Raw genomic sequence first — 144,179 nt, 5'->3', positions numbered from 1 at the left:
GTTGTATATGTCCTAATAGACATCAGTTTAGCAAAACTGAAATATATATAGCTTGATGTGTGTGTGTGTGTGTGTGTGTGTGTGTATGTGCGTGTGCATGTGTGTGAGTGTGTGTGTGCATGTATGCATGTATGAATGCATGTGTGTGTGTTTGTGTGTGTGTGTATGCAGGTGTGTATGCAGGTGTGTATGGCATAGTCTGTACAAGCCACCTATTCATAGAATCACTGGGATAAGTTAATATGAATGCAATTGTTAAAAATTGTTCTTAAACAAATTTTGGCAGAAAATATGGATTCTTAACTGACAACTATCAATATTTGAATGTTTCATTATAAAATTTTTTACAAGAAAAAGTAACTCATTTTTCTCATTTCTACTTTCATTGGCATCTATATATTGATGTCCCTGCTCTGAGGCTCTGAAAAATATTTTCCTAAAATTTTAATTTTTCACTTCTTCTGTTGTAATTTTTTTGAGAATTTCGTACACAATTAGTATATTTATATTATTTTCAAACTTCCTTTTTCTTCCTCCAAACACTTCCTTTGACTACCTTACTCCCTTTCACATCCATGAAGTCTTCCTTCTCTTTGAGTGTGTGTGTGTGTGTGTGTGTGTGTGTGTGTGTGTGTGTGTGTGTGCGTGTGTGTATGTAGTGATGAAACCTTCTGAGTTTGGTTTAGCTTTGGATAACCTATCAGGAGGTTTGTCTCAGAGAAATACTGATTCTTCATTCTTTAGCAGCCATTGACTGTAGCCCTTCATCTGCAGCTTGTTTATCCTTCTGTTTATGGTCTCTCTTTACTATTTATATTCAGTTACACCAGGTTGCGTACTAACATATGAATGTTTGGAGCAAGAGTTTGCAAATAAGAGAGAACATATGGTATTTGTCTTTCTGAATCAGGATCATCTCACTCAGTATTATATTTTTCTAGCTTCATCTATTTGCTGCCATGTTTTATGGGATTTATTTGAGAGCTAAGTAGAATTACATTGTGTATACACGCAGACTTTCTATGATCAAGTCATCTGTTAGAGAACTTTTTGGTAGTTTCCATATTCTAGTGACTGTGAGCAGAGCAAGAGCGAGCATGGCTTAGCTGGTAAGTGCCTGCTGTGTAGGCTCTAGAAGTCTTTGGATATATGCTGAGGAGCAGGAAGGTTGGGTCATGTGGTGGGTATATTGTTAGGTATATTCGGATTTCCACACTGATGTCCAGAGTGGCTAAGGCAGTTTGCAATTCCACCAACAGCCTTGGTTTGCTCATCCTCACCAGCCTTTGTGACTACCCATACTGTTTATCTTATGCATCCTGACTGTGTAAAATTTAATGTCAAATTAGTTTAATTTTCATTTTGCTAACTGCTAAGGATTTTAAACTCTTTAAGAGATAATTCTAATCCATTTGGATTTCCTTTTGACATCAGAACTTCTGTTGCTCTCATTTTTTCAATTCTTTGAGTTTTGTACCATGTGTCAATGATCTGATTCAACCCTATTCCCATTCTCTCTCAGGTCATCACCCCCTTCGCTACTCATCAGCAGCCTTCCCAAATATAAATGACAGACTTAATGAGAAAGAAATCCAGGGAAAATGTCATTCACAACACCCTCATTTTTTTTCTGGAGAAAATCTAACCAAGGAAGTGAAACTCTATATGATGAAAACCTAAGATGCGCAAGAAGCTGATTGAAGACACTAAAAAATAGAAAGGCCTTCATGGCTAGTGATTAGTAGTAATAGCCTTACTATTAATCATACTATCAAAAGCCGTCTACAGATTCAACACAGTCCCTGTCAATATTTGAACCAAATTATTCACAGAAAATAATTAAAATCTTAAAAATTTCACAAAGAAACACAAACCCCCAAATTAATGCAAAACAGTGCATCAGTACAAGGCATCACAGTTTTTCCTTTAAGTCATTTCATAGTTACAGTAATAAAACAGTATGGTGTTGTTATAAGACATATTGAGCGATGGTGTATCATTGAAGACTCACACATAAGCCTCCTGATTCTTAAAAAAGAAGTCAAAGGTTACCTTTTTGGCAAAAAAACAAAAACAAAAACACAGTATCTTCAACAAATGGTGATAAACTAAAATCTGTTGGTGTCATATTAAGGAAAGAAACTCAAAAGCTTCCCCTTGGCATAGTTTGACCAAGAAAAAGCCCAGACCTGGATTCTCCATTTTTCTCTGTGTATCCATACCTGTATAATCTATGGCTTCTGGCTTATCCATAATCTATTTGTTTTATGATTATGACTTTGTGTCCCTTTGTCTTTCTTTTGCCTAACCATATCATCTGTCACTGTGTGTCTGCCCTGCCCCCCAAAAGGCCTTTGTTTTATATTTATTGGAAAGCATAGAAAGCATCACACTCGAAAGAAGTGAGGGATATTTTACAAAAATGTTTGAGTTTTTCAAGAGACCAAACATTATTGACTAATTCCAACTCACCCTGATAAGAAATTCTATAAAACAATATCCATGGTTGTTTTCAACATTTACGTGGATATTTAATTTATAAATTAAATAGGTTGTTTTTAACCTACTTGCTGTTTTCAGAATTTATTATCCTGACATACATGTATTGTTCTTTGGGTGAAGGGTATGGAATAATACATAATTTAAGATTGAACCAATGCATTAGCTTATGTTGTAAGATTTGATTGCATGGGAAATCCAAGGTAAATACTATTGATTGTTACATTTTTCGCTTAAAGGTAAGTTAAACTAACAGACTGAGTACACAGTAGGTCAGCAGTCTTAATCTTAGATGAGCTCAAGGAACATTATTATCTTTGAATGTAAGGTTCCAGTGTCTTAGAATGCAAGAGATATTTTAATGTCAATGTATAGCCAAAAAATTGGACTAGTAAAACTGGATATCCACACGAAGAAGATTGAAATAAGATACATCTCTCTCACCATGTATGACATTCAATTTCAAATGCATCAAGGATGGAAACCTAAGACTATAAAGCCTGCATCTAATAGAAGAGAAGAAAGGGAACATGCTTGAGCTCATTAGGTTCCAAGGTGCTTCAGTTCCTTAGCACAGATTCCAACCTGTACAGGGCTCAGTTCAGGTTTCTGGGATGAGGACCAATGAGAGCTGCCAGTGAGGGAATGGGGTCATGGGAAGAGGAATGCCAAGGGAGGGCCTGTGACCTCAGTGGTGTTTTCCTAAGCATCCATTTGGAGATGAGACATGCTACCTTTTGGTAGGTTCAGCTTCATCTCCTCTCAGGTACTGACTTAGCATAATGGGAAGTAAACAACTTAGGAAGCATTTCTCAGGAGAGAGGGCAGGGAGTAGGATGCCAACGGCAAGGCTGGCCACTGTAGGCTTTGGCTGTTGCTCAGTGTTCTGCTTCAGCAGGCCCTAAAGCGTCCCTGCCTCTTTATCTCCCTGCTACTGTTCCTACCCATACCTTCAAGTTCTTCCTCTAGCATTCCTTCCTACCACAAGGATGTGAAATCCAACATGATCATCCTTGAAGTATGTTTTGAATTCTCTTGTTTGACATAGTTTTAAGACTTGCATGAGAATAGAGGAAGATGCCTCGGGGAAGGGGAGAAGAGCTATGTTCTGACAGTACAAGGATGTGTTGTTAGTTTCATTTGCAAACTCTGAAGTGGATTCACAAATACAACTTACAGTTGGGCTGCTGAGACAAACATGTGGTCTCCATACCACCAGTGGTCATGGACCTGACAGGATGAATCTCTGGTATGCTGGAGAATCCCATTTCATTTTGTTCTGTCTGCTGTCAGGTAATCTCAACAGATAACCACTATGAATGCTTTGCTATGTCCCAGTGAAGCAACCTCTGTCAGTCTTCTCTGAGATAAATCAGAGAAGAGGAAGAAAGCAGCTCTAAGCAATTTCAGTCACTACAAAGGAAAGCATCGTTGAGGTGGCCCTTGCCTGTGCTGTACTGACAAGTATTTTTATGGAATGGAAATACAGAAGAATAATGAGCCACATGAGAAAGCACCTGTGTGTTTAAGGACACAAAAAGTTCCATGACTCTTTGATCCCTTTGTGAACTTTCTGTGCTGTATTTTCTTTGAAAGGACTCCATAATGATAATTAAGGTTTTATGGCAATCAGAGAGCATGCATGTTACCGACCTAGGCACTCTGCACATATGTAACAGTTGTGTAGCCTGGTCTTCATGTGGGACTCAACAGTGAAATCAGGCACTGTCTCTGACTCTGATGCTTGCCTTTTAAATCCTTTCCCCTACCAAGCTCCCTTGTCTAACCCCAATAGGATAAAGTGCTCCTAGTCTTACTGAAACTTGATATGCCAAGGCTCGTTGATATCCATGGAAGGACTCCCTTCTTCTAAAGAGAAATGGAGGAGGAATATTTGTGGTGGGGGAGTTGGGAGAAGGACTTCGAGGAGTGAATTGAGTGGAAACTTCAGTTGGATATAAAGTGAATAAGTAAATTAATTAAAAATTCTAAGACCTACAGTGAGGGAATGAATAATTAAGGTTCTAATCATAAGGTCTTCACTGGTGACTTTCTGGCAGGATGAAGTCCGTGCTCTCCATGCTGTTTCTCCTTGGCAGGTTTCTGCCTGCTTCAATTCACTCTTCCAGCCTTCTCCAGCAGGGACTGTGAACATTGCTTCCTGTAAGTACCCACTGCTCCTACCGAGCTCTCCCGCTTTACTGCCTTTTCCTAGTTCTCCTTGATTTCTCCAGGTTGTTCCATCTGCATCCGAGTGCCCTCTGTGCTGTGGTTGAAAGAGCAGAGCAATCAGGAGAAGCCCTCACTGTACCAAGCCAATGTCCTCAGAACGCTGTCTTAGTGCCCTCTCTACTGCTGACAGTTTGCAGCCAGTTCTCATCCCGCTCACTCGGAGGAAGACTCCTTACCAAGGTCCCCAGTTAGCAGCAGAAGCCACACATATGCCTCAGTTTCCTGGCAGCTTGTGTCAAACGTTGTACCTTTCCAGAATGCTTTGGGTTTAGTCTCCACAGACACTGCTTCTATGTACTACCAAACTCCTATAAGTAGGGTTTTAGGAAGATGAGATCACACTCCATTATGATTCCTGAACCTCTCCAAGGCCCCTCTTATGGTTCTTGGAAAGAGGAATGGAGATTTGACCTTCCTCTGGAGTCAACTCTGGGAGAGACCAGAGACATGCTCTAACAGAGGTGGAAGCTGTATAGGTCAAGGGACTTTGGCTTCTGATATTGAACTAATTGTGTAAAATGAAGATGAATATTTTAATTTATAGAATTTGAACATCAGCGACTTATGGCTAAAATCATAACTAAGTTTTATTGGTTTATATATATGTATGTATGTTTATGTTTATCTATATAAATGTACACAAAAACATACACACATTATGTGTGTGTGGCTGAGAGACAGGAGAAAGGGGAGGAAGAGGGAGAGGAAGAGAGAGAGAGAGAGAGAGAGAGAGAGAGAGACAGAGAGACAGAGAGACAGAGAGAGAGACTACTGGTTTTCATATCATTGAGCTCTTTGTTAACAGGTTCAATCAAATAATAAGTGAACAGATTCACAAAGCATTAGTCTTATAACTAGTGTAGATATGAATAAATTATATGGCTCACTGTGTATAGATTATACACAAACACGGTAACACTTAATGCAGTGGTCTGGCGTCTGCAGTCTTGGGATCAAGATCTTCTGGATACTGAGATGTTACTGTATCTATAAATGGTTCGTCCACTTCTCACTCTTTGCCTACGATTGTGAAATATTATAATCCAGTTAAGTAATTGTTGAAGGCAGACATGTGTACATGTGTTGTCATGCTTTCTACTGGTACTCCATAATAAGATAACCCTAAACAGAGCCAAGAGTGTGCTCACACACACTTTCACCTTGCTCTTTCCAGGCTAACCATGACTATTTTTCCTCATGAACATATATTGAATTTATGTATGTAAGGGCATGGGATCCCAATGCACATCACCTTTCCATGAGCAAAGCTTATTTAATATACTAGGAGAACAATAATATCACAAATCATTTGTAGCTTTGAACTGAATTATGGCTGATTTCATTCCAATAATTTGTGCATTTTTTTCTCTCTTTTAAATGGCTGATTTAATTATTCAAACTAAACTTAAAGTAAATTTTGAATTTAAATATGATGAAGTTATAACATGGTAAATTAATGTTTTTTAAACCAATATATTTATCATACCTGGAAGGCTGACTTAAAAATTTGTTTAAATAGCCTCCTGCTCATATTTAAATTTCTTCTATGTCACTCAAGTCAGGAGGCTCTCTCTCTCTTATCATGTGATAATGGAAGATGAGTCCCTTCCCAAGATTTATGCTGTTAACAGTCTGGAAGTCTCTCTAGATTGAATGGGCTTCTTTTAATTCACTGTATTGGACACAAAAATGTCTCTATGATACCACCCTGTGTCTTATGTTATATCTATATTCAGACTTATAGTACAGTTCTCAATATCATAAGCTGTTGAAACTTAGAAATTCTTTGTCATTGCAGAACTGGTCTTTTAAGCTTTCATCTCCATAGACATAGACAGAACGCCTAATAAGAAATTTAGAGCCTAAAGGGGTTATTTTGTTTTTCGGTGTATTTATCTTCTGGAGAAATGAATGTTTTTCCTTTAATGAGATGGCAACCTTGGGATAGCCAATTTACAGGGGTTCAAAAATACTTTGCAAAGTATTGTTTCAATGTATTTAAAAAACATTGTTTATATATTGTGGATTTGTTCTAATGGTACTCATATTAATTTAGTCCTCCAAATTGCACAGGAGTCTGAAAATCTGCACTTAAGATGCTGAGGGACTCTGCTCCAGTTGATTTTGATTGATAAATAAAGTTGCCAGTGGCCAATAGCTGGGCAGGGATATAGAAGTGAAACAAAACTTCCAGGGACACCTATAACACCAAATACCATGAGATTTCCCTGCTCAGCCAACTTCTCTCTTTAAAGTTCAGTCCTGCGGTGTGAGCTGTGAAACAGTTATATTTAGTTGGACTCATGAGATCTGCACTTTTACTGATTACCTTCTCATGCCAAATTGACACTGAAGGTGAGTAAGATATTGGTGCTGCCAACGCCTTCAGGGTTGATAAACCAAGAACTCCAGGATGCAGTGTCAGGGGTAGGGAGTGCTAGGGCAGAGGATGCCTAAGTCCAGATGTGATGCCCTAATTGAGGTAACAGGGTAAGAGGTGTACACTAGAGTACCTGTCTTAAAACCAGAGGGAAAGTGTGCTCAGCCCTGGTGATAACACCAAACATTCATGAGAATACTCTTGCTTCTCCAGTCATGTGAATGCAATAGGAATTCTGTGATCAATACAGACAAGCCATGAGGAAAGACATATGCATTATGTTATACCTTAGCTTTTCATTGAGACCAAGGCAAACTACCATCTAAGTAAAGTATTTTCAAGCCCCATGTATTTCTTAACTCCAGTGTTGTTGGCCAGAAGTCTAACATGCCCCACAATATACTGCCTACAGAGAGCCTAGTAGGACTACATTCCTTCCTTAGGAACCTGGGGAAGAATTCATTTCCTCATAATCCAATTCTTGCATAGTGCCTCTGAAGTCATTATTTCTTTGCTGGCCACCTGGTCATAGGCAGATTCTTACTAGGTCTCTCTGGTCCTTCCATATGACCCCACATCTCAGAACCATCAACAGAGCATCAAATTATTCATGTCCTTCGAATTTCATTAACCTTTTAGTCTTCCTCATTTGCTTCCTAACTGGTCAAGTTTTCCTCTTCCTGTGCTTTTGTGGATAGATTGTGGTCACCCTAATAATCCAGGATTCGAATCAGAATTACACAGGTAAAGCCTGCTGTACTAAAGAGAATAGACACATATAATTCTGTGGCCTATGAGTCTGTCTATCCAAGCTGGAAGCCTAGTCATGAACTACACAATGAGTGTGAGTAGGGGTGATTGCTTGTGTGTGAGATAACTCCTTATTCAAATGCAGCTGATATTGAACAATGCATTTCTATTTTTGAAATTCAAAACACATACATGACGAGGGTTGAAATCCAGGAGATCATAAAACTACTTTCCCAGCATTCCCAAAATTCACGATTTCTTTCACTTTTTTCTATGCATATTTCCTAGTAGCTGCCTAATAACAGGTGGCATGTACACTAATGTATTGAGAGCTAAGGTAAGAGGTAAACAAAGCCCATTCAAGACATTTCTTATCCAGTCGTGGCTGTGCAAATATTTCAAAGACTTTGGCAATCATTGGAGGTATTTTAGTGGGTAACACAGCAGACTGTTGACTTAAGGGATCCTCTGATGTGGAGGAAAGATTGGGAGGAAATAAATCAGGTAGTGGTTGGAAGATTGGTGTTGGAATCTAAAAAAAGGAGTTAACCTCAAGGGAACTAGAATCATCAGAGGTGGAAAGAGGTAAGCAAAACAAACACAGAGGACCACAATCTAGGAAATGCCATCAAGATGATAGATAGATAGATAGATAGATAGATAGATAGATAGATAGATAGATAATAGGTACACAGATTAACAGTAAGTACTCTTATCTCGTATCCATAGCTCCAGAGCTTAGTTTTTTATGCATTTTAAAGAAAATCATTTTCTACTTAACACAAATAAAAACATTACATAGCATTAAGAAGATAAATATCTGCCAAGATAGGTATGTTTAACATGATTTAAAATATACATATACATGGAAGTTGACCAATGCTCTACTCAATGATAGTCTGGTCAAGGAAGAAATAAAGAAAGAAATTAAAGACTTCTTAGAATTCAATGAAAATGAAGATACAACATTCCCAAATGTATCAGACACAATGAAAGTGGTGCTAAGAGGAAAACTGATAGCTCTGAGTGCTGCAAAAAGAAACAGGAGAGAGCAGCTTGACAGCACACCTTTAAGCTCTAGAACAAAAAGAAATAAATAAGCCCAAGAGATGGCAGGAAATAATCAAATGGAATGAACTAGAAAATATTATCCTGAGTGAAGTCACTCAATCACAGAAAAACACACTTGGTATGCACTCATTGATAAGTGGATATTAGCCCAAATGCTTGAATTACCCAAGATGCAAACCACAAATCACAGGAAGCTCAAGAAGAAGGAAGACCAAAGTGCAGATGCTCCCACTCCTACCAAAAAGGGGAAATAATATCCATAGGAGGGGATATGGAAGCAAAGTTTAGAGCAGTGACTCAAGGAACAGCCATTCAGAGCCTGCCCCATATGTGGCCCATATATATATACAGCCACCAAAACTAGAAAAGATTGATGAAGCTAAAAAAATGCATGTTGAAAGTGACCGGATATAGATCTCTTCTGAGAGACACATCCAGAGCATGTCCAATACAGAGGTCAATGCTAGCAGCAACCACTAAACTGAGAACAGGACCTCCTTGCAGGGAATTAGAGGAAGGATTGAAAGAGACAAAGGAGCTTGCGACCCCATAAGAATAACAATGCCAAGCAACCAGAGCTTCCAGGGACTAAACCACTACCCAAAGACTATACATGGACTGACCCAGGGCCCCAACTGCATGTGTAGCAAAGAATAGCCTTGTTGGGGCACCAGTGGAAGGGGAAGCCCTTGGTCCTGCCAAGGTTGGACCCCTAGTGCAGGGGAATGTGTGGGGAGGGGCAGTAAGAGGGATGGATGGAGGTAAATACCATGTATTGGGGAGAGGGAGGAGATGGGGACTTTTGGACAGGAAACCGGCAAAGGGAATAACATTTGAAATGTAAGTAAAGAAATAAAAAATTATACATTATACATGCATTTATGAAACTATCTTTAAGGCACATTATAATATATGTTAAAAACATGATTATGTTTCTTATATCAATTAAAAATGAATAATTTTAAGTATATCCATATAAAAATTGAGTGGATGAAACTGATGTTAAAAGCCATTTTTTAATTAGAAATTCCAAGGAAAGTGTCAAAGGTGACCAATCTCTGGGTCAGATAGTGTGTTCTTTCAAAGCATCCCTACAAAAGGATCTCTGTCAAGGTAGAGGTGGGCTCTGTAGGGTAGAATTTATTTTGAGAAATGGTTAGCATGGTGGTCAAGACTCTTTTCAAGCTCTCCACTGTTTATATTATATGAGGCTTCTTTGTTTGTTCTTCCCTGGACTTTAAGTTCCTCAGTCAAAGAACCATAAATTATTCATATCCTGGCACAACAGACAGGTTCAGTAAGCATTTACCAAATCAGTGAATGAGTAATATGTTTCACCTAAGCAGGATAATTCCGGGTTAAAATAATTCGGGATCATAAACTTTCTCAATATTTCAATGGAAGTAGCGTTTTTGTTTTGTGTTATTTTTTTTCCAAATCCAGATATCATTTGGTGTAAATTGCTAGAATGCATGACCTTACAATTTTTCCTCCAAAGTCCATTCAGACGGAAGTGATGAAATGGAAGGTCCTTCTTAGAGAGTAGGCATAACCACAATTGCCCGCAATTGCTCTTTTTCTGCTATTTCCTTCCTTTCATCTCCCAGTGGCTCAATGTCTCATTCCAGCAGGTGCACAAGAGAAGCCTTTCTAAGGCATTGAAAAAGAATAGTGTACAACTGACAAAATGTTTAAGAATTGCCCTGTGAACCATATAAGGCTTGAAGAGATTTTAATTGATCCCCATTAACTATAGTAATCAAATAAGTCTCATTTCCTATGGTAACCTTGGAAGGGCAGGAATTGATCAAAGGTGAGCAGTGCAAGCTATTTTGAGAGGAGAGGACTTATCTGGGACTAATTTGCCATGTTGTTTTATTTCAAAAATTGTACCTTGAAATTATAACTGTGATTGGACATGACATATGCCTAATTTCCAGCTTTTCTGGGGATGTCTAGAGATCCTCAAAAAGTCAAATAGCACAGGATGTAAAAGAACCATCCAAAAAGCTTGTCACAAAGAAATAACGAATTTATTTTTGAGACTGTGTGCTCACTCCCAGCATGGTGTCACGTGTCTGACCTGTGACTCAAAATGGAACTAAAGTGCAGCTAGAGCCCTTCTCTTACATCTCTGTACACGCGTGGACAGTTGTGGTGTGATAAACACGGCTCCAGGTCAAATTCCCAAGGCCCCAGAGGCAGGCAGCCATGTGAAAACTTGCCCTGCCAGGCCACACCCACAAGCTTTCCTGTGTGAATGACTTGCAGGGTGAAAACACTAAATGGTTGTAGATGATCCAGGACACTTGTGGAGGGACAAGAGATAGGTATGGATTATTATTATTTTTAAAAGAAGCCTGGGGATTTCTGGAATTTCAATCTGTTCCAATGTTCCCCAGTCTTCGTGAGCCTTGCCATGTGACTTCCTTTATTTTGTCTACTCTTCCGTCTGTTGGTTTTCTTGGCCTGGATTTTCACTGTTTATATTATAGAAACAGAATCTCATCAAAACTCCAGCTTACAGACATAGTTATAGATTTTGACATGGCTGGAGAAGCACTGAAGCCAAAGTTTAAGACGTGGGGAAGCCTAAAATATAACAAGCTTGTCAGCCTGCAGCAAACCAGAGAACAATCGCAGGCAGCGAATATGGAGATGAGTGTTGCTAGTTCCTCATATGACTTGGTTATCAAAATGTATATAGTCAAGTGAGTGTGGAGTTTGAGGCAGGCGGGTCATGAGTTCAAAGCCAGCTGGGCCTACTTTGATGGTCCTGACTTCTAAGAAAATGCACAGAGTTAAAAAGAGCAACCACTGTCAGAAATATTTCCTGACATATGAAAACCGAATCATGTAGATCGTCTACATTCAGGGTAATTCTGAAGGTCCCCAATTTATACTTTCCCTAGATTTCATAATCAGTTCAAGACATGTTAAGATAATGGTCACAAAGCATTACTTCATTCATAGTGAATATTTCTAGTCCCATCCATTTACAAAGAATTTGATACTTTTATTTTTCTTAGGAGCCAAATAACATTTCTTCATGTAAATGTACCTCATTTTCGTTGCCAACTTCATCACTCGATGATGATCTACACTGTTTCCTTTTCACTGCTGTTTTTAAAAGAGCAACAATGAAATCGATGAACATGGAGATTCAGATATGTATAGTGAGATGCAAAGTCTTTTGAGTGTATGCAAATGAGTGGCATATCTGTATAATGTAATAGATCTACTTCCAGTTTTTATGGAGCCTCCTTACTGACTTACGTAGTGGCTGTGCCAGTGTGCACGTCCACCAACAGTCAAGAAATGCTACCTTTTCCTTGACATTCACACTAGTGTTTGTCATTTGGTTTGTGTGGCTTTTGTTGTTCTTGCTTTCCTTAAACATTCTTATTGGGGTAAGACAAATCTCAAAGTAGCTTTAAGTTTTCTTTCCCTTGTGGGCAAAGATGTTAACTATTTAAAAAATGAATGGAACTAATTACAGAACTTTCCATTTAGTTCCAGGCACCCTGTTTCTGGATCAGGGCTGCATGTGGACGTATTGAACTTTTATTCATCACTAAGGAAATTTTAATTGAACAGCTTCTACATGTTGGAGAGAGTCTGAGTGTTGACTAGGAACAGACCTGGGATTGTTTTAGAGACTGAACATTCAATGACTATATTTTTAATTAATATTTTTATAGGTACTTGCTTTGAGCTTAGGCTCATATTGGAAGCAAAACCATGATTTTTTCATTTGAGAACTAAGATAATGTGATGTAATCCAAATGTCAAATTGTTACACTAAGGTTAGTGTTGTTATATTTCTTCAGCTGTGGTTAGGAATAAACCTTGGATCCAATGCACTCTGGGAGTTCTCAAGAATTTCTAGCCAAGGAGATGACAGAATTACATGTAGTCATTACCAATATATATTTATGTAGATGATGATTTATTTCATGATAATATCTATAAAGATCAGTGTATTTCTGTCAGTGTTTTCTGCTGGTAAGATGTTTACTGTCCCTAAATTTGGTTTTAAAGATGAGATTAATGGTAATATAGGCATATGTTATCGTGGTGGCAAAATTAAATACTTGAAGTGAGACAGTACACTGAGAATTAAGTAATTGTACACTTCTTAAGACATAGTAAGGACAGTCAACCAAGCATTGCCACTGTCACTGAAAGCCTTGGCTTCTATGGGCATGCTGGCATCACAAACTATTTCTTGATATCTTCGTTATAGTAATTATTAATACAAGTATTTAAAAAAAACTACTGTAACTGACTTTTCATCTTAGAAGAAGCCTATTCTTGATATTTGCATATTAAAGATAGTGTCAGGAAAGGGATGAAAGGATACCACTTGTCATACTGAATCAAAGATGATTTGATTTTTGTCTTTCTTCTATCTGACAAAAAGAATTGTGCCACAGGCTTCAAAGATTAAGAATGAAGCAGGAACCTTTATTTAGACCAGGAACCTTACATTGTAAAGAATGAAATGTATCAAAGTGATTCGGGAAGCTTCCTTCAGGTTTGGGGAGCCCCCAGTAATGAGCTAGACTCACTATTAACAAGAAATCTGTTTAAAACTAGTAGAATGAGAAGAATCCAGAAAGGATACTACATATTAGTGTTAGATGTTGACACAGGGAGCCTGGATCTTGTATTAGCTTATAGGGCCTATGCAATGGTTTAACATGGTTTACCTCCTCCAAAACAGTTGTTGACATCTGATTGCCATTGTGATGTGTTGAGGGATGTCTTGGTTACAGTTGTACTGCTGTGAAGAACTCATACAGTAAAGCAATAGCCTGGGGTTTGATTTTACTTTTAGAGTTAGCCCATGATTAACACTGTGTAGAACAGACAGGAATTAATGGTGCAGATGTAGTAGCTGAGAGCTTTATATCATGATACACAGGTAGCATGCTGGGGGGAGGCAGACTAGAATTGTGTACCTCAAAGCCTATCCTCAGTGACATGCCTCTTACAACAAGGCTACACCACCAATCCTCCCATGGAGTTCCAGTAACTGGAGATCAACCAGTTAAATACATGAGCCTATGGGAGTCATTCTTATTCAAACCACAATATTCCACTCAATGGCCCCATAGACATGTAATCACACCATAATGGAAAATGCATTCAGTCCAACTACAAAAGTCCCCGTACTCATTCACAGTTTCAATACTGATTCAGAGCCCAAAGACTTTTCTGAGACTGGAGGCAGTCTCTTAAATGTAACTCCCTATAAAATAAAAAAAAATTAAATTACATAGTCCTTATAAAAAAAATGGCAAGGAAAGTACAGTATCATTCCAAAAGGAAGTGGGTAGAGTGAGAAATACTGGACCAAAGCAAGACTAAAAATGAGCAGGAAATCTTCATAGCTTATATTTCCATGTCTGATGTCATAGCATTATTTCCCATGACTTTCAGTTTTATTCACTAAAACATCTTTCCCTTCTGATGGTTCCATATCCTGTTGGCAGATTTTCTTGGCAGGTTACCAATGGCTCTAGAATATTCAATACCCTAGGGTCTCCAACCCAGTCCAGGCAAAAAAAAAAAAAAAAAAAAAGCCTCTCTAGGGTTCCATGCAGTGTCTTCCCTGCCAAATATCCGGTTTCACCAGATCCCCTTAACTGCTGGAGATGTTAAGGAAACCTCCTTTCTAGTACCTTTTAAGACTCTAAATCCTGAAACACATGGCTGAGGTTGCCAAATTGTTCTATTTGCTGGGGAAGCAGGACATCTCCCTGTCTTACATTAGCATAAGCTTTCTGTGGCTGATGGTTTGCTTCACTGTTTAAAATTTTCTTTAATTCCTTTCTACAAGTTGGAAACTAGGCTGGCTGAAGTCTTGCCCTAAGGTCCCCACTCCCTTTACTCCACTTAGCATCAGCCTTTCCTGTAACAATTTTATCTTCTTGAGCACAGAACTTGGCTCCAACGTTACATTTATGGGACTTCTTTTTTCCTAAATTGTACATTTTATATTTCTCTTTGTCCTACTGGTTAATATTTTTTGTAGGTTTATAAAACAGTGACTGCCAGTAACTATCCAACATAGTCAATGCTAGGCTGTCTTAAAATCTCCATTTCTAAAGACGTTAATCCCAAACTCCTCAGGTCAGTTTCATGAAGAATTATAGGAGAAGAACAAACATCAGTCACATTCTATATCAAACTATCACAAGAATGGTCTTTATGCTACCTACTAATTTTCTTTTCCTCTGAAACCTCTTGAGTTGGGCCCCTATTGTCCAAATACTTCTCAGCACTACAGTCTTCAATGTCCCTACAAGGATGACCAATTAAACCCCAATTAAATAATTCAACCAGTTTTCTAGTGCAAAGTCCCCTGGTCTTTTACAACCCTGCAAACAACAAAATGGTTATGTCACAGAAATATCCTTGTCTGTGGTAACAATGTCTGTCATACATTCAATGAATAGACACCATCTTACTCTTGTCAGAATGGCTAAGATTAAAAATACAAGTGACTGCTCATGTTGGCTAAGACGTGGAGTAAGGAAGATATTCCTCTATTGCCGGTGGTAGTGCAAACTTGTACAGCCACTTTGTAAATCAATATGGAGGTTCCTCCAAAAACTGGGACTAGGTCTATTTCAAGACTTAACTATACCTACCACTCTTGGGCATATACCCATATGATGTTCTATCCTACCACAAGGACCCTTGCTCAACTGTGTTCATAGTTGCTTTATTCATAATAAAGACAGAAACGGAAACAACCAACATATCTCTCAACCAACTAGAATAACTAAACAACATCCTGACAAAGGTGACCAGAAAAACAAACATGATATGTACTCACTTGTAAGTGGACATTAGCTGTAATGTATAGCATAATCATGATACAATCCAGATGGGAGTTGCTCCAATGAGCCATTTTTAAACAGGTCCACTTCCCCATTTCCTTTCTTTCCCTCTACCTCTGGTGGGTGGCGGTCTAAAAGGGAAGTTCAAGCATTTAAGAGCCATCATTTAAATAGGCATTAAAATCTTCAAGTTACACACCTTTCTGCTTGTACTTCAGAGCCCGAGATATGGATTTATCGCTGTTTACAACTATTAGACATGGGAAACAGAGGACTGTGTGAGACCCTTAGTTTGTTTTCGTCTTTTAAATAACATCCCAAAGCAGCTGGTCTAGTTCAGCTGGTCCAGGGACTCTCTAGTACCAAGCAACTCCCTTGTACCACAAACTCAAAAAATAGATCCACTCCATACCAGATACCAATATGTGTTGCTTACATGAGCAAAATCATGTCAAGGACCAAAGCCTCAATCCCATTGGAAAATGGCAAAGTGTTCCTGGATTAGGTGCAAAGAAATGATGAATGAAACGTTTCCTCCTGGCCCAACTACAAATGCTAATGATAAATGTGGAAAATGGCCTCCATAGCTTTCTCCCTGACCGCAGTAGTTAAAGCCGGAAGACTGTTCCCTTACCAAGACTACCTTACAAAGACTAGCTAAACATGCTTTCTTGATTCTTCTGTATCACATAAACCTTGCCTCCATGTTCAGCCTGTGCAACAATCCCACCTCCCTATTCACTTGTATATAATAAATACATCAAGCTTCCATGGTGCTACAGCTTCTCCATCACGGGGACCAACCTACTTGTTTCCAGCTTTTCTGTGTGTATCTTTTCTTTAGTTGCTCACTGTCCCTACCAAGCCAAGTCCCCAGAATTGTACAAGATTGTGTTCCCTTGTCAGACCAATGTGAGTTTCCTGTATTTAGGTACCCACTATTTGGGTTAATGTTTGAGCACCACTTTTAGGGAGTCAGAGAAATAGGCATTTCATCGATGATAGTGTGACTCGAAGAACAAGTATAAATTGAATATTCCTAATCCCAAATTCTGAAACCTGAGATGTTCTCAAAAGGAAGGGCTTTTAGCATTGACACACCACAAGTACAAAATTTCTACACCACAAAGCTCTGTTTTCTGTACAGAGTTAACATAGATGCATATATTTCAAATCTGAAAATTTCTGAAATTCAAAACACATCTTGTCCCACACAGTTCTCAAGGGGTACTCAACCTCATTCTGCCCTTCCCACATTCTATTTCTTCTTCTCCCAGTCAAATAGATAAACGGGGGTTAAGAAGTATTTTTCTCTATCACATCTGTCAAATTACTTTATATCAACATAGATAATTTCATATGGAAATAAACTTTTTTATCAAGCTGGGCCACATGATATATATGATTATGATGATGCGTTTGCTGATTAAGCAGTCATCCACAGTGTAGAACTGTCTTCCAGCTACCTGATTGCTGCTTTCCCCATGAATGAGTCACACACTCTTTGCTCATTTATCTTTGTTCATTCATAGCTGTGGAATTACTTTTCTGGGAACGATGGTGGTTCCAATAGATGGTTCCCAGTTCCCAATGCCCAGCCCCAGATATAGACCTCATTCTCAGAGATGGGCTGTAGACTGGCATGGAGTTACATCAAAGTCAGGAACTACTGGGTTAGGTGAAGTTGTCTCTGTCCTGGAAGCAACTAATCCTCCCCTTCTGAGTCCCCACCTGTTTTTCATGAGAAGAAATCCCACAGCAGGAGATTCACCAGGCTCTGACCAAGGCTTCCCCAAGTCTTTCCTATGTATTTCCAAATATGCTGGATACTTTTTTCTTGATTCTTCTCACCTAGCTTTGATATTCTTTCAATTCGGCAACTGGGGACAAGTCACAATCATTAGAAAGAGGTAATAAAGGCTTACCAATGTCGTCTTCAGTGTTCCTGTGATAATAGAAAAAATGTTACCCCTTTAATCAGAAAAACAAAACAAAACAAAATTGTGAGTTTCCACAAATTTTTTACTATGAATTATTGAGGCAAAATGTTTTGTTTAGGTAGGAGAATGATATATTTTACAAATAATGTTAGAGATGTTTGGGTGAATGAAATTTCTCTTCTTAACCCTTCTGACAGTGCTTGAAACCCAAAGGGCTGTTTAAATTCAGACACAGTAAGGACACCATAGTCAGTTGTGAAATGTTGTTTTTATATGTCTTATTCTTGATACATACCTATGCATGTACACACATGTAGATACCTGTACACATGTATCCATGTATAAGTCAGAGGTCAATGTCAAGTGTATTCATCAATAACATTTAGCCCTTTTTTTGATAATGAACTCATAGTTCACCAGTTTAGCTAGACTGGTTGGCCAGCAAGTCCCAAGAATTGGCCAGTCTTAAGGATTACATAACTATACAGGACTGTTTCACATGGATTCTGGCCATTGAAGTGAGGACCTCAAACTTCTATTAAACACTCCATTGACTAAGCTATCTCCCAGGCCCTGTATGTGTTCTAACTATATGAAATGCCTTTTCTTCTTTCCATCCCCCACTTCCCCTCCCCTTGAGTAAGTTCCTTTGTCCCCAATCCAAGACGATCTGGAGGATTGGTTTCCATCACACAATGACAGGATTTTGTTTATTGCAAGTGAGAAATGGGCAAAGAGAGACAAAAAAACAGATGAATGGGTGAGAGTATGAATAAACTATCCATGCAGTCAAGTAACAGGTGGTGGCTGGAGCACCAGGACTAAACAAACTGATCTGTGAGGTCTAGAAGGCGATAGTGTTTTTCCCAAGCAAAGGTTCTAGTGATGGAGTACAAATGATCTCACCACTGACTTTCTACAATAAAAACAAAACAAAACAAAACCCAGCTTGATTGCTAAGCCATTCTTTCCTCTTTCATTTATAATACATCCAACAAGTCTTCACTGGATAATTTTCATTTATTATAAACACTGGGGGCCTAAGAGTGTCCAGAAGAGGACACCTACAACTCTCCTTCAGTCTGTTCTCACAAGCTTCTCTGTTGCCTTGTTGAAGAGAGAGATTTATAGAGAGGTTGGGAACTAGGAGATTATAATGTAGGTGTGATACCCATACCCCATACCTAGCCTGTTTCCCAAGCAGTAACCAGAGTTTGGATCTGGTAGTTCTACCCTGACTTAAGTTTTTGGAATAAGTTTTTCATTGTGAAATAAAAAAAAACAACTACTTTCTCACACCTTTACATAGTTGTTAATGAAAGCACAGACACTTGGTCTTCAGAACACAGAATTCTGAAGCAGATAAAGGAAGCACAGTATATGTGTGTGTGTGTGTATGTGTGTGTGTGTGTGTGTGTGTGTGTGTGCATTCAAATATGTGTATCTGTATGTGTACAATTGTGTGTGTGTTCATCTGTATGTGCATTTGTGTGTGTATGTGTACATTCATTATGTGTGCATTTGTATGTGTGTGTGCATTCATGTGGGTATGTATATACATTCGTGTATGTTGCATGTGTGTGATATAAGACAGAACCATGGGCTTCATTCACATTAGGAGAGCTTTCAAATGCTGAGTAGGACCACTTACCCTATAGTGAAGACTTCTTAGGGAAGGCGGCTGTGGTTGGACATAATACACCCTGGAGTCAATGCCTGTAGAAAAGTCCAATCTGGACATTGATGTGAGTTAGTTAACATCTCTGTGTGCTATTAGGATAACTAAATGAGAGAATGACATTTAGAATATTGTGACTTATTTACATATAAAGTACAGACATGTTTACAATGTCTTGTAAGTCAACCAGTAATTAGATGTGAGTCTTTGACATGAAAATGACATCAAATACCACAATGAGTAAGACTCTCTCACCTGAACTGCAAGAGGGTTAACATGAACACAATAAAAGTTTTGACTCTGGATTCTGCATCAGGAGCAACCAGTGCTCTATTGTGAGAGATTTATGACTAACCGCTGACAGGATTGAGTGGAGATGGTGAACTTGGTGGGTATGTAATGCTCTGGACACAGGTTTTCTCTGAGACAAGGCTGGCCTCAAGGCAGTCTCTGCCTTGCATGTCAGTGAGGAAGACTAGAAACAATACATTACTTATTTCTTTCAAAATATCTGTCATTTCATTCTGGGTTCAGTCCAGGCCATATGACCCACTCTGGACATGGGGTGCTCTCCAGATTCCACTAAAACCTTTGGCAGGAAATCTGACAATTTTTTCTTTATCCACACAAATGACAGTCTCAGGTCCCAAGAGCTGAGGTATTCCAGCCTCTGCATTCCCATAGCACTGGGTTCTTGTTCTTTACTTCTGGCAGGCCAGTTCAGAGGGGTTTGCAGCCATGGGAAGATCAGCACCCTGTGCATCTTGGGTTCAGCTGGCCTGTGGAAGCACCTTTGCACCCTTGCAAAGAATTTAGAAATGAGAGAAGTTGTGTCACTCCCTGGTTCTTTGTAGTTCTCATGTTGGTAATGAAGGGGTAGGTTCAGCTGCATCTTTGCTACTATGCTTGTCCTTGTGGCCCAGGGCTGCTCATAAGAAGGGATAAGTAGCCACATCTATATCTGCGGTTGCATGACTAGACGATAACTTGGTAGAAACCCAGGTACTTCACAGGCTTGGCTTATATTTGCAGAGCCAATAGACAAGAGTCACTCCTGGCCCCTGTAGAACAGAAGGCTATGGGCCTCCCAGCACACCCCCAATTCCCACAGCCAAGCAGCTCCTTCAGAATATCTCCATATCAACTGTCTCCCCTGCCTTGCCCATGTCAGCTACTGTACCAGTGTATCTATTAACTCTAACCATGCCTTTCGCTGTCTTTGGTGAATTGATTCACAGCCCACATGTTACTGGCCTGTCAACACTGTTCTTGGAGTGCCAGCATGAGTGCCAACGGCCTCTACACCACAGAGTCGAGTGCTTCCTCCCCCCCCCACAAGGTGGCAGTTTGTGAGGAATATGATGATTAAATTATATGTTCATAAACTGCTATATGCTCTAAAGCCTTGATTCTTCAATTCAAGCAGAAGTCACAAGTTCTTTAATGCTGCCCTCACCAGCTCTACCACCCCTCTCAGAATGAGTTACAAAAGGTGATAGGTCTCTACTTTGCATGTTGAAGAAGGTTGTAAAGGCAGGTTTCTTCCCTTTTTTTGGGGGGGTCCTCCTTTTTTCCTATTTTTCACGCATTAAATTTCTCAGAAGCATATCATGAAGCCAAATTTAGTACCAAGCTCTCTAATTCATTCTGGCACTCCAGGAATGGTGTTGACAGGTCAGTAACATGTGGGCTGTGAATCAATTCACCAAAGACAAAGAAAGGCATGAGTAGAGTTAATAAATACACTGGTGCAGCAGCTGATGTGGGCAAGGCAGGGGAGTCAGTTGGTACAGGCACACTTTCTAAACGAGCTGCTTGGCTGTGGGATTTGGGGGTGTAATGGGAGGGCTGGTCTATAGTAAGTCAGACGGGTTTCCATATCACATTTCCCCAGAACAATTGCAATTGGAACCTACCATGGTTAGCAACAGCAGTCTGGTATTTGATCAGAAATGGCTTGGTGCTACCCCTGTCATGAGCTGGCACCTACCTACATTTTGCAGTCAGGTATTGTAATGGAGAAGTCTCTCTACTAAGGTAGTAATGGTCATGTTTAGAGGCAGTGGCTGTGCTGTTCTTGCCCAGCCTACTCTGTGGCAAAGTAGTCTTGTTCTGAGGCTAGAATGACTCAGCACAGCCACCATGCTAGAACAACATCTGTACATGCTAAGAGTGCAAAAGTAACTGGATCTTCCTGCCAGTCAGGCAAGAGTATAACCATGCTAAGAAATTTTTTTTCAAAAAGATTGTTTTATGGAATCTAAAGTGTCTTTCACAGGCTAGAATTTTGAATGCCCAGGCTCATGTTCCTAACATTATTTGAAGGCCATAAGGCCTGTACAAGGTGGAGTTGCCCTGCTTGCTGAGTCAGTTGCTAGGGGTGACATTTGAAGATTCTGTGCTTCTGTGTGTGACGATCCTATGCCATGCCACAGCCTCTATGCCTCCTTCCCGCATGCTGAACAGAAATCTCTGAAATCATGAAATATAACAAACCCTTCTTTTCTTCGGCTGTTGTTCTTTAATATTTTGTCCTTCTGAAAAGCAAAGGAATAAATACAGACTATATTTTGCCATGGAATACCCGTCCATTAGATACAGGTCATCAGGAGTGACTGGTCTCTAATCTCCTAACACATATCACACTTTATTTGACCTAGTTTGTCCTGGTCCACTCAAGGACAAAGAAATCAAGAATGAGAATTTCTCACAGGACATTCTTTTATTATTTTTTAAAGTTTATTTTCAATTCATGTGCATTGATGTTTTGCCTATATGTATGTCTGTATGAGTCTGTTGAGTGCTCTAGAACTAGAATTACAGGCAGTTGTAAGCTGCCATGTGGGTGCTAGAAATTGATCCCGAGTCCTCTAGAAGAGCATCCTGTGCTCCCAACCACTAAGCCATCTCTTTAGCCCCATCATAGGATACTCTTAACAGTATTTCCAGAAACTGCACTGACCATATCTGTTCAATCTCCTTCAGTCAAGTTTCAATAGTCCATGCATATTACCATGCCTGGGTCATATGAACTGACTGGACACCTAGGAAGAAAAAATAATGTGGAGTTGGTGTGTGCTAGGAACCAACACAACATTGTGTTGAACATCTTTCATAATCATTTCCCGGTGGACTAATGAATAGCAAGGAAGGAGCCATATTATTAATATGGTTATGGTAATCTTATTATCGTCTATGGTTACCGTAATCTAATAACCAAGTTGCTCAACGTAGTTGGTTCCAGTTAGTACAAAAAGCTCACTCTAAACTTTCCTTACAGTTAAAGAGTAAGACACCAAACGAGATGCACATTTATATATAGTGAAGGTGACTGAGAGAACAGTTATTTCCAATAAAGTGGTGGGCCTGGAGGATGAACTTCCTCTTCCCTGGTCACATGAATTTTAACATGTATGATGATCAAGACTTAGAACTTTTTTGCAGCAAGTTTTATGATCACGAAGAAATGGCTTGAAGGCTGTTACGGGGTGGTTTGTATTGGTTTGCTCGGGGTTGTTCCTGATGACCTCTGCTGTCCCACTGTACTGAATAATATACCTTCAATGTCAGAGGAGTCTTGAATTAGACAATAAATGGTGGGATCAAGAAAACATCAGGCACTAATGACATAAGAAAAAAAATGACATAACCATGACAGAGCAGAAGACACAGCCCTGCATAGGTGGCCTTTTGATTTCTATATGTAGAGCTTATTATAGTCAAGGCAGTGCTCTGGGTGCTTCTAACTGGAAGTTCTCCATTCTCCAATCCTTGTGATAACTCAGAGCCTTGGATGAACAGTACAGCTTGAACATTGATTTCAATGCAAGCCTTCAGAAATTTGAATGTTGATTTCAACATAAGCCTTCAGAAGTTTAAACCTTGATTTCAACACAAGACTTCAGCATTTCTGAAGGTTTTGTACATATTTTAAGTCCTTAATCCTGAATTGGCTATAATTACTAAAATCATGTACAGAAAGATTATTTTGTGGCATTTGCAATGGGACCAGAAGCAGATGTGTCAGAACTCTCGCCAAAAAGCTTGCTAGAAGTTTAGTCCAAACTGGCAAACACAGGGACATTGGAAAATATCAAGAAGTAGTAGAAAAGACCTCTCCTTAATCAATCTGATTTGTACAACTTGAGCCCCAACTTCTGGAGTTTCAGGGTTTCCATGCAGTAGCTTCGCACTCCCCAAGGGTTTATAATGTGAACTTCCTTTTGATTTTTTTTTAATTAGAATAGTTCCAGTTATGGTGGCATATGCCTTTAATCCTAGAACTGGGAAATAAAGTTAGAAAATTGCTGTGCATTCCAGGCCAGTTTGATCTACATGGAGAGTACCAGGCCAGAGCTAAATAGTGAGGCCCTATCTCAAAACAACAAACGAACCAACCAACCAACCAACCAACCAACCAACCAACCAACCAAATAAAAACAAAACAAACAGACGAGACAGATAGATAAAAACTAGGGTAAGTGTGGAGAGATGGCTCAAAGAAAGATCTTATTGCACTTGCAGAAGGCCCATCAGCCTGAATGAGGGCAAATGCATGCAAGCAGGCCAAATACTTCCATATATAAAGTGAAAAAAGGAACATATTTTTCTTTAGTAATGGAAAATTAGAGTATTAATATCTAATGTCCAGCACAGAGTTGCTTCCCAGTTCAATGCTTTGTGTCCCTGAATGAAAGATACACATGCATTATTTATATATTTTTTCTTGGATATTTTTTATTTACATTTCAAGTGTTATCTCCTTTCTCCTACCCAACTATCCACCCCTTCTGGTCTCACCGCCCTGACATTCTCCTACACTGAGGGAGTCCAGCCTTGGCAGGACTAAGGGCTTTACCTTCTTTGGTGCCTAACAAGGCCATCCTCTGCTACATATGCACCTGGAGTCATGAGTCCAGCCATGTGTACACTTTTGATGGTGGTTTAGTCCCTGGGAGCTCTGGTTGGTTGATATTGTTGTTCTTATGGGGTTGCAAAACCCTTCAGCTCCTTCAATCCTTTTCCCCATTCCTCCAAAGGGAACCCATTTCTCAGTTCAATGGATGGTTGCAAGCATTTGCCTCTGTATTTGTCATGCTCTGGCACAGCCTCTCAGGAAACAGTTATATCAAGCTCAGGTCAGCATGAGCTTCTTGGCATCAGCAATAACTGTGATGTTTGGTGGCTGTATGTATATATGCTAGATCCCCAGGTGGGGCAGCCACTAAATGGCCATTCCTTCAGTCTCTGCTCCAAACTGGGTCTCTATACTCCTATGAATATTTTGTTCCCCCTTCTAAGAAGGAGTGAAGCATCCACACTTTGTTCATCCTTATGGAGTTTCATGTGGTTGGTGTATAGTGTCTTGGGTAATCCAAACTTTGGGCTAATATCCACTTCTCAGTGACTACATACCATGTGTTTTCTTGTTGTTGTTTGTTTTTTGTTTGTTTGTTTGTGATTGGGCTAACTCACTTAAGAAGATATTTTCTAGTTCATCCATTTGCCTATGAATTTCATGATGTCATTGTTTTTGATAGCTGAGTAGTTTTCCATTGTGCAGATGTACCACAATTTCTGTATCCATTCCTCTGTTGAGGGGCATCTGGCTTCTTTCCAGCTTCTGGCTATTATAAATAAGGCTGCTATAAACATAGTAGAATATGTGTCTTTGTTGTATGTTGGAGTTTCTTTTGGGTATATGCCCAGGAGAAATATAGCTGGGTCCTCAGGTAGTGCAATGTCCAATCTTCAGACTGATTTCCAGAGTGGCTGTACCAGTTTGCAGTCCCACCAACAAGGGAGGAGTGTTGCTCTTTCTCCATATTATTGCCAGCATCTGTTGTCACCTGAGATTTTTTTTCATTTTTTTTATTAACTTGAGTATTTCTTATATACATTTCGAGTGTTATTCCCTTTCCCGGTTTCCGGGCAAACATCCCCCTCTCCCCTCCCCTTCCTTATGGGTGTTCCCCTCCCAACCCTCCCCCCATTGCCGCCCTCCCCCCAACAGTCTAGTTCACTGGGGGTTCAGTCTTAGCAGGACCCAGGGCTTCCCCTTCCACTGGTGCTCTTACTAGGATATTCATTGCTACCTATGAGGTCAGAGTCCAGGGTCAGTCCATGTAGTCTTTAGGTAGTGGTTTAGTCCCTGGAAGCTCTGGTTGCTTGGCATTGTTGTACATATGGGGTCTCGAGCCCCTTCAAGCTCTTCCAGTTCTTTCTCTGATTCCTTCAATGGGGGTCCTATTCTCAGTTCAGTGGTTTGCTGCTGGCATTCGCCTCTGTGTTTGCTGTATTCTGGCTGTGTCTCTCAGGAGCGATCTACATCCGACTCCTGACGGCCTGCACTTCTTTGCTTCATCCATCTTGTCTAATTGGATGGCTGTATATGTATGGGCCACATGTGGGGCAGGCTCTGAATGGGTGTTCCTTCAGTCTCTGTTTTAATCTTTGCCTCTCTATTCCCTGCCAAGGGTATTCTTGTTTCCCCTTTTAAAGAAGGAGTGAAGCATTCACATTTTGATCATCCGTCTTGAGTTTCATTTGTTCTAGGCATCTAGGGTAATTCAAGCATTTGGGCTAATAGCCACTTATCAATGAGTGCATACCATGTATGTCTTTCTGTGATTGGGTTAGCTCACTCAGGGTGATATTTTCCAGGTCCAACCATTTGCCTACGAATTTCATAAAGTCGTTGTTTTTGATAGCTGAGTAATATTCCATTGTGTAGATGTACCATATTTTCTGTGTCCATTCCTCTGTTGAAGGGCATCTGGGTTCTTTCAAGCTTCTGGCTATTATAAATAAGGCTGCGATGAACATAGTGGAGCACGTGTCTCTTTTATATGTTGGGGCATCTTTTGGGTGTATGCCCAAGAGAGGTATACCTGGATCCTCAGGCTGTTCAATGTCCAATTTTCTGAGGAACCTCCAGACTGATTTCCAGAATGGTTGTACCAGTCTGCAACCCCACCAACAATGGAGGAGTGTTCCCCTTTCTCCACATCCTCACCAGCATCTGCTATCACCTGAGTTTTTGATCTTAGCCATTCTCACTGGTGTGAGGTGAAATCTCAGGGTTATTTTGATTTGCATTTCCCTTATGACTAAAGATGTTGAACATTTCTTTAGGTGTTTCTCAGCCATTCGGCATTCCTCAGCTGTGAATTCTTTGTTTAGCTCTGAACCCCATTTTTTAATAGGGTTATTTGTCTCCCTGCGGTCTAACTTCTTGAGTTCTTTGTATATTTTGGATATAAGGCCTCTACCTGTTGTAGGATTGGTAAAGATCTTTTCCCAATCTGTTGGTTGCCGTTTTGTCCTAACCACAGTGTCCTTTGCCTTACAGAAGCTTTGCAGTTTTATGAGATCCCATTTGTCGATTCTGGGTCTTAGAGCATAAGCCATTGGTGTTTTGTTCAGGAAATTTTTTCCAGTGCCCATGTGTTCCAGATGCTTCCCTAGTTTTTCTTCTATTAGTTTGAGTGTGTCTGGTTTGATGTGGAGGTCCTTGATCCACTTGGACTTAAGCTATGTACAGGGTGATAAGCATGGATCGATCTGCATTCTTCTACATGTTGCCCTCCAGTTGAACCAGCACCATTTGCTGAAAATGCTATCTTTTTTCCATTGGATGGTTTTGGCTCCTTTGTCAAAAATCAAGTGACCATAGGTGTGTGGGTTCATTTCTGGGTCTTCAGTTCTATTCCACTGGTCTATCTGTCTGTCTCTGTACCAATACCATGCAGTTTTTATCACTATTGCTCTGTAATACTGCTTGAGTTCAGGGATAGTGATTCCCCCTGAAGTCCTTTTATTGTTGAGGATAGTTTTAGCTATCCTGGGTTTTTTGTTATTCCAGATGAATTTGTAAATTGTTCTGTCTAACTCTTTGAAGAATTGGATTGGTATTTTGATGGGGATTGCATTGAATCTGTAGATCGCTTTTGGTAAAATGGCCATTTTTACTAAATTAATCCTGCCAATCCATGAGCATGGGAGATCTTTCCATCTTCTGAGGTCTTCTTCAATTTCTTTCTTCAGTGTCTTGAAGTTCTTATTGTACAGATCTTTTACTTGCTTGGTTAAAGTCACACCGACGTACTTTATATTATTTGGGTCTATTATGAAGGGTGTCGTTTCCCTAATTTCTTTCTCGGCTTGTTTCTCTTTTGTGTAGAGGAAGGCTACTGATTTATTTGAGTTAATTTTATACCCAGCCACTTTGCTGAAGTTGTTTATCAGCTTTAGTAGTTCTCTGGTGGAACTTTTGGGATCACTTAAATATACTATCATATCATCTGCAAATAGTGATATTTTGACTTCTTCTTTTCCGATCTGTATCCCCTTGACCTCCTTTTGCTGTCTGATTGCTCTGGCTAGAACTTCAAGAACTATATTAAATAAGTAGGGAGAGAGTGGGCAGCCTTGTCTAGTCCCTGATTTTAGTGGGATTGCTTCAAGTTTTTCTCCATTCAGTTTAATGTTAGCAACTGGTTTGCTGTATATGAATTTTACTATGTTTAGGTATGGGCCTTGAATTCCTATTCTTTCCAGGACTTTTATCATGAAGGGTCACCTGAGATTTTTATCTCAGCCATTCTGACTGATGTGAGGTGGAATTGCAGGGTTGTTTTGATTTGCATTTCCCTGATGACTAGGGATGCTCAACATTTCTTTAGGTGTCTCTCAGCCATTCAGCATTCCTCAGCTGTGAGTTCTTTGTTTAGCTCTGAACCCCATTTTTAATAGGGTTATTTGTCTCCCTGTGGTCTAACTTCTTGAGTTCTTTGTGTATTTTTGAAATAAACCCTCTATCAGTTGTAGGATTGGTAAAGATCTTTTTCCAAACTATTTGTTGCCAGTTTGTCCTAGTAACAGTGTCCTCTGCCTTACAGAAACCTTGCAGTTTTATGAGGTCCCATTTCTCGATTCTTGATATTAGAGCATAAGCCATTAGTGTTTTGTTCAGGAAATTTTCCCCAGTGCCTATGTGATCAAGACTCTTCCCCACTTTTTTTTCTATTAGTTTGAGTGCATCTGATTTCATGTGGAGTTCTTTGATCCACTTGTACTTGAACTTTGTACAGGGCGATAAGAATTGATCAGATTCCATTCTTCCACATGCTGACCTCTGGTTGAACCAGCATCATTTGTTGAAAATGCTATCTTTTTTTTTTTGACTAAATAGGTTTATCTACTTTGACAAAAATAAAATGATAATAGGTGTGTGGGTTCATTTCTGAGTCTGCAATTCTATTCCATTGATCCAACTGTCTCTGTCTGTACTAATACCATACAGTTTTTATCACTATTTCTCTGTAATACTGCTTGAGGTCAGGGATGGTGATTCCCCCAGAAATCCTTTTATTGTTGAGGATAATTTTCACTATCCTGTATTTTTTGTTATTCTAAATGAATTTGCAAAGTGCTCTTTCTAACTCTATGAAGAATTGAGTTGGAATTTTGATGGGGATTGAATTGAGTCTGTAGATTGCTTTTGGCAAGATGGCCATTTTTACAATATTAATTGTGCCAATCCATGAATATGGGGGATATTTCCATCTTCTGAGATCTTCAGTTGCTTTCCTCAGAGACTTGAAGTTCTTGTCATACAGATATTTCAATTGCTTAGTTAAAGTCACACCAAGGTATTTTATATAATTTGGGAGTATTGTGAAGGGTGTCATTTCCTTAAATTCTTTCTCAGTCTGTTTATCCTTTGAGTAGGGGAAGGCTACTGATTTGTTTGAGTTAATTTAATACCCAGCCATTTTGATAAAGTTGTTTATCAGACTTAGTGGGGGTCACTTAAGTATACTATTATATCATCTGCAAATAGTGATATTTTGATTTCTTCCTTTCCAATTTGTATCTCTTTGACCTCCTTTTGTTGTCTGATTTCTTTGGCTAGGACTTGAGTCCTATATTAAAAGAGAGAGTGGGCAGCCTTGTCTAGTTCCTGATTTTAGTGGGATTGCTTCAAGTTTAGTTTGGTGTTGGCTACTGATTTGCTGTATATGGCTTTTACTATGTTTAAGTATGGGCCTTGAATTCCTGATCTTTCCAAGACTTTTAGCATGAAGGAGTGTTATATTTTGTAAAATTCTTTCTCAGCATCTAATGAGATAATCTTGTGGTTTTTTTTTTCTTTGAGTGTGTTTATATAGTAGATTACATTGATAGATTACCATGTATTGAACCATCCCGGCATCCCTGAGATGAAGCCTACTTAATCATGATGGATGATCATTTTGATGTATTCTTGGATTTTGTTTGCCAGAATTTTATTGTGTATTTTGCGCTGATATTCATGAGGGAAATATTTCTGAAGTTCCCTTTCTTTGCAGTGTCTTTGTGCGGTTTAGGTGTAAGTGTAGTTGTGGCTTCAAAGAAGGAATTGGGTAGTGTTCCTTCTGTTTCTATTTTGTGGAATAGTTTAGAGAATATTGATATGAGGTCTTTTATAAAGGTCTGCTAGAATTCTGCACCAAACCTGTCTGGTCCTGGGCTTTTTTTGGGGGGTGTGGTGGGAGACTTTCAATAAGGACTTCTACTTAAGGAGTTATGGGACTGTTTAGATGGCTGATCTGATTCTGAACAAACTTTTGTTCCTGGTATCTGTCTAGGAAATTGTCCATTTCATCCATGTTTTCCATTTTTTTCAAATACAGGCTTTTGTTGTAGGATCTGATGATCTTTGAATTTTCTCAGATTCTGTTGTTATGTCTTCCTTTTCATTTCTTACTTTGTTAATTGGGATACTCTCTCTGTGCCCTCTGGTTAGTCTGGCTAAGGATTTATCTATCTTGTTGATTTTCTCAAAGAACCATCTCCTGGTTTTTGCTTTTTGGTTTTTTTTCCAATTCTTTGTATTGTTTTTCTTGTTTCTACTTGGTTGATTTCAGCCTTGAGTTTGACTATTTCCAGCAGTCTTCTCCACTATGGTATATTTCCTTTTTGTTCTAGAGCTTTTAGCCATCAGGCTGTTAGTGTATGCTCTTTCCAGTTTCTTTTTGGAGGCACTCAGCTATGTGTTTTCCTCTCAGCACTGTGTTCATTGTTTCCCCATAAATTTGGTTATGTTCTGCCTTCATTTTCATTAAAGTCTAAAAAATCTTTAAGTTCTTTATTTCTTACTGGACCAAGTTATTATTACACAGAGTGTTGTTCAACTTCCATAAGAGTGATGGCTTTCTATTGTTTTTCTTGTTATTGAAGATCAGCCTTAGTCCATGTTGTTCAGATAGGATGCATGGGATTATTTCAATATTCTTTTATCTGTTGAGGCCTGTTTTGTGACTGACTATATGGTCAGTTTTTGATACAGTACCATGAGGTGCTGAGAAGAAGGTATATTCTTCTGATTTAATCCATTTGGTTCATAACTTCTGTTAGTTTCTCTGTGTCACTGTTTAGTTTTTGTTTCCATTATCTGTCCATCTCTGACAGTGGGATGTGGAAGTTTCCTACAATTATTATGTGAGGTGCCATGTTTGCTTTGAACTTTAATAAGGTTTCTTTCATGAATGTAGGTGCCCCTGCATTTGGAGTATAGGTATTCAGAATTGAGAGCTCATCTTAGTGGATTTTTTCCTTTGATGAATATAAAGTGTCCTTTCTTATCTCTTTTAATAACTTTTGCTTGAAAGTCGATTTTATTTGATATTTGAATGGCTACTGCACCTTGTTTCTTGGGACCATTTGTTTGAAAAATTGTTTTCCAACCTTTTATTCTCAGTTAGTTTCTGTCTTTGTTGCTGAGGTGTGTTTCTGGTATGCAGCAAAATGCTTTCATCTCTTTACGTATCCAGTCTGTTAGTCTATGTCTTTTTTGGGGAATTGGGGAATTGGGTCCATTGATGTTAGGAGTTATTAAGGAATATTGATTGTTGTTTCCTGTTATTTTTGTTGTTAGAGGTGGAATTATGTTTGTGTGCCTCTCTTCTATTAGGCTTGTTGCAAGAAGTTTACTTGGGCTGGATTTGTGGATAGATATTTTATAAATTTTGTTTTGTCATTGATTATCTTGGTTTCTCCATCTATGTTACCTGAGATTTTTTTCTGGAAATAGTAGCCTAGGCTGGCATTTGTGTTTTCTTAGGCTCTGACATCTGCCCAGGATCTTCTGGCTTTCTTAGTCTCTGGTGAGAAGTCTGGTATAATTTTTATAGTTCTGCATTTTTCCCTTACTGCTTTTAATAATCTTTCTTTTTTTGTGAATTTGTTGTTTTGACTATAACGTGACAGGAAGAATTTCTTTTCTGGTCCATTTATTTGGAGTTCTAAAGGGTTTTTTATGTTTATGGGCATCTCTTTCTTTAAGTTAGGGAAGTTTTCTTCTACAATTTTGTTGAAGATATTTATTGGTCCTTTAAGTTTGGAGTCTTTGCTCTCTTCTATACCTATTCATTATCCTTAGTTTTGATCTTTTCTTTGGTTTCTGGATTTGCTGGATATTTTGAGCTAGGAGCTTTTTTCCTTTTACATTATCTTTGACGGTTGTGTCAATGTTTTCTATGGTGTCTTATTCCTCTGATATTCTCTCTTCTATCTCTTGTATTCTGTTGGTGATGCTTGTGTCTATGACTCCTGACCTCTTTCCTAGTTTTTCTATCTCCAGGTTTGTCTGGCTTTGTGATTTCTTCATTGTTCCTATTTCTATTTTAAAATCCTGGATGGATTTGTTCATTTCTTTCACCTGTTTGGTTCTGTTTTCCTGTAATTCTTTAAGGGATTTTTGCATTTCCTCTTTAAGGGCTTCTACTTATTTAATTGTGTTGTCCTGTATTTCTTTAAGGGAATTATTTATGTCCTTCTTAGAGTTCTCTATCATAAGATGCCATTTTAAATCCAAATCTTGCTTTTGCAATGTGTTTGGATATCCAGTATTTGCTTTGGTGGGAGCATTGGGTTCTGATGATTCCAAGTAGTCTTGGTTTCTGTTCTTTAGGCTCCTGTGCTTGGCTCTCATCATCTGGTTGTCTTTTCTCTTAGCTTGTCTTGCTGTCTCTGATGGTAGGTTGAGCCTGGAAGCCTGTGTGTCAACACTCCTGGAGACTGGCTTTGTCCCAACTGGATCTGGATACAGAGAGCTATGTCACAGGGTCAGCTCTAGGTACAGGCAGAAACTGGAAGAATCCTGTCCCTGATTGCTTTTAGGTTCCTGTGTCCAGGTGGTCTCCCCTGTGCTTTCAGAATTGTCTGCACTTCCGAGAGTCCAGCTCTCTCTCTGAGGGGATTTGATACAGCGAGCTATAGGACCCAGTCAGCTCCTGGCACAGGCAGAAACCAGAATTATCTTGTCTCAGTCTGCTCCTGGGTTCCTGTGTTCTGAGGGCTTTAGGCATGTCTCTTGGAGCAGAAGTGGTGGTCTTACCTGCCTTCTTTATATTTTAATATATCTTAAGCAGTAAAATAGCTGGGTGATTACCTAGCCTCTATATTGCTGGAATCTACCTCCTACTGATAATTCTGAGTGACTACTTACTCATTTCTATGTTCCATCTTGGTTGCTACAGATACATTTGTGCAGCTCTCTAGGTCATGCTTTTTGGCCCAGAGCCCAGGGTGCTCTATTTGTTTCTCTACCACATGGCAGCCTCTGTCTCTCCCCATTCTCCACACTTTCCTAAAGCATAGTGGATCTCCTCCTCCTCCTGTACCCAATGACAAGCTGGGAAATTTGAAAATCCTGCCTCTGTCTGTCTTTCCCAAATATTGGCTGCGGGCATCTTTTTTTTTTTTTATTAACTTGAGTATTTCTTATATACATTTCGAGTGTTATTCCCTTTCCCGGTATCCGGGCAAACATCCCCCTCCCCCCTCCCCTTCCTTATGGGTGTTCCCCTCCCAACCCTCCCCCCATTGCCGCCCTCCTCCCACCAGTCTAGTTCACTGGGGGTTCAGTCTTAGCAGGACCCAGGGCTTCCCCTTCCACTGGTGCTCTTACTAGGATATTCATTGCTACCTATGAGGTCAGAGTCCAGTGTCAGTCCATGTATAGTCTTTAGTTAGTGGCTTAGTCCCTGGAAGCTCTGGTTGCATCTACACAATGGAATATTACTCAGCTATCAAAAACAACGGCTTTATGAAATTCGTAGGCAAATGGTTGGAACTGGAAAGCATCATCCTGAGTGGGCTGCGGGCATCTTTATTTACTAATCAGAACCAGCTGAGAACAGATTCCTAGAAGCTCTTATCTAAATAGTTTCTTGGTGCACAGAAATTAACTTTAGAATTCAAACCGCTACAGAAAACATGATGCTACCAAATCCAGTATCTGTTTTTAAATTTTCAAATATTTTTTCTATTTATTTATTTATTTATTTATTTATTTTTATACTCCAGATTTTAGTCCCCTCCCATTCCATGCCCTGAGGGTTCCACATTCCATACCTCCTCCTTGATCCTGTACCCTGCACTACCCCCCTTCCAGTCTCCACAAGAATGTCCCCACCCCACCCACCCCACCAGACCTCTAAACTACCTGGGGTTTCCATTCTCTTGAAAATTAGGTGGGTCTTCTCTGACTGAACCCAGACCCAAGTCCTCTGCTCTATATGTGTTGAAGGTCTCATCTCAGCTAATGTATGCTGCCTGGTTGGTGATTCAGTCTCTAAGAGATCTCAGGCATCCAGGTTAATTGAGATTGCTGGTCCTTTTATAGGATTGCCCTCCTTTTTAGCTTCCCCTAGCTTTTCCCTAATAAAACCAGAGGGGACAGCACCTTCTGATCATTGGTTGGATTCACATATCTGCATCTCACTCTTTCCGCTTCTTGTTGGGTCTTTTGTAGAGCAGCCACGTTAGGTCCCTTTTTGTGAACACCCCATAGCTTCTGTAATGGTGTCAGGTTTTGGGACCTCCCTTTGAGCTGGAACCCACTCCGGGTTTGTTGCTGGACCCTCTTTTACTCAGGTTCTTCTTCACTTTCATCCCTGCATTTCTTTCAGACAAAAATTATGGGTCAGAGCTTTGGCTGTGGGAGAGCAACCCTATCCCTCACTTGATGCCTTGTCTTTTTGCTGGAGGTGGGCTCAACACAGTCCCTCTCCCCACTGTAGGGCATTTCATCTACAGCCCCTCCCTTTCCCTTTGAGTCCTGAGTGTCTCTCACCTCCCAAGTCTCTGGTACATTCTGCAGGGTCTTCCCAACCTCCTTCCTCCTGAGGTTGCCTGTTTCCATTCTTTCTGCTGGCCCTCAGGGCTTCAGTCCTTTCTCCCCACCCAATACCAGATCATGTTCCCCTCTCTCCCCACCCTCATACACTTTCTCTCCCCCTCTCTCTCCCTTCCCCTTTGTAGTTGCTTTATTCTCCTTCCCAAGTGGAACTGAGGTGTCCTCATTTGGGCCCTTCAGCTTGTTGATCTTTCTGAATTCTGTGGACTGTGTCTTGGTTATTCTGTAATTTTTTTTGCTAATATCCACTTATTAGTGAGACTATACCATGCATGTCCTTTTGGGTCTGAGTTACCTCATTCATGATGACATTTTCTAGTTGAATCCATTTGCCTGCAAAACTCAGGATGTCCTTGTACTTAATAGCTGAGTAGTAGTCCACTGCGTAAACAAACCACATTTTCTGTATCCATTCTTCTGTCCTGGGGCATCTACATTGTTTCCAGCTTCTGGCTATCACAAATAAGGCTGCTGTGTACATAGTAGAACAAGTGTCCCTGTGGCACAGTGGGACATCTTTGGGGTATATTCTCAAGAGTGGTATTTCTGGGTGTTTAGGTAGGTCTATTTCCAATTTTCTGAGGAACCTCCAAATTGATTTCCAGAGTGGTTGTACCAGCTTGCAGTCCCACCAGCAATAGAGGAGTGTTCTTCTTTCTCTACATCCCAGCATGTGTTGTCACCTGAGGTTTTGATCTTAACCATTATAATTGGTTTAAGGGGGAAATCTCAGGGTTGTTTTGATTTGCATTTCTTTCATCAGTAAGGACTTTGAACATTTCTTTGCCTGCTTCTGAACCATTTGAGATTCCTGTATTGTGAATTCTCGGTTTAGTTCTATACTCCATTTTTTGATTGGGTTGTTTGGTATTTCCCCCATGCCAATGATTTCAAGGTTGTTTCCCACTTTCTCTTCTATTAGATTCAGTGTGTCTGATTTTATTTTGAGGTCCTTGATCCACTTGGACTTGAGCTTTGTGCATGGTGACAAATATGGGTCTATTTTCATTTTTCTACATGCAGACATCCAGTTAGACCAGCACCATTTATTGAAGATGCTCTTTTTCCCATTGTATTATTGGCTTCTTTGTCAAAGATCAAGTGTGCATAAATATGTGGTTTTATTTCTGTGTCTTCAATTCTATTTCGTTGAAAAATCTGTTTGTCTCTGTACCAATACCATGCAGTTTTTATCACTATTGCTCTGTAGTATAGCTTGAGGTCAGAGATGGCGATTCCCCTAGCCATTCTTTTATTCTTAAGAATTGTTTTTGCTATTCTGTCTGTTTGTTTATTTGTTTGTTTGTTTTTGCCTTTCCAGATCAATTTGAAAATTGCTCTTTCCATGTCAGCATCTTACATGCAACTCTCTGGAAACACTGCCATCCTTGGAAATTTTGCATTCCCAAGGGCTCCAATACCAAAGCTGATGCCAGGGTGTAGCCAAGTATCTTTTGGGTGCAAGAAGTTTAAGCAAATATTTGTCAATTGAGTATTTCCAGCTAACTGGCAAAAAAGAGGGAAACATATACGTTCTTAGTTCCTCAGCTTTACAATAGGTACTCATGCTGTCACTCGTCTAGCACATAAAGAATTCTTCCTTATAGCCAGCCACTGAAATTAAGGTGGCATCAGAACAACTAGAAGAAACCATATCCAACATGGTCACCACTGTGTTAGACACCTGCTAGTTTATCTTTAACACTTGCATGCAAAGTGTCAGTGAAAAGAAGCTTTGTTGAATAGCAGCATTTTGAATATGAAGATATATTTTATGTGGAATTAGTCATCCAACTTTATTCTAAATCCAGCCATGGAAAATTTAAAAGTAAAAGGAGATTTAAAAGACGTTACCTGACATTCAGAATCAAAAGAGCAAGGTTGAGGCAGGGAGATACTATGAAGGATTATGGCACCGTCTTTCAAAACTCTGAGGCTACAAAGCAAAGCAATTGATAGCACACCTGGCCAATGCTCACAGTTTTTAAATCTGCATGTCTGCCAAATCTGAAAAGATCCCTGAAGTAACAGAGATGCTGAGGAAAGCATGCAGGAGGAGTCGACTGTGATCAGTGTAACAATGTAATGTTATATAACAGTGCTGAGAGGATCTAATGCTATAAATGTAATGTGCACAGGAACAGCATAGACATATACAAACAATTAAGCAAGTTTCTAGTGTTTTCTCTTCAAATGGGCTCTGCTAGACCATTATCTTAACAGTAAACAGTAAACAGGGTTTACAATTCCTAGTCTGAACTTCACAGGTCTTTGCTCAGTGGTCACTTCTGCTTTATTTCTCCATTCCCATGGACTCCATCTTCTTGGCTAAGGAGGAAGTTGGGAGCAAAATCGTTTATGCGTGAAAATTTGAGGGCATCCTTTTTCAAATTGTTCTTATTACTTGAGATCATATAGAAAAAATTAAAATACCCAAAAGAGAGTATTACAATTTTAATTCTTTTATTCACATATACTAATGCTTGTCATCACCAAGACACTCCTCTACTCAGTGTGGATTGGACTGTGTGTTTACTCAGCCACTAAAACCAAGTGTCCCTTCCCCAACACAGATCTTGGCTTCTGATGGTCTCTGCCCAACAGAATATCAGCACTCTTAAACTCCATATATTTCAATCTAATATCTACTGTGTTCTATGAGGTTTTGGGTAACTGTCACTAGGAAGAGGGTTTCATATTTAAGAATGGGATGAGTGGCCTTACCAAAAGGCACAAATAATCTTCTTTTTCTTTTTTCTATGTGAAGGCCTAGCAACAAGACATTGGTATTGTTAAACAGCTAAACGCTAAAACATTAAAACACTAAAACATCTGGCACAATTATTTCATCATCACCCAGTTTTCAGAGTTGTGAGCAATACATTTCTGATATTTACAAAATACTTGTTTGTTACATGGCTTTTCTGGGACATGAATAAATCTCTATTTACCTTAGATAAGGCTCTGACAGGGAATCCAAGAAATGATTCCACAGAAGTCTAGTTTAAGGAAACAGTGAGTTTGTTGGGGTGAATTACAGATATATAGGAGAGGGCTCACCTATAGGAGCATTGATAACTTAAAAGCAGCTGCATCAGCAAAAGTCCAATTCATGATGGGTAACAGCATATGAAAGCCCTGTCCATGATAGAATTCCCTGCATAGCTTGGATATAGCTCCATCAGTGGGGATTCTCCCCCTCAGCAGTTGTTCCTTTATATATAACTGTGGGAAGGTATCTTATCCAAACTTTCTGGGAATTTCCTGAGATTCTAGAGTAGAATATTTTCATTGAATGGACACTGGTATGTAACACTGGGATATGGTATTTTGTTGTAGTAGCCTTAAGGATGAAAGCAGGCTCTCATGAAATATTTCTTGATTTGAAACATTAGAGAAAACTCAAAGTGTCTGATCTAAATTCCGTTGTACATAAAATATAACAGTTACATGTGTGATAAGTCCAAGAAGTCAGTCCTGCCAGAATGGAGCTTGCCTAGATGTCTCCAGTCTAGTTATCCCATTAGCTACAGCCCATTTGAATTGAAGCTCTCTTTCTAATTGTCTTCTGGTAAGAATTTCTCATGGCACCCAGATTAAAGACACTGTGGGCTTCTTATCTCTTAGAAGCCAATTCATTCAATACTCTACGGGTTCATCCACAGCTTCAAAAATAAGGGTAGAAATAACAGCTCCTACAGGAGAATGAGGCTGGGGATGGCATGCCCTTTTGTCATTTCAGAATATAGATACTGAACATTAGTATCTGGACATCACTAATCTCTGTGATACAGGGATGAGGAAAGGAGTGGAAGTGTCATGAGCCTTATTCTGCATTTGTGTCCAGAATGCATCACAGTAAATATAGAAATGAGAATAGCTACCTCCCCCCTTTCACTGCCAGGATGACAGGATTGTGGAATCTTGGTTGCTCTGGGTATCTGTGTATATTATTTCTCAAGCTTGAAAACCCATCCTTCCCAGATGCTACTATTCACTTGAGCAGGTCTACCTTGAATCATCCTTGTAGTTTTAATATCAATAATTTATTTATATTCTTTTTGAACAGTAATTGTGACAGTTGTCCTTCTTAGTGTAACTATAGATGACTGTCAAATTTTGTGCCTCTCAAGTGGCTGGCATATTCGTGTGATTCATTGGCTCACATGAATTCTTGAGAAGCTAAATATCTGGGGCCTCTTTTGTCTGTTCAGTTATTGTTTGTTGTCATTGTAGAGAGTATGTGTTTCTTCAGAGGGGACAATTGTTTATTCAAGTTTTCCTTCAGTTGCTGGCACCAAGTTATACAGATTTACTGTATGTTTTAAAAGTTCTGTTTGTTGGTGAAACACCACATTGAACATGATGCATCTGTGATATAGAGGAATTATTTATCTAACAAGTATGGACAAGCAAAACTCTGAACTAAACATTTGTATACAGGAGCAATATATGGCCATATACTCATCTATTTGATTCCTTATTCAGTTTTGTTTGTATTATTCCTTATTCCTTGTAGTTTGGTAAAAAGGTGATTGAAGTAGCTATAGTTTGATACTTAAAGTACTTGATTAGAGATAAGCGAATGAAAAAAAGAAACAAGAAGGAAAAAATGACTGCTCCTAGGTATAGTGGGGGAGAAAGTTTATTATAGGTACAAGAGAAACATAGCTAGAGACAGACACATGTGGGAGAGTCCAGAGTGACCACGACCATGGAATATGTGAGGAGAGGAAAGGGGAAGTGAGAGAGCAGAGCCAAATACTGCAGCCAGAGGCCAAAGGTAAAAAGGGAGCAAAAGAAGAGTGGGTAACCAAACTGTCAGGATTACATAGAGGAAAAGCCTCTGGAGGAATGGGCTGGAGACCTCAGTGCCATGCCAGCCATACCTTGTGATAGGAAGGGACTAAGGAATGCTAAGAGAACCTGGGGGCCAGGTCTGCTTTGATATATTAAGTAGGCACCTCAGCCCAATGTCCTCCTCGAGATTTTGAATAATTTTTTTTGTTCTGTTCCTTTTCTCTTGAGAAAATAATTTTACTTAAAATTTCACATCTCATAATAAAGTTAATCAAAACCTGACCAAGCGAAAACAAAAATAATGGATGCCTTTCACTAGAAAATAATACTGAAAATTTTGGAAAAGCAAGTACTTTGACTCATTTACTGTGTATACAAAAGTATTGCCACCTATAACAAAACTGTGTTCACAGCTGAATTTAAATGCCACTGATTAGTTCTATGGAAATTATAGACAAGTACAAAAATATGACCAGTTGTGTTTATTCCTGGAATAGTTATATTAACAAAAATAGAAACATCATCTTCCAGCAGCAGGAGACTGATTAAATTTTAGATAATCTGTCTGACAGCATGGCAAGCACTTTTGGAAATGTGAGTTAGGGAACAATTGGTTGATATTGCCTGCATTTGTTGTGAATGCATGGATCTAGTTATAGCATTGTTCAGGGAAATTGCATTTATGGAACAGAAACTTGTCGAGATTTGTAAGAGGTCTAGGTGTCAGGAGCCATCTAGGAAATGCTAAGGCTAACGGGTGACTTTCCTGGAGGTGGCCCACCTTGTATGCCTGGCCTAAGATGGGTGATCTCTGACAGGCAAGGTCTCATGATACTTCATTAATGATTTCATAGAATTCCTAATTTGATTCAAATAATTTTAGGAAGAATGTTTTAAGAAATGGTACTGATTGTTTTGCCAGAAAGATATAATAAAGTTAGAATTAAGAATAGAATGGGGACACCCGCGGATCCTGGCCCGCAGCAGCTCTCTGCTCCATGACCCGGTGAGAGAGAGACCCAACCGCCTGGTCAGGTGGGCACTCCTGAGGCTGCAGAGCGGAAGAGACCACCAACACTGCTCACCCCTGCCCACATCCCTGGCCCAAGAGGAAACTGTATAAGGCCTCTGGGCTCCCGTGGGGAAGGGCCCAGGAGCGGCAGGACACCTGCCTGAGACACCGCCGGAACCTGAAAGAAACAGACCAGATAAACAGTTCTCTGCAAACAAATCCCGTGGGAGGGAGAGCTAAACCTTCAGAGAGGCAAACAAGCCTGGGAAACCAGAAGGGACTGCTCCCTGCACACACATCTCGGACGCCAGAGGAAAAAGCCAAAGACCATCTGGAACCCTGGTGCACTGAAGCTCCCGGAAGGGGCGGCACAGGTCTTCCTGGTTGCTGCCGCTGCAGAGAGCCCCTGGGCAGCACCCCACGAGCGAACTTGAGCCTCGGGACCACAGGTAAGACCAAATTTTCTGCTGCAAGAAAGCTGCCTGGTGAACTCAAGACACAGGCCCACAGGAACAGCTGAAGACCTGTAGAGAGGAAAAACTACACGCCCGAAAGCAGAACACTCTGTCCCCATAACTGACTGAAAGAGAGGAAAACAGGTCTACAGCACTCCTGACACACAGGCTTATAGGACAGTCTAGCCACTGTCAGAAATAGCAGAACAAAGTAACACTAGAGATAATCTGATGGCGAGAGGCAAGCGCAGGAACCCAAGCAACAGAAACCAAGACTACATGCCATCATCGGAGCCCAATTCTCCCACCAAAACAAACATGGAATATCCAAACACACCAATAAAGCAAGATCTAGTTTCAAAATCATATTTGATCATGATGCTGGAGGACTTCAAGAAAGACATGAACACACTTAGGGAAACACAGGAAAACATTAATAAACAAGTAGAAGCCTACAGAGAGGAATCGCAAAAATCCCTGAAAAAATTCCAGGAAAACACAATCAAACAGTTGAAGGAATTAAAAATGGAAATAGAAGCAATCAAGAAAGAACACATGGAAACAACTCTGGATATAGAAAATCAAAAGAAGAGACAAGGGGCTGTAGATACAAGCTTCACCAACAGAATACAAGAGATGGAAGAGAGAATCTCAGGAGCAGAAGATTCCATAGAAATCATTGACTCAACTGTCAAAGATAATGTAAAGCGGAAAAAGCTACTGGTCCAAAACATACAGGAAATCCAGGACTCAATGAGAAGATCAAACCTAAGGATAATAGGTATAGAAGAGAGTGAAGACTCCCAGCTCAAAGGACCAGTAAATATCTTCAACAAAATCATAGAAGAAAACTTCCCTAACCTAAAAAAAGAGATACCCATAGGCATACAAGATGCCTACAGAACTCCAAATAGATTGGACCAGAAAAGAAACACCTCCCGTCACATAATTGTCAAAACACCAAACACACAAAATAAAGAAAGAATATTAAAAGCAGTAAGGGAAAAAGGTCAAGTAACATATAAAGGGAGACCTATAAGAATCACACCAGACTTCTCGCCAGAAACTATGAAGGCCAGAAGATCCTGGACTGATGTAATACAGACCCTAAGAGGACACAAATGCCAGCCCAGGTTACTGTATCCAGCAAAACTCTCAATTAACATTGATGGAGAAACCAAGATATTCCATGACAAAACCAAATTTACACAATATCTTTCTACAAATCCAGCACTACAAAGGATAATAAATGGTAAAGCCCAACATAAGGAGGCAAGCTATACCCTAGAAGAAGCAAGAAACTAATCGTCTTGGCAACAAAACAAAGAGAATGAAAGCACACAAACATAACCTCACATCCAAATACGAATATAAAGGGAAACAATAATCACTATTCCTTAATATCTCTCAATATCAATGGCCTCAACTCCCCAATAAAAAGACATAGATTAACAAACTGGATACGCAACGAGGACCCTGCATTCTGCTGCCTACAGGAAACACACCTCAGAGACAAAGACAGACACTACCTCAGAGTGAAAGGCTGGAAAACAACTTTCCAAGCAAATGGTCAGAAGAAGCAAGCTGGAGTAGCCATTCTAATATCAAATAAAATCAATTTCCAACTAAAAGTCATCAAAAAAGATAAAGAAGGACACTTCATATTCATCATAGGAAAAGTCCACCAAGATGAACTCTCAATCCTAAATATCTATGCCCCAAATACAAGGGCACCTACATACGTAAAAGAAACCTTACTAAAGCTCAAAACACACATTGCACCTCACACAATAATAGTGGGAGATTTCAACACCCCACTCTCATCAATGGACAGATCATGGAAACAGAAATTAAACAGTGATGTCGACAGACTAAGAGAAGTCATGAGCCAAATGGACTTAACGGATATTTATAGAACATTCTATCCTAAAGCAAAAGGATATACCTTCTTCTCAGCTCCTCATGGTACTTTCTCCAAAATTGACCATATAATTGGTCAAAAAACGGGCCTCAACAGGTACAGAAAGATAGAAATAATCCCATGCCTGCTATCGGACCACCACGGCCTAAAACTGGTCTTCAATAACAATAAGGGAAGAATGCCCACATTGACGTGGAAATTGAACAATGCTCTACTCAATGATAACCTGGTCAAGGAAGAAATAAAGAAAGAAATTAAAAACTTTTTAGAATTTAATGAAAATGAAGGTACAACATACCCAAACTTATGGGACACAATGAAAGCTGTGCTAAGAGGAAAACTCATAGCGCTGAGTGCCTGCAGAAAGAAACAGGAAAGAGCATATGTCAGCAGCTTGACAGCACACCTAAAAGCTCTAGAACAAAAAGAAGCAAATACACACAGGAGGAGTAGAAGGCAGGAAATAATCAAACTCAGAGCTGAAATCAACCAAGTAGAAACAAAAAGGACCATAGAAAGAATCAACAGAACCAAAAGTTGGTTCTTTGAGAAAATCAACAAGATAGATAAACCCTTAGCCAGACTAACGAGAGGACACAGTGAGTGCGTCCAAATTAACAAAATCAGAAATGAAAAGGGAGACATAACTACAGATTCAGAGGAAATTCAAAAAATCATCAGATCTTACTATAAAAACCTATATTCAACAAAACTTGAAAATCTTCAGGAAATGGACAATTTCCTAGACAAATACCATGTATTGAAGTTAAATCAGGAAGAGATAAACCAGTTAAACAACCCCATAACTCCTTAGGAAATAGAAGCAGTCATTAAAGGTCTCCCAACCAAAAAGAGCCCAGGTCCAGACGGGTTTAGTGCAGAATTCTATCAAACCTTCATAGAAGACCTCATACCAATATTATCCAAACTATTCCAGAAAATTGAAACAGATGGAGCACTACCGAATTCCTTCTACGAAGCCACAATTACTCTTATACCTAAACCACACAAAGACACAACAAAGAAAGAGAACTTCAGACCAATTTCCCTTATGAATATCGACGCAAAAATACTCAATAAAATTCTGGCAAACCGAATTCAAGAGCACATCAAAACAATCATCCACCATGATCAAGTAGGCTTCATCCCAGGCATGCAGGGATGGTTTAATATACGGAAAACCATCAACGTGATCCATTATATAAACAAACTGAAAGAACAGAACCACATGATCATTTCATTAGATGCTGAGAAAGCATTTGACAAAATTCAACACCCCTTCATTATAAAAGTCCTGGAAAGAATAGGAATTCAAGGCCCATACCTAAACATAGTAAAAGCCATATACAGCAAACCAGTTGCTAACATTAAACTAAATGGAGAGAAACTTGAAGCAATCCCACTAAAATCAGGGACTAGACAAGGCTGCCCACTCTCTCCCTACTTATTCAATATAGTTCTTGAAGTTCTAGCCAGAGCTATCAGACAACAAAAGGAGATCAAGGGGATACAGATCGGAAAAGAAGAGGTCAAAATATCACTATTTGCAGATGACATGATAGTACATTTAAGTGATCCCAAAAGTTCCACCAGGGAACTACTAAAGCTGATAAACAACTTCAGCAAAGTGGCTGGGTATAAAATTAACTCAAATAAATCAGTTGCCTTCCTCTATACAAAAGAGAAACAAGCCGAGAAAGAAATTAGGGAAACGACACCCTTCATAATAGACCCAAATAATATAAAGTACGTCGGTGTGACTTTAACCAAGCAAGTAAAAGATCTGTACAATAAGAACTTCAAGACACTGAAGAAAGAAATTGAAGAAGACCTCAGAAGATGGAAAGATCTCCCATGCTCATGGATTGGCAGGATTAATATAGTAAAAATGGCCATTTTACCAAAAGCAATCTACAGATTCAATGCAATCCCCATCAAAATACCAATCCAATTCTTCAAAGAGTTAGACAGAACAATTTGCAAATTCATCTGGAATAACAAAAAACCCAGGATAGCTAAAGCTATCCTCAACAATAAAAGGACTTCAGGGGGAATCACTATCCCTGAACTCAAGCAGTATTACAGAGCAATAGTGATAAAAACTGCATGGTATTGGTACAGAGACAGACAGATAGACCAATGGAATAGAATTGAAGACCCAGAAATGAACCCACACACCTATGGTCACTTGATTTTTGACAAAGGAGCCAAAACCATCCAATGGAAAAAAGATAGCATTTTCAGCAAATGGTGCTGGTTCAACTGGAGGGCAACATGTAGAAGAATGCAGATCGATCCATGCTCATCACCCTGTACAAAGCTTAAGTCCAAGTGGATCAAGGACCTCCACATCAAAGCAGACACACTCAAACTAATAGAAGAAAAACTAGGGAAACATCTGGAAACATGGGCACTGGAAATAATTTCCTGAACAAAACACCAATGGCTTATGCTCTAAGATCAAGAATCGACAAATGGGATCTCATAAAACTGCAAAGCTTCTGTAAAGCAAAGGACACTGTGGTTAGGACAAAACGGCAACCAACAGATTGGGAAAAGATCTTTACCAATCCTACAACAGATAGAGGCCTTATATCCAAAATATACAAAGAACTCAAGAAGTTAGACCGCAGGGAAACAAATAACCCTATTAAAAAATGGGGTTCAGAGCTAAACAAAGAATTCACAGCTGAGGAATGCCGAATGGCTGAGAAACACCTAAAGAAATGTTCAACATCTTTAGTCATAAGGGAAATGCAAATCAAAACAACCCTGAGATTTCACCTCACACCAGTGCGATTGGCTAAGATCAAAAACTCAGGTGACAGCAGATGCTGGCGAGCATGTGGAGAAAGAGGAACACTCCTCCATTGTTGGTGGGATTGCAGACTGGTAAAACAGTTCTGGAAATCAGTCTGGAGGTTCCTCAGAAAATTGGACATTGAACTGCCTGAGGATCCAGCTATACCTCTCTTGGGCATATACCCAAAAGATGCCTCAACATATAAAAGAGACACGTGCTCCACTTTGTTCATCGCAGCCTTATTTATAATAGCCAGAAAATGGAAAGAATCCAGATGCCCTTCAACAGAGGAATGGATACAGAAAATGTGGTACATCTACACAATGGAATATTACTCAGCTATCAAAAACAACGAGTTTATGAAATTCGTAGGCAAATGGTTGGAACTGGAAAATATCATCCTGAGTGAGTTAACCCAATCACAGAAAGACATACATGGTATGCACTCATTGATAAGTGGCTATTAGCCCAAATGCTTGTATTACCCTAGATCCCTAGAACAAACAAAACTCAAGACGGATGATCAAAATGTGAATGCTTCACTTCTTCTTTAAATGAGGAAAAAGAATACCCTTGGCAGGGAAGGGAGAGGCAAAGATTAAAACAGAGACTTAAGGAACACCCATTCAGAGCCTGCCCCACATGTGGCCCATACATATACAGCCACCCAATTAGACAAGATGGATGAAGCAAAGAAGTGCAGGCCGACAGGAGCTGGATGTAGATCGCTCCTGAGAGACACAGCCAGATTACAGCAAATACAGAGGCGAATGCCAGCAGCAAACCACTGAACTGAGAATAGGTCCCCTATTGAAGGAATCAGAGAAAGAACTGGAAGAGCTTGAAGGGTCTCGAGACCCCAAAAGTACAACAATGCCAAGCAACCAGAGCTTCCAGGGACTAAGCCACTACCTAAAGACTATACATGGACTGACCCTGGACTCTGACCCCATAGGTAGCAATGAATATCCTAGTAAGAGCACCAGTGGAAGGGGAAGCCCTGGGTCCTGCTAAGACTGAACCCCCAGTGAACTAGTCTATGGGGGGAGGGTGGCAATGGTGGGAGGGTTGGGAGGGGAACACCCATAAGGAAGGGGAGGGGGGAGGGGGATGTTTGCCCGGAAACCGGGAAAGGGAATAACACTCGAAATGTATATAAGAAATACTCAAGTTAATAAAAAACAAACAAACAAACAAACAAACAAACAAAAAAGAATAGAATGGGGCTATTCATATATATATATATATATATATATATATACACATATATATATATATCCCTTTGGGCTTTATTAGAAAAGATCATAAGTTATAGATTAATATTTAGAGAAGTCAACTTTTCTAATGGTCATTAGGAATGCACTCCAGCCTCTGTAGTTTCTCTGCTGACTGATTTTTATTGTGCTCACACTGCAGCTCTGACCCTCAACAACAAAGCAATTTGTCACACAGGGAGTTTTATTGCTTCTTACCTGGGCAGACTCAGAATTCCTTGGCAAATGTCAGAATTGTAAATATTAATGGGTTGTATAGATGTGTGGGATTCAGACTTGTAGCATATACCATAGGTGCCAATGGATATACAGAATGCAAAGGCTCAAGTCTTCTGTTTCTAAGCATGGAGCAGAAGGACAGTCTACAGTGGACTTTTAGTGGTCAGGTTTCAATGGTGATAGCCCAATCATGATGAAGTTGAGGTGTAGTGAAATTTGACAACTAAATGACTTTATCATCTCTCAGATCACCTCTCTTTCCTTTTCTCTGGCCCACTGGCTCATGAAATTCCACACAGTGCAATCATGCTGCTCAGTGAGTTGTTTTTAGTGCCTGAGTAAAAGGCCCATAGCTAAGTTGGGTTAGAGATAGAAATTAATTCATCAGATTAAAGTCTCAGAGAACAGCAACAATCAATGCTAAGAGACAAGGTCAGAGTGGAAAACCTTCAGCCTATGTAATGCTGTGTGTTAGCATTCTGCCTAACCTCCACCTCCACAGTTACCTTGCAACAGCCAGGTATGCTCCACCCAACAGGTACCTGGAAACAGTCAGGTATGCCTGACACTATGAAAGGGGCTGCTTGTGAAAGAAAAATTATACAGATTTAAGGTTTAAAAATATAAAATTAAAAGAGTAAGTTTCAAAATCCAGACTCAGGGCTAAACACTGTCCAGGCAGGGCGGGGCCCACCCTGCAGCCAAGACTAACAGGCCATAAAGATTCAGAAGGGCACCTCCCCCAGCTTACTCAGAGTCACACCTTAACCAGATGTCCTTCAAACCCTGATACGCCCCTAGTTTCTAAAACCCTGAACGCCCCAGTCAGCACATACTCTTCTGCTGTGCTGTAATCTCACTGCCATGTTTGAATGAGCCAATCACTTATAGCCACACCAAAAATTAGCCAATTGTGTGTAACTGCGCCAAACCCCCTAGCCTTCCCTATATAAACCCCTGACTTTTGAGTTTCAGGGTCGACTCCTCTGTCTCCTGCGTGGGATACGTGTTGGCCCGGAGATCTCTGTAATAGGTCTCCGTAATAAACCTCGCCTTTGCTTATTACATCCAAAATGGTCTCTCTGTGTCTGGGGTTCGCGATTTCCCGAGACTTGAGTAAGGGTCTCTCTCTGACTGAGATCTTTCATTTGGGGGCTTGTCCGGGATCGGTGTTTCCTGGGGCGCTCCATCCTGAGACTCGAGGTAGGTTCTTTCACTTGCCTCCTCCTCACTCTCTTGCTCCCTCCTGGTCCTCTCTTGCCTTCTTGCTCTCTTGCTCTTCTCTTGCTCTCTTGCTCTCTTGCTCTTCTCCTCTCTCCTTGGTCCCCTCTCTAACCATTCCCTTCCTCCTTCTCTCCACGTGCTCATGACCAGCCTCTATTCCTCTACTTCTCTCTTCACTCTCTATATGTCTCTGTCTCTCTGTCTCTCTCTCCCCCCTCTGTCTCTCTGTCTCTATTTCTATATCTCTCTGTTTCTCTCTGTGTGTCTACTATCTTCTTAACTCACCTTTCCGTGCTCTGAATAAACTGTATTCTATACTATACTGTCCTGTGGCTGGTCCCTCAGGGCGAAGAGATGTCTTAGCATAGGATCACTGAGGCACCCCCTTTCCCATACCTCACCAAACCTCCATAGAACATAATCCAATGTTTTTATCTTTTTATCAGCACAACACAGGGCATAGCAGTATTTGATATGCAGTTGTGAGTCTGACTATTCAGTCTATCTGATGAGATTTCTAGGAGAAAGGGCAATGCTTTCCTACCTTTGACAACAGGTCCTGAACACCTGCCTAGAAGCTGCCACCAGGCCCTCTTATGTTGCTCCTTCACTGCTGAATTGTGTCTCTCACATCAAAACTTACTTGCCCTGCTTCACTCTAGCCAATGTGTCAATCACTTTCAGCTCTCTTTCTAGAGACTGAAGTTTTACATCTGATCATGGTGTTTTTGTACTTAAGACTTGTGCTGAGCATTCCCTCTTAGGGTGGTCCATTCCACTTTTGGGAATTCCTTCATGCATAAAATGAGGATATGGACACTAGATGACCCCTCTAAGGTATGGTTGAGCAGAATGATTTTTATTGTAGATATGAGGGAGAAACATCTGGAAGAGTCTAGAGCAGAGAGGAAAAATAGTAGATTGAATATGGCCAGCAGACTATTCCTGACCATGAGTATAGAGAGTTAGGAGCAGTGAGGGAGAAAGACAAAGAGACCAAGAGAAAACAGCTAAAATAGAAGGATTATAAGAAGAATGACAAGCTGGGGACAGGTAAGCTTCTGATCTGGAAGAAGTTTGGTGGGAGTTGAGGTCAATAGCTGAAGAAAGCTATGAACTATGAAAGAGTAACAGGTACTTGTGATTCTGAGGGAAGCTGTAAGCCAGTGTATGCTTTGTTGTGGTAATAGTCACCAGGAAGTCATTTGGCCCTTCTCCTTTGATAGAGAGGAACTGGTTTCCTAAGGAATGCTGGCTTTTATCTAACTGCCAGAATATGGACCTGACACTTATCCACTTCCCATTTGTAGGATTGTGTGAACTCTCCTAAATGTTAAGTCTGAATCCATCATTGTATTTACAGCTATGTCCTACTCTGGCTCTTGCCACATCTCATCCCACACCCAGGTTTCATGCTAGTGTAACTGGTTTTTCCTTTGACAACCCTCTGACCACTGTGCTATGCATTATTTCTTTTAAGACATGTCTCTATAACTCTTTCTATCAAAAGGAAATTAGTGCCTTCTCTACTGGGCATGCCTGGATACAAGGAGGGTGGGCATGCTTGAAGGATGGTAACAGGTCATGGACTATTAACTTCTAGGTATTTCCTTCTGCCCTAAGGTAGACCTGAGCATATCCAAGACACTTCAAAAGAGAAGTGCCAGAATGAACAGTCCTGTATGATGGTGGGAAGAGATGGTATCTTGGGGGCATTATTAAGTGAATGTTCTGTGTAAATAACACTTAAGCCTCCAAATCCCTCTCCATTGCCTCAGATAACTGTAAAACATCCATTCCTCAGTGAAATAGTATGCTGAGGAAGTGGGCCTGGTTGATTTGAGGTCCATATACATTATTAACCCTCAACCCCCACTTCCAAATCAAATCAGGAAAACCCTCTAAACTGTTTTTAATTCTCATTTCAACAGGAAGAATGGTTTTACATAGAAGATTTCTAATTTCCTACTAGGCATTATAATACAGCTTAAAGATCTTACATGGCCATGTATAATTCTGCTGTGTCCATTTTGGCTCAGATCCATAAGTTCATTTCATTTCCCCATGACCTACAACTTTAATTTAGTCCTTTCTGTATCACAAATAAATTTAGTAACTGACTTTGTTGGGGCCTTTGCACATGATCCTCCCATTGGAGGTAAATTTCTATGAGATTATCTCCTTTATTTCCTCAAATGGTAACCCACTGGCACCCCAAAACATGTCATATAGCCAAAACAATCTTGAGCAAAAAGAACAATGCTGGAGAGATTTTAATTCCAGATCATAAGATCTATTACAGAGACATGGTAATAAAAACAATATAGTACTAACATGAAAACAGACATTCAAACCAATGGAACAACTAAACACCTAACTTCAGCCATTTAACATTTGATACCAAATAGTGTATGTTGGAGAAAAGAACTTTAGGAAATAGTGTAATTATTTTATAATCTCAAAAAATAAGAGAAACAACATGTTACTCTTCTATGATTTGTGTTAGGGGTTCACTAATCTGTTTATTATATTTTGATTTCCAATAGAAAAATTTTATTGTTCAGAGGTTCTATCTCACATAGGTGATAAAAAAATAAATGCTGGAGAGACCCAACCACCTGGTCAGGTGGGCACTCCTGAGGCTGCAGAGCGGAAGAGACCACCAACACTGCTCACCCCTGCCCACATCCCTGGCCCAAGAGGAAACTGTATAAGGCCTCTGGGCTCCCGTGGGGGAGGGCCCAGGAGCGGCAGGACCCCTGTGCCTGAGACACCACCAGAACCAGAAGGAAACAGACTGGATAAACAGTTCTCTGCACCCAAATCCCGTGGGAGGGAGAGCTGAACCTTCAGAGAGGCAGACAAGCCCGGGAAACCAGAAGAGACTGCTCTCTGCACACACATCTCGGACGCCAGAGGAAAAAGCCAAAGACCATCTGGAACCCTGGTGAACTGAAGCTCCCGGAAACGGCGTCACAGGTCTTCCTGGTTGCTGCCGCTGCAGAGAGCCCGTGGGTAGCACCCCACGAGCGAACTTGAGCCTTGGGACCACAGGTAAGACCAACTTTTCTGCTGCAAGAAAGCTGCCTAGTGAACTCAAGACACAGGCCCACAGGAACAGCTGAAGAACTGTAGAGAGGAAAAACCACACACCGGAAAGCAGGACACTCTGTCCCCATAACTGACTGAAAGAGAGGAAAACAGGTCTACAGCACTCCTGACACACAGGCTTATAGGACAGTCTAGCCACTGTCAGAAATAGCAGAACAAAGTAACACTAGAGATAATCTGATGGCGAGAGGCAAGCGCAGAAACCCAAGCAACAGAAACCAAGACTACATGGCACCATCGGAGCCCAATTCTCCCATCAAAACAAACATGGAATATCCAAACACACCAGAAAAGCAAGATCTAGTTCCAAAATCATTTTTGATCATGATGCTGGAGGACTTCAAGAAAGACGTGAAGAACTCCCTTAGAGAACAAGTAGAAGCCTACAGAGAGGAATCGCAAAAATGCTTGAAAGAATCGCAAAAATCCCTGAAAGAATTCCAGGAAAACATAAATAAACAAGTAGAAGCCCATAGAGAGGAGACACAAAAATCCCTGAAAGAATTCCAGGAAAACATAAATAAACAAGTAGAAGCCCATAGAGAGGAGACACAAAAATCCCTGAAAGAATTCCAGGAAAACACAATCAAACAGTTGAAGGAATTAAAAATGGAAATAGAAACAATCAAGAAAGAACACATGGAGACAACAATGGATATAGAAAACCAAAAGAAGAGACAAGGAGCTGTAGATACAAGCTTCACCAACAGAATACAAGAGATGGAAAAGAGAATCTCAGGAGCAGAAGATTCCATAGAAATCATTGACTCAACTGTCAAAGATAATGTAAAGCGGAAAAAGCTACTGGTCCAAAACATACAGGAAATCCAGGACTCAATGAGAAGATCAAACCTAAGGATAATAGGTATAGAAGAGAGTAAAGACTCCCAGCTCAAAGGACCAGTAAATATCTTCAACAAAATCATAGAAGAAAACTTCCCTAACCTAAAAAAAGAGATACCCATAGACATACAAGAAGCCTACAGAACTCCAAACAGATTGGACCAGAAAAGAAACACCTCCCGTCACATAATAGTCAAAACACCAAACACACAAAATAAAGAAAGAATATTAAAAGCAGTAAGGGAAAAAGGTCAAGTAACATATAAAGGCAGACCTATCAGAATCACACCAGACTTCTCGCCAGAAACTATGAAGGCCAGAAGATCCTGGACTGATGTCATACAGACCCTAAGAGAACACAAATGCCAGCCCAGGCTACTGTATCCAGCAAAACTCTCAATTAACATTGATGGAGAAACCAAGATATTCCATGACAAAACCAAATTTACACAATATCTTTCCACAAATCCAGCACTACAAAGGATAATAAATGGTAAAGCCCAACATAAGGAGGCAAGCTATACCCTAGAAGAAGCAAGAAACTAATCGTCTTGGCAACAAAACAAAGAGAATGAAAGCACACAAACATAACCTCACATCCAAATATGAATATAAAGGGAAGCAATAATCACTATTCCTTAATATCTCTCAATATCAATGGACTCAACTCCCCAATAAAAAGACATAGATTAACAAACTGGATACGCAACGAGGACCCTGCATTCTGCTGCCTACAGGAAACACACCTCAGAGACAAAGACAGACACTACCTCAGAATGAAAGGCTGGAAAACAACTTTCCAAGCAAATGGTCAGAAGAAGCAAGCTGGAGTAGCCATTCTAATATCAAATAAAATCAATTTTCAACTAAAAGTCATCAAAACAGATAAGGAAGGACACTTCATATTCATCAAAGGAAAAATCCACCAAGATGAAGTCTCAATCCTAAATATCTATGCCCCAAATACAAGGGCACCTACATACGTAAAAGAAACCTTACTAAAGCTCAAAGCACACATTGCACCTCACACAATAATAGTGGGAGATTTCAACACCCCACTCTCATCAATGGACAGATCATGGAAACAGAAATTAAACAGTGATGTCGACAGACTAAGAGAAGTCATGAGCCAAATGGACTTAACGGATATTTATAGAACATTCTATCCTAAAGCAAAAGGATGTACCTTCTTCTCAGCTGCTCATGGTACTTTCTCCAAAATTGACCATATAATTGGTCAAAAAACGGGCCTCAACAGGTACAGAAAGATAGAAATAATCCCATGCGTGGTATCTGACCACCACGGCCTAAAACTGGTCTTCAATAACAATAAGGGAAGAATGCCCACATATACGTGGAAATTGAACAATGCTCTACTCAATGATAACCTGGTCAAGGAAGAAATAAAGAAAGAAATTAAAAACTTTTTAGAATTTAATGAAAATGAAGGTACAACATACCCAAACTTATGGGACACAATGAAAGCTGTGCTAAGAGGAAAACTCATAGGGCTGAGTGCCTGAAGAAAGAAACAGGAAAGAGCATATGTCAGCAGCTTGACAGCACACCTAAAAGCTCTAGAACAAAAAGAAGCAAATACACACAGGAGGAGTAGAAGGCAGGAAATAATCAAACTCAGAGCTGAAATCAACCAAGTAGAAACAAAAAGGACCATAGAAAGAATCAACAGAACCAAAAGTTGGTTCTTTGAGAAAATCAACAAGATAGATAAACCCTTAGCCAGACTAACGAGAGGACACAGTGAGTGCGTCCAAATTAACAAAATCAGAAATGAAAAGGGAGACATAACTACAGATTCAGAGGAAATTCAAAAAATCATCAGATCTTACTATAAAAACCTATATTCAACAAAACTTGAAAATCTTCAGGAAATGGACAATTTCCTAGACAGATACCAGTTATCGAAGTTAAATCAGGAACAGATAAACCAGTTAAACAACCCCATAACTCCTAAGGAAATAGAAGCAGTCATTAAAGGTCTCCCAACCAAAAAGAGCCCAGGTCCAGATGGGTTTAGTGCAGAATTCTATCAAACCTTCATAGAAGACCTCATACCAATATTATCCAAATTATTCCAGAAAATTGAAACAGATGGAGCACTACCGAATTCCTTCTACGAAGCCACAATTACTCTTATACCTAAACCACACAAAGACACAACAAAGAAAGAGAACTTCAGACCAATTTCCCTTATGAATATCGATGCAAAAATACTCAATAAAATTCTGGCAAACCGAATTCAAGAGCACATCAAAACAATCATCCTCCATGATCAAGTAGGCCTCATCCCAGGCATGCAGGGATGGTTTAATATACTGAAAACCATCAACGTGATCCATTATATAAACAAACTGAAAGAAGAGAACCACATGATCATTTCATTAGATGCTGAGAAAGCATTTGACAAAATTCAACACCCCTTCATGATAAAAGTCCTGGAAAGAATAGGAATTCAAGGCCCATACCTAAACATAGTAAAAGCCATATACAGCAAATCAGTTGCTAACATTAAACTAAATGGAGAGAAACTTGAAGCAATCCCACTAAAATCAGGGACTAGACAAGGCTGCCCACTCTCTCCCTACTTATTCAATATAGTTCTTGAAGTTCTAGCCAGAGCTATCAGACAACAAAAGGAGATCAAGGGGATACAGATCGGAAAAGAAGAGGTCAAAATATCACTATTTGCAGATGACATGATAGTATATTTAAGTGATCCCAAAAGTTCCACCAGGGAACTACTAAAGCTGATAAACAACTTCAGCAAAGTGGCTGGGTATAAAATTAACTCAAATAAATCAGTTGCCTTCCTCTATACAAAAGAGAAACAAGCCGAGAAAGAAATTAGGGAAACGACACCCTTCATAATAGACCCAAATAATATAAAGTACGTCGGTGTGACTTTAACCAAGCAAGTAAAAGATCTGTACAATAAGAACTTCAAGACACTGAAGAAAGAAATTGAAGAAGACCTCAGAAGATGGAAAGATCTCCCATGCTCATGGATTGGCAGGATTAATATAGTAAAAATGGCCATTTTTCCAAAAGCAATCAACAGATTCAATGCAATCCCCATCAAAATACCAATCCAATTCTTCAAAGAGTTAGACAGAACAATTTGCAAATTCATCTGGAATAACAAAAAACCCAGGATAGCTAAAGCTATCCTCAACAATAAAAGGACTTCAGGGGGAATCACTATCCCTGAACTCAAGCAGTATTACAGAGCAATAGTGATAAAAACTGCATGGTATTGGTACAGAGACAGACAGATAGACCAATGGAATAGAATTGAAGACCCAGAAATGAACCCACACACCTATGGTCACTTGATTTTTGACAAAGGAGCCAAAACCATCCAATGGAAAAAAGATAGCATTTTCAGCAAATGGTGCTGGTTCAACTGGAGGGCAACATGTAGAAGAATGCAGATCGATCCATGCTTATCACCCTGTACAAAGCTTAAGTCCAAGTGGATCAAGGACCTCCACATCAAACCAGACACACTCAAACTAATAGAAGAAAAACTAGGGAAGCATCTGGAACACATGGGCACTGGAAAAAAGTTCCTGAACAAAACACCAATGGCTTATGCTCTAAGATCAAGAATCGACAAATGGGATCTCATAAAACTGCAAAGCTTCTGTAAAGCAAAGGACACTGTGGTTAGGACAAAACGGCAACCAACAGATTGGGAAAAGATCTTTACCAATCCTACAACAGATAGAGGCCTTATATCCAAAATATACAAAGAACTCAAGAAGTTAGACCGCAGGGAAACAAATCACCCTATTAAAAAATGGGGTTCAGAGCTAAACAAAGAATTCACAGCTGAGGAATGCCGAATGGCTGAGAAACACCTAAAGAAATGTTCAACATCTTTAGTCATAAGGGAAATGCAAATCAAAACAACCCTGAGATTTCACCTCACACCAGTGCGATTGGCTAAGATCAAAAACTCAGGTGACAGCAGATGCTGGCGAGCATGTGGAGAAAGAGGAACACTCCTCCATTGTTGGTGGGATTGCAGACTGGTAAAACAGTTCTGGAAATCAGTCTGGAGGTTCCTCAGAAAATTGGACATTGAACTGCCTGAGGATCCAGCTATACCTCTCTTGGGCATATACCCAAAAGATGCCTCAACATATAAAAGAGACACGTGCTCCACTATGTTCATCGCAGCCTTATTTATAATAGCCAGAAAATGGAAAGAATCCAGATGCCCTTCAACAGAGGAATGGATACAGAAAATGTGGTACATCTACACAATGGAATATTACTCAGCCATCAAAAACAACGAGTTTATGAAATTCGTAGGAAAATGGTTGGAACTGGAAAATATCATCCTGAGTGAGCTAACCCAATCACAGGAAGACATACATGGTATGCACTCATTGATAAGTGGCTATTAGCCCAAATGCTTGAATTACCCTAGATCCCTAGAACAAACGAAACTCAAGACGGATGATCAAAATGTGAATGCTTCACTCCTTCTTTAAATGAGGAAAAAGAATACCCTTGGCTGGGAAGGGAGAGGCAAAGATTAAAACAGAGACTGAAGGAACACCCATTCAGAGCCTGCCCCACAGGTGGCCCATATATATACAGCCACCCAATTGGACAAGATGGATTAAGCAAAGTAGTGCAGACCGACAGGAGCAGGATGTAGATCGCTCCTGAGAGACACAGCCAGAATACAGCAAATACAGAGGCAAATGCCAGCAGCAAACCACTGAACTGAGAATAGGTCCCCCGTTGAAGGAATCAGAGAAAGAACTGGAAGAGCTTGAAGGGGCTCGAGACCCCAAAAGTACAACAATGTCAAGCAACCAGAGCTTCCAGGGACTAAGCCACTACCTAAATACTATACATGGAGTGACCCTGGACTCTGACCCCATAGGTAGCAATGAATATCCTAGAGAGCACCAGTGGAAGGGGAAGCCCTGGGTCCTGCTAAGACTGAACCCCCAGTGAACTAGACTATGGGTGGAGGGCGGCAATTGGGGGAGGGTTGGGAGGGGGACACCCATAAGGAAGGGGAGGGGGGAGGGGGATGTTTGCCCAGAAACCGGGAAAGGGAATAACACTTGAAATGTATATAAGAAATACTCAAGTTAATAAAAAAATTTAAAAAAAAGAAAGTTAAAAATGCAAAAAAAAAAAAATAAATGCTTGCTGTTCAAAAGAATGAAAGATGGCTGGTTATAACCCTTTGTACATAAACCTTTCATTTGTCAAGTCACCTTGTTTTCTGCGCTCACAACAAGGCCATTACTCTCAATAGGATTTATATTTATTGCCACATTCACAATGTGTTGACTTCAGAAAGTGAACCATGCTTCACTTCAGGTTTGGAAAATGGAAGTGAACCCCAGTGATACCTAGTAGATTCCAAAAGGCAGATATGGTGTTGCATGAGACTGGCTTCCATGGAGAAGAGTTAGTAATATTTTTCCATAAGGAAATAATAAATGTTTGAGGATATAATACGTATGTTTAGCCCAATTTCTATATTACATGGAACATGCATAGATCACAGATTCTACAAGGAACCGCACTTGTGTATAACTTTATGTTCTGTGACTAATAATAAATTTAATTGAAGAACACTTAATTATAATACATGGAAGCAAAATAAAAAGATTTGTTTTTATTTTGCTAATTGCTTGAACAATATTAAACACAATAGAACATTTGTAATTAAAAAATCCTTTAGGATTAAGTTATTTTAAAAGATTAAAAATGCCTACTAAAGATTAAAGTTCTTACGAAAATGTATGCATTCTGGAATGAAGCAGTGGGAGGAACTTCTCTGAATACTGGATATGTGGATATTCCTGGGTTTGAGGTATAGGGGAATTTTAAAAGGCATAGGTTTCCAACAATCTTTAAGGAATTTTTATGGTCATAAAGATTAGATAGATTGTAGAAATTTAGGACAAACTGTAAAGGAACTTGGGAAATCACAGCATCAAGTATATGGCGACAGAGACTCAATGTGGACTAAATGGTGTAAAGAACAAAAGTGGTCCCTGCAGAGGAACTACAGTGTACCCAACCAATAAGCACTGTAGAGGGGTTCCACCAGGCAGAAAGCATTTGGGGGCTAGTTAGAGATGGGCTCTCCCTCAAGCAGAAACTTGGATAATCATCAGCTTAGGTTTCCCTCTCTTTCCTATCCTTTCACAGTCCCAGGGCCAGACCTGACTGGGTCTCCAGGGAATTAAAAGAAGAAAGTGTTGCAGGATGTTGTAGTGAATATTATTCTGAGGATTTTTACCCCACTTAGACCATATAATTCCCAAATAAAAGACACAAAAACCTTTAGTTTATAATAAGTCTTAAAGCATTAGAGCTGGACAGATGTCAACTCTCTGTGTTATTTTGTTTATTTCCCTGTCAATAACCCCAAGATACTACTTGTCATGTTCGGCCTATACCACTCCTACTCCAACAGGCTGTCCCTCATAGTCATACACTCATAATCCCATACTACTCCATGGTGACATCTTTCTTCCTTGCTCTCCTCCTGGTCTGTGTGTGAGACTCTAAGTCCAGGAACCTTTGGTAAGCCCCCACTCTCTTCTGCCAAGCCTAGACTGTAGACATCTTTATTAACCAACCAAGGATAACAGGGCTGGGAGGGAGCAAGCTGATATACCTAAGTATCCACTGGTCTTAGGGCAACCAGATCTTGGGGTACAGAATTTAGCATTTGAATAGAAGCAGCACCAGACTAACCCCTAAAAAACAGAAAGACACATGGGCAGAAAGCTGAGATCAAGTACTTCAGTCTTTCAGATGTAGAAATCTCAGTACCGGAAGCTCAGTGTGTTTATCATATGGACTTAAATGAAGAGGGTTATTTCAATCAGCTGGACAAGGAGGTAAAGTCATTCCATACAGATAAACAAGGGGATAGGGTTTATGATATACAGATAGATGAAGGAGGCAGTTTTGATTAATTTCAGTAGAAGCAATGTGGGCCATTCTTCAGGCTGCAAACCTGGGGAGAAAGGGTAGGAAAGCTAGCTGGGAAATTTCTGTCCACGTTATCAACATCCACATAATGGAACAAAAAGGAAGACTTTGCCATTTCCCCCAGCTTCATGGTAGGGAAAACGAAGCATTTTCTTATCAGTCTGATAATAGAGTTCTTGACATGTTGTAAGCATATCAATAAAATTCACAGAGGATTTCTCTGACTCAGGGCTTCCTCTATTTTCCATAGCTCTATACTTCTTGCTGTATAATGTATGTGATATTTTATTTTTCCACTACTGATACAAACATCATGACAAGTCAACTTATAAAAGAAAAATGTTTAGTTTGCACCCACAATTCCAGATAGTTATAGTCCATGATTATTACAGTGAGGAACATGACAGCAGGCAGGCTCTGTATGTACAGTATGGTACAGTTGTGGTAATGGATCAGTAGCTGAAAGATTATATCTTGAGACAAAACTACAAGATAGAGAGCACTAACTAGGAATACCCTTGGATTTTCAAACCTCAAAGCATAACCCCCTGCCCAGTGACCTCTTCCTCACAACACAACCATACCTCCTAATCCTTTTCAAAACGTTCTACCCACTGGGACTAAGAATAAAGACCTGAGCTTATGTGGGCCATTGTCTTTAGAACCACCACAGCTAGGAAGTTCAACTGCAACTGGAAATAGCCCGTACAATTTATTTTCTCTATTTTATCACTTGGGATTTTCTAAATATGCACAACATCGCAGGCTCCATTTGGATCTCCCTTGGCATATCCTTTCCTGACAACCAAATCATTCTCTATATTGTCTATCCAGCGATGGGTAGGTATACTGTGGACTTAAGATGCTTTAGAAAGCAGAATTTTACCTACCTGGAGTTCTCTTGAGTTGGTACCATCCAAGATGCTTCTCTGCTCAATCTATGCAGAAGGGTTATGCTTACTACCTTATGGCTTGAGGATGGACTCTGGTCACCACTTGGTGGTGGTTGCCACCAGTCATCATGGTATCTCACACTACCTTTTTGATGAAAGTATACGTTAATGACTAATTAAGAACCCCAGACCTAGGAGGACAGGGCTGAGAGAGCATCTGGGTGCCAAGTGTTACCTAACAAAGAAATTTTGTGTAGCATTTCCTTTTCATTTCCTTGCCAAAGTCTGGAAGAAACAATTGTTCAATACTCAGGACCTGGCAACCATACCTGATTTATCCAGCAAGTGCAGCCTGACTGCTTGGTCTGAAGCAGGCAGGACAGGATGCAGACCAAAAGACTCCAACCATTCTCTGACCATTTCTTATGGAGAAGGAGTAGCATTGGTTTCTCTTCAGTATCTTCACAGAAGGCATTTAGAAACTGCATGTCAACACAGCCTTGCCCAAGTGAACTCATATATTAACACAGAGAGCAGGTGAGGAACCAGTCATCTCAAACCAGCATCTAGATAGATACTCCACCTAAAATGAGCTATGGGAGGCTAGGGAGGTTTCTTGTCACAGAGACTCTAGATAAGGACAAGAAATATAGCACTGTTGGGGTATATGAGCATGCATATCAGGACAGTCTTTGAGATTCTCTCTGGTTACCATGGTGAGTCAAATAGAGGCAGTAGCAATAGTGAATCAGCAATCATTCAGCATTCAATGGCATCCCTTCTCATGTCTATCACACTATGCTTGCAGCCTGTGGTCCTGTCTCCCACTTCTCCCTAGTTACAGCCTGGCCTCTGCCTCAAATCTGCAGAGAGAAATGCTCTGCCTTCTGGGGAAAGGACAGATACTTTTTTAGGACAAAAAGGCTTTAGCTCTCTTGCCAATATTGATTGCTCAGGCGAATAAGTCTAAATCGATAAGGGGGCTCTCTGAACCTGAACTGTTCGTCTAGAAAGGTCTGGGGAGGTAACGCTGCAGAGAGAAAGAAAAAAAGGAAACATTCAGTTCTTAACTCAGTGCTCCTGAGCCTGTGAAATGATTCAAGATTTGTTTCATCTTAACAAATAATCATCATCTTCTCCATTCAGAGAACTGTTGGCAATATTCCTCCAGAATGGAGAGCATCTTTCAATTGGTCTCCCATGTGGTTGAAAAAGGATACTCTAGGGGGATTTCCATGCATGAGTGTTTCCAGACATTTTTTTCTAGCATGCCAATCAATGGATACGAGAGCTAAACAGGTCAATAGCAAAAAGTTCACTAAAATCCAAAGAAAAGAAACAGATACTCAATTCTAAACAGTGGTGAATTTTCCACACCATTTTATGGATCTGCTCTTGTTTTCCTTCATGGTAATAATGTGCTCTCATAGAAAGTCTGAGTATGCTATGGGTGGCAATATTCCATCATTCAGTGACTTAGTGCAGGAAGCCCAGCATTTCTAAGAATCCATTTCTAAAGTTGCATTTAGTTGGAAATGTAAGAAGATCACAGAGGATCAATGAGACTGAGGTATAAATAATTAAAAGGCAATAATGTCTGCTAACAAATACAAAGTCAGTTATAAAGGAAAAAGGCAAATTATACCATGTAAACAACCTGTGGTACAGACAAAAATCAATAGACTACCAATTGACTTCTCTAAATTTCACGATATAAACTTATAAATCACAAAATAGGCGCTCTAACTCACCAAGGTATTACTTTCTTTATGATTAACCTTTTACTAACATATTCTTACTTGCTTTTTGAAATAGGTAGTAGGTATATGAAATGTACCATGGTAATATATGCTTGAAAGGTACTATGCTGATAATGGTGGTGAATGAGTCAGTGCCTCTTTCTAGCCTTCAACTTCCAGTTCCCAAGAATTATTTGTGAATCTTTAAAGATGCAGCAGAACCATGGTTTTGAATCAAGTGTTGAAAGCGGCATGCCACAAGCTTAGAAGAGGTAGTTTCAAAGGAGAATTCCTAAATTGACCTTGCTTATCATTATGTAACACATGCTGGAAGACATGTGCTACACCTGGCATTTTATTTGTATTATTTTTATTTGACTTACTTAATATCCCTCCAAATTATCCTTGATTTAGTGCTAAGAAAACAGAAGCTTTAAAAAGTTATATAACTTGAACTGATTTGTGCAGTTAAGTAAATAGGAAAGAGTCTAGCAAAAATGAAAGTACTTTCAAACCCCAATGAATCTCAAACAGCAGAGAAGCACTTAAGAAACCTTCAATGACGAGACCCAACCGCCTGGTCAGGTGGGCACTCCTGAGGCGGCAGAGCGGAAGAGACCACCAACACTCCCCACCCCTGCCCACATCCCTGGCCCAAGAGGAAAGTGTATAAGGCCTCTGGGCTCCCGTGGGGGAGGGCCCAGGAGCGGCAGGACCCCTGCCTGAGACACCGCCGGAACCTGAAGGAAACAGACCGGATAAACAGTTCTCTGCACCCAAATCCCGTGGGAGGGAGAGCTAAACCTTCAGAGAGGCAGACAAGCCTGGGAAACCAGAAGAGACTGCTCTCTGCACACACATCTCGGGCGCCAGAGGAAAACACCAAAGGCCATCTGGAACCCTGGTGCACTGAAGCTCCCGGAAGGGGCGGCGCATATCTTCCTGGCTGCTGCCGGTGCGGAGAGCCCGTGGGCAGCACCCCATGAGCAAACGTGAGCCTCGGGACCACAGGTAAGACCAACTTTTCTGCTGCAAGAAAGCTGCCTGGTGAACTCAAGACACAGGCCCACAGGAATAGCTGAAGACCTGTAGAGAGGAAAAACTACACGCCCGAAAGCAGAACACTCTGTCCCCATAACTGACTGAAAGAGAGGAAAACAGGTCTACAGCACTCCTGACACACAGGCTTATAGGACAGTCTAGCCACTGTCAGAAATAGCAGAACAAAATAACACTAGAGATAATCTGATGGCGAGAGGCAAGCGCAGGAACCCAAGCAACAGAAACCAAGACTACATGCCATCATCGGAGCCCAATTCTCCCACCAAAACAAACATGGAATATCCAAACACACCAGAAAGCAAGATCTAGTTTCGAAATCATATTTGATCATGATGCTGGAGGACTTCAAGAAAGACGTGAAGAACTCCCTTAGAGAAACACAGGAAAACATTAATAAACGAGTAGAAGCCTACAGAGAGGAATCGCAAAAATCCCTGAAAGAATTCCAGTAAAACACAATCAAACAGTTGAAGGAATTAAAAATGGAAATAGAAACAATCAAGAAAGAACACATGGAAACAACCCTGGATATAGAAAACCAAAAGAAGAGACAAGGAGCTGTAGATACAAGCTTCACCAACAGAATACAAGAGATGGAAGAGAGAATCTCAGGAGCAGAAGATTCCATAGAAATCATTGACTCAACTGTCAAAGATAATGTAAAGCGGAAAAAGCTACTGGTCCAAAACATACAGGAAATCCAGGACTCAATGAGAAGATCAAACCTAAGGATAATAGGTATAGAAGAGAGTGAAGACTCCCAGCTCAAAGGACCAGTAAATATCTTCAACAAAATCATAGAAGAAAACTTCCCTAACCTAAAAAAAGAGATACCCATAGGCATACAAGAAGCCTACAGAACTCCAAATAGATTGGACCAGAAAAGAAACACCTCCCGTCACATAATAGTCAAAACACCAAACACACAAAATAAAGAAAGAATATTAAAAGCAGTAAGGGAAAAAGGTCAAGTAACATATAAAGGCAGACCTATCAGAATCACACCAGACTTCTCGCCAGAAACTATGAAGGCCAGAAGATCCTGGACTGATGTCATACAGACCCTAAGAGAACACAAATGCCAGCCCAGGTTACTGTATCCTGCAAAACTCTCAATTAACATAGATGGAGAAACCAAGATATTCCATGACAAAACCAAATTTACACAATATCTTTCTACAAATCCAGCACTACAAAGGATAATAAATGGTAAAGCCCAATATAAGGAGGCAAGCTATACTTTAGAAGAAGCAAGAAACTAATCGTCTTGGCAAAAAAAAAAACAAAGAGAATGAAAGCACACAAACATAACCTCACATCCAAATATGAATATAATGGGAAGCAATAATCACTATTCCTTAATATCTCTCAACATCAATGGCCTCAACTCCCCAATAAAAAGAAATAGATTAACAAACTGGATACGCAATGAGGACCCTGCATTCTGCTGCCTACAGGAAACACACCTCAGAGACAAAGACAGACACTACCTCAGATTGAAAGGCTGGAAAACAACTTTCCAAGCAAATGGTCAGAAGAAGCAAGCTGGAGTAGCCATTCTAATATCAAATAAAATCAATTTTCAACTAAAAGTCATCAAAAAAGATAAGGAAGGACACTTCATATTCATCAAAGGAAAAATCCACCAAGATGAACTCTCAATCCTAAATATCTATGCCCCAAATACAAGGGCACCTATATACGTAAAAGAAACCTTACTAAAGCTCAAAACACACATTGCACCTCACACAATAATAGTGGGAGATTTCAACACCCCACTCTCATCAATGGACAGATCATGGAAACAGAAATTAAACAGTGATGTCGACAGACTAAGAGAAGTCATGAGCCAAATGGACTTAACGGATATTTATAGAACATTCTATCCTAAAGCAAAAGGATATACCTTCTTCTCAGCTCCTCATGGTACTTTCTCCAAAATTGACCATATAGTTGGTCAAAAAACGGGCCTCAACAGGTACAGAAACATAGAAATAATCCCATGCGTGCTATCGGACCACCACGGCCTAAAACTGGTCTTCAATAACAATAAGGGAAATGCCCACATATACGTGGAAATTGAACAATGCTCTACTCAATGATAACCTGGTCAAGGAAGAAATAAAGAAAGAAATTAAAAACTTTTTAGAATTTAATGAAAATGAAGGTACAACATACCCAAACTTATGGGACACAATGAAAGCTGTGCTAAGAGGAAAATTCATAGCACTGAGTGCCTGCAGAAAGAAACAGGAAAGAGCATATGTCAGCAGCTTGACAGCACACCTAAAAGCTCTAGAACAAAAAGAAGCAAATACAACCAGGAGGAGTAGAAGGCAGGAAATAATCAAACTCAGAGCTGAAATAAACCAAATAGAAACAAAAAGGACCATAGAAAGAATCAACAGAACCAAAAGTTGGTTCTTTGAGAAAATCAACAAGATAGATAAACCCTTAGCCAGACAAACGAGAGGACACAGAGAGTGCGTCCAAATTAACAAAATCAGAAATGAAAAAAAGACATAACTACAGATTCAGAGGAAATTCAAAAAATCATCAGATCTTACTATAAAAACCTATATTCAACAAAACTTGAAAATCTTCAGGAAATGGACAATTTCCTAGACAGATACCAGGTATCGAAGTTAAATCAGGAACAGATAAACCAGTTAAACAACCCCATAACTCCTAAGGAAATAGAAGCAGTCATTAAAGGTCTCCCAACCAAAAAGAGCCCAGGTCCAGACGGATTTAGTGCAGAATTCTATCAAACCTTCATAGAAGACCTCATACCAATATTATCGAAAATATTCCACAAAATTGAAACAGATGGATCACTACCGACCTTCTACGAAGCCACAATTACTCTTATACCTAAACCACAGAAAGACACAACAAAGAAAGAGAACTTCAGACCAATTTTCCTTATGAATATCGACACAAAAATACGCAATAAAATTCTGGCAAACCGAATTCAAGAGCACATCAAAACAATCATCCACCATGATCAAGTAGGCTTCATCCCAGGCATGTAGGGATGGTTTAATATACGGAAAACCATCAACGTGATCCATTATATAAACAAACTGAAAGAACAAAACCACATGATCATTTCATTAGATGCTGAGAAAGCATTTGACAAAATTCAACACCCCTTCATGATAAAAGTCCTGGAAACACAGCCAGAATACAGCAAATACAGAGGCGAATGCCAGCAGCAAACCACTGAAATGAGAATAGGACCCCCGTTGAAGGAATCAGAGAAAGAACTGGAAGAGCTTGAAGGGGCTCGAGACCCCATATGTACAACAATGCCAAGCAACCAGAGCTTCCAGGAACTAAGCCACTACCTAAAGACTATACATGGACTGACCCTGGACTCTGACCTCATAGGTATCAATGAATATCCTAGTAAGAGCACCAGTGGAAGGGGAAGCCCTGGGTCCTGCTAAGACTGAACCCCCAGTGAACTAGACTGGTGGGGGGAGGGCGGCAATGGGGGGAGGGTTGGGAGGGGAACACCCATAAGGAAGGGGAGGGGGGAGGGGGATGTTTGCCTGGAAACCGGGAAAGGGAATAACACTCGAAATGTATATAAGAAATACTCAAGTTAATAAAAATAAATAAATAAATAAAATGTAAAAAAAAAAGTCCTGGAAAGATTAGGAATTCAAGGCCCATACCTAAACATAGAAAAAGCCATATACAGCAAACTAGTTGCTAACATTAAACTAAATGGAGAGAAACTTGAAGCAATCCCACTAAAATCAGGGACTAGACAAGGCTGCCCACTCTCTCCCTACTTATTCAATATAGTTCTTGAAGTTCTAGCCAGAGCAATCAGACAAGAAATGGAGATCAAGGGGATACAGATCTGAAAAGAAGAGGTCAAAATATCACTATTTGGAGATGATATGATAGTATATTTAAGTGATCCCAAAAGTTCCACCAGAGAACTACTAAAGCTGATAAACAACTTCAGCAAAGTGGCTGGGTATAAAATTAACTCAAATAAATCAGTTGCCTTCCTCTATACAAAAGAGAAACAAGCCGAGAGGGGAAACGACACCCTTCATAATAGACCCAAATAATATAAAGTACCTCGGTGTGACTTTAACCAAGGAAGTAAAAGATCTGTACAATAAGAACTTCAAGACACTGAAGAAAGAAATTAAAGAAGACCTCAGAAGATGGAAAGATCTCCCATGCTCATGGATTGGCAGGATTAATATAGTAAAAATGGCCATTTTTCCAAAAGCAATCTACAGATTCAATGCAATCCCCATCAAAATACCAATCCAATTCATCAAAGAGTTAGACAGAACAATTTGTAAATTCATCTGGAATAACAAAACCCCAGGATAGCTAAAGCTATCCTCAACAATAAAAGGACTTCAGGGGGAATCACTATCCCTGAAGTCAAGCAGTATTACAGAGCAATAGTGATAAAAACTGCATGGTATTGGTATAGAGACAGACAGATAGACCAATGGAATAGAATTGAAGACCCAGAAATGGACCCACACACCTATGGTCACTTGATTTTTGACAAAGGAGCCAAAACCATCCAATGGAAAAAAGATAGCATTTTCAACAAATGGTGCTGGTTCAACTGGAGGGCAACATGTAGAAGAATGCAGATCGATCCATGCTTATCACCCTGTACAAAGCTTAAGTCCAAGTGGATCAAGGACCTCCGCATCAAACCAGACACACTCAAACTAATAGAAGAAAAACTAGGGAAGCATCTGGAACACATGGGCACTGGAAAAAATTTCCTGAACAAAACATCAATGGCTTACGCTCTAAGATCAAGAATCGACAAATGGGATCTCATAAAACTGCAAAGCTTCTGTAAGGCAAAGGACACTGTGCTTAGGATAAAACGGCAACCAACAGATTGGGAAAAGATCTTTACCAATCCTACAACAGATAGAGGCCTTATATCCAAAATATACAAAGAACTCAAGACGTTAGACCGCAGGGAAACAAATAACTCTATTAAAAAATGGGGTTCAGAGCTAAACAAAGAATTCACAGCTGAGGAATGCCGAATGGCTGAGAAACACCTAAAGAAATGTTCAACATCTTTAGTCATAAGGGAAATGCAAATCAAAACATCCCTGAGATTTCACCTCACACCAGTGAGAATGGCTAAGATTAAAAACTCAGGTGACAGCAGATGCTGGCGATGATGTGGAGAAAGAGGAACACTCCTCCATTGTTGGTGGGATTGCAGACTGGTAAAACCATTCTGGAAATCAGTCTGGAGGTTCCTCAGAAAATTGGACATTGAACTGCCTGAGGATCCAGCTATACCTCTCTTGGGCATATACCCAAAAGATGCCTCAACATATAAAAGAGACACGTGCTCCACTATGTTCATCTCAGCCTTATTTATAATAGCCAGAAGCTGGAAAGAACCCAGATGCCCTTCAACAGAGGAATGGATACAGAAAATGTGGTACATCTACACAATGGAATATTACTCAGCTATCAAAAACAAGTGTTTATGTAATTCGTAGGCAAATGTTTGGAACTGGAAAATATCATCCTGAGTGAGCTAACCCAATCACAGAAAGACATACATGGTATGCACTCATTGATAAGTGGCTATTAGCCCAAATGCTTGAATTACCCTAGATGCCTAGAACAAATGAAACTCAAGACGGATGATCAAAATGTGAATGCTTCACTCCTTCTTTAAATGAGGAAAAAGAATACCCTTGGCAGGGAAGGGAGAGGCAAAGATTAAAGCAGAGACTGAAGGAACACCCATTCAGAGCCTGCCCCACATGTGGCCCATACATATACAGCCACCCAATTAGACAAGATGGATGAAGCAAAGAAGTGCAGACCGACAGGAGCCGGATGTAGATCGCTCCTGAGATATATAGCCAGAATACAGCAAATACAGAGGCGAATGCCAGCAGCAAACCACTGAACTGAGAATAGAACCCCCGTTGAAGGAATCAGAGAAAGAACTGAAAGAGCTTGAAGGGGCTCGAGACCCCATATGTACAACAATGCCAAGCAACCAGAGCTTCCAGGGACTAAGCCACTACCTAAAGACTATACATGGACTGACCCTGGACTCTGACCCCATAGGTAGCAATGAATATCCTAGTAAGAGCACCAGTGGAAGGTGAAGCCCTTGGTCCTGCTAAGACTGAACCCCCAGTGAACTATACTGTGGGGGGGGAGGGCGGCAATGGGGGGAGGGTTGGGAGGGGAACACCCATAAGGAAGGGGAGGGGAGGGGGATGTTTGCCTGGAAACCGGGAAAGGGAATAACACTCGAAATGTGTACAAGAAATACTCAAGTTAATAAAAAAAAAAAGTAACAAAAAAAAAAGAAACGTTCAATGTCCTTAGTCATCATGAAATGCAAATCAAAATGACTCTGATATTCCATTTTACACCCATCAGAATGACTAAGATCAAAAACCTCAAGTGACAGCACATGCTGGTGAAGATATGGAGCAAGGGGAGCACTCCTCCATTAGTGGTGGAAATGCAAGCTTGAACAGCTACTTTGGAAATCAATTTGGTGGCTTCTCAGAAAATTGGGAATATTCTACCTCAAGAACCAACTAAATCATTCCTGTTCATACACCCAAAAGATGCTCCAATATACCACAAGGGCACTTGCTTAACCATGTTCACAGCAGCTGTATTTATAACAGACAGGGACCTGAAAAAAGCCCTAGATATCCCTCAACTGAAGAATGTATAAAGAAAATGTAATATATCTACACAATAGAATATTACTTAGCTATTAAAAACAAAGACATCATGAAATTTGTAGGCAAATAAAAAAGGAATTTGAGGTGTCATCCTATGTGAGGTAGCATAGACCCAGAAAGATATATATGATATATAATCACAGTTGGACATTAGCCATAATGTGAAGGCTAACCATGCTACAATCCACAGACCCAAAGAAACTAAGTAATAATGGAGTGCCAATGGAGGATGTGTGAATCTCTCTCAGAAGGAAGAAAATAGTCATCAGAGGTGGATGCCGAGAGGGAACTGAATGGGAGATGGACTGAGAGGAAGTATGAGGATAGCAATCAGGTGTGGGAGAGGGCTGGGCAAGAGAATGGAAATCAGTGGAAGTCATCTCTGGGACTAGATGGAGGCCCAGATGCGTTAGGCCAAGGCAGAGATTCCTACCAGTGGGGGAAGGAGGAATATAGAGACTGAAGTGGCACCTCCAATAGTCAGGTGGGACTTTCAGTGGAAGGAGGTAACATCAACCCACTCACAAAACCTTCAACCGAAAATTTGTCCTCCCTACAAGATGTGTAGGGATAAAGATGGAGAGAATATTGAGGAAACAGCTAACCAATGACTGGCCCAACTTCTTCCTATGGGAGAGAGCCCTGACACTATTAATGATATTCTGATATGCTTGCAGAGAGGAATGTCACATGACTATATTCTGAGTGGCTTCAGTAGTGGATGAAAACAAATAGAGAGACTCACAGCCAAACTCAAGCAAAGCTGGGGAGTCGTATGAAAGAGTGGGGGATACCAGATATACATCTTGGGATTTATAAGGGTGTCCCAACAATTGAAGGAGGCTGTCTCTGACTCTGTTGTTTACCGGTGGATACCCTTTCTCTACCTGGATTGCCTGATTGGGTCTCACTAGTAGGAAAGGGTGTTCCTGGTTCTGCTGGGACTAGATGTTCCATGGTGAGGTGGTACCCACTTGGGCTTCTCCTCTGAGGAGTAATGGGAGGAGGAATTTGTGAAGGCAGTCCTGTGAGGAAAAGAGGGAAGGGGCTGCAATTGAGATATAATGTGAATAAAAAAATAAATAATGAAATAAACAAAAATACTTCTCTAAAGAAAACTGAATCTTTATATATTTATGGCTGACTTGAAACTCACTAGGTAAACTGACATGCTCAAACTCATAGGAATTGGCCTGCTTTGGTCTCTTGAATTTTGAGATCTAACCCATGCACCACCATGCCAGCCTGACTATTCCTTTTCTAGTAGAGTCAGCGTGATTTTAAAACATAAAATGACTTTAAAAATATTTGTAAATTTGTAGGCAATTCTGCCCACTAAGGAATGGAAAAGTCTTCCTTTCTTCTGAACTCAAGTCCCTGTGGCCTTACCAGCATGCTATGCTGCAAACTACTGTGGAGTTTCTCAGTCTGGGTGAGCAAAAGTCTCATAGCTTCTGTGTATTTCTCACAGAGCCTAAGCTGCTCTGCCTCCCAGTCTTGTTAAAGGAGGTGTTAGGAGTGCTATTGTCTTGGTCAGCCATCCTGGGAGTCCCCTGCAGTGAGAGCTCTTGGTTGGCTCTTTCTGTTTCATGGGGGAAGGGGTGCTGGTCACACAGTCCTATATGGCAGAACAATGAGCAACTGTGGAAAGTTTAATGTTCAGTGATAGAATGGGGTCTTGAGTCTAGTGTTATTTATCTAGCCTAGGTTTTCTTTTAGCCCCACAGATCCTTATGGAAGATACAATAATAGTAATTTCATATGAGTCTTAAATGATTGTGCTCAGATTTCTGTTATTGACAAAATTATTTACTTCTGGTTCTTTATGTGGTTATGTCAAAGGCAATGATTGATTTCATGCTGTGGCTTCTCCTTCAGACTTGCACAGCTGTTACATGCTGATCTAGGACTGTTGCCAGTGGCTTCCACTAACACTCTTTAGGGAGGACACCACTGTCCCAGCAAAGTTGGTGATAGACTGTGGAGCTGACAGCAGGGACCACTCAGTGATGAGCACTCCATGGGCCCAGCCAAAGTAGCTTTTATGTTCATAAACGTTAAACAAATAGCAGCCTCATTCAGGTGTGTGTAAAATAAGATCTAAAACGATTTCAGAGAACAGCTAGATATTGATTCTGACACCGGCCCCTATGGGTTCTTACATTTTCTTATGCGCTCTCTGCTGACTTCATTCTTTGTTTAGTTCAGTCTCCTTCCTGACTTCAGGTGTGGGCACCTAACATGTGGCATTGCATCTAACATTTTTAGATCCCAATAGCAAATAATTATTGGTGGAATGCAGCCATCTCTGGATAATGATGAGTGCTCAATCACGCAGAGAAGGAGTACATTGTACCATCTTTCCAAGTGCCATTAATGTTACTTGAAAGTCTGAAAAGTTTCAGTTCATAGCATACATTAACTCTATCATCATGTTAACTGCTGTTGCAGTAGAGAAAATAATAGCTTTGTCTTTGTTGGACAAATACCAATTGAGGCCACTGAAATATCCTAGATACCAAAGGCATGAAAGTGGATCAAAAGGGGTCAGAAGCATACATTACAATCCCCTGTCCACACCTTGTCTCTATTCTTTTCTGTGCAACAGCCACCTCCCTTCTCTACCCTCCTTCTGTCCCATATAGAAAATGGCTATCTGGATCTATAGAATCCCTCTGTTTCCTATTAAGAATATCTTTCAAGTCTTTATACATCCAGTTCATTTCTTCAGTTCTGTCAGAAAATTTTGTGTACTCTATTGACTTCTGCCAAATACTAGAAAGTCTTAAAACCAATGGAGGCAGGGGAGTCTCTTTGCCTTGGGAAGGTCACACTTATCATTTTCCCACAGTTATAGCTCTTGAATGCAGAAGCTAACTGGAAAAACAAAGAATCAGTTGACATACTACAGACCCCAAATATGAAAATTGATCTTATCTGTATAGCCAATTCCACCATCTGCACAATGTCTATGTGGCATGATTAGGTCTGAGAACCCAAGGCTGGCCAGGACTCTGCTTTGACAAATGACAGAAGGCCAACTTTAACTTTCTTCTTTCCCATTTTCCTTATACATAGAGAGTGTTGAAAGTACAGAGGAAGAGAATGCAACCTGGAAATGTTTTTCTTAAGTTCTATATCTAATGTAACTCTTCTCATTTTTGTCTCATCTTCCCATCTTGTTCTTCAGCTTCATTGTATACACATGGTTATGAGAAGCTCATAGGATAAGGTGAGAGTTGTGTATATTCTGGGGTTCAGGTAGGTTCTGACAGAGCAGACCCCAAGAAAGAAACCATGAGGACCCACTTGGGAAGTTACTGAAAAAATAAATAATATTTCCCATAATTGAAGTAGATTGGGAAATTCATGTTTAAGTGGGTTCATTTATTGGCACGTATTATCAACCTTTGGATATTTCAGTCTTAAAGTCAGTGGGTGACAAAGAAGAAGTAGAATTATGTCATATTTTTTGCTACTAAGCTTTTATTTTAAGATTTACTTCTGGGCTGCATGAGATAAGGATTTGGAAGTATTATTGTTTTAATACACGAAGTCCTTCATAGGCTCCAGTATTAATATGTACATTATATCCCCAAATGGAACACTATTTTACTAGGTTCTGGCAACTTTACCAAATAGAGGCTTGCTGGCAGAATTAGGTCATTGGTTGCAGATATTTGCGGGTTTCATGTCCCTGATCTCTTCCTTGTTTTCCCTTTCTTTGTTCTGCCTGATAGGAGTGAAGAAGGCTCTCCAACCCAAACTCTCACCATCATAGTGTTCTGCCCAAACACACGGGACTAAGAAATTACATACCAAACCCTGCATTTCTTTTAAGTGGTTTCTGTTGTAGTAATGAGAAAGTAAACTAACACTGGAAATGTTTTAGTCCTTCTTGTTTATGCATATACACAATGGAGATTCACTTATAAAAGTTTTGTTTTCAGAGTATCTGGCTCCAGTCTTTGGCAGTCTGCTGGTGAAAATGATGTCCTTTACACAACTCTTGACAATGACACAGAGCTTTCTGAAGCAGGTCGTGGTTTCCTAATCAATATCCCCTCTCACCTCCATTTACTGTCTGGGGCAAGACACTGTACAGATACCTACTTTACTTTGATCTTTCTAACTTCCAATCTGTTGTCCAGATTTCTGAAAGCATGCAGATATCTGGGCATTATGCTGATCTCGGCTGAGTCTGCATAAATATATCAAGTTAATATCAAGTTCTGTCTATTCATTTCAGCCAAGGCCAGTAACCCGAAATCTTTGTGTTGGCTTCCTGACTGAAATGTCTTGTCTTGACAAACAGATTTCTTTATGTTCAGATTACCCAATAATGCATTCTGTGAAAACGATTAATTTACCAAACTCTGAGTATCGCCTCCTCTTACTGGAATGATTCCATCTGGCCTGCTCATCGTAGGCCTTATTTATATGTACTCTGACAAGATTGCCAATTACTCTGTTAATGAGTTTAAATAGACATCTCCAGATGAAGGAGTTATCTTAGCACTGCATGTACAATGCTTCTACACACCTTAGAATTCACACTGTGTCCATATGTGACAGTGTGAGATTAAATGCTGCCTATTTTGTTTCTTTGTTTGTTTGTTTTCTTGAGAGTATCATCGTTATCCTAAAATCTCCCTGGACTCTTCCCTTAATGAATTTGCATTGAAATACCATAAATATAAGGTATCGTTAGACTGACATTTGTTTGCTCACTGAGACTTCTATTTTTCTATTTTCATTTTCAAGCATGCCGAGTTTATTGCCAACCTCCTGACTTTTGTCTGATCATGGGTAAAGCCTCATGCTTCTGGATTCTATGTGTCTTTCCCTAGGCCTCCACTTTTCTGACATAGTTATTCATCAAATAGAGTCTACTAAAGTCGCTTTAGAATCTTATACCACTTTGAAGATAAATGCCCCTTCTAGACACTATCATACTCAGGTCAATAGATCTGTGCCTGGTTTAGAAACAAAGACGTGGCAACAACATGGAGCTGAAGGAGTCTTTGGTGACCATAAGCCACTTTGAGGTAGACAGGTTTCATGTAAAATTCTCAGTTCTATGAGAGATTTAACTATAAAGTTCTAAAGTTTTCAAGTAAAAAATCTGCATCCAAACTCACTCAAATTAATTAGATTGCAAATGTCTTAAAAGTAATTCTTATTCCTCAGAAATCTGGTGTAATGTGAGAGATTTTTCTGGGAATATGTAATACACAAACATTTACTCACCCTAGAAATGAAACCCAGAGAAAGACCAGAGGAATAATTGCATCAAAGTTCACCATGCTGAACTATTAGGGGGATTACTAGCCTTTATTGAGGATATTGGTTACTTACCTGACCAGGAACAATTCAATAACAGATATGTCATGTGAAAGCAAAAAAGAAATAAAAGGAAGGAAGGACATGACTGTCTCTAGGTATGGTGGAGGAGAAAACTTAATGTAGATAAAGGCAAGACATAGTCAAAGTCAGAGAAATCTGGGAGATGGGCATGAACATGGCATGTCAGAGTGGACATGACCCTGACTAAGCTGGACCATATGAAGAGAGAGGCTAGAAGAAGAGAGAGCAGAAAGTTAATTGTCATTGTAATGTGAAAGATTTGAGGAAATTAGAAGATAATTACTGCAAGAAGTGATGAAATCCAAAACTTAAATGAATTTTTGTTTTATTTCTTAATAACCTGATAGATGAACCAACTTCAAGATATCTAGCAGGCCTGGCATGGCAAACAGAGCCCCAAGCACGGCAAACATGTTACCAATAGGTTTTGCTTTTTACCCTTCCTCCCCATTCCCATTAACTTTTTAAACCCCCCATTCCTAAAGTTAGCCTCCAAGTTCTATTCCCTTATTTGGCCACTAACTCATTCCTGAAATGAAGCATCAAGGTCCAACCATTAAAATTCATTATTTGGCTAATATGTCCCATCAGGGTTTACCAACTAATCCTAGCCCAGACTACTGCCTTTTCACCTTGAAAACTCATTCCTTCAGAAATACCCTCTCTTTCCTTTCTTGCTTGCTGCTACAAGCAGCTCTCTTGCTTGCTGACCTCCCTTTCACAATATAAATATCTAATCAAATCAAGGAGTGAAGAATGGAACAAATAAACAGTGAAAAAAGAGAAGGGAGGGTGAAAATCATGAAAGAAAGGAAGGCAGAAAAATGAAGAAAGGTAAGAAGGAATAGAGGATGGGTGGAGGAAGGGGGAGAAGAAAGAAAAAAGGAAGATAGGATGAAAGGAGTAAGGATAGGAGGAGATAAAAAGAGATTCAAAGAGGAGACACACATGTACAGAGAGAGAGAGAGAGAGAGAGAGAGAGAGAGAGAGAGAGAGAGAGAGAGAGAGAGGAATGACTCTTGACAGTTCTCCGTTAAGCATAGCTACCAGCCCATGCTATTAAGGTAACTATGATGGTTAATGAAATGATTTTTCGGGGAGTGGGGAAGAGCGTCTTTGATGTTGAGAGCCGAGGAATACCACATAGTTACATCATGCAACAAACCCCACACAAGAGATTTGTTGTGGTGAGGCATAGAATGGCAGCTGCAATACAGGCATGACTTAAGGTTATGTGCATAACACACCAGTCTCTTGATAGGATTGACACCAGCTCCATAGAAAGGAATTCATGCCTGATGATGTTTATAAACATCACAAAAATATCTCTGCCCAGGGAATTACAGGTTCAACAAAGAAAATATTGATATTTTGTTAGTGATCATTTTTCTAAAACTGACATCTAAATATTTGTACTATTCTCAACCTTGGTGAAAGGGTCTTCCCTTTCAGTTTGTAGTGGGTAATCTGGAATCGAGAGAGGTATTCAAAAATACCGAGAACAAGAAACTGTATCAGATTGGGACAAACAACAGTCTGTCATGACCAGGGGAAGGTCACAGGAATCTCCTTTCTCTCAATGAAGGTCTACCAGCAGTTAAGGGTATACATATTATTTCAGAGTTTGGAGTAAATACCTACCCATCTGTCTACAGAAATTAAAAATGAATTCCTACATGCCTTCAGGGATTTTTTCTTCATTTTCTTTTGTTTGTCTGTGAGAGTATGTACTGGTTTTCTTGGTATTTGCTCTGTAGACCAGGCTGGCCTTGAACTCACGGATACTAATGGCATGTGCAACTTTGGGGATTTATGTTTAATTAATTAATTTAATTAATTAATGGTATGAAGATTTTGAAGGTGAATAAAGGATGATAACTTATAGGAGAAAAAAAAAAAAAAGAACGGCAGCTGCCTCTAACCAGGAACAGAGACACTGGAATGCTGGGATGATGGGAGGGTTTTCACAGGGTTTTTGGAGCATCCACCATGAGTTAGTGGAGTGTGTACAATGAACGAGTGAGAAAACAAGCATGGCTGGAAGTATTGATTAGCCGTCAACTTTGAAACATTACTTGTTCATGTAAGTCACCCTGGCTGGGATTTCTAAGACTGGGGCTAGAAGACAGATTTGGTTCAGAATGTTCTTTCCTTTGCCCCTTTCCCCTGCAGTTAATGTAGATCATCGAGGTGACAGAATTTAGGGTTTGGGACAAGGGCCTCTTAGGCATGCCTGTTTGGGGTTGTCTTAATTTGCATGCAAATATTACAGGGGTCTTGGGATAACAAGTGGTCATCTAGGGAGTCCAAAGGGTTCAGTTCACGAGACCAACCAAGGGCTGGATTTCTGGGAAAGCCAGAACACTGAAACATTAAAAGAGAGAGAGCAGCCATACAAAGTTAGGTAGTAAAGGTAAAACAGGTAGGAATGGCAAGGTCAGGTGCGCTGGAAGAAGGAACATCAGCCACACAGAGAGGAAACCCAATAAATACGTATACATTTTATTAAAGAAATAAACAGGAAATGTGATGGACCCTAGAACTGGGTATCAACTAGGGGTCTTAGGCTCCAGGGATCCTATCCTTCATAGAATCCTGACCTTTTCTCTGACTGGTCCCAGTGGGGGTTTTCTACCCTGGATGGGCTCATCTCCTTATGTTTTAACAGTTTGTAAGCATTATTTCCTTGGAAAGGGGGACCACACATAGATTAAGGAGCAACCCCTCTAAAAGGAGCCGACACATGCTTTCTGGTTGGCCTCAGTTCCCCTGTTCCTCCTTCAGTAAGATGTACAAGACTATAGGTGGGGCTTTCACTGGCTCAGACATTGGGCTATGTAAGTAGAGAAAGGTGCTGAGCAGCAAGCATGGATTCACTGGTCTCTTTTTTTTTTTCCTGATTGCCACTACAAGAATCTTCTACCTGGACTTTCCTACCATGAATGATTTGAACCAACTTAAGCCCCTTCTCCTATCAGTTGCTTTCATCAGGGTATTTTATCATAGCAGCAAGAAAAACAACTAAGACAGAAATCAGCCCATTCCTAAATGTTTTTATTTGGAAATGGAGACTGAGTCAAATTTAAGGAATCAAGAGGTTGAAAAAGAAACTAGTGGGTTGGGAGTTAAAATGTGGAAGAGATTGGTATCAATGACCCATGAGAAGAGTTTGAAGTGATATTCTTTGAATAGCCCACAGAAGAGTGCCGTCTCTGTCAAATGACTATTCTATCTAAGAAAATCATCCCTCTAATGCTCAGCTCTGGCTTATCACATAACCCACTTCTTTAGAGCTCAGTTTCTCAAATTCTAATTATGACACTATTCATGTTATGTGGATTAACCTCACTTTAGCTAATTATATCTACTTGGCTCTTGAGTTTTTCTCTTCTTGAAAGACTTTATTCCAGATTGATTACTAAAATCTTATCATTTTATCCCTTGAGAAAGAAGGCTCTATCAGTCCTAATTTCAATGGTAAAATTTTACACATTTGCAATTCTTATACCACTAATCTTCACAAAAATTGGAATGATCCTCAACTTAGAAATCCAAGAAATTTAAATGCATGAAAATTCAGTAGTTGCTATGTGCAAAAATTTTAAAAAGCATACACAGTCCTGTAAACTGCCATGCTATGAAACATAGGTGGGAAGATGTCCAGAGACCTGCCCTCTGCCACCCTACATGACACAGACAGGCTGAAGATACACAGAGGCCTGCCTGTCACCAGACCATACTGTAAGTGATGAGAAAGACATCCACAGACTGGCCTGATTCTCTGCCATATGCGCAGGCTGTAGACACCAAGAGGCCCACACCACTTGGCACCATAGAGACAGTCACCCAGAGTCCTGTCAGGTGGCTCTACTTCAGCAGGCGTCACTACAGTGTGCAAGTGTGTGGTGGACAGATGGGAGGGGAAGAGAAGCAGAACGGTTTGAGCGTTATGAAGAGAGATGGAACTGGAAAGATGAGGCTGAAGAGACATAGCCTGTTGTGAATAGCCAGCCCTACCACCTGAGGCCATGATGACGTCCCAGCTTGTGCTGTTACTGTCTGGGTTCATGGCTATATAGCAGCAAGGTTTGGTGTTGATGTCCATGACTCATAATATCACTAGAGACTATGGGGATGTTCCTAGTCTGGATAGCCACCTGGGACGTGGTGGGCAGTGGCAGTACTCAAGAGAACAGGGCTGGCACCTTACCTGGGCGGTACAGTGGTTTGGGCTCTGGTGGCAGGGGCGCAGGTAAGCTAGTCATGAGAGCATGAGTGTAGGAGAGCTGACCCTGCCATCTGTGGGTCATCAGGTAGAATGGGTGCAGCAATGACACCTCCATCTTGCTCCTCACCACCTGCAGTAGACAGGGGAGCTGGAATGACAGTCATGAAAGTGGGTGAGCTGTCCCTGCCCCTCATTGGTTGCAGCACTTGGGAAAGCAGGCCCTAAACCTTTCCTGGGCAGAAAGTGGATCTTGCCCTAGTGGAGGGAGCACACGTGAGCTGGCACATGGGCATGAGCTCAGAACACCTTAGCCCCCTGCACTTTTTTGCTATGAGGCAGAGTGGGCACACTGGTTATTCCCTTTTACCCCACCCCAGCCACCTGCAGTAGATGATGGCAGAGCTGACACCAATATCGTGAGAGGAGAAGGAGAACTAGCTAGCCCTAATCCCACTATTTGCAACACTTGGGAGAGAGAGTAGGTCTTACATTTGGATGGACAGCATAGTGGAGCTGGCTCTGGAAACATGGATGTAATAGAGCTGGCCCCAAGGGTATAAGAACAGGAGACATGTCCCTGCCTCCTGCCTAACTAGAGGAGTACTGGAGAGTTCACCCTGGTGTTTCAGATAAGGGAGAGATAAAAGGCTGACCAGCTCAGTTACTCTCCAGGCCTAGCCCCACCCCCAAATCAACATCATCTGTGAACTATTAAAACATATGAAAGAACAGATCTTGTTGATCCAAAGCAACAGGAACCCCATGACCCAGGACAATAAGAAGATAACCAGGAGTCCTAGTGCATATCCAATAGTGATCATAGAAACTAAAAACTGGAATCAGACAAATCATTCATTGCAACAAACATTTTCAAGTGAAGATGTCTAGATAGAGGGAGGGGTACACTGTGAGGTATATTGTGACACAATGCAGCTTCCACGTTGAGATAGATGGTCTATGCTTTGTTGGTTTTTTCTTTATGGGTTTTTTGGGGGTGGTACAAGGCTGGAGAAAAGATATTAGGAGATGAGGAGATGAGGAAATGAGTGGGACTGGGGTTCAGGATGTGAGATTCACAAAAGATCAATAAAAAGGTTTTAAAAAGTCTAAAATATACAGATGGGACCTCAAGACACCCCAATTAGAGATGGGCTTAATTCATATTAGCCAGCCACCACAACTCTGATATTAAGGAAGATGAAATTAATTGGTCATCTTACCTGTCTGACTGTAGAACTGTAGTATCTGATTAACAACGTTCAAATAATCGAGTTAGTGAATATATCCACTCTGCAGGCCTCACTAGTCTTAGTTTTAACAAAGGAATAAATGAATGAAGAAAACAATTACTTGTACTTAACCACAATCCTTATAGCAGTATGTCTTTGTAGCTACTGAGTAAAATCAGATACACAAAGAAATATAAGAATCCCATCATGCACTGGCAGAATGGGAGGGTTGACACCCTTAATTTAGTAGAAGAATGAGACCGACCGCCCCTCCTCCTCATACAGCTTGGAAGCATATTTGACAAACTGGAGCCAGGTCTTCTAATCCTCCATCTGGTACCATGTACTGCCATGCCACTGGAATCCTGTTAGCATTCCTGTCAGAAAAGGAGAATTCACTGGGAGCAAACTTAGGCTATCACAAAATGTTACCATTGGAAAGCATTAACTCCCTTGGCACCAGGGAAGATATTTCCATTACCCTAGGAAGTGCCTTAGTGATGTACTTAAAACTCTATCTTTGATTTCCTTTTAAGAAAAAGATGCACAGAGGAGGGAGTCAGAGGGTTGCAAAGCATCTAGACTATGCCTAGCTTAGAGCCATCCCTCAGCACATCATATGCTTCCTCCTCCAAATATTGTCTACTTCAAGGGCAGGGGCCTCCTAGTAATTACAGTATTTTTCCTAAGAGATAAAATAAGAGATAAAAGATTCTACTAGTAAACTATGTATATGTATATTCCTAGATCTTAAACTACTAGAGTGTGAAAAAATTGATTAAAAATATTAGGCTATTTTGGGAAACAGTCTTAGTTATACTATCTGTCTTTCTTGACTAACACATGTTGTTGGATTCTAAGTTGCATGACTTCCAAGAATAAGACAGCTTGACAAAAACTTTGTTTTTAAGATTGAAAGATCCTGCCTGGCACACAGACTCAGGCTCTAACTTTTTAGGCACCATTTCAGCAATGTCTCATCTATCAAAGCAGACTTGAATATTGTGGGGCTTATTATATCACTCTCAAAGGCATGGATTAGCAGATTTGGGCTGGATTTTCATATTAAATGGATCAAATTTGGTTCTGTTAACTGTGGGATTTCCACTATCATAGATGTCTTCTACTTTTAATATTCATTACAAAAGATACTCTAGCTCTGAAAACCAAAGAAGGATCATTTTGAAGAAAAGCATAGTCTGGTTATAGGCCATGCTTCACTATTTCTAGGATGTCACAATAGCTAGAGGATTTCAAGGCAATTCTCTTGTCAGTTTGACTAATAAATGCCCATGATAGCATTTGGATAATTGGTGTCCAGTGGGTGGTGCCATTCTGGGTAGGTTTCAAAGACATAACCTTGGTAGAATAAGTAAGCATGCCACTCTGGATCAGCTCTGAGAATTTAGATACTCATGTCATTTCTAGTTTGCTCTGTATGATCTGTGCTTGTGGTACATTATGTGAGTCTTTAGCTTCCTGTTCTTGCTGCCATGTCTTGATTACACCATCATGGATTATAACCCTCTGGAACCCTAACTTCTATTTTAGTTACTGTTCAATTACTATAATGAGACAGCATGACAAAAGCAAGTTACAGAAGAAAATGTTTTGGGGTTCAGAGTGTTAGAATCCCTAAAGATAATGGTGGGAATTACTGAAGCAGGCAGGAAGACATGGTGGTGGAACAGTAGCTGAAAGGATACAACCCCCAGTTGTAACCATGTCTCAATGAGATGTAATCCCAAGACAGAGAGCTTCTTAGGGATGATGTGGACTTTGGAAGCCTCAAAGCCTGTCCCCAGTAACACACTTCCTTCAACAAGGCCACATGTCCTAACCCTTCTCAAACACTTTCATGAGCTGGTAACTGAAAGCTGCACATTCTACTGTGGAGTAATGGGCTCTGAACATAGCACAATCCAAGAAAACCAACCAACCATACAAACAAAACCCATAAGCTCAAATAAACACTCTTTACTAAGTTGTCGTGGTCATGGTGATTCGTTACAGCAACAGTAAAATAGTAAAAGAAAGACAAAAAGATGGTTATTGCTATTTCTGAAGCTAAGGCTCTATATCAACATATGATTTTTAAGTTAAAATCAGGGACTGAAAGGTATTTTTATGAAGGTGAATGTTTGTGTTCTCTAGGCTCTAGTGATTTCTAGGTATTTGTCCAGTCAAGACCCGACAAAGAAAGAGAACTTCAGACCAATTTCCCTTATGAATATCGACGCAAAAATACTCAATAAAATTCTGGCAAACCGAATCCAAGTTCACATCAAAACAATCATCGACCATGATCAAGTAGGCTTCATCCCAGGCATGCAGGGATGGTTTACTATACGGAAAACCATCAACGTGATCCATTATATAAACAAACTGAAAGAGCAAAACCACATGATCATTTCATTAGATGCTGTGAAAGCATTTGACAAAATTCAACACCCCTTCATGACAAAAGTCCTGGAAAGAATAGGAATTCAAGGACCATACCTAAACATAGTAACAGCCATATACAGCAAGCCAGTTGCTAATATTAAACTAAATGGAGAGAAACTTGAAGCAATCCCACTAAAATCAGGGACTAGACAAGGCTGCCCACTCTCTCCCTACTTATTCAATATAGTTCTTGAAGTTCTAGCCAGAGCAATCAGACAACAAAAGGAGGTCAAGGGGATACAGATCAGAAAAGAAGAAGTCAAAATATCACTATTTGCAGATGATATGATAGTATATTTAAGTGATCCCAAAAGTTCCACCAGAGAACTACTAAAGCTGATAAACAACTTCAGCAAAGTGGCTGGGTATAAAATTAACTCAAATAAATCAGTAGCCTACCTCCACCAAAAAAGAGAAACAAGCCGAGAAAGAAATTAGGAAAACGACACCCTTCATTATAGACCCAAATAATATAAAATACCTCGGTGTGACTTTAACCAAGCAAGTAAAAGATTTGTACAATAAGAACTTCAAGACCCTGAAGAAAGAAATTGAAGAAGTCCTCAGAAGATGGAAAGGTCTCCCACGCTCATGGATTGGCAGGATTAATATAGTAAAAATGGCCATTTTACCAAAAGCGATCTACAGATTCAATGCAATCCCCATCAAAATACCAATCCAATTCTTCAAAGAGTTAGACAGAACAATTTGCAAATTCATTTGGAATAACAAAAAACCCAGGATAGCTAAAGCTATCCTCAACAATAAAAGGACTTCAGGGGGAATCACATTCCCTGAACTCAAGCAGTATTACCGAGCAATAGTGATAAAAACTGCATGGTATTGGTACAGAGACAGACAGATAGACCAATGGAATAGAATTGAAGACCCAGAAATGAACCCACACACCTATGGGCACTTGATTTTTGACAAAGGAGCCAAAACCATCCAATGGAAAAAAGATAGCATTTTCAGCAAATGGTGCTGGTTCAACTGGAGGTCAACATGTAGAAGAATGCAGATTGATCCATGCTTATCACCCTGTACAAAGCTTAAGTCCAAGTACATCAAGGACCTCCGCATCAAACCAGATACACTCAAACTAATAGAAGAAAAACTAGGGAAGCATCTGGAACACATGGGCACTGGAAAAAATTTCCTGAACAAAACACCAATGGCTTATGCTCTAAGATCAAGAATCGACAAATGGGATGTCATAAAACTGCAAAGCTTCTGTAAGGCAAAGGACACTGTGGTTAGGACAAAATGGCAACCAACAGATTGGGAAAAGATCTTTACCAATCCTACAAGAGATAGAGGCCTTATATCCAAAATATACAAAGAACTCAAGAAGTTAGACCGCAGGGAGACAAATAACCTTATTAAAAAATTGGGTTCAGAGCTAAACAGAGAATTCACAGCTGAGGAATGCCGAATGGCTGAGAAACACCTAAAGAAATGTTCAACATCTTTAGTCATAAGGGAAATGCAAATCAAAACAACCCTGAGATTTCCCCTCACACCAGTGAGAATGGCTAAGATCAAAAACTCAGGTGACAGCAGATGCTGGCGAAGATGCGGAGAAAGAGGAACACTTCTCCATTGTTGGTGGGATTGCAAACTGGTACAACCATTCTGGAAATCAGTCTGGAGGTTCCTCAGAAAATTGGACATTGAACTGCCTGAGGATCCAGCTATACCTCTCTTGGGCCTATACCAAAAAGATGCCCCAACATATAAAAAGACACATGCTCCACTATGTTCATCGCAGCCTTATTTATAATAGCCAGAAGTTGGAAAGAACCCAGATGCCCTTCAACAGAGGAATGGATATAGAACATGTGGTACATCTACACAATGGAATATTACTCAGCTATCAAAAACAATGACCTTATGAAATTCGTAGGCAAATGGTCGGAACTGGAAAATATCATCCTGAGTGAGGTAAGCCAATCACAGAAAAACACACCTGGTATGCACTCATTGATAAGGGGCTATTAGCCCAATTGCTTGAATTACCCTAGATGCCTAGAACAAATGAAACTCAAGACAGAAGATCAAAATGTGAATGCTTCACTCCTTCTTTAAAACGTGAACAAGAATACCCTTGGCAGGGAATAGAGAGGCAAAGATTAAAACAGACACAGAAGGAACACCCTTTCAGAGCCTGCCCCACATGTGGCCCATGCATATACAGCCATCCAATTAGACAAGATGGATGAAGCAAAGAAGTGCAGGCCGACAGAAGTCGGATGTAGATCTCTCCCGAGAGACACAGCCAGAACACAGCAAACACAGAGGCGAATGCCAGCAGCAAACCACTGAATTGAGAATAGGACCCCCGTTGAAGGATAGAGAAAGAACTGGAAGAGCTTGAAGGGGCTCGAGACCCCATATGTATAATAATGCCAAGCAACCAGAGCTTCCAGGGACTAAGCCACTACCTAAAGTCTATACATGTACTGACCCTGGACTATGACCCCATAGGTAGCAATGCATATCCTAGTAAGAGCACCAGAGGAGGGGAAGCCCTGGGTCCTGCTAAGACTGAACCCCCAGTGAATGTGATTGTTGGGGGGAGGGCGGCAAGGGGGGGAGGATGGGGAGGGGAACACCCATAATGAAGGGGAGGGGGAAGGGGGATGTTTGCCTGGAAACCGGGAAAGGGAATAACACTCGAAATGTATATAAGAAATACTCAAGTTAATAAAAAAAAAGATAAAAATGAGGTTATTTTGACCTAAGTAATGATTAAAACCTTAACCTAAACTAAGAATTGTTCTAACAAAATTTATTCTCTTTTTATATTACACTACTTTAATCTGTTTATATCATTAAGAAGCTTATAAACGTAATTCATTGGTGTCAAAGGATACATTTTTTGAAATAAAAAGTGAAAGTAGATGAAACGTAATGATAGCCCTGGAAAGCAGAGCCTGGAACACTCGGCAAAATCCTTTGTGTTCATTAAGATGACAGATAGTTTAACTATGTTAAGCTAATATAAAGGAAAGCTATGTGTTTTCTGACGTTTTAAAGTTTATACATATAATTCAGTTTCAAAACAAAAAAAAAGAATCTTGTGTCAGATTCTGTTTACTCTCACTGGAAAAATATAAGAAGAGAGACTGGGAGAGACAAGTCACTGTTCTAGACAGAGGTAGGCTTTTATCTGCACCCCACTAGTCTCTACTCACTCATCCCAGAGGATCTGACTTTATACCAGTATCTTAAAGACTCCTTACTCTGTGAGAATTCCTTGTTCTTAATCTACAAACTCACCTCTCACCTAGTAATGCTCACAGCCATATCATCTCATCACTCCTCTTCAAAGAACTCCACTTTGTGAATGATACCAAAGCATTCATGGTATTTTATTAATTAATTAATTAATTAATTAATTAATTGACAATGATCTGGGCTAAATACCCATGCAGCTGGACGTAATGCCTCAGGACTACACACTCCAACTAGGACACACTTCCCATGATCTCCTGGGTAGTTCTGCCTAATATATTACTGCTTTACATTCTACTTGTTGAGGTCTTAATAAAACTTCTTTCCTAGCAAAGCTTTCTTTCTTGAAAAAAGAAGAGGTAGGTTAGTTGGCCTGATTCTCGCTCCCATTGCTGTACAGGTCCTGTCTGTTAAAATTTCAGTGTAGACTTTGTGTGGACAAATCAAGTTTTCTTACTAGGTTAGAATCAAGTTTAACATAAGAAGATTTTTGTATATATTCATGATCAAAAATGTTTCCTTAGCTAGATATGGTAGGACATGCTTTTTTTCCCCATTTAGACAATGTCTCATTGTGTAGCCGAGGTTGACCCTAATATGATCCCCCGGATGACATGGGATTATGTTACTATACATGGCTTATGAAAGGGATCTCCTAAAGTTACATAAAACTTGGAAGAAAATAAACTTACTCTACAACTGCCTGAAATATTCTCTGGTGAAATATCCTTTTGGGCAATAAACTATTCATTTGAAAACAAACAAATATTAATTGCTTCTACAGTGCAATTGTATTTGACCACTGGTATTGATCACTTCCACTTTTCTGTATAAATTGCTTTGAATACCCTGGGAAGATAAACCTCGGTAAACGATCTATACAAAGAGGCTCTGTTTCCATTGATTTGTTCAAGAATGATTCCTGCAAATTATTAGTCACTGCCCTCAAAATAACTTCCAAAGGCATTTATGTCTTGATGTTTTAAAGTTATTTTTCTCTATGATAAATATCGTGAAGCAATTTTGTGGTTGATTCAATGAAAATTGCTTACTTTAAGAAATGCCAAGAAACAGTGACTCCTTGAATTAGTGGTGTTATATGCCACATAGGACCCTCTTCCTCAAATGTATGTTAAAGATCATATGGAGTGGCTTGCTCCTGAAATGTGAAGGACAGAGGTGAGTACTGAGGGAAATGTCTTCCTCTCTCATTCCTCACCTATTTTGTTGTTGTTGTGGTTGTTGTTGTTATATTACTATTACTATTATTGGTTACAGGCAAATACCACAATGACCTTTTATACATGGATGCTAGAGATGTGAACTCATGCTCGTACAGCAAGCACTTTACCCATGGAGTCCTGTCCTAAGGCACATAAATATTTTGAATATTTGAATACAGTTGCTGTGAGCATAGAGATGGGATGAGGGTCAGTCCTTTCCAACAAGCTTAAATTTCCACCCTCCTTTCCTGCTAATGAGTTATTCTGCTGGTGTTATGAATGCTAGACCATGACATGAGACTCCCGTAACAGAGACGAAAAAAAAAAGTGAATCACAGTAAAGGCTAAAGACAAAGTAAAGGTTATAAACAAAATACCAGATTTTTGTTTCAGCTTGTTTCACCCATTTGTTGGCAGTGAGGACACCAAGTTCCACCCATCATACACAGTGGGGTATGATGCTGAAAAAGAGCTTCGAAACCCAGATCCTTCAAAAGGGAAAGAAAGCCCTCTGAATTTTTCACTAGAGAAAGACATTTCTTTTTCTGCATTGCATCATAAAGACACCCTTAGCCTGCAGAGAAATGTAGTTTCTTCATTCTGAAGCTGTTCACTGTGCAGTGATGATTTTAATTATACTCTGGAATAGAACTCAGTATCAAGGCTTCTAAGACATACAAAAGCTAGCATTCCTGGCAAAATTTCTGTTAGGTACGCATGGAGATATTGAAAAACTAAAGGAAATTTTTTCTTAATTAGTGACACTCATTTTTTGTGAATAAAAATATAATTGTGCTGCTGAGAATAATCAGTGAAAAAAAGTTTCTATCTTTTAAAAAATAACATTTAAGAAGACAAGCTTGCTGTTTTTAATCTGTTGTCCAATGAATATGCTATCTTGTTATGTTTCCAAAGGGTTAACATACATCTCCAATTTCTAGAGCCAATGAAAGAAAATGAATGAGCATAGGCCTCACAATGCTTTACTCTAGAACACCCACTCCTGCTCTGAGAGATGCAGTGACCCTAGCACTTCTGGGGAGTGTTGAGGTAAGAACATCTCTTCCTTATCCATTATTATATAATCAATATTTCTCAATCCAGTCTCAACATGCTTAATTGCTGTTAGCCTTAGGGGAATGAGCTGAGGTATAAGAAAGCCAAAAGACTGATGATCTCTGGCCTTGTAATTCTCTTTAACTATACTGGGGACAAGAAGCTGGTGTCTTCTGCAAACGTAAAACTCTCTTGCTCATTTTATGGCTGAAAACCTCTGGCTTTTGGTGATTAACACATTCTATTTAACATCAGGGAATTAGGTAAAATTTTATTTCTAGAGGTACTTTTATTCAGCCAGCCGAGAGCCCCAGGCTTGCTAGGCAAGAGGCTCAGAAATTGTTAACTCTTTGTGGACCAGGGAAGAAATAAAGAAGTCACTCATACAGAAAACCCACATACATAATAAAACAGAAAATGGCCACATACCCCTTTTTATTACTTTTAACTTTTTAATATCTCTTTGACAAAAGTTCTTTATGTAAGAAAGAATTACCACATAGACAAAATTTTTCAAGCAAAGGTAGTAATGAAAATCCTGTACACAGACAAATGTGCACAAATACACTCATATTCATACACACACATTAATTCTAGATGGGTCCGACCATCTGTTTCATAGACATTAGACAAACAGATAAATACATTTGGTAGATGGGACTGAGCCCCAAATGCCATACATGTATATTTGATTACCAGCACTCCCCAAGCCATCACCTTATTTCTATTCTCTGGTCTTTTTATAGCCAAAAGTTCTTAGAAAATTAACTCATAGATATAATGTTACATGAAAGGAGAGTTACTGGAGGATGCTGATATGAAGTTCAAACCATCATTCTGTAAGCTCAAACAACAGTTTCATACGGCCTCCCTTTCTCATAGTGCATACCTGTTCCTTCATCCTTTGTCCGAAGCATTTTTCTGGTTTTAGTACAAGAAGGCAGTATAAATGAAATTGTTAATAACTGGGGAGATGGAGCCTAACCTGGCCACCTGTTTGCACTAAATGAAGCTTCCAGTACCAGGATTGAGTTATATCTAATAGAGTTGTTGACCAAAGAAGTCCTATGGGAAGCCCCAACTAAAAAATAGTAGCTTCTTGCCAAAACTGTAGATTGCAGTCCACAATTTGATGGCAAGACCTTATAGATAAAGACAATACCTGTGTAATAAGGAAGTTGAGTTGGTGCCTATATAATATAGAGCTTTTATCCCTATGTTTTAACACCTTTTGTAAAGAAGGTACTATGCATGCCATCAAAGGAGACATATAAACACCAACCCAGCCACAAGACTTCTGTCCTGCCTCTACTTGCAAAATGTGTCAGGGCAATGATGGCACAAAAATTGGGGGAGTAATTAAACAATATCTGATTTGACTTATGGTGCACTCTACAACATGGAATATATAACCAGTGATACAGCTTGGGTGACAAAGAACATAAGACTAGATAACACAGAGACTTAGAACAAAACTATTGTTCTAAACAAGCAAACAACAACAAAATGTAGCAATTAAATAATTCCTAATGACATTCTGCTATATTAATAGATCACTGCCTTTATCAGTCATCATCAGAGAAGCTCCCCTCTGAAGTAGATGGAAACAAATACGCCCTGCAATACATTATGGAGAGAGGGAGAGAGAGAGAGAGAGAGAGAGAGAGAGAGAGAGAGAGAGAGAGACCTTAACTACTCAGCCTCCTAGGATGTCTCTATTGAATCCCTCCCCTTAGAGCTCAAGAAACCCTATGGAAGAGAAGGTAGAAAAAGTGTAAGAGCCAGAGGAGATGGAAGACACCATGAGAACAAGGTTTTCTAAATCAGTAATATCCCATACACATGAGTGCTCACAGAGACTGAGGTAGCATGCATAGGAGCTACACAGATCTGTACCTGATATAGCCTTAGAGATGAAAGGAGAAGACACATGCCCCCATCTCTAGCCCAGAAGAAATCTCCAATTGATAACTATTTCAAATGGAAATTTAATTTTTTCTAAGGGAGTCTGACTGGAGAAACAAACTACTCTTAAACGTAGGTTGCATGCAAAGAAGCAGATGGCTAACAGAAAACAAACTCGATGACATCTTTGGAGGCTCCTTGTCTCACAATGTTGTGCCGGGGCCTTTTCTTTTTCTTTTCCTTTAAAAAGTATTACTTGATTTTTTTCCTTTAATCTTTATTTTATTTATGGATATTGTCGACTTTTACCCCCATGGATCCTTGTATACATACCATGGTTTCCATTTCAAGGGTTTTTATGGGATTCTGAAGTGTGGGGATGTGTGATTTTCTGTTTCTTGTTCATTCTCTTGTGCTCTCTTTCTTCTGTTTCTGTTGGTGGTGGTGTTTGTTCGGTCCAATTCTGATGAGTTAATTTGTGTGTGTGTGTGTGTGTGTATATATATATACATATATCAAATGGGCAGAACGGATCTGGATGAGACAGAAGGTGGAGAGGAACTGAGAGGAGCAGGAGAGAGAGGAGAAACTATAATCAGGATATATTATGTAAGAAAATACTAATTAAGATAAAAAGGAAGTGAGAGAGAAAAAGTGGAAATAGTGAGACAAGGCTGTTGATTATATCTGACACTATACAGAAAAATATGATATTTTCCATAATTTTGAGCATTTCTGTGAATCAATTGCATTTACATTTTTGTATCAGAATATTTATTAAGACTTTTAAATGGGAAAAGGAGCTTTAAAAACCAGCTATCTTAGCTGTGGGTATGAAGTGGACACTCGTGGGATTGCTGTGATTTCTTAGGTCAATTAGGGTGTCACAGTGAAACCCTGTCTGAAAATAAGTAAGCAAACAACAGACACACAAACATCAAACTTCAAAAGAAAAAAAAATCAAAGCAATAACAGAGAAAGGCTACAGCAATTCAATTCAACAGTGCCTGGCTCCATCTCAACTGGCGGACGAGCTTGGCAGTGTAGTCCATGTGGTTCTGGTTTCAGAGGCATTACAGATTTATGCTTACAGGGTTTGTAGAATTATACCTTATAGTTAAGGCGAGCCAATGATGTCGGGCAATAAATGGCAGGGAAGTAAATACATTGAAGGCACTGAGAAGGCAAGAGGCCTTGAGAGGCCATTTTTTGAAGCTGTGACAGTAAAGCTGGATCAGTTTAGAGACCCCTATACCATGGGATATTTGCCAAGAAAAGCTGCAGAGAGGCAATGGAACAGCCCAAGAGAAACAAATGTGCTGCAGGCTTCAGAACTGGAGAGATGTAGTCAGCTAAGCCCTCTGACATTGGACATGGAGTTCCTGATTTTGCAGTTTGCTTAATATGGTTTCTGTCTTCCCTTTGTCCAGTATTTCCTCACTAAACACTTTCCTCCTCTTTAATAATGTTAATGCATATTCTGTGCCATTGTATGTTGGAAGTTGATAATTTTCATTTTGTTTTTATTAAGTATTTTAATTTCTTTCTTTTCTCCACAGCTCCATGCTCCCAACCCTACAGGTCAATCTCCATCACCTCCCTCCTTTTTCCTCAGAGAAGGGGGAGCCTCCCTTGAGTACCACCCCACCGTGAGACATCTATCCCAGCAGGACCAGGAACAGCATCTCCCAGTGAGGCTCAACCAGGCAGTCCAGGTAGGGGAAGGGGATCCAATGTGAGACAACAGAGACTAAGACAGTATCTGCTCCACTTGTTAAGGAGACCCGCATGAAGACTAAGCTGCACATCTGGTACAAAGGTGTAGGAGGTCTAGATCCAGCACCTGCATGCTCCCTAGTTGGTGGCCCAGTCTCTGTGATAACCTATGAGCTAACATTAGTTGACACTGTCCATCTTCTTGTGGTATCCTTGACCCTTCCAGGTTGCTCAATTCTATCCCTGACTCTTCAACAAGACTCCCTACAGCTCTGCCTGATGTTTGGCTATTGGTCTCTGCCTCCATCCACTGTGAGATGATTCCTCCCAGAAGACAATTATGCCAGGTTCCTGTTTGCAAGTATAGCAAAGTATCATCAGTAGTATCAGGGATTGGCATTCTCACATGGTATGGGTCTCCATTTGGGCCACTCATTGGTTGCCTGTTTCTTGAGTCTCTGCTCTATCTTTATCCCTGCACAATTGTAGGCAAAATAAGTTTTGAGTTGAAAGTTTTGTGGGTGAATTGATGTTCCTCTACCTTCTCTGGAAGTCCTGCCTGGCCACAGGAGGTGACCACTTCAGTCTCTACAAGCTGTGGTAGGGATTTCAGCAAGAGTCACTCTCATAGACTCCCTGTATCCTTCCCCATCCCATTCCTAAAGATACTCATATTTCCACTCTCACTTCTTACATTCTCCACACCTGAACATCATCCAAGTTTCCCACCTCATTTCTCTCTCCTACCCAGGTTCCTCTCTCTATCCATCTCCAATAACTATTTACTTTCCCCTTCAAGAATACCCCATGGGGACCTTCTTTTTGTCCAGTTCCTTTGGGTTTATGGATTACAGCATGGTTATCCTGAGGGCTATTATTAAAATATACAAAGAACTCAAGAAATTAGACTCCAAAATGTAGGGAGCCGTATTAGATTTGAGCCTGGCTGTTTTGTGACTGTATAGCTCAGAATGCCTACATGACTCTTGGCTGCATGGCCACAGATGTTCAACCCTGAAATGACTGCCATAAAGTCATGAGATTGTTGATCAAAAGCCTTTTCCATGAATTTATGGCACAAGAAGATAACAACCACTGAATGCTTCAGCCCGAGCAATTACCAGATGTCTCCTGAGCAAACACCCAGTGTCTCCACCGCATGACCTCTTCACCTCCTGCTATCAGAGTACCCTCATCCCTCCTTCCTTTGTGTTTCTCAAAGGGCACTCCCCCTATCTGAATGCCTTATAAGCCGTAACACTCACCCCAATAAACGAGACCTTGACAACTGAACCTTGCTTGGTCCCCTTCTTTTCTCCCCACCCTTGACGCTCAGATAGCGCCTCTTCGGAACCCTGAATAACTGGACCTGCTGGACGGGTCACCAAAAAAACAAATAACACAATTAAAAGATTGTGCTAAACAAAGAATTTTCAACAGATGATTCTTGAATGTGAGAGAACTTAAAGAATGTTCAATATCCTTAGTCATCAAGGGAATGCAAGTCAAAATGACTGAGAGAATGACTAAGATCCAAAACTCAGTGACAGTCATGCAGGCAAGGATATAGAGAAAAGGGAACACTCCTTTATTGCTGGTGGGAGTACATCTATGTACAACAACTTTGGGAATCAGTTTGGTCTTTTATCAGAAAACTGGGAATAGTGCTACCCCAAGACCAAGCTATACCACTTCTTGGCATATAGGCATATACTCAAAAGTTGCCAAGGCAGGGACATTTGCTCAGTTATGTTTATAGTCACTTTATTTGTGATCGTCAGAGACTGAAAGCAACCTAGATGTTCCTCAATTGAAGAATGGATACAGAAAATGTGGTACAGCTACACAATGTAATACTATTCAGTTATTAAAAACAAAGAAATCCTATCTAGTTTTGAAGGAATCAAAATTAAAAGACTGTCTTTAAGCCCAGAAGAAACATTGGATTTTTAAACAGTATCACAACTGTAAAAAGATATGGGTACCTTTGAAGTTGTGGTACATGCATTGTTCTTTTGAAGAATGATGGGAAAGATGAAAGACTGTTTCATTATGTGTCTCCCTATCACAGTATATCACTAAAGAACCCAGTGCAGTAACCTAGAAGCAGAAACTGAAGCAACAGAGATGAAGAAATGCTAATTACTGACTTACTTCTCATGGCATGCTTAACTGACTTTCTTTTTACAAAAATTATTCAACTTTCATTTTATTTTAAAGCTTTAGCATTATTATTAATATATATTATTTTGTAATTGATAGTAAATTTTTAAATCATATATTATGATTAGGTTATGCCTTCTCCAACTCCTCCCAGACCCTCTCACCTCCCCATCTACAAAAAAACCCACATTCTTTCTTTCTCTCAGAAAAAAAAAAGAAAAAAAGAAAACAAAAACAAAAAACAGATAACAACAACAACCAAAACAAAGAAAAACAGGGAAAAAAGAGCCAAACAAAAACACAGGAAATACTTACAGACACAGAAACGCATACACTCATTAACACAGAAATCTTATACAGACACAAAATCAAAAACTATAATATGTAAGATATAAAAATTCCCAAGCAAAGCATTATGAAACAAAATTCTTCCAAAAAGAGCATTGAGTTTGTTTTATGTTGTCTATCCACTTCTGTACATGCAGCCTGCCCTTAAGCATTGCTTGGAAACCCATTGAGAGTCCCTTACAATGGGTTTGATGGTTGTCAAAAGGATATAGCTTCTTTGAGATAGGAGCTTTTGTTCATGTCTTCTCCCAGTGCCGGGAACTCATCTGGCTTAGATCTGTAGAAAACCTATGCAGGTTGCCACAGTCTCTGTGAGTTCATATGTGTTCTGGCCCTTTTTGGCTAGAATGTCCTATTTTCTAGGTATCTTCTGTTGGGAACAAACAAAAGAAAGTTATTCTGAGCACTACCATTTTGTTTGAAGACTCAATTTAATCATGAGGAGAAAGAAACTCATCATTCCTTGCCCTACGGGAGCTAGAGACTTCCATAGCTGAACAACTTCTGGTGTAAACAGTTGTCTGAGTCCAGACATCTCAGGGACAACTTGCATGGAGACAGTGGTTTGAGTCCAGCCATCTCAAAGTCCTTTCTCCATCTTGCTGGCAGAATCCAACAAGTTTAACTTACTAGGCCTAGAAACAAACACCTATCCCATTTCTTCATTTCTCCAACTTTTTTAAATTGTTTTTTAACCAGTGTAGAATATGGAAATTTCTTTTACCTAAACCCAGATGCATATGTTATAAAAATATATAATCAATTGCCTGTATGCCTTAATTAACTACATGTAAGTGACTCACTCCTTTTATCAATGTGAGTTCTGATCTACTGTCTAGGAGAATGAATTAAGGAACTTGAAGCCAGGGGCCCTAGATAGGGGTCCAGTCTTCAATGGTACTCCGTTGCTTAACCCACAAGTCAAAATACAATTGGGTAATACTGCAGCTCTCTCCAGCTTCCCCCTCACTTCGTATTCCTATCCTTTAAAAATATAGTACTGTCTCCCTTCTGAGATCCTGTTCAGATCCAAAACTGGCCACCTTCCTGAGAATTTATAAAATAAAGCTTCATATTTAAGCTTCCATGTCTAAAATGAGTTTTCTTGGCTTCTACCCTGAACCCAACACTTCATCCCCACTGGCTCTTTCTTTCTCCTCTTGCACAGATTTCCCTGATCCTTGAGGGGAGGGATTTGATGGAGATGACTCATTTAGACCTGGGTGTTCCAAGGTCTCTCACTTCTGCACATTGTTCAATTGTGAGTCTCCGCATTAGTTTTTATCTACTGCAGAAGAAAGCATCTCTGATGATGGCTGAACTGGGCACTGATCTATGAATGTAGCAGAATGGCATTATGAGGCATTTTATTGCTACCTTCTATATTAGAACATTTTTTTCTTCAGTGTCTTAAAGTTTGTGTTATATAAGCCTTTTACTTGCTTGTTTAGAGTTACCAGTGGATATATTTTTGAGAGTCTTATGAAAGTTATTAGTGCTATGATTTTTTTCTCAATCTGTTTGTCATTTGAATATAGGAAGGGAACTTATTTTTGTGGTTTAATTTTATATATGGTTACAAGTCTATGGATGATGGGGGTGCAGTGTTTCTGTTAGAATGAAATTGGGCTTTCATAGATTCGTGTAGTTGAATACTTGGCTTCCAATTGATGGAACTGTTTGGGGAGATTTAAAGGTGTGCCTTTCTTAAAGGAAATGTGTCCTTAGCAATTGGGTCTGAGTTTTCAAAAGATTCATGCCATGCCTAGTGTGTTCTCTGTCCCTTTCCCGCAGGTTTTGAGATGTGAGCTTTCAGATATTCTTGCTTTCATTCCTTTGCTCAGCATCATGGTCTCCAATGCTCTGAAAACAAAACCCAAGCCAACACTTTCATTTATAATTTGCTTTAGTCATAATATTTTATAATAGCAATAGAAAATAAATGATGTACCTCCCTTCCCTGGAAACCTTACATCCTATCCTAAGACAGATAAATCCTCTATTGACTAGTAAAACTTTGCACAGATGGATTGAGAACTTATTTTTTACCAGGAGTTAAAGCTATGTGGAAGAGAAAGCAAATTGCTGCAAACAATTTATATTTCTGCATACCATGTTTGTGGCTAATTAAATTCAATGACAGTTATATGTTAATTCAATAAAATACTACATTTGTGATGATTTGGAAATTTAGTCATTATTTAAACACTTAATGACTACTATAAAAGTTTTATTTTGTTGTCTCTCTGAATGAACTCAACTTTCAAAATTATTCAGCTACATTATTATCTTTACAGACATGAGGCCTTCCCTATACATTTCTAAAATTTATTTGTGGTCAGAAGTTTACCCTTTTCCTTAGGACATATCTCAGGAAGAAAGGGCCTCTGAATTGAAAGACTCAGAATTGTTCAAAGTCATTGTGTGGATCTTTTCTCATACAGAGGCTGGTTCTTGTGAGGGCCAAGCCCCCATAAGATGTGAGCTTAAATCTGTTGTGCAGATTTCAGGAACTTCTTTGATCCCAATGAGACTCATGAGATGACAGTCAACTTCCTTATTTTTCCTATGAATTTTACCCATGCAAACATATAAGATGATGTCATTTGAACATCCATCATGAACAGATTGCAGGCCTTGCTAGTCTTCTCCCACCAGACAGGCTGCTCCTGACTTCAGAGTCCATGTTGCATTGATCATTTGGTAGCTTTCAAGCAAGTTGAGTAGGATGTATTTTTTTGTTTCAAGCAGAAATCATATATCCATGGTACATCCATGGCTAAAGATAATTCCACTCATGAAATGTATTCAGGTTAGAATTCCATTTTATCTATTCTGTGTGGTCTAGTATATTCCTCAATGCCATGAGGGTTAAGTTATGTCAAACAAGAAACAGAACTTTAAGACTTGTGTTCAAAAAGATGATTAATGTTGACACACTAGAAAACTGAGAGCAAAACAATACACCAAACCTGAGTTGCTTTCAGGTAAAGAATAGCAAGTTCTCTGTTCTCAAACAAGACTTTCTCATGTTAGATATTAATGGTAAATTTTCAGAATCATTAAGTCTGTCAGATCTTGCTTAAAATTTCTTACTGGAACACAGTGAATCTCCTAGAAAGAAGCATTTCAGAAAGCAGAGTTTTTAGCAGAACGATATTATTAATCCTTTTTCTCTCATTATAGCCTGCATTTTTTACAGTAGTGTCTGTTCCCCAATTTCCTGATCAAATAACACTTTTCCATTAGTAAAAATTATCTCCCTGTCATGTGTTAATAAAGAATGGCACTGGGTTCTCTCACTCCCTGCTCACAAGCCCAGAGACAAACCATTCAGGAAAAGTTAACTACTGAAGCTAACAGCATGTGGAGCCATAGTCCTATTGCTTCATTCTTAATAACATTCCGCAAGAAAGCAAGTCTTGGGGCAAGGATGCCACATATAGATCACAAGTGAACCACCAACAATCTCTGATCAAATGATAGTATAAGATTTGATCTCTTTTATCAGACATGTGGAGATCTATTGCTAAATCACACTCATTGGTTCAACAATAGAGAATAAGTGTAATGACATTGCTTAAGATGAAGCTTGTAGGAAGGGTAATTGTTTCTGACAATGCAGTAAAATGCTCTCTGTCATCTTCACTGAACCATTTTCCAGCTGCTGGGTGCCCAAGGATGTTTCATAATTTGAAGCTTTGCCCTCCAGAATAAGCTTGTTGCTAATTGTGACTTGAGGCTTCTGTAGGAATTAACCATAGAACCATCCCTGTCCTGCATTGAAACAATTCTGTAAATGTTCTGAAGCCTTATGGAAGAGAAAGAATTGATACTCACTGTGTCTATATCAGGTATCTCAGAAGCTTAGTCTAAAGCTACAGCTGCTAAAAAAGGAAAGACTTCATGTCATTCAGACTCATTTATATGCATTCTTTTTGTCTGTCACTTGTGTCTGCAGCCAAGTCATTTAGCTGAGAAGCATTGTGCAAATGATTCTGAGATTATGTGTGGAGAAATTGTTTAATTACTTCTGTTGAAGATTTTTATGGTTTAATGTATTGCTTTTTCCCTGGTTCATTGCCTGTCTCTGCCTTTGTTTCTAAGTAATTGGCTGGGAGACTTCATACCATAATATATTTCTTTTGAATCCAAAATTTTGGGTACACAACCGAGTAAGGATGATTGAAGAGCACTTGTGAGTAAGAAGTTCATTTCCAAGAGTATCAAAAATCCTAGTAATTGTTGTCTGGATGTGATTGAATCAGGTAGGAACTGGATATCTTTAAATTTATCTACTATTCTCTTTAAGGGCTTCAGATACCCATCCTAACAAGAGTCATAGTTATTCAAAATTCATGAAACTGGCATTTCAAATTGGTATTTCATTTATTAAACAGTAAGGAGTTTCAATATGGATTAGTCATCATGTCAATGGAGCCAGGATTGGATCACCAACTATGCTGGCTAGTTTTATGTTAACTTGACACAGGCTACAGTAATTTTAAAGGAGAGAAATTCAATTGAGAAAATGGCTCCATAAGGTCCAGCTTATGGACATTTTCTTAAATAGTATTGATCAGGGCAGGCACATTGTGCCACCCATGGGTTGGTGGTTCTGGGTCCTATGAGCAAGCAGGCTGAGCAAGACAAGATGAGCGGCAAGTAAGGAGTTCCCCTCCATGCCCTCTTGCATCATATTTCTGCCCTGCTTGAGTTCCTGCCCTCACTGATTTTGATGATCTGTTACAAGAAATAAACTGAAAGAATAATCTTAATCCTCTCCAAGTTGCTTCTGGATATGGTATTTCACCACAGCAATAGAAACTTGACCTAAGACACCAATTAATTAAAATAAATACACCATAGACACATTTTTACAACTCCCTGGAATGTCTTATAAAGTGCTGCCCTGCACTTTTTAACAAAAGCAAAGCTTGGCCAGTTTATGATCACACCTCTCTGACTCAACTTCCTGCTGTTACTTTATTGCTATGACTCTCAGAAGCCCATCTGCACACCACAATTCCATGTACTATGTGACTCTCGCATCCCCGTTTTTTCTGTGCTCAGACCAAGACTGGCATTATGACAATTTATTAGATTCTGATATGCAACAATGAATCCGAAGAGTTATACAAAAATCTGTTTGACTCTATTGAAATAAATATTAAACATTTGTCACATACTAATAAAATGATCAGAGAAATTTACACATGAAAAATTAATACTAGTGGAAACATAGTGGATATCTCAATATGTTACACAGATTTAAATGAGTTCCAAGGCTAATATAAGGTCTTTAAAATTGAGGGGTTGGGGATTTAGCTCAGTGGTAGAGCGCTTGCCTAGCAAGCGCAAGGCCCTGGGTTCAGTCCCCAGCTCCGAAAAAAAAAATTACATATTAAGAGTATTCACTTTCTACAATGGTTCATATTTCTTGGATTTAGAACTGATAACTACAATTCAGAGATCCTTTAGGGAAATGGTATTCTTATTCATTGCTCTTCCTAGCAGAAACCGTGTATCTTATGTCTAAATCAAGTATAACTTCTACTTAACTAGTCACTTTGTGCTGCAGTGTGAGATACACTAAACAGAAATCCATCGCATGAAGGCCATTGCACTTCTTGATAGGAATGAGTGGAATATTCTTGGTTGTCATTCTCTAGAAACATGAAAGAAATAAAGTGGAGTGAACTCTGCATGAACATTTATCTTCTCGGTGGAAGATCTGTCTGCTTCAAAAGTTTAAAGGCAAGAGAAATAGATTAAGATTCAATCAAAAGTGAAAATTCTTCCCAATATGTGGGTCAGAGTTATCAATAAGCTTCAAGAAATTCTCCAAACTGCTTTTCATTTAGCCTGCAAGTAGACGTCCCTATTACTTAGAGATCTCAATAAGAATACTAAAACAATCACTGGTGTTCCATCAAAAACTAAAATGGTCTTTTCTAAGATTGAAATAGTGGGATAATTGAAAGATTCTCTGGATGAAACAGGCCACATGTATAATGACAAATGATCTTTTTCTCCCCTTCATGCTCATCATTATTCTCTAGGCAAAAATGGGAGCACATGCCCATAATCTCAGTACCATATGTTAACAGCCAGTCTGATGGCCACATTGATCTCTTTCGTATCTAGCCATGACTACAGGTACAGATATAGGTCAAATATAGGCATCACCAGCAGTGGAGTAGTTATTTTTTGTTGTCAATATTTTAGGTCCACATAAAATTACTCATAGTATCACTTGCTGCCTTAGTTTCATAGCAGCAGTGTGCCAAGTTAGTTATGTCATGAGAATATAATTTGAGCAGGAACAGAATTACAATAAAGATGTTCAGAATTACAGGTGAAGAAAAGAATGCAAAATTAAGTCAGGCAGTAAGAAACTTTATTACATGCCTTCAGATAGGGAAAGCTTTGATAGAAGGGATGCCAAGACCTATTGAGAAAAACAGGAGATACCATTTGACTTCAGCACCACCCCTCTTATCTCTGTTGTATTCTTAGGGACATTGTGTATTTTAAAACTTCAACCCATTGAAGAGACTGATTTGCCCTTATTTTCTGTTGAGGTCCTCTGCAAATTATCATCAGCAAGATTTAAGTTCTAATTTTGATCTTAGTTTTTTTTTTTCCTTGAAATCTACAGTGGCTCCCAGCTGCAATATTCTTTACAAAAATTCAGAGCCCTTCCACTTGTCACAAGCAATTGTATGGTCTCATCTCATTTCAGCCCACATTGTCTGTATTCAGGCTAGGCCTTCTGGGGGAATTGCCTGAAGGAAAACACAGTGAGAATTTCGTGGAATGCTGCCTATGACAATACAGCCCTACTGGCTCAAGTTCCCAGAGAGGAGCTCCTGCAATCCACAAGTAACACACTTTCTAGGCAAATTTTGGACATGAATAGAAGAGTCATCCTGGGTAATTCATCACCCCCCAAATTTCTGCTCTTTACTTCTTCTGCATTGTCCTATTATGATCTGTGTTCTAATATAAAGTTGTATGTTGAATGATTTCTCAATAAAGAATTCTATCTCCTGCAGTACTGGTGAGAACATTATTTCCCATAGTACTGGAGAGAGTACTATTTCCCACAGTACTGGAGAGAGTACTATCTCTCCTAGTGCTGGAGGCTGAGCAGTCAGTGGTGCTAACAGATTTAGTTTCTGGTGAAGATGTTTTCACTTTCAATAGCACCTTAATTTTACATGAAGAAAGGTTAAGCTACCTTCCTATTCACTCTTATTTGTCAGCTTGACTTTGAAAACCATTCTTGCCCAGAACTCATTGCCATTGTCCTACTTGCCTAGCAAGTGCTGAAGTGCAGGCATATGCCACTAGGGTCAAGCTCTAATCTACCTCCCTTGTGTCTCTTTTATAAAGGTACTGATCTCAAACCCAAACATAGAATCATAAGATTCCAAATCATCTTGTGCAGTTCCCATCTTTTGATAGTTATATACTGGGGGTTTCATTCTAATGCATGAGTTTTAAGGAGATACAAACAGACATCTTGCTTCCTTCCTGGAGTGCCTCCATACATACTTAGCTCACAGTTAGTGCATTCATTCTGCCCTTTCCCTGACTTCCACTTACAAACCCAACCTCGGCTTTCTCATTGCTTTTAAAAATTCTTTAAAGACAGGACTCATATATTATTGTTAGTATCCTTTGTCCCTTTCAGACTGTATTGAAACAGATCCTAAATCACAGTTCACACAATTTAACTGTTGTTTTATTTTATTTTATTTTTTGCAATTGAACTGTTACAGGTAGTACATTTACAGTCACGGGTCACAGAAGAGGCTGAGAATAATTATCCTTGGGATGTGTGGCAAGGTTTATTTGGCTGACATTTACAGCACACATGCTACAAGATGACAGATGGTCTCCAGTGTGGTGAGCACCATCCTTTCTTCAGGGCAAGGACAAGGGGTGAGAAGACTTTAAGACCCCAAAGAATGGAAAGCTTTAATTAAACATACATTTTCATCTTTTAAATATTCTGTGTGTGGGTATGTGCACATGTGTGTGGATGATTGTACATGTATATGCTAATAAATGTGGATATACATTCCAATCATCTCCTGAAGGTCCCTTCTTTTGATATTTATGTATTGGTGGCTGCATTCTAAACCATGAGTTTTGAGGAGATACAGATGTCTTGCTTCCTCCCTTGAGTGCCACCCTACATGCTCAGCTCACTAGTACATTCATTCTGCCCATTCCATGACTTCCACTTATAATCCTCACCTAGGCTTGCTCATTGTTTTAAAAAAAAATTCTAATGCTGAGGCTCATCTATCCCTCTACCCTGTACTCTTTAAGATATGGGGCTCTCATTGAACATGGAGCTCACTGATTTGTTGATTGGCTAGACTTTTTACTAGTGACCAAGGTCTGGTCAGATGTTCCATGTTCTTGGTCTCTAATCCAGAATTTGAAATATTAAACATAAGGGCTCAAAAAGCGCAAAGTAATTTTATTTAAATTGAAGTGAGAGTACAGATACCATTACCACAGTGACTCCTACCAGAGAAAGCATTTAATTGGAGCTCACTTACATTCTCAGGTTTAGTCTATTAATGTCATGGCAGGAAGCATGGTGTAAAGCATGTAGCATGCAGGAAGATATTGTCGCTTCCATCTCCATCCCACAGAAAGGAGCGACACCACGACGTTCTTCTCAGAGCAGTTTATTCAGGAACCCTTTTGTCTGCAAGCAGCAACAATGTCTCAATCCAGCCCCCGAGTGCACTCCCTTATAACCTCCCTCAACTGCCTCAACCATCCAATCTGCGTAACCTCGGTTCATAGGTCCACATCACATGGCCTGATCTATCCTCATGGTGGGCCTGCGCAGCTCTCATGATGGGGTGTGGCTTACTTTTAGGTGCTAGTCGTAAGACTCGGCAGCAGTCCCAGGCGCCATCTTGGGATTGCCGCTACACCAGCTCCCCACATCTCCCCCTTCTTTATATTTTTGGTAGAGAGAATGCCTGTCTTAGGTTGCCCCTGCAGCAATGCCCCTGATCCGTCATCGGGAGACAAACAGCTTAGGTTTGATCCCTGTCTTAGGTTGGTAACATGCCCAGGGAGTCTTACCCGTCACTGACTACTTCTCTAACATACCAAGCCACACTTAAGGAGACTGTCCTGTCTCCACTGCTGCAAAAGCCTGAATCATTAAGGCTTGAGTTCTGCGTTGATGAAACTGCATACGGCAAATGCACCAAAAGGCCAGGACGCTCATAAGAATCAGGCACAGGGCGAGTCCACCAAGTCCTGCCCATTCTTTTAGCCAAGAGGCAGCTGTGGTGATCCAATCGGCCAGTCCTCCAGCTAAAGATACGTCCACATGGGTGGAGTTGATATGGACGATAGATTGTCTAAACTCTTGAACCAGTACAATAAACACAAAAGGAGGCCACGTATAGACAGGCATAGCCTTAAAGGAAACATTAAGCCCATAAGCAAGTTGAGAAACAGAGGTTTCAAACCCTATAGATCCATTCTAATGAAAGCTTACATTACCCCAAACCCCTCCCACTAACATGCTGAGAGGAGAAATATCTGTATAAATACTATTCACTCCACATAACAACCACACATTGAAAGGATTACTAACTACTGCCTGAGCAGGATTCTGATAGGTCCAATTATACCCTGAAAATGAGCCATTATGGACTGTGCTAATATAAGGAGAAAAGGTAAAATACTTCTTTACAGCCCATGTTGCCTTTCTAGCCTGACACCCAGTCCATGGCGGAAGTGACTCATGGGTACCCTTATAAAAGGGAGCCCATCTAGGTTGGGCAGGCATGGTATCATTGCCTTTGGAAATACTGGCAGGCGACACCCCTCGAATCCATGTGGCATTAGCTTTGGTAGAACTGTTGATAGGCATGTCAAACCATGCAGCTGATTGATTATCATTTCAGCTGAAGCTGCAATGAATCCTTGACAGGCGCTATTTCTCCATCCCATGGCAAAAAGAGTAACTGTAATGAAGCATTAGAAGAGAAAAACCGGGGAAACACTTGTGCCGAATGCGTCAATGGCAGGGGTTTGGGAAATACAGATAAAAGTCCTCAGCGTAGGTCTTCAGCCATCACCGCAGGAAGCATTGGCAACACTAGGAACATCCATAGTATCCTCCTTTCGTTCATCTTGAACCGCTCTGGTCAGCCTCTCCAGGACCCACAGTGGTTGATGATGATCCTGGGGAAACACACAAACAGACCCTCTTCCCCATAAAAATACCTGAACAGGATCATGCCAATATGTGGATCTTTCTATTTCACCTAGGCAGAAGTATGCCTAGTTGTAGGGTGCCATAAACACTCAGAGTGTTCCTTGGCATCCAAATTTTAAAATTGAAATAAGAAGAGTATTATTAAATAATTGTATAGCATACAGGGATATAACTCCCCCTTTTTACTCATTAAGATATTGTTAAGGTATTATTTATTAAGATAAGTCCTCAAGAATTAACACCATTATGTGATACAGGAAGAAATTGAGGACACTGAGCACTTGTATTTATAATTTGACTTGTACACCAAATTATTGTCTCCAGCATTATTGTTTTAGTGAAATAAAAAATGAGATTGTTTGACTAATTGTTTCTATGTAAGGCCTATAATCTGCCTGGTAACAAATTTATTGGGGCATTGCCCTTGTTAGAGGGTCCAGGCAATCCAGTTTGAGTTCTTAAATGGCCTATAAAGGAACAGTACTTAGTGCTCTTAACCACTAAGCCATCTCTCCAGCCCCTCACAAACTTTATTTATCTAAACATAAGCATTAATTAGAAATGCCAAATCCTGTTAAATATTGTCCAGATTCAGCCGTACTAGAAATCCCTGAGCTGGCAGGGCAAGGTTGGGAGTTGAGAGTAAGTAAATGGAGTCTTCCTCTTTTCATAAGGGTGTGTTATCAACTCCTTTACCATTTTAAAATACTTTCAAGACTCTAGCCTATAATTGTGTATTAACAAAACTGAAGCTTTATCTCCAATGAGGATAACAAACAAAGGCTTAAGTCCTCTGGTAGGGTGAGGTCTTTAGCCAATTAACATATCCTTAGAAGCTTAAAGTTCTTTTCTGGAGAAACAGCTACTCCCCAAATATTAAAGCTCATTTTGAGAGCAAAGGTTTGTAGTAAAAATTTCCATATACACTGAAAGATTCAAAGTTCTAACTTCTTACATTGAAGAAGTGACAAAATTACATAATATAAGGCTACTAGCCATTCTTTTGTAAAAATTTTAATGATATCAATTCATGGGATCTGTAAAATTATAAGCAAGCTCATGAAATGAAAACTCCTCACAATCGCCAGGATGTAAACAAACTGCATAAAAACAATCCTCTAAATCTATCTTGAAATGGCAGTTGGGGTAAGCAAACAAGCTGTAATGGTCTCACAAGTTCTAAAACCTCATCAATCCTTCGTAAATTCTGTAACAATCTCTACCTGTTTGATTTTTTTCTTAATTACAAATAAGTTTGAGTTAGTCAATGTAACACTGGTAATCCTTAATCACAATCCTTAAATTCTCCTTGTAACACCAGAGCACAACCACAACTTTGGAAAGTCACCTGAGTTCTGAGTACATGACTAGGCAGCTGTCCTTGGGGCAGTGGAATTAGCATCAAGATACAGATAACATCAGGGCAAACCACAACTTTGGGAAGCAAAACTCAATCTCCAACAAACAATCTAGTCTCCAAAATCCAGTCTCCAAAACACTGAGTCTATCCTTCATGCGACAAGGTTTGACGGCCAATTCCTATGTATGAACACATGATGGTGCGGTCTCCAATACCTCAATAAAGAGACATTGCCTTAAAATCTTTAGAAGCCTGGCTTATAGGATAAGAGTTCCATAAAAATATTATCCCAATTAAGACCTGTTTCCCTAGTTTGGCTCATGCCACATGTTGTCTAGAATAACTCTGTCCAAATTACCAGTTTTATGTCAACGTTCTGTTACCAGTGTTACATTTTTTAACCATATCCAATAACTTAAAAGTCAATAGTCCATAACCAAGGCATGTAGAGAATATTTATACATTTAAAACCAATCAGAAACAAAATTGAAGTGGCTACACATATCTTTAATATTTAAATCAATCACCATTTTTACTTTTTCTAGCTGTAGTTTTAAGAGAAACACCTTGTCACCTGTTGAGTCCAATAATCACAGTCAAAGATTTTTTTCCAAGAGAAACAGCCATCAGTTCATTACCATAGAAGCTGTGAAGCTCCTGGTGTCTTTAGGATCAGCTAGTATAAATATTTAGCCAGCCCCCTGGGGAGCTTGCCCAGTGGACTTAGGCTTCTAGCTACAGATGCAGGCTCCAAAAGCCAATTGAAATTGTTTATTTGTTCCTTTCTTGAAAGGAGTTAAAACTACATCAATGGGTGAATCAACCAGCATTTAAAATTTTAACCTTTTCTTTTAAACATGAAACACAAAACATTCAAGCAACGAGAAGCAAAACCCAGACATAAATTGACATACATGGACAACTTGGTGCACCAAGGACAGACAATAGACACAGAGGAAAAGAACTAGATGATGTTCCACCAAAGGGACCCAGACATCCTACCTAAAGGACCCAGAACTAGAAATAAGCACTTCTCCAATAGGAGCCAGCAAGGAGGCAAGACGTCTCTCACCTCTTTCTGTCTCCAGGAGAGCTCCAAAAAACTTAAGCTCATTTCCTTCTTTTGCCAAAGCATCTGTGGAGAGTCCAGGAGGACTGTTTTTCTCAACCCCATTCTGTCTCTTGTCTAGAGTGTAAACTGTCTCCAGTCAGGATCCAAAGACTAAAAGCATCTATGAGAATGGACTTTGCTTCTCTAGATTTTAACATAACTCTAAAAGAACACATACACAAAAGCATTTTACCATTATTACCTTGTCCCCTTTTGACAAGGTTTACTCACCACTACCCCAAATCTTTATCTTTGCACATGCTTTCAGTTTCTGTGATCCTTCTGAATTCTGCTTACTGGGGCCTTTAAAATCTGTATCCACCACCTGAGTTCCCATTCGAGGGGTCAATACAAGTCTGGTGGTAGAACTGAGGTCGAGTCCTGTGCTTCCTTTTGTTGCTCTCCGGGGTGGCCCCGGACCCGATGGTTCTACCTTTAGTTTCACTTTCTCTAAGCTGTAGGCAATGTTTTCCAGATCTTCTTCCGACATTTCTCCCTTGCTAGAAGTTCCCTCGGTCTCTGATTTTTGAGAATGTTCCTCTCTAACCTGACTTCTCACCTTATTGCCCTTTTTTAGCTCTGCACCACATCTTTCCTCATCTCCTATGCAATTTTTCACTAATTTCCATACTGGCATTAATTACTCTTTTTGGTAAAACCCCCTGCTCCTGGGCAAACCTCAAATCTTTCCCTAATTTTCCCAAACTGGGCATCGTCAGGTATCCTGTTACAGGAAACCATGGAGCAACCTGGTCCACTGCTTTTAAAAAATTCTCCACTGTGTCTTCCTTTAGCCCGATTCCTTTCACTTTCAACAAATCCTTGAGGTCTTGCCGAACTGTCTGAGCAGAGGTCGAGTTCCCCATTGTGCTTGGTGCAACTTGTCCCAAAACCGGGAACCTTATTGTCTCAATCTGAGAACTTAACTCGTCCCAGTTACCTGGGAACTTACCGGCTAGCCACCCTGACTGCAATGAGTTCTGAACGAATTTCTCCGTACGGGCCACCACTTGTCGCTTCCATCTCCGTCCCTCAGAAAGGAGTGACGACATTCTTCTTAAAGCAGTTTATTCAGGAACCCTTTTGTCTGCAAGCAGTAACAATGTCTCAATCCAGCCCCCAGCACACTCCCTTATAACCTCCCTCAACCGCCTCAACTGTCCAGTCTGCGTAACCTCCGTTCATAGGTCCACGTCACATTGCCTGATCTATCCTCATGGTGGGCCTGCGCAGCTCTCATGATGGGGCGTGGCTTATTTTCAGGTGCTAGTCTTAAGACTCAGCAGCAGTCCCAGGCGCCATCTTGGGATTGCCACTACACCCGCTTCCCACAAGATATGGTCATAGGGATGTAGCTAAGAGTTCTACACCTAGGGGAAACCAGAAGAGACTGCTCTCTGCACACACATCTCGGACGCCAGAGGAAAAAGCCAAAGACCATCTGGAACCCTGGTGCACTGAAGCTCCCGGAAGGGGCGGCACAGGTCTTCCTGGTTGCTGCCACTGCAGAGAGCCCGTGGGCAGCATCCCACGAGCGAACTTGAGCCTCGGGACCACAGGTAAGACCAACTTTTCTGCTGCAAGAAAGCTGCCTGGTGAGCTTGGGACACACGGAAGCAGAATTCCTCTAGGACCGTGCACGTTCTGTGTTTACTGGAAGTCCCACACCCGCGGATCCCGGCCCGCAGCAGCTCTCTGCTCCCAGACCCCGTGAGAGAGAGATCCCAAACGCCTGGTCAGGTGGGCACTCCTGAGGCTGCAGAGCAGAAGAGACCACCAATACTGCTCACCCCTGCCCACATCCCTGGCCCAAGAGGAAACTGTATAAGGCCTCTGGGCTCCCGTGGGGGAGGGCCCAGGAGCGGCAGGACCCCTGCCTGAGACACCGCCGGAACCTGAAGGAAACAGACCGGATAAACAGTTCTCTGCACCCAAATCCCGTGGGAGGGAGAGCTAAACCTTCAGAGAGGCAGACAAGCCTGGGAAACCAGAAGAGACTGCTCTCTGCACACACATCTCGGACGCCAGAGGAAAAAAGCCAAAGACCATCTGGAACCCTGGTGCACTGAAGCTCCCGGAAGGGGCGGCACAGGTCTTCCTGGTTGCTGCCGCTGCAGAGAGCCCATGGGCAGCACCCCACGAGCAAACTTGAGCCTCGGGACCACAGGTAAGACCAAATTTTCTGCTGCAAGAAAGCTGCCTGGTGAACTCAAGACACAGGCCCACAGGAACAGCTGAAGATCTGTAGAGAGGAAAAACTACACGCCCGAAAGCAGAACACTCTGACCCCATAACTGACTGAAAGAGAGGAAAACAGGTCTACAGCACTCCTGACACACAGGCTTATAGGACAGTCTAGCCACTGTCAGAAATAGCAGAACAAAGTAAGACTAGAGATAATCTGGTGGCGAGAGGCAAGCGCAGGAACCCAAGCAACAGAAACCAAGACTACATGGCACCATCGGAGCCCAATTCTCCCATCAAAACAAACATGGAATATCCAAACACACCAGAAAAGCAAGATCTAGTTTCAAAATCATTTTTGATCATGATGCTGGAGGACTTCAAGAAAGACGTGAAGAACTCCCTTAGAGAAAAAGTAGAAGCCTACAAAGAGGAATCGCAAAAATGCCTGAAAGAATTCCAGGAAAACATAAATAAACAAGTAGAAGCCCAGAGAGGAGACACAAAAATCCCTGAAAGAATTCCAGGAAAACATAAATAAACAAGTAGAAGCCCATAGAGAGGAGACACAAAAAATCCCTGAAAGAATTCCAGGAAAACACAATCAAAAAGTTGAAGGAATTAAAAATGGAAATAGAAGCAATCAAGAAAGAACACATGGAAACAACCCTGGATATAGAAAACCAAAAGAAGAGACAAGGAGCTGTAGATACAAGCTTCACCAACAGAATACAAGAGATGGAAGAGAGAATCTCAGGAGCAGAAGATTCCATAGAAATCATTGACTCAGCTGTCAAAGATAATGTAAAGCGGAAAAAGCTACTGGTCCAAAACATACAGGAAATCCAGGACTCAATGAGAAGATCAAACCTAAGGATAATAGGTATAGAAGAGAGTGAAGACTCCCAGCTCAAAGGACCAGTAAATATCTTCAACAAAATCATAGAAGAAATCTTCCTTAACCTAAAGAAAGAGATACCCATAGACATACAAGAAGCCTACAGAACTCCAAATAGATTGGACCAGAAAAGAAACACCTCCCGTCACATAATTGTCAAAACACCAAACGCAAAAAATAAAGAAAGAATATTAAAAGCAGTAAGGGAAAAAGGTCAAGTAACATATAAAGGCAGACCTATCAGAATCACACCAGACTTCTCGCCAGAAACTATGAAGGCCAGAAGATCCTGGACTGATGTCATACAGACCCTAAGAGAACACAAATGCCAGCCCAGGTTACTGTATCCAGCAAAACTCTCAATTAACATTGATGGAGAAACCAAGATATTCCATGACAAAACCAAATTTACACAATATCTTTCTACAAATCCAGCACTACAAAGGATAATAAATGGTAAAGCCCAACATAAGGAGGCAAGCTATACCGTAGAAGAAGCAAGAAACTAATGGTCTTGGCAACAAAACAAAGAGAAAGAAAGCACACAAACATAACCTCACATCCAAATATGAATATAACGGGAAGCAATAATCACTATTCCTTAATATCTCTCAACATCAATGGCCTCAACTCCCCAATAAAAAGACATAGATTAACAAACTGGATACGCAACGAGGACCCTGCATTCTGCTGCCTACAGGAAACACACCTCAGAGACAAAGACAGACACTACCTCAGAGTGAAAGGCTGGAAAACAACTTTCCAAGCAAATGGTCAGAAGAAGCAAGCTGGAGTAGCCATTCTAATATCAAATAAAATCAATTTCCAACTAAAAGTCATCAAAAAAGATAAGGAAGGACACTTCATATTCATCAAAGGAAAAATCCACCAAGATGAACTCTCAATCCTAAATATCTATGCCCCAAATACAAGGGCACCTACATACGTAAAAGAAACCTTACTAAAGCTCAAAACACACATTGCACCTCACACAATAATAGTGGGAGATTTCAACACCCCACTCTCATCAATGGACAGATCATGGAAACAGAAATTAAACAGTGATGTCGACAGACTAAGAGAAGTCATGAGCCAAATGGACTTAACGGATATTTATAGAACATTCTATCCTAAAGCAAAAGGATATACCTTCTTCTCAGCTCCTCATGGTACTTTCTCCAAAATTGACCATATAATTGGTCAAAAAACGGGCCTCAACAGGTACAGAAAGATAGAAATAATCCCATGCGTGCTATCGGACCACCACGGCCTAAAACTGGTCTTCAATAACAATAAGGGAAGAATGCCCACATATACGTGGAAATTGAACAATGCTCTACTCAATGATAACCTGGTCAAGGAAGAAATAAAGAAAGAAATTAAAAACTTTTTAGAATTTAATGAAAATGAAGATACAACATACTCAAACTTATGGGACACAATGAAAGCTGTGCTAAGAGGAAAACTCATAGCGCTGAGTGCCTGCAGAAAGAAACAGGAAAGAGCATATGTCAGCAGCTTGACAGCACACCTAAAAACTCTAGAACAAAAAGAAGCAAATACACCCAGGAGGAGTAGAAGGCAGGAAATAATCAAACTCAGAGCTGAAATCAACCAAGTAGAAACAAAAAGGACCATAGAAAGAATCAACAGAACCAAAAGTTGGTTCTTTGAGAAAATCAACAAGATAGATAAACCCTTAGCCAGACTAACGAGAGGACACAGAGAGTGCGTCCAAATTAACAAAATCAGAAATGAAAAGGGAGACATAACTACAGATTCAGAGGAAATTCAAAAAATCATCAGATCTTACTATAAAAACCTATATTCAACAAAACTTGAAAATCTTCAGGAAATGGACAATTTCCTAGACAGATACCAGGTATCGAAGTTAAATCAGGAACAGATAAACCAGTTAAACAACCCCATAACTCCTAAGGAAATAGAAGCAGTCATTAAAGGTCTCCCAACCAAAAAGAGCCCAGGTCCAGACGGGTTTACTGCAGAATTCTATCAAAACTTCATAGAAGACCTCATACCAATATTATCCAAACTATTCCACAAAATTGAAACAGATGGAGCCCTACCGAATTCCTTCTACGAAGCCACAATTACTCTTATACCTAAACCACACAAAGACCCAACAAAGAAAGAGCACTTCAGACCAATTTCCCTTATGAATATCGATGCAAAAATACTCAATAAAATTCTGGCGAACCGAATTCAAGAGCACATCAAAACAATCATCCACCATGGTCAAGTAGGCTTCATCCCAGGCATGCAGGGATGGTTTAATATACGGAAAACCATCAACGTTATCCATTATATAAACAAACTGAAAGAACAGAACCACATGATCATTTCATTAGATGCTGAGAAAGCATTTGACAAAATTCAACACCCCTTCATGATAAAAGTCCTGGAAAGAATAGGAATTCAAGGCCCATACCTAAACATAGTAAAAGCCATATACAGCAAACCAGTTGCTAACATTAAACTAAATGGAGAGAAACTTGAAGGAATCCCACTAATATCAGGGACTAGACGAGGCTGCCCACTCTCTCCATACTTATTCCATATAGTTCTTGAAGTTCTAGCCAGAGCAATCAGACAACAAAAGGAGGTCAAGGGGATACAGATCGGAAAAGAAGAAGTCAAAATATCACTATTTGCAGATGATATGATAGTATATTTAAGTGATCCTAAAAGTTCCACCAGAGAACTACTAAAGCTGATAAACAACTTCAGCAAAGTGGCTGGGTATAAAATTAACTCAAATAAATCAGTTGCCTTCCTCTACACAAAAGAGAAACAAGCCGAGAAAGAAATTAGGGAAACGACACCCTTCATAATAGACCCAAATAATATAAAGTACCTCGGTGTGACTTTAACCAAGCAAGTAAAAGATCTGTACAATAAGAACTTGAGGACACTGAGGAAAGAAATTGAAGAAGACCTCAGAAGATGGAAAGATCTCCCATGCTCATGGATTGGCAGGATTGATATAGTAAAAATGGCCATTTTACCAAAAGCAATCTACAGATTCAATGCAATCCCCATCAAAATACCAATCCAATTCTTCAAAGAGTTAGACAGAACAATTTGCAAATTCATCTGGAATAACAAAAAACCCAGGATAGCTAAAGCTATCCTCAACAATAAAAGGACTTCAGGGGGAATCACTATCCCTGAACTCAAGCAGTATTACAGAGCAATAGTGATAAAAACTGCATGGTATTGGTACAGAGACAGACAGATAGACCAATGGAATAGAATTGAAGACCCAGAAATGAACCCACACACCTATGGTCACTTGATTTTTGACAAAGGAGCCAAAACCATCCAATGGAAAAAAGATAGCATTTTCAGCAAATGGTGCTGGTTCAACTGGAGGGCAACATGTAGAAGAATGCAGATCGATCCTCGTTTATCACCCTGTACAAAACTTAAGTCCAAGTACATCAAGGACCTCCACATCCAACCAGACACACTCAAACTAATAGAAGAAAAACTAGGGAAGCATCTGGAACACATGGGCACTGGAAAAAATTTCCTGAACAAAACACCAATGGCTTACGCTCGAAGATCAAGAATCGATAAATGGGATCTCATAAAACTGCAAAGCTTCTGTAAGGCAAAGGACACTTTGGTTAGGACAAAACGGCAACCAACAGTTTGGGAAAAGATCTTTACCAGTCCTACAACAGATAGAGGCCTTATATCCAAAATATACAAAGAACTCATGAAGTTAGACCGCAGGGAAACAAATAACCCTATTAAAAATGGGGTTCAGATTTAAACAAAGAATTCACAGCTGAGGAATGCCGAATGGCTGAGAAACACCTAAAGAAGTTTTCAACATCTTTAGTCATAAGGGAAATGCAAATCAAAACAACCCTGAGATTTCACCTCACACCAGTGAGAATGGCTAAGATCAAAAACTCAGGTGACAGCAGATGCTGGCGAGGATGTGGAGAAAGAGGAACACTCCTCCATTGTTGGTGGGATTGCAGACTGGTACAACCATTCTGGAAATCAGTCTGGAGGTTCCTCAGAAAATTGGACATTGAACTGCCTGAGGATCCAGCTATACCTCTCTTGGGCCTATACCAAAAAGATGCCTCAACATATAAAAGAGACACGTGCTCCACTTTGTTCATCGCAGCCTTATTTATAATAGCCAGAAACTGGAAAGAACCCAGATGCCCTTCAACAGAGGAACGGATACAGAAAATGTGGTATATCTACACAATGGAATATTACTCAGCTATCAAAAACATCGAGTTTATGAAATTCGTAGGCAAATGGTTGGAACTGGAAAATATCATCCTGAGTGAGCTAACCCAATCACAGAAAGACATACATGGTATGCACTCATTGATAAGTGGCTATTAGCCCAAATGCTTGAATTACCCTAGATCCCTAGAACAAACGAAACTCAAGACGGATGATCAAAATGTGAATGCTTCACTCCTTCTTTAAATGAGGAAAAAGAATTCCCTTGGCAGGGAAGGGAGAGGCAAAGATTAAAACAGAGACTGAAGGAACACCCATTCAGAGCCTGCCCCACATGTGACCCATACATATACAGCCACCCAATTAGACAAGATGGATGAAGCAAAGTAGTGCAGACCGACAGGAGCTGGATGTAGATCGCTCCTGAGAGACACAGCCAGAATACAGCAAATACAGATGCGAATGCCAGCAGCAAAACACTGAACTGAGAATAGGTCCCCCGTTGAAGGAATCAGAGAAAGAACTGGAAGAGCTTGAAGGGGCTCGAGACCCCAAAAGTACAACAATGTCAAGCAACCAGAGCTTCCAGGGACTAAGCCACTACCTAAAGACTATACATGGACTGACCCTGGACTCTGACCCCATAGGTAGCAATGAATATCCTAGTAAGAGCACCAGTGGAAGGGGAAGCCCTGGGTCCTGCTAAGACTGAACCCCCAGTGAACTTGACTATGGGGGAAGGGCGGCAATGGGGGGAGGGTTATGAGGGGAACACCCATAAGGAAGGGGAGGGGGGAGGGGTAAGTTTGCCCGGAAACCGGGAAAGGGAATAACACTTGAAATGTATATAAGAAATACTCAAGTTAATAAAAAAAGGAAAAAAAAAAGAAAAAAAAAAGAGTTCTACAGCTAGTACTAGCCGGTTTGCTCACACTTGGGACTGCCTTCTGAGCTTAGAAGAAATTTGGAAGAAATATCAAGTCCTATTTCCATTTTAATAGCATCACCAATAGAAAAGAGATGTCTTTCCCTACACACAATTTCTGATATAGTTGTAAGAAGACATTTTAGAATTGTAATGGGAAAAAGAGAATTTTCTCCAATCAGAACCAGAGCAATACACCCTGGGCACAGGTAGGTGAAGCTGTCCATGTTTATGTTCATCATGTGAGAAAGGCAAAGCTAAACTGTGTGCTCCTGAGTGAGAACAGACTGAGTAGAGCAGTGGTGGTACCACCTGCTTCAGCACATGTCCTTATAAATCTTGGTCCACAGGTTCTCCACACTTGGGTGGAGCCTTTCCTGCAATAGGCAAAGTCTTCCTTTGAATTTAGTCCATTACAGTTAGATGCTTAAGGCATGAACATCAGTGATTCTCATCCTTCAAATTTGAGAAGTTTAGTAAGGGGAAGGGCTTTACTCATGCTCCACAAGAAGGGCTCCATGGCAGTCAACCTAGTCCTGCCAAGATTAGCTTTTTCTTTGTCTCAGAGTCCTGCCTTCTTCCTTATTTCAGAGGTGGGTAGCTCATAACATGGCATGGCTCAAGTGTTTTCATTTACCCTCCCAGTACTGACCTCTACACTTCAATCCTAATAAGTTTTCTGATAAATTATTCCAATATATTTTATAATGAGCCAGTCTTTCCCTAATTGTAATTTCTCTCATTTGATCCAGGTATGTGATGTTGGCAGAGTCATGATTGCTTTCCTAAGTTCATGATGTGTTATGCTTTCACAAATGTTGATTTTAAATTATCTATGTCTTTCTATTTAATGGGCTCATCATGGACTGAACACAATATTTATTTATTTATTTATTTATTTATTTATTTATTTTTGTTTTTCAGAAGAAAGGTGCTTTATACTTTACACAGCTGAGAGGGGCAAACACAAAGGATATTTTGTTTGTTTCTTTGTTTTTCTTTTTCCACAGAGTAAGGACACATCATTTTTTTAGATATTTTTATTGGATATTTTTATTTACATTTCAAATGTTATTCACTTTCCTGGTTTTCGACCCATAAGCCACTTATCCCAATTCGCTCCTCTTCTTCTATAAGGGTATTCAGCCTCCCCAACCACTCCCCTTTTCCTGCCACTGTGCCCTGACATTCCCCTACACTAGGGGGAGGGGTGGTCCAGCCTTGGCAAGACTAAGGGCTTCTCCTCCCCTTAGTACCCAACAAGGGCATCCTCTGCTACATACGGGTCTGTCCATGTGTACTCTTTGAATGGTGGTTTAGTCCCTGGGAGCTCTGGTTGGTTGGTACTCTTGTTCTTATGGCATTGCAAGTCACTTCTGCTCCTTTAAACTTTTCTCTAATTCCTTCAACAGGGACCCCACTAGCAGTTCAATGATTTGTTGCTAGCCTTCTCCTCTCTATTTGTCACATTCTGACTGAGCTTCTCATGAGACAGTTATATCAGGCTCCTGTCAGCATGTACTTCTTGGCTTCTTCAATATTGTCTAGGCTTGAGGGCTGTGGATAAATGGGCTGGATTCTCAGGTGTGGCAGGCTCTGAATGGCCATTCCTTCAGTCTCTGCTCCAAACTTTGTCTTCATGTCCCCATGCACACACACACGTACAGACACACAAACTGGGGGAGATTTTGAGATATTTAAGCCTATGTTCCACATGAGATAAAAAACATGTAGTACATGTATGAATTTGGCTAAGTTTGCTAATACAAGGATATTCAGTTATATTGATTCTTCCACAAATTTATGATGTGATATTCCTTCCCAGCTGCATGATGCTTCATTATCTTTACGTTTCAGGTTTTCTCTCCTATCTATCTATCTATCTATCTATCTATCTATCTATCTATCTATCTATCTATCTATCTATCATCTATCTCTGTATCTATCTATCTATCTCTATCTATCTACCTATCTATATCTATCTATCTACCTATCTATCTATCATCTATCATCTATTTGCCTATCTATATCTATCACCTATCTTCTACAGTGAAAGGTCTTATGTGAATTTTTCAAACATCTTTAGTGTTATTATCCCTTTTCATATTTCCTCATGTATCTTGTCCTTCTATACCTCACTCCATTTAACCTTTCATGGTCTAGTGCTGCCCATTACTCTATCCCTCCTCATACTGTCCATATTTTTCCCTCTTCTCTTAATACCCTTCCATGCTCTCTTACTGATATCTTCACTTCTAGGGATATTTGTATTTCAAACACATATCTAATGATCCATGGATACTATCTGCATGCAAATGATAACAAGCTGCATTTGTCTTTCTTGGTCTGGGCTATCTGATTCAGAATATTAATTTTCAGGTCCATTCATCAAACTGTAAATTTCACAGTATCATTTTTCTTTGTAAGCTGAATAAAATTCCATTGTGTGAACACACAACGTTTTCATTATCTTGCCGTCAGTTGATGGTAAGTTAAGCTACTTTTCCTTCCTGACTATTGGGAAAAGGGCAGCAATGACTATGGATGAGCAAGTACCTCTATAATAGGATATAGAGCCTTTAGGGAATAAACCTGGGGAATAATATGGATGGCTCCTTTGGTAGACATATCTCTAGCTTTCTGATGACCCTCCATACAGATTTCCATTCTAGCTCCATTATATTGTACTCCTAAATAGGGAATGAAGTGTTTCCTTTCTTCATATCCATACCATGTTGACCGCAATAGATTTGCTTATTTCTATACTTTAGTTTGTATTCAGGATGTTGATATTTTTGGTATTTTAGTTTTTTTTTAAATTCTTGGTATGTTTTAGACACTAATCCCCTATATGGTTAAAAGAGACCTTGTTTTTTCATTATGTAAAATTCTTCAATGAAAGGATGACATCCCTATATTGAAATTTGTCAATTTTTAGTCTTTCATGTCTGTGCTACCACGGTCCTATTTAGAAAGTTCTTTCCTGTGCCAAAAAAGTTTATGCGTGTTCCCTACTTCTTCCTGTGATAAACTCAGAATATTTGATCTTTTTGTTGAGGTCTTTGACCCATTTGGAACTGAGTTTTGTGTAGGGTGAGAGATGTGCACATTCTGGCCTGACTCAACCAAAAGCAAACTGGAGGAGATTGAAGAGTACACTGATATTGGTCTCTCATTTCCATACACATTCATACTCAAGTGCACACACACCCACATACAGAACAGCAAAAGATAAAAATAAATGCTGTTATATTTTCACATAATTCATACCCTTCATGCCTGCTCTATACCAAGACCATGGCAATCTAGGACTGCCTCTCTGTACCTTTCTTACCCAGGAACCATGGCAACAAAACTGTGGTTTCTGGTCTGTCAATATCTCCTGATCTTAGTCCCCTAGGGTAGCTATTTTACACTCTATATTCGTGTATATATACATGAATCTTCTACTATGAGGGTATTCCCCCACCCATCCACCCACCCTTCCAACCTCCCCACCCCGACATTCCCCTACATTGGGGGTTCGAGCCTTGCCAGGAACAAGAGCTTCTCTCATTGGTGCCGAACAAGGCCCTCCTCTGCTGCGCATGCGGCTGGAGCCATGGGTCTGTCCATGTGTACTCTTTGGATGGTGTTTTAATTCCTGGAAGCTCTGGTTGATTGGTACCGTTGTTCTTATGGGGTTGAAAAGCCCTTCAGCTCCTTCAATCCTTTTTCTAACTCCTCAAATGAGGACCCAGTTCTGAGTCCAATGATTGGCTGCGAGCATTCGTCCACCTCTGTATTTGACATGCTCTGGCAGAGCCTCTCAGGAGACAGCTATATCAGGCTCCTGTTAGCATGCACTAGATTCTACCTCAAAATGCTACCTAACTGCTGGCCTCTGAGTCATGTATCGAAACAAAATGGAATTTCTCCCATGTTGACCTGCCCACTGGATAAATCACCATCTCATTAAAACCTCAGCTCAAATTTTTGATGTTCTGTGTTGGTGGGATTGCAGACTGGTACAACCATTCTGGAAATCAGTCTGGAGGTTCCTCAGAAAATTGGACATTGAACTGCCTGAGGATCCAGCTATACCTCTCTTGGGCATATACCCAAAAGATGCCCCAACATATAAAAAAGACACGTGCTCCACTATGTTCATCGCAGCCTTATTTATAATAGCCAGAAGCTAGAAAGAACCCAGATGCCCTTCAACAGAGGAATGGATACAGAAAATGTGGTACATCTACACAATGGAATATCACTCATCTATCAAAAACAATGACTTTATGAAATTCATAGGTAAATGGAGGGAAACTGCCTAGGGACTATACATGGACTGACCCTGGACTCTGACCTCATAGGTAGCAATGAATATCCTAGTAAGAGCACCAGTAGAAGGTGAAGCCCTTGGTCCTGCTAAGACTGAACCCCCCGTGAGTGTGATTGTTGGGGGGAAGGCAGCAATGGGGGGAGGATGGGGAGAGGAACACCCATGAAGAAGGGGAGGGGGAGGTGTTAGGGGGATGTTGGCCCGGAAACCGGGAAAGGGAATAACACTCGAAAGGTAAATAAGAAGTACTCAAGTTAATAAAAAAAATTAAAAATAATTTTTCTTGATGTTCTGGACTTAAGGCTGCTGCTTAGGTCAGTGGGGGCTGCTTGTTCTGCATGGACTTTCTTTTGCTGCACTGTAGCCAAGAGTTTTCAGCGACATTCATAGCATTCCTGCTGCTTGTGGTAAGTATACTCATCTAGTGTCACTTACACTCTCAGCACGTTTGACCTATAAACACCTTCTGAGTTTGGAGAATTTCTTTTGTAATACACTCTTTTGGTCTAAAAATATTTTAAGCTAAGAAGCAATAGATAAGAGGTTTATTTTCCTTCAAGAATTTCTGTTTATTGCTACCCTACTGAACATTGTGCCTCAGCAGTCCCCCTAAAATAATAAACACATTTTAGTTACAGAAAAATGTAAAGTAAATGAGATAAGGACAAAAGAAAACAAAACTTTTTAAAAAATACCTTATTTGACAAAAGAGAATACAGATATTCTCAGATGCTATGGAATGGGGAACTTGAGGATTTAGGAACTGATCATCATCGAGCTGTAGGTGTCTCTGTGGAATTACAAGATGGAATATTTTAAAAGGCCATTGATAACATGTTGAAGGTTTATGGTCCTTCTAATTTACACACACACACACACACACACACACACACACACACACACACACACACACACACAGAGAAATCCTGAGGATAAGATGGGCAGCAATTAATTCATTTTTCTGTGTTTTTATTTTCATGTGTTGCCTCCTTGCTTATACTCCAGGCATTCTGTATTTTAAAAAAATATGTGTTTAAATGAAAATAATTTCTTACCATCTTTTCTGATATTTTATAGGCCAAATGTAATTATTGCTTGTCATTTAGTAGTTTCCTGTTTGTATTGCACCATATCTGAAAACAGTTAGTTAAAAGAACCCAAATACCATTATTAATAAATGGCTATGGAAAATTGTTCCAGAACCATGCTGACATCATTTAAAGTAGATGCTTCAGTTGCCACACCAGCATGAATAAGTAAGTTCAATTCTCAGCACTACTTGCAGAATGTCAATGAGAGTGACATGTGTTGTCATTTTGGAACTGAGGAAGCACAGACAGGATGATCTCTAAGGATTTCTATCAGTCATCTATCTGAACTGATGTGGCTTCAGACAAATGAGAGATCTTGTATGATCTGTGTTGCCAAGATCTTAACATACCTCTCTAATGGGCACCATTCTGTTTGTTTGCCAATGAAACTTGGTGGGCTCTCAGCCTTATAGCTACACTTTTCTGAAAAGGCTTAAGTTTCAGTGTCTATATGTTTATCTCAGCCTTTGTGAAGGAGTCATGCAAGCCCATTATATTTGTAGGTCTTCACCTTTGTAAAAATTGCTCTGTTCTTCAGGTTCTCTCTTTGTAGACTCAATACCATACATCCTTGATCTGGAAGTCACAAAAATAAACAAAATGTAAAGGTGTGATTTTTTGCATAACTTACACATTAATTTATCTGTAATCATCATGGCAAGATTCAGCTGTCAACTTGACAAAAACTTAGAGTCAACTAGAAAGAGGGAAACTTGACTGAAGAATTGCTACGTCAGATTGGCAATTGTGAGAATATTTGTGTGGCATATTCTTATTTTCTAATTAGTGTGGAAAGACCCAGTCCACTTTGGGAAGTTCTATACCTGGTCAGGGAATCTGGGTTGTATAAGAAAACAAGTGGAAAGGGGCGGCACAGGTCTTCCTGGTTGCTGCCGCTGCAGAGAGCCCCTGGGCAGCACCCCACGGGCGAACCTGAGCCTCGGGACCACAGGTAAGACCAAATTTTCTGCTGCAAGAAAGCTGCCTGGTGAGCTTGGGACACACGGAAGCAGAATTTCTCTAGGACCGGGCACGTTCTGTGTTTACCGGAAGTCCCACACCCGCGGATCCCGGCCGGCAGCAGCTCTCTGCTCCCAGACCCGGTGAGAGAGAGACCCAACCGCCTGGTCAGGTGGGCACTCCTGAGGCTGCAGAGCGGAAGAGACCACCAACACTGCTCACCCCTGCCCACATCCCTGGCCCAAGAGGAAACTGTATAAGGCCTCTGGGCTCCCGTGGGGGAGGGCCCAGGAGCGGCAGGACCCCTGCCTGAGACACCGCCAGAACCTGAAAGAAACAGACCGGATAAACAGTTCTCTGCACCCAAATCCCGTGGGAGGGAGAGCTAAACCTTCAGAGAGGCAGACAAGCCTGGGAAACCAGAAGAGACTGCTCCCTGCACACACATCTCGGACACCAGAGGAAAAAGCCAAAGACCATCTGGAACCCTGGTGCACTGAAGCTCCCGGAAGGGGCGGCACAGGTCTTCCTGGTTGCTGCCGCTGCAGAGAGCCCGTGGGCAGCACCCCACGAGCGAACTTGAGCCTCAGGACCACAGGTAAGACCAAATTTTCTGCTGCAAGACAGCTGCCTGGTGAACTCAAGACACAAGCCCACAGGAAGAGCTGAAGACCTGTAGAGAGGAAAAACTACACGCCCGAAAGCAGAACACTCTGACCCCATAACTGACTGAAAGAGAGGAAAACAGGTCTACAGCACTCCTGACACACAGGCTTATAGGACAGTCTAGCCACTGTCAGAAATAGCAGAACAAAGTAACACTAGAGATAATCTGATGGCGAGAGGCAAGCGCAGGAACCCAAGCAACAGAAACCAAGACTACATGCCATCATCGGAGCCCAATTCTCCCATCAAAACAAACATGGAATATCCAAACACACCAGAAAAGCAAGATCTAGTTTCAAAATCATTTTTGATCATGATCCTGGAGGACTTCAAGAAAGACATGAAGAACTCCCTTAGAGAACAAGTAGAAGCCTACAGAGAGGAATCGCAAAAATGCCTGAAAGAATCGCAAAAATCCCTGAAAGAATTCCAGGAAAACATAAATAAACAAGTAGAAACCCATAGAGTGGAGACACAAAAATCCCTGAAAGAATTCCAGGAAAACACAATCAAACAGTTGAAGGAATTAAAAATGGAAATAGAAGCAATCAAGAAAGAACACATGGAAACAACCCTGGATATAGAAAACCAAAAGAAGAGACAAGGAGCTGTAGATACAAGCTTCACCAACAGAATACAAGAGATGGAAGAGAGAATCTCAGGAGCAGAAGATTCCATAGAAATCATTGACTCAGCTGTCAAAGATAATGTAAAGTGGAAAAAGCTACTGGTCCAAAACATACAGGAAATCCAGGACTCAATGAGAAGATCAAACCTAAGGATAATAGGTATAGAAGAGAGTGAAGACTCCCAGCTCAAAGGACCAGTAAATATCTTCAACAAAATCATAGAAGAAAACTTCCCTAACCTAAAAAAAGAGATACCCATAGACATACAAGAAGCCTACAGAACTCCAAATAGATTGGACCAGAAAAGAAACACCTCCCGTCACATAATTGTCAAAACACCAAACGCAAAAAATAAAGAAAGAATATTAAAAGCAGTAAGGGAAAAAGGTCAAGTAACATATAAAGGCAGACCTATCAGAATCACACCAGACTTCTCGCAAGAAACTATGAAGGCCAGAAGATCCTGGACTGATGTCATACAGACCCTAAGAGAACACAAATGCCAGCCCAGGTTACTGTATCCAGCAAAACTCTCAATTAACATTGATGGAGAAACCAAGATATTCCATGACAAAACCAAATTTACACAATAACTTTCTACAAATCCAGCACTACAAAGGATAATAAATGGTAAAGCCCAACATAAGGAGGCAAGCTATACCCTAGAAGAAGCAAGAAACTAATCGTCTTGGCAGCAAAACAAAGAGAAAGAAAGCACACAAACATAACCTCACATCCAAATATGAATATAAAGGGAAACAATAATCACTATTCCTTAATATCTCTCAATATCAATGGCCTCAACTCCCCAATAAAAAGACATAGATTAACAAACTGGATATGCAACGAGGACCCTGCATTCTGCTGCCTACAGGAAACACACCTCAGAGACAAAGACAGACACTACCTCAGAGTGAAAGGCTGGAAAACAACTTTCCAAGCAAATGGTCAGAAGAAGCAAGCTGGAGTAGCCATTCTAATATCAAATAAAATCAATTTCCAACTAAAAGTCATCAAAAAAGATAAGGAAGGACACTTCATATTCATCAAAGGAAAAATCCACCAAGATGAACTCTCAATCCTAAATATCTATGTCCCAAATACAAGGGCACCTACATACGTAAAAGAAACCTTACTAAAGCTCAAAACACACATTGCACCTCACACAATAATAGTGGGAGATTTCAACACCCCACTCTCATCAATGGACAGATCATGGAAACAGAAATTAAACAGTGATGTCGACAGACTAAGAGAAGTCATGAGCCAAATGGACTTAACGGATATTTATAGAACATTCTATCCTAAAGCAAAAGGATATACCTTCTTCTCAGCTCCTCATGGTACTTTCTCCAAAATTGACCATATAATTGGTCAAAAAACGGGCCTCAACAGGTACAGAAAGATAGAAATAATCCCATGCGTGCTATCGGACCACCACGGCCTAAAACTGGTCTTCAATAACAATAAGGGAAGAATGCCCACATATACGTGGAAATTGAACAATGCTCTACTCAATGATAACCTGGTCAAGGAAGAAATAAAGAAAGAAATTAAAAACTTTTTAGAATTTAATGAAAATGAAGATACAACATACTCAAACTTATGGGACACAATGAAAGCTGTGCTAAGAGGAAAACTCATAGCGCTGAGTGCCTGCAGAAAGAAACAGGAAAGAGCATATGTCAGCAGCTTGACAGCACACCTAAAAACTCTAGAACAAAAAGAAGCAAATACACCCAGGAGGAGTAGAAGGCAGGAAATAATCAAACTCAGAGCTGAAATCAACCAAGTAGAAACAAAAAGGACCATAGAAAGAATCAACAGAACCAAAAGTTGGTTCTTTGAGAAAATCAACAAGATAGATAAACCCTTAGCCAGACTAACGAGAGGACACAGAGAGTGCGTCCAAATTAACAAAATCAGAAATGAAAAGGGAGACATAACTACAGATTCAGAGGAAATTCAAAAAATCATCAGATCTTACTATAAAAACCTATAATCAACAAAATTTGAAAATCTTCAGGAAATGGACAATTTCCTAGACAGATACCAGGTATCGAAGTTAAATCAGGAACAGATAAACCAGTTAAACAACCCCATAACTCCTAAGGAAATAGAAGCAGTCATTAAAGGTCTCCCAACCAAAAAGAGCCCAGGTCCAGACGGGTTTAGTGCAGAATTCTATCAAACCTTCATAGAAGACCTAATACCAATATTATCCAAACTATTCCACAAAATTGAAACAGATGGAGCCCTACCGAATTCCTTCTACGAAGCCACAATTACTCTTATACCTAAACCACACAAAGACACAACAAAGAAAGAGAACTTCAGACCAATTTCCCTTATGAATATCGACGCAAAAATACTCAATAAAATTCTGGCAAACCGAATTCAAGAGCACATCAAAACAATCATCCACCATGATCAAGTAGGCTTCATCCCAGGCATGCAGGGATGGTTTAATATAAGGAAAACCATCAACGTGATCCATTATATAAACAAACTGAAAGAACAGAACCACATGATCATTTCATTAGATGCTGAGAAAGCATTTGACAAAATTCAACACCCCTTCATGATAAAAGTCCTGGAAAGAATAGGAATTCAAGGCCCACACCTAAACATAGTATAAGCCATATACAGCAAACCAGTTGCTAACATTAAACTAAATGGAGAGAAACTTGAAGCAATCCCACTAAAATCAGGGACTAGACAAGGCTGCCCACTCTCTCCATACTTATTCAATATAGTTCTTGAAGTTCTAGCCAGAGCAATCAGACAACAAAAGGAGATCAAAGGGATACAGATCAGAAAAGAAGAGGTCAAAATATCACTATTTGCAGATGACATGATAGTATATTTAAGTGATCCCAAAAGTTCCACCAGAGAACTACTAAAGCTGATATACAACTTCAGCAAAGTGGCTGGGTATAAAATTAACTCAAATAAATCAGTTGCCTTCCTCTACACAAAAGAGAAACAAGCCGAGAAAGAAATTAGGGAAACGACACCCTTCATAATAGACCCAAATAATATAAAGTACCTCGGTGTGACTTTAACCAAGCAAGTAAAAGATCTGTACAATAAGAACTTCAGGACACTGAGGAAAGAAATTGAAGAAGACCTCAGAAGATGGAAAGATCTCCCATGCTCATGGATTGGCAGGATTAATATAGTAAAAATGGCCATTTTACCAAAAGCAATCTACAGATTCAATGCAATCCCCATCAAAATACCAATCCAATTCTTCAAAGAGTTAGACAGAACAATTTGCAAATTCATCTGGAATAACAAAAAACCCAGGATAGCTAAAGCTATCCTCAACAATAAAAGGACTTCAGGGGGAATCACTATCCCTGAACTCAAGCAGTATTACAGAGCAATAGTGATAAAAACTGCATGATATTGGTACAGAGACAGACAGATAGACCAATGGAATAGAATTGAAGACCCAGAAATGAACCCACACACCTATGGTCACTTGATTTTTGACAAAGGAGCCAAAACCATCAAATGGAAAAAAGATAGCATTTTCAGCAAATGGTGCTGGTTCAACTGGAGGGCAACATGTAGAAGAATGCAGATCGATCCATGCTTATCACCCTGTACAAAGCTTAAGTCCAAGTGGATCAAAGACCTCCACATCAAACCAGACACACTCAAACTAATAGAAGAAAAACTAGGGAAGCATCTGGAACACATGGGCACTGGAAAAAATTTCCTAAACAAAACACCAATGGCTTACGCTCTAAGATCAAGAATCGACAAATGGGATGTCATAAAACTGCAAAGCTTCTGTAAGGCAAAGGACACTGTGGTTAGGACAAAACGGCAACCAACAGATTGGGAAAAGATCTTTACCAATCCTACAACAGATAGAGGCCTTATATCCAAAATATGCAAAGAACTCAAGAAGTTAGACCGCAGGGAAACAAATAACCCTATTAAAAAATGGGGTTCAGAGCTAAACAAAGAATTCACAGCTGAGGAATGCCGAATGGCTGAGAAACACCTAAAGAAATGTTCAACATCTTTAGTCATAAGGGAAATGCAAATCAAAACAACCCTGAGATTTCACCTCACACCAGTGAGAATGGCTAAGATCAAAAACTCAGGTGACAGCAGATGCTGGCGAGGATGTGGAGAAAGAGGAACACTCCTCCATTGTTGGTGGGATTGCAGAGTGGTACAACCATTCTGGAAATCAGTCTGGAGGTTCCTCAGAAAATTGGACATTGAACTGCCTGAGGATCCAGCTATACCTCTCTTGGGCATATACCCAAAAGATGCCTCAACATATAAAAGAGACACGTGCTCCACTATGTTCATCGCAGCCTTATTTATAATAGCCAGAAACTGGAAAGAACCCAGATGCCCTTCAACAGAGGAATGGATACAGAAAATGTGGTACATCTACACAATGGAATATTACTCAGCTATCAAAAACAATGACCTTATGAAATTCGTAGGCAAATGGTTGGAACTGGAAAATATCATCCTGAGTGAGCTAACCAAATCACAGAAAGACATACATGGTATGCATTCATTGATAAGTGGCTATTAGCCCAAATGCTTGAATTACCCTAGATCCCTAGAACAAACGAAACTCAAGACGGATGATCAAAATGTGAATGCTTCACTCCTTCTTTAAATGAGGAAAAAGAATACCCTTTGCAGGGAAGGGAGAGGCAAAGATTAAAACAGAGACTGAAGGAACACCCATTCAGAGCCTTCCCCACATGTGGCCCATACATATATAGCCACCCAATTAGATAAGATGGATGAAGCAAAGAAGTGCAGACCGACAGGAGCCAGATGTAGATCTCTCCTGAGAGACACAGCCAGAATACAGCAAATACAGAGGCGAATGCCAGCAGCAAACCACTGAACTGAGAATAGATCCCCCGTTGAAGGAATCAGAGAAAGAACTGGAAGAGCTTGAAGGGGCTCGAGACCCCAAAAGTAAAACAATGCCAAGCAACCAGAGCTTCCAGGGACTAAGCCACTACCTAAAGACTATACATGGAGTGACCCTGGACTCTGACCCCATAGGTAGCAATGAATATCCTAGTAAGAGCACCAGTGGAAGGGGAAGCCCTGGGTCCTGCTAAGACTGAACCCCCAGTGAACTAGTCTATGGGGGGAGGTCGGCAATGGGGGGAGCGTTGGGAGGGGAACACCCATAAGGAAGGGGAGGGGGGAGGGGTATGTTTGCCCGGAAACCGGGAAAGGGAATAACACTCGAAATGTATATAAGAAATACTCAAGTTAATAAAAAAAAACATATTAAAAAAAACAAACAAAAAAAAACAAAAAAAAAAAAAAAGAAGGGGTTGGGGATTTAGCTCAGTGGTAGAGCGCTTGCCTAGCAAGCACAAGGCCCTGGGTTCTGTCCCCAGCTCCGGAAAAAAAACAAAAAAAAAAAAAACAAAAAAAAAAAGAAGGGGTTGGGGATTTAGCTCAGTGGTAGAGCGCTTGCCTAGCAAGCACAAGGCCCTGGGTTCTGTCCCCAGCTCCGGAAAAAAAAGAAAAAAAAAAAAAAAAAAAAGAAAACAAGTGGAGCAAGCTTTGAAAATGCACGTAAGTGTTGCTGTTTGGTCTTCCCTTCAGGTTCTGCTTCCAGATTACTGCTTAAGTCCTGCCTAAGCTTTCCTCGGTGATGGGCTATAACTTGTATTCAGAAACAAATACTTTCCTCTCCAGGTTGGTTTTAGTCACCATTTTATCACAGCATCAGATGCAAAGTTGAACTCAAGGTTATTTATCATACCCTAATGTTATATAAATGCTTAGTACGTAGCTATTATAGTTGCTGTCTGGGAAATGAAGTCATAATAACAGAACTATAGCTACCCAATATATTTTCTTGTTTTGAATATTTTTAATCTGAGTTGGTCAAGTCAAAGGTTGTGGGGTTCACAAATATGGAGAGCCAACCATCTCTTATAGCTGGAAATGATGTCATCAAGATTTATCAGGGCTGCAGTGTCTCTGGATGATCAAGGGAGAAGTTGCCTCCTTGTCTCCTTTGATTCTAAATATTGCATGCATTCTGCAGCCCTTGCTTCCTTCTACAAGCAATGCCTCTGATCACTTTATTCCAACTTCATTCCTTTATTTTTTTATTTTTTATTTATTTATTTATTTTTATTAACTTGAGTATTTCTTATATACATTTCAAGTGTTATTCCCTTTCCCGGTTTCCGGGCAAACTTACCCCTCCCCCCTCCCCTTCCTTATGGGTGTTCCCCTCCCCACCCTCCCCCCATTGCCGCCCTCCCCCCAACAATCTAGTTCACTGGGGGTTCAGTCTTAGCAGGACCCAGGTCTTCCCCTTCCACTGGTGCTCTTACTAGGATATTCATTGCTACCTATGAGGTCAGAATCCGGGTCAGTCCATGTATAGTCTTTAGGTAGTGGCTTAGTCCCTGGAAGCTCTGGTTGCTTGGCATTGTTGTACATATGGGGTCTCGAGCCCCTTCAAGCTCTTCCAGTTCTTTCTCTGATTCCTTCAATGGGGGTCCTATGCTCAGTTCAGTGGTTTGCTGCTGGCATTCGCCTCTGTGTTTGCTATATTCTGGCTGTGTCTCTCAGGAGCGATCTACATCCGACTCCTGTTGGCCTGCACTTCTTTGCTTAATCCATCTTGTCTAATTGGATGGTTGTATATGTATGGGCCACATGTGGAGCAGGCTCTGAATGGGTGTTCCTTCTGTGTCTGTTTTAATCTTTGCCTCTCTATTCACTGCCAAGGATATTCTTGTTCCCCTTTTAAAGAAGGAGGGAAGCATTCACATTTTGATCATCCATCTTGAGTTTCATTTATTCTAGGCATCTAGGGTAATTCAAGCATTTGGGCTAAAAGCCACTTATCAATGAGTGCATACCATGTGTGTTTTTCTGTGGTTGGGTTACCTCACTCAGGATGATATTTTCCAGTTCCAACCATTTGCCTACGAATTTCATAAAGTCATTGTTTTTGATAGCTGAGTAATATTCCATTGTGTAGATGTCCCACATTTTCTGTATCCATTCCTCTGTTGAAGGGCATCTGGGTTCTTTCCAGCTTCTGGCTATTAGAAATAAGGCTGCGATGAACATAGTGGAGCATGTGTCTTTTTTATATGTTGGGGCATCTTTTTGGTATAGGCCCAAGAGAGGTATAGCTGGATCCTCAGGCAGTTCAATGTCCAATTTTCTGAGGAACCTCCAGACTGATTTCCAGAATGGTTGTACCAGTCTGCAATCCCACCAACAATGGAGGAGTGTTCCTCTTTCTCCGCATCCTCGCCAGCATCTGCTGTCACCTGAGTTTTTGATCTTAGCCATTCTCACTGTTGTAAGGGGAAATCTCAGGGTTGTTTTGATTTGCATTTCCCTTATGACTAAAGATGTTGAACATTTCTTTAGGTGTTTCTCAGCCATTTGGCATTCCTCAGATGTGAATTGTCTGTTTAGCTCTGAACCCCATTTTTTAATAGGGTTATTTGTTTCCCTGCGTTCTAACTTCTTGAGTTCTTTGTATATTTTGGATATAAGGCCTCTATCTGTTGTAGGATTGGTAAAGATCTTTTCCCAATCTGTTGGTTGCCGTTTTGTCCTAACCACAGTGTCCTTTGTCTTACAGAAGCTTTGCAGTTTTATGAGATCCCATTTGTCGATTCTCGATCTTCGAGCATAAGCCATTGGTGTTTTGTTCAGGAAATTTTTTCCATTGCCCATGTGTTCCAGATGCTTCCCTAGGTTTTCTTCTATTAGTTTGAGTGTGTCTGGTTTGATGTAGAGGTCCTTGATGTACTTGGACTTAAGCTTTGTACAGGGTGATAAACGTGGATCGATCTGCATTCTTCTACATGTTGACCTCCAGTTGAACCAGCACCATTTGCTGAAAATGCTATCTTTTTTCCATTTGATGGATTTGGCTCCTTTGTCAAAAATCAAGTGCCCATAGGTGTGTGGGTTCATTTCTGGGTCTTCATTTCTGTTCCATTGCTCTATCTGTCTGTCTCTGTACCAATCCCATGCAGTTTTTTTTATCACTATTGCTCTGTAATACTGCTTGAATTCAGGGATAGTGATTCCCTCTGATGTCCTTTTATTATTGAGGATAGTTTTAGCTATCCTGGGTTTTTTGTTATTCCAAATGAATTTGCAAATTGTTCTGTCTAACTCTTTGAAGAATTGGATTGGTATTTTGATGGGGATTGCATTGAATCTGTAGATCGCTTTTGATAAAATAGCCATTTTTACTATATTAATCCTGCCAATCCATGAGCATGGGAGATCTTTCCATCTTCTGAGGTCTTCTTCAATTTCTTTCTTCAGAGTCTTGAAGTTCTCATTGTACAAATCTTTTACTAGCTTGGTTAAAGTCACACCGAGGTACTTTATATTATTTGGGTCTATTATGAAGGGTGTCGTTTCCCTAATTTCTTTCTCGGCTTGTTTCTCTTTTGTATAGAGGAAGGCAACTGATTTATTTGAGTTAATTTTATACCCAGCCACTTTGCTGAAGTTGTTTATCAGCTTTAGTAGTTCTCTGGTGGAACTTTTGGGATCACTTAAATATACTATCATATCATCTGCAAATAGTGATATTTTGACTTCTTCTTTTCCGATCTGTATCCCCTTGACCTCCTTTTGTTGTCTGATTGCTCTGGCTAGAACTTCAAGAACTATATTGAATAAGTATGGAGAGAGTGGGCAGCCTCGTCTAGTCCCTGATATTAGTGGGATTCCTTCAAGTTTCTCTCCATTTAGTTTAATGTTAGCCACTGGTTTGCTGCATATGGCTTTTACTATGTTTATGTATGGTCCTTGAATTCCTATTCTCTCCAGGACTTTTATCATGAAGGGGTGTTGAATTTTGTCAAATGCTTTCTCAGCATCTAATGAAATGATCATGTGGTTTTGTTCTTTCAGTTTGTTTATACAATGGATCACGTTGATGGTTTTCCGTATATTAAACCATCCCTGCATGCCTGGGATGAAGCCTACTTGATCATGGTGGATGATTTTTTTGATGTGCTCTTGGATTCTGTTTGCCAGAATTTTATTGAGTATTTTTGCGTCGATATTCATAAGGGAAATTGGTCTGAAGTTCTCTTTCTTTGTTGGGTCTTTGTGTGGTTTAGGTATAAGAGTAATAGTGGCTTCATAGAAGGAATCCAGGAGTGCTCCATCTGTTTCAATTTTGTGGAATAGTTTGGATAATATTGGTATGAGGTATTCTATGAAGGTTTGATAGAATTCTGCACTAAACCCGTCTGGACCTGGGCTCTTTTTGGTTGGGAGACCTTTAATGACTGCTTCTATTTCCTTAGGAGTTATGGGGTTGTTTAACTGGTTTATCTGTTCCTGATTTAACTTTGGTACCTGGTATCTGTCTAGGAAATTGTCCATTTCCTGTAGATTTTCAAGTTCTGTTGAATATAGGCTTTTATAATAAGATCTGATGATTTTTTGAATTTCCTCTGAAATTTCCTTGCTTATCTTTTTTGATGAATTTTAGTTGAAAATTGATTTTATTTGATATTAGAATGGCTACTCCATCTTGATTCTTCCGACCATTTGTTTGGGAAGTTGTTTTCCAGCCTTTCACTCTGAGGTAGTGTCTGTCTTTGTCTCTGAGGTGTGTTTCCTGTACGCAGCAGAATGCAGGGTCCTCGTTGCGTATCCAGTTTTTTACCTATGTCTTTTATTGGGGAGTTGAGGCCATTGATGTTGAGAGATATTAAGGAATAGTGATTATTGCTTCCTGTTATATTCATATTTGGGTGTGAGGTTATGTTTGTGTGCTTTTCTTCTCTTTGTTTTGTTGCCAAGACGATTAGTTTCTTGCTTCTTCTAGCGTATAGCTTGCCTCTTTCTGTTGGGCTTTACCATTTATTATCCTTTGTAGTGCTGGATTTGTAGAAAGGTATTGTGTAAATTAGGTTTTGTCATGGAACATCTTGGTTTCTCCATCTATGTTAATTGAGAGTTTTGCAGGATACAGTAACGTGGGCTGGCATTTGTGTTCTCTTAGGGTCTGTATGACATCTGTCCAGGATCTTCTGGCCTTCATAGTTTCTGGCGAAAAGTCTGGTGTGATTCTGATAGGTCTGCCTTTATATGTTACTTGACCTTTTTCCCTTTCTGCTTTTAATATTCTTTCTTTATTTTGTGCATTTGGTGTTTTGACTATTATGTGACGGGAGGTTTTTCTTTTCTGGTCCAATCTTTTGGAGTTCTGTAGGCTTCTTGTATGCCTATGGGTATCTCTTTCTTTAGGTTAGGGAAGATTTCTTCTATGATTTTGTTGAAGATATTTACTGGTCCTTTGAGCTGGAAGTCTTCACTCTCTCTATACCTCTTATCCTTAGGTTTGATCTTCTCATTGAGTCCTGGATTTCCTGTATGTTTTGGGCCAGTAGCTTTTTCCGCTTTACATTATCTTTGATAGTTGAGTCAATGATTTCTATGGAATCTTCTGCTCCTGAGATTCTCTCTTCCATCTCTTGTATTCTGTTAGTGAAGCTTGTATCTACAGCTCCTTGTCTCTTCTTTTGGTTTTCTATATCCAGGGTTGTTTCCATGTGTTCTTTTTTGATTGCTTCTATTTCCATTTTTAATTCCTTCAACTGTTTGATTGTGTTTTCCTGGAATTCTTTCAGGGATTTTTGTGATTCCTCTCTGTAGGCTTCTACTTGTTTATTAATGTTTTCCTATTTTTTTCTAAGGGAGTTCTTCACATCTTTCTTGAAGTCCTCCAGCATCATGATAAAATATGATTTTGAAACTAGATCTTGCTTTTCTGGTGTGTTTGGATATTCCATGTTTGCTTTGGTGGGAGAATTGGGCTCCGATGATGCCATGTAGTCTTGGTTTCTGTTGCTTGGGTTCCTGTGCTTGCCTCTCATCATCAGATTATCTCTAGTGTTACTTTGTTCTGCTATTTCTGACAGTGGCTAGACTGTCCTATAAGCCTGTGTGTCAGGAGTGCTGTAGACCTGTTTTCCTGTTTTCTTTCAGCCAGTTATGGAGACCGAGTGTTCTGCTTTCGGGCGTGTACTTTTTCCTATCTACAAGTCTTCAGCTCTTCCTGTGGGCCTGTGTCTGGAGTTCACCATGCAGGTCACTTGCAGCAGAAAATTTGGTCTTACCTGTGGTCCGGAGGCTCAAGTTTGCTCGTCGGGTGTTGCTTATGAGCTCTGAGTGGCGGCAGCAACCAGGAAGATCTGCGCCGCCCTTTCCGGGAGCTTCCGTGCACCAGGGTTCCAGATGGTGTTTGATGTTTTCCTCTGGCATCAGAGATGTGTGCAGAGTGCAGTCTCTGCTGGTTTCCCAGGCCTGTCTGCCTCTGTGAAGGTTTAGCTCTCCCTCCCACGATATTTGGGTGCAGAGAACTGTTTATCTGGTAGGTCCCTTCAGGTTCTGGCGGTTTCTCAGGTGCAGGGGTCCTGCTGCTCCTGGGCCCTCCTCTACAGGAACCCAGAGGTCATATACAGATTCCTCTTGGGCCAGGGATGTGGGAAGTGGTGGTCAGTGTTGGTGGTCTCTTCTGCTCTACAGCCTCAGGAGTGCCCACCTGACCAGGCAGTGAGGTCTCTCCCACGGGGTTTGGGAGCAGAGAGCTGCTGTGGGCCGGGATCAGCGGGTTTGGGACCCCTGGTAAACACCAGAAGTGCCTGGTCCTAGAGAAATTTTGCCTCTGTGTGTCATGAGTTCACCAGGCAGGTCTCTTGCAGCAGAAAAGTTGGTCTTACCTGTGGTCCCAAGGCTCAAGTTTGCTTGTGGGGTGCTGCCTACGAGCTCTCCGCAGCGGCAGCAACCAGGAAGATCTGCGCCGCCCTTTCCGGGAGCTTCCCAACTTCATTCCTTTAATATCTCTGCTTCCCTTTCTGTAATAACTCATGTGATTGTCCTGAAACCATTCAGGTAATCCTGAATCACCATCATCACACAATAATCATATTTATAACCCTTGGACAGTTCATAAGTTCCAAGGAATTGTGATACTTTTGGAGGTGGGCACAGATTAAGCATTAATTTGTAACAATGATAATAAACAGATTTCTAGGCTATTATTATCATATATATCAATGAAAAGAAATAAACTTCCATTATTTCTAATTTAAGGATGTGGTAATTACACCTTGTGGAGTTCAGGAAGTCAAAGATTTCCAGATATTTGAAAACTGTTACTTCTAAAAACCTCTTTATGCCTTATTTATATTAACATAAACTATATTATGAGACAAAAGGATGGAAGAACATTTATAAATATTATCAATAATGATCTCAATCATATGTTAAGTCTCTGTCTCACTATATTTTCTGCAGCACATTAAGAGTTTTAATATTTCAGAGTGAAAATGTGGGTCCATGCCAAGCTACTTATTCACACTTTTTGTGTCATATTAGAAGAAAAGTGTTCACAAAGATCATTGCAAGAAAGGCACTTTTAGCTTGCCATTTAATAATAAATTACGAAGATTCCTTTTAGAATAAAAGTAAAATGCCCACACATGAACATAAGATGCAGTTCAAATGGAAGTCTATACTGTAATACCTTTTTTGTTCTCCAACTGAACCTGAAATTATAATTTCAGACTAGTTGATGGCAAATCTTACATTTTGTTCATCAACATAGAATGAACGAAATAGTTGATATTTTCATGATGGAAATGTCAGTATTTCCTACTACTGAGGAGTCTTCAGTGTCATTAGTTGTATTTTAATGAAATTTTGGAGATCATACTGCTCAAATTTTTATGTTCTCTATCTTCTTCTTCCTCTCCTCCTCCTCCTCCTCCTCCTCCTCCTCCTCCTCCTCCTCCTCCTCCTCCTCCTCCTCCTCCTCCTCCTCCTCCTCCTCCTTCTTCTTCTTCTTCTTCTTCTTCTTCTTCTTCTTCTTCTTCTTCTTCTTCTTCTTCTTCTGCCAAATCATATATTCTCTAGGAGGGAATATAAATGATAATGAAACGGATTGTGAGTCAAACATTTTTTGGAATGAGGAGATAGTTTTAATTGAGCTCAAATGAGAGCCTTTAGTTTAGGAAGAAGACTGGATTAATGAACATTTCCTTCTTTAAGTACTGAAGTAACTGGACTTTCCCAGTAATGGATAATTTGAAGGGGAAGCTACTTCAAGCAGAAAATAAAGCCTGAGAGGAGTCAATACTGATATTTCTAGATCATAAAGAAGATTAAGGGGCCTGAGGATGAGTCTGAGTTGGCAGAGTGTTAATGTAGGTTTGACCTACAACATAAGTTCAAGACCATTCTACATAGTAAGTTCATAGCCTGAGTCACAGAAAAAACAAAAACTTAAAAAGAAAAGAAAGTGCACATGAGGTTAGAGAATAGCAAGTTTGGTAGGAAAGGAACATGGGTGGTCTTATTGCCTTTGTTTCTTTAGTAATGGGAGAACAAAACAATCACTATAGCCTGTTTCTTTATTATCTTTTAAACAATTGGGAATATGTCTTTGAAGTACTGCTTCGTCATCTTTATGTGATTAGCAACTCCACTATGATCTTCTGTTGTCACGTAGTGTGCTTTAACAAACCAAAGCTATTAATCACAGACTGAAACCTCCAAAACTCTGAGCTCAAACCAGTATTCTTCCATTTAGGTTGATTTGTAATAGGTATTTGTAAAGTGACTGGAAAGTAAATGAATGGTGATCATGCAGCTACCAATCAGGGAAGAAGAGAATGGTTTTGATGCATCTCTTCATACATTGCTTCAAAGAATTGTTAAGAGGAGACATAAGACTTAGGACTACCATCCCTAGAGAAAGGAAATCTAAGAGAAAAGGAACACAGAGATCAGAGACTCCAGAAGTTAATACCAACAAGAGTACATGGTTGGATTCAGGGGACGAACAAAGGAAACATGCCTAGGTTTCCAGGCAAAGCAAGTTGATGAGGTAGATGGTGTACAGGCCCATATACTAAGACTTAGGTATTTTGGGACTTTGGTTAGGAAGACCACAGAGGAAGAAATGAAACTTTTTTAACACTCTGTGGATAGCATACTGGACCATTAATCCATCAATGAAAGAAAGCTTCCACAAACCAAATACCATTAATATGATTTTAAGGGTTAAGGTTTTTATATAAAAAAAAAACATAGCAGGGTTGCTTTTGAAATCCCTAGGTTGGAAAATTAAATCAAATCATACATTGAACATGTCTACTACACTGTGGATATTCATTAAAATGGCAATATATTCAAGAATCTATAAAAAATCCAATACTCTTATTTTGAAAGAACACAGTCCATTTCAAATGTAATCAGCTTCTTTTTCCATGAACGGATTTGATATATCTCTTATATGAAAAAAATGACTTACAAATTGCTTTTTCGGTTATTATAAAATTTCCTATGAGAAGTGGTGTTATGAAAATATGTCCTATTGATTTTCCAGTTCAAATATTTTTATCTCAAAGCAATTTCTCTGCTTTTATTAATCCCAGCTGTAGCCTTATAGTAAATTTAAAATGTAAGTTCAGTCAACTTCATGTTTTCCCTCATAAATTTAATGAATTCTCAAAATATCACAATACCTGACACAAACTAGGCATCTTACTTACCAAGTGCTCATGATGATTACATTTTGTGAGCTACCTTTAAAGCTATTTGGAATTTCTATGTGTCAGGAGTTTGCTTCTTAAAGCTCTGGGGTTTCAGACATAGATTCTTGAACTACAGGCCAAATGAGGCCATGCCTTTCATTTCAGAGATATATAAAATAAAGCCCTGTCATTATTTTAGCTTGTTTTCTTAATAGGGTATTAAATCTTTATTTTTTCCTACATAATTTATAATTTTTGTGTAAAATTGGCATTCCAAAGATCCTAGGAATGGTTATACCCTTCTTCAGAGTTATGCCTTCAGCAAAAAGGGAATGGGATCCAAATTCATACACTTCTTGCCGACACATAAACATAGAATAATTTGTGCCTTTTAAAAAATTAGTTAAGCCCCAGGAGAAATAACAAATAGTTAAATGTCTTCTACCCACCACACTTTGTGGTATTTTTAGGAAAAAATGAGGAAAAACAGAGTATTTTAGTTATTTAATACAATATACAGGGTCAGCAGGGAGGATAACACTGTTGAAATCTCATGCCTACTATTGTCTAGCCGCATCCTCATGAATACAGTGAGAAGTGGCACAATAAAAAGCTATACGCACTCATGTTCAGCACACACATGCATTCCAGAGACCTAGACTACACAGGATGGGCATAGGATATTTATTAATGGATGCTCTTGGGGTGAACAAAGGTACAAAATAAAGGAGAGAAGTAGAATCAGGCAGAAAGAAGAGACAAACTGTTACTCAGTCTCCTTTGCAGTAAATCATCTCTGCAACTCTAGAGAGGCAGCAGGATGGGACACACAAAGCTGACGAGAGATGAAAAGAATGTGCCTTCCTGACCTCTCCCCATCACTGGGAGCTCTCAGCTGTAGAGCTCATCCCCTGTATCTGACAAGAGAGCATCTCTGAAGCTGGGATGAGTAGCTGTCTGTCCCTGATGGAAGATGTGAGTCATGTACCACAGCATTCACCAACATGTTAAAGAGAACTGTGAACAATACAGGCTCAAGAGGAACACTGAGCAGTCTAAATCCAATTTATATAGCTCTAATGGCAGTGTTTCATTTATTATGTGTGTGTAGTGTAGGACGTGGGCCACTCCAAAATTGTGATATGCAGGGCAACCAACAAGATAGAGAACTAAGACAAAAATCATCAACCACACTGAAGAGCAGAATGCTGAGTAGCATAAAACTTGCAAAGTGGTCTAAGAGAGTTCTGGAAATGAGAAGGCCACATGGAAAGGAGCATCCAGGAATGGCATTGTCAAGTGGAAAACATAAGATGGGGGTCTCGGTCTGCTTCATAATTCTCTAACAAATTAGCTGGGACCAGACCAGAATAGTTACAAAGAAAAGTCGTTGTGTTGCTCACAGCTCTGGAGGCTGGGAATCTTGAACACTTCCAGCAGCTGCTTTACATCTAATGATGACCTTCCTGTTGCATCATACCAGGGCTGGCAGAGGTCAAAGAGGAGAAAATGGGACAGCTCAGGCATCTCATTTTATAAAGCCACTACTGATTCCACCAAAGGAGTGGACCCTCGTGGCCTCCTTTAACCTAAACCATGCCAAAGTGAATTTGGGGATTAAGTTGTCAAAACAGGAGCTTTCAGGAGAAGATAATTCAAACCATGGCTAAATGTAAACAGTGAAAAAGGTACACGTGAATAATTTTCTGACAGAGGGAATAAAGTGTTTCCAGAGGTTATTAATGGCTCTTTCTGACCGAGGACCTAAGAAATTCATTTTGAAGTAGACAGTGAGTGTTGTTTTCATAGAGGGCATTTTTGCCACTCTTAGACATCTATTGATAATAAAGGCAAAAAAGTACCTGATCCCACCACATGAGATATATGTTAAGAGGACATCTCCTCTCTATTCTTCATTGAGGAGGAAATTCTATGCTAAGGGTGAACACAGCTAAGGTGCCTTTTGAACAATCGAGACTGGCAAGGCTACAAATAACTGAACATATAATATATGTGTAAAATTGTATTCCCACATGGTAAGCAACTGGACCCATAAGCAGTAGAAAACAGAGAGATTTTTTTCCTCTGTATATCTATAGTTTGTCCATGCCTAACTGAGCATTGGGTGACATTCAAAAAGTAGATCCATCCCATAAGTTACTGGCTCTGCTCTGAGCAGTCACCATCACCTTTAGCTCTCTGTCACCTGCTTTTGCTTTTGTTATACTAATAAACCACATCTTACAAACATGTGGGTCTGCATGACAGCTACTGTTGGGGCACAGTGTTCATCAGTCCAGCTTCCACAGTCTGCCTTCTCTTACTGAGCACACTCACATACTCACCAGTGAGAAAAATTTGAATTCTTTTACAGTCAGCACACATCATTGATTCTTCCACAGGCCCACACCAGGATCATGCTTTACCAGATTTGGATTTACTGTGAACACCCTGACCAGATTGGTTACAATAAGGCTTAAGAAAATGCCCAACTGAATGAAGCATATGCACAATGGCTGCAACCTATACACAATTCTATCACTACTACTCTTCTGATGCCACTTCCTGCAGTGGTTGCATTCATCCCAAAGGTGGCTGGGAAGGTTCGTGACATCAAGACTGTTGATGCGGTATAAACCTGCATGCAGTAGCTAGAACAAGAACAGTAGTTGAAGTTCAAGCACATTGTCTAAAGTTCACTTTTCTTAAGATTCCTGTTTGTGATGATGCAACCATTTCCCAACAAAACCTGAAGGAGTTAAAGTAAACTCCAGATTCTGGCTTAGAGTAGGGAATCTTAGAAATATTAAACTTCTTAATATAGAAATAGGAGAGAAAACTCATTGCTCAGGAGTCACATTGGAACTCTGTCTTTTGTTATAGCTTCAGGTACATGTGATAATGCCTTTGAAGTTGTCTTTGTCCTAGGTTTTACTAGCACTTTATAGAAACTAAAGATGTATTGTGCTAGACTTTGAGAGTTAAGTAGACTTCAATGTCTGTACTCAGTATGCTAGTCTCTACAAGAACTTAACATTTTTTGTCTTTTTTTCTTTTCCTCATTTAAAAACATTTTAAAGTATTATTTTATACATATATATGTTTGCCTATATGTATGTCTGTGCATCATATGCCTTCCTGGTGTTTGTAGAAACCAAAAGATGCTATCAGAACACTTGGAAGTGAAGTTACACATGGTTGGGGCTCTCCAAGTAGTCCTGTGAAAAAACACCCTATCCTTATCAACTCTGAGATATCTCTCCAGACCCATTCATTTGGTTTTTAAAATATATTTTGGAAGCACTTGTCCTTAGAACCATTTCTGATAAGATTAGACAAGAACACAGAAAAGGACCAAAGATGACTCTTAAAGCAGGGATCCAGAGTAAAACTGACAGGTTTCTACGTGGAATTGTCTGCTGACTTTCACTTTATATATATGGGCTGGATCCCCAAGTGGGACAGGCTCTGAGTGGCCATTCCTTCAGTCTCTATTTCAAACTTTGTATCCATATCTCCTACTAAGAATATTTTTGTTCCCCCTTTTAAGAAGGACTGAAGCATCAGCACTTTGGTCGTCCTTCTTCTTGAGCTTCATGTGGTCTGTGGATTGTATCTTGGCTAATTCGAGCGTTTGAGCTAATATCCACTTATCAGTGAGTGCATACCATGTGTGGTTTTTCTGATTGGGTTACCTCATTCAGAATGATATTTTCTAGCTCCATCCATTTGCCTAGGGATTTGATGAAGTCATTGTTTTTAATAGCTAAGAAGTAGTACTCTATTGTGTAATGTACCACATTTTCTGTATCCATTCCTCTGTTGAAGAGCATCTGGGTTGTTTTTACCTTCTGGCTATTATAAATAAGGCTGCTATGCACATAGTACAGAATGTGGCTTTGTTGTATGTTGGAGAATCATTTGAGTAAAAGCCCAGGAGTGGTATAGCTGGGTCCTCAGGAAATACTATATCCAATTTTATGAGGAACTTCCAGATTGATTTCCAGAGTGGGTGTATCAGCTTGCAATCCCACCAACAAGGAGGGATTGTTCTTCTTTCTCTACATCGTTGACAGCATCTGTTGTCACCTGAATATTTGATCTTATCCAGTCTGACTGGTGTGAAGTGAAATCTCAGGGTTGCTCTGATTTGCATTTCCCTGATAACTATTGCTGTTGAACATTTCTTTAGGTGCTTCTCAGCCACTCATAGTCCTCAGCTCAGCATTCATTGTTTAGCTCTGCAACCAATTTTTAATAGGGTTATTTGAATCTCTGGATTCTAATTTCTTGAGTTCTTTGTATATATTGGATATTAGCCCTCTATCACATATGGGATTGGTAAAGATCTTTACCCAATCCCTTGGTTGCCATTTTGTCCTCATTACAGTGTCCTTTGCATTACAGAAGATTTGAAATTTTATGAGGTTCCATTTGTCAATTTTTTATCATAAGCCATTGGTGTTTTGTTTGGGAAATTTTTCCCAATGCCCATGTGTTAGAGGCTCTTTTTCTTCTATTAGTTTGAGTATATCTGGATTTATGTGAGGTCCTGGATACACTTGGACTTAAACTTTGTACAGAGTGATAAGAACAGATTGATTTACATTCTTCTACATGGGGACTTTCAGTTGAAACAGCACCATTTATTTAAAATACTATCTTCTTTTCCACTAGATGGTTTTAGCTCCTTTGTCAAAGATCAAGTGACCGTTACTGTGCGGGTTCATTTCTGGGTCTTCAATTCTATTTCAATGATCTACCTGCCTGTCTCTGTATGAATACCATACAGTTTGAGTTTTATTACTATTGCTCTGTAATACTGCTTGCAGTCAGGGATGGTGATTCCCCCAGAAGTTCTTTTATTATTGAGGATAGCTTTTGCTATCCTGGGATTTTTGTCATTCCAAATGAATTTGCAAATTGCTCTTTCCAACTCTATGAAGAATTGAGTTGGAATTTTGATGGGTTTTGCATTGAATCTGTAAATTGCTTTCAATAAAATGGCCCTCTTTATTATATTAATCCTGCCAATCCATGAGCTAGGGAGATCTTTTCATCTTCTGAGATCTTCAAACTCTTTCTTCAGAGACTTGAAGTTCTTGTCATACAGATCTTTCACTTGCTTGGTTAGAGTCACATCGATTTATTTTATGTTATTTGTGACTATTGTGAAGAGGGTCCTTTCCCTAATTTCTTTCTCAGTCTGTTTAGTCCTTTGAGTAGAGGAAAGCTACTGATTGGTTTGAGTTAATTTTCCATCTAACCACATTGGTGAAGTTGTTTATCAGGCTTAATAGTTCTCTGGTGGGACTTTTGGGGTCACTTAATTATACTCTCATATCATCTGCACATAGTTGTATTTTGAATTCTTACTTTCCAATTTTTATCCCTTTGACTTCCTTTCTTGTCTGTTTGTTCTGGCTAGGACTTTGAGTACCATATTGAATGAGTAGAGAGAGAGTGGGCAACCTTGTCTAGTCCCTGATTTTAGTGGGATTACTTCAAGTTTCTCTCCATTTAGTTTGATGTTGGCTACTGGTTTGCTGTATATTGCTTTTACTATGTTAGGTATGGACCTTGAATTCCTGATCTTTTCAGGACTTTTATCATGAAGGGGTGTTGAATTTTGTCAAATGCTTTCTTAGGATCTAATGAGAAGATCATGTGTTTTTTTTTCTATGAGTTTTTTTTTTACATAGTGGATTATGTTGATGGATTTCTGTATATTGATCCATCCCTACATTTTTGGGTTGAAGCCTACTTCATCATGATGGATGATTATTTTGATGTGTTTTTGGATTCAATTTGCAAGAATTTTATTGAATATTTCTGCCTCTACATTCATAAGGGAAATTGGTCTGAAGATCTCTTTCTTTGCTGGCTCTTTATGTCATTTAGGTGTAAGCAGAATTGTGGCGTCATAGAAGGAAGTGGGTAGAGTTCCTTCTGTTTCTATTTTGTGGAATAGTTTGGAAAGAATTAGTATAAGGTCTCCTATGAAAGACTGATAGAATTCTACAATAAACCCATCAGTTCCTGGGCTCTTTTTGTTTGGGAGACTTTAAAAAATGCCTTATTTTTTTTTAGAAGTTATGAGACTGTTTAGATGGTTTATCTGATCTTGATTTAACTTTGGTACCAGTTTTATGGAATATGGGCTTTTGTCTAGGATCTGATGATTTTTTGAATTTCCTCAGATTCTGCTGTTATATCTCCCTTTTCATTTCTGATTTTGTTAATTTGGAAGCACTCTCTTTGCCCTCTGGTTAGTCTGGCTAAGGGTTTATCTATCTTTTGATCTTCTCAAAGATCCAGCTTCTGGTTTTGTTGATTCTTTGCATAGTTTTTT

This window comes from Rattus norvegicus, chromosome 5, assembly GCF_021556685.1.
Source record: "Rattus norvegicus strain SHRSP/BbbUtx chromosome 5, alternate assembly SHRSP_T2T, whole genome shotgun sequence".
Taxonomy (NCBI): Eukaryota; Metazoa; Chordata; class Mammalia; order Rodentia; family Muridae; genus Rattus; species Rattus norvegicus.
Note: the sequence above shows the minus strand (reverse complement) of the source record.